Source organism: Pavona decussata, unplaced genomic scaffold (assembly GCF_977016875.1).
Source record: "Pavona decussata unplaced genomic scaffold, jaPavDecu1.1 SCAFFOLD_19, whole genome shotgun sequence".
Taxonomy (NCBI): Eukaryota; Metazoa; Cnidaria; class Anthozoa; order Scleractinia; family Agariciidae; genus Pavona; species Pavona decussata.
In genome coordinates, this window is record NW_028145442.1 from 2,869,080 (window position 1) to 2,992,314 (window position 123,235).

The 123,235-nt window shown below is 39.0% G+C and overlaps 9 protein-coding genes across 12 annotated transcripts; 4 read left to right on the forward strand and 5 right to left on the reverse strand.

Moving 5' to 3' along the window:
• Window positions 1-22,015: 22,015 nt before the first annotated feature.
• LOC146487071 (cytosolic carboxypeptidase-like protein 5) lies at window positions 22,016-33,484 on the forward strand. Its single transcript, XM_085091821.1, has 13 exons — window positions 22,016-22,566; window positions 22,972-23,316; window positions 23,582-24,645; window positions 25,569-25,704; window positions 25,801-25,985; window positions 26,747-26,904; window positions 27,774-27,961; window positions 28,653-28,703; window positions 29,474-29,583; window positions 29,954-30,102; window positions 30,704-30,767; window positions 31,371-31,482; window positions 32,649-33,484. Exons 1-13 carry the CDS (start codon window positions 22,192-22,194, stop codon window positions 32,760-32,762), a joined length of 3,051 nt encoding a protein of 1,016 aa, XP_084947947.1. The 5' UTR covers window positions 22,016-22,191; the 3' UTR covers window positions 32,763-33,484.
• On the reverse strand, window positions 33,480-36,090 carry LOC146487072 (F-box only protein 36-like). Its single transcript, XM_085091829.1, has one exon. The coding sequence runs from the start codon at window positions 36,014-36,016 to the stop codon at window positions 35,402-35,404; it is 615 nt and encodes a 204-aa protein (XP_084947955.1). The 5' UTR covers window positions 36,017-36,090; the 3' UTR covers window positions 33,480-35,401.
• Window positions 36,091-37,464: 1,374 nt separating this feature from the next.
• On the forward strand, window positions 37,465-40,336 carry LOC146487073 (uncharacterized). 2 transcript variants are annotated; one of them, XM_085091872.1, is made up of 3 exons: window positions 37,465-37,640; window positions 38,206-38,539; window positions 39,360-40,336. In XM_085091872.1, exons 1-3 carry the CDS (start codon window positions 37,624-37,626, stop codon window positions 40,227-40,229), a joined length of 1,221 nt encoding a protein of 406 aa, XP_084947998.1. In that variant the 5' UTR covers window positions 37,465-37,623; the 3' UTR covers window positions 40,230-40,336. The 2 variants fall into 2 exon arrangements, with proteins under 2 accessions (XP_084947998.1, XP_084948005.1); XM_085091879.1 differs by having other exon boundaries at window positions 38,206-38,533.
• LOC146487074 (uncharacterized) lies at window positions 40,236-52,418 on the reverse strand. The gene is made up of 15 exons (XM_085091862.1): window positions 52,240-52,418; window positions 52,039-52,115; window positions 51,702-51,774; window positions 49,891-50,032; window positions 48,752-48,889; window positions 48,120-48,229; window positions 46,740-46,835; window positions 45,808-45,891; window positions 45,059-45,114; window positions 44,874-44,944; window positions 44,046-44,151; window positions 43,523-43,625; window positions 42,761-42,840; window positions 42,168-42,242; window positions 40,236-41,662 (listed from the first exon to the last, which is right to left on the reverse strand). Exons 1-15 carry the CDS (start codon window positions 52,325-52,327, stop codon window positions 41,579-41,581), a joined length of 1,383 nt encoding a protein of 460 aa, XP_084947988.1. The 5' UTR covers window positions 52,328-52,418; the 3' UTR covers window positions 40,236-41,578.
• An 82-nt stretch (window positions 52,419-52,500) lies between these two features.
• On the forward strand, window positions 52,501-58,303 carry LOC146487075 (EARP-interacting protein homolog). Its single transcript, XM_085091961.1, has 10 exons — window positions 52,501-52,565; window positions 52,846-52,929; window positions 53,018-53,094; window positions 53,730-53,785; window positions 54,038-54,203; window positions 54,524-54,623; window positions 55,346-55,482; window positions 56,088-56,255; window positions 56,719-56,874; window positions 57,481-58,303. Exons 1-10 carry the CDS (start codon window positions 52,524-52,526, stop codon window positions 57,653-57,655), a joined length of 1,161 nt encoding a protein of 386 aa, XP_084948087.1. The 5' UTR covers window positions 52,501-52,523; the 3' UTR covers window positions 57,656-58,303.
• An 876-nt stretch (window positions 58,304-59,179) lies between these two features.
• Window positions 59,180-74,464, reverse strand: LOC146487076 (nucleolar GTP-binding protein 2-like). Its single transcript, XM_085091955.1, has 21 exons — window positions 74,289-74,464; window positions 73,910-74,000; window positions 73,005-73,099; window positions 71,431-71,510; window positions 70,574-70,726; window positions 70,326-70,356; window positions 69,611-69,665; window positions 68,807-68,873; window positions 68,672-68,701; window positions 67,849-67,977; window positions 67,642-67,755; window positions 67,140-67,165; window positions 66,534-66,636; window positions 66,020-66,124; window positions 64,709-64,867; window positions 63,685-63,777; window positions 62,506-63,110; window positions 61,497-61,774; window positions 60,756-60,986; window positions 59,724-59,803; window positions 59,180-59,423 (listed from the first exon to the last, which is right to left on the reverse strand). The coding sequence occupies exons 1-21, from the start codon at window positions 74,356-74,358 to the stop codon at window positions 59,286-59,288; spliced, it is 2,733 nt and encodes a 910-aa protein (XP_084948081.1). The 5' UTR covers window positions 74,359-74,464; the 3' UTR covers window positions 59,180-59,285.
• Window positions 74,465-78,876: 4,412 nt separating this feature from the next.
• LOC146487077 (uncharacterized) lies at window positions 78,877-91,313 on the forward strand. 3 transcript variants are annotated; one of them, XM_085090227.1, is made up of 12 exons: window positions 78,878-79,173; window positions 80,133-80,184; window positions 80,501-80,710; window positions 81,537-81,650; window positions 84,914-85,093; window positions 85,867-86,049; window positions 86,432-86,566; window positions 87,939-88,079; window positions 88,965-89,042; window positions 89,894-89,974; window positions 90,472-90,523; window positions 91,071-91,313. In XM_085090227.1, coding segments are annotated over exons 1-12 (1,452 nt in total). In that variant the 5' UTR covers window positions 78,878-78,948; the 3' UTR covers window positions 91,072-91,313. The 3 variants fall into 3 exon arrangements, with proteins under 3 accessions (XP_084946359.1, XP_084946353.1, XP_084946355.1); XM_085090233.1 differs by lacking the exon at window positions 85,867-86,049 and having other exon boundaries at window positions 78,877-79,173; XM_085090229.1 differs by lacking the exon at window positions 90,472-90,523.
• A 1,129-nt stretch (window positions 91,314-92,442) lies between these two features.
• On the reverse strand, window positions 92,443-100,154 carry LOC146487078 (peroxidasin homolog). Its single transcript, XM_085089711.1, has 7 exons — window positions 99,695-100,154; window positions 97,330-97,511; window positions 95,935-96,197; window positions 95,108-95,398; window positions 94,375-94,609; window positions 93,633-93,737; window positions 92,443-92,784 (listed from the first exon to the last, which is right to left on the reverse strand). Exons 1-7 carry the CDS (start codon window positions 100,152-100,154, stop codon window positions 92,734-92,736), a joined length of 1,587 nt encoding a protein of 528 aa, XP_084945837.1. The 3' UTR covers window positions 92,443-92,733.
• A 7,729-nt stretch (window positions 100,155-107,883) lies between these two features.
• LOC146487079 (salivary peroxidase/catechol oxidase-like) lies at window positions 107,884-116,911 on the reverse strand. Its single transcript, XM_085089718.1, has 8 exons — window positions 116,584-116,911; window positions 114,514-115,087; window positions 112,179-112,360; window positions 110,917-111,179; window positions 110,107-110,397; window positions 109,374-109,608; window positions 108,847-108,951; window positions 107,884-108,027 (listed from the first exon to the last, which is right to left on the reverse strand). The coding sequence occupies exons 1-8, from the start codon at window positions 116,836-116,838 to the stop codon at window positions 107,977-107,979; spliced, it is 1,956 nt and encodes a 651-aa protein (XP_084945844.1). The 5' UTR covers window positions 116,839-116,911; the 3' UTR covers window positions 107,884-107,976.
• Between the last annotated feature and the right edge of the window lie 6,324 nt (window positions 116,912-123,235).

Consider the following 123,235-nt stretch of genomic DNA (forward strand, 5'->3'; position numbering starts at 1 on the left):
CACAAAAAGTTGCCTCTAAGACGTTTACGGTCTTTTTATGGAGTTAACATCTTGTTTAGCTTGAAGCAAATATTGTCTCTCATTTTAAAACACAGTCTATGCACTGCTGCAAACAAAGGGAGAAAACTGACTGAGCCTCCACAATTCAAACGCACTATATCAGTGGAGCGAAGCATTTGCAAAAACACAGTCGTTATTTAAATACAATTCAAGCCTTTTCAGTATTATTGTGACACGCTGCATAGCTCTATAACACGCTATAACGATTACTAGAGAACTAAAAAACCAAATAGCCGTGCCAAGAAACACAACTTGTTGTGACAAACACTAATATCCGGGCCCGGCATTGCAGCAATTACAGAATGAAGCTCATTGCACGATACAAGCAATGATTAATTCCTGTCCTAACATTACACAAATCTCAACAAGAAAGGCAGTTAAAACTATCAAGCACTTCAAAGAGCCAAGCCAAACCCAGCTGAAATGCCCTATGTGGTGTAAAAACAACGTCTTTGAACACACGGAATAAGAGGTCATATTCAAAAGGAAGAGAATTCAAAAGAGGAAACTGAAAAATCATTAGGTGAAAATGACTTGTCGGATGATGAACATATGATGGTTAAATCCAAACCCGCTACAAATACTTGCGTGCAGCGCAGGCTTTTAAAACCAATTTATCCCTTAAAAAAAACCTTCTTGTTAGTATAAGCTAGATTTAAAAAGGCTAAAACACGCGCCAGAAAGTGACGTAGGCTTGTCAGTCTTTATTTACACACCGAATTCTAAACCATAGGCAGCCCAAACTGACAAAATCATTATTTTCATAAGAAAACTGGTTATTGGTACTGGCTTTTGTTTCAAAAGATTTTCCAAAATAGTCATTTGGAATTCACATTGAAGGGATATTTTTTCAGTCAATTAGTCGATTTTCTTGTGATCAGTGTGATGTTAGAAACAAATTGAGTTTTCCTGGAGGGGGCCCCCGCGCTATGTACGGCCCTGTAAAATCTCCACAGTACTTTTTATAAGAAAAGTAACGGGACAAGATAGGAGAATTTGTTCTTTGATATTAGAGGTCCTGTATTAAGCGGTCAACCTGTATTAAGCGGTATTAGCTAAGCAGTACTAGCTAACCATCATGAATGGCTCGATGTAAATAAGCTCAGCCTGAATATTGCCAAAACGGAATTAATGTTAGTAGGCTCACGGCAGAGACTGGCTAGTACTACAAGTGGCCATTCACTTACTGTACAAATTGAAGGTCACGAAATTGATAGAGTGCCCCACACCAAATCCTTAGGACTTTACGTCGATCAAAATCTTTCGTGGTCCAAACATGTTAATAAGACTGCCAAGATTATCTCCTCTGGCATAGGTGCACTTAAAAAACTGAGGCCGTTCATTTGCGACGATACAGCAATATTACTATATAGAGCCCTTATTGAACCATATTTTGATTATTGCTGTCCTGTGTGGGACAGTCTCAGCAACGAATTAGCTGACAAATTGCAAAAACTACAAAATCGCGCCATTCGGGTCATAACAAAGTCAGATTACTATTCTAGCGCTACCGCCCTACGCGGTAAGCTGGGATGGGATAATCTCTGTACCAGAAGGAAGAAGCAAAAATTAAAAATCATGTTTAAAACTTTAAATGATCAGTCTCCGGAGTACCTGAAAGGCCTATTTAAGCCCTTCAGCACGGACTATGGACTTAGAAATAGTGACAACAAATTGGCTCTGCCTAAGCCTCGTACAGATTTTTTGAAACGTAGTTTCTGCTACAGTGGAGCACATTTGTGGAACAGCCTTCCATCTAACGTCAGAGCCATTAGATCTTTTACTAATTTTAGAAATGAGATAGATCGCCAATTGTCCTCCTCGTACTCCCACACGGCAAACGTGTAAATCAATTTTAATTTTAAATTTTTGTCTTGTAACTGATGTTTTTACCGTGTCTAAATAAAGTTTATGTATGTATGTAACTATGTATGTTTTTATGTATGTAAGCGGTCACTTAGCCATTCCCCGAGGGTGACCGCTTAATACAGGTTCGACTGTAATTTAATAACTTCTCCACAGTACTTTTATAAGAAAAGTAACGGGACAAGATGGGAGAATTTGTTCTTTGATATTAGAGGTTAAAGGGTTAACTGAGATGAAAAACTGAACTACAACGTCGATCTGTACGGATGCCAAGCCTTGGGTAGAATGAACAATCACAATCATACATTGAGCGTTTTTCTTTTATAAAACCAAATTGAAATAATGAAAAGATTCTCTTGTCGTTAAAGGGAGAGTTTCACGGTTCGGCGCATGTGCGAGCGATAACGTAAGCGCTGTCAAGCCAATTGTTTTTGGAGCAATTAGAAGCGAGTAAACAACAGCGGCGGGATACGGCGGGCAAGCCTTATAACTTGCTGGCATAAAAATAAAACTGACATGACCGGCCAGTGTTTTGGTCACGTTTCAGAAAGAAACAAAAAGGCTGTCCATGTAAAACACATGGGGATTTTTGCAGCGCCGCTTGTTGAATGTCCCATGACATTCAAGAAATGCCAGAACTTATGCGAACGTATACGGTTTTATTTTAGTACAATGTCGATATCTCGAGGCATCGACCTTTTTTTATTACGCGCGGTTCGTAAAGCCGAGAAGCTCCCTAAATCCAGTATTTCATCAGCATTCAGTGATAAACTTACTATATAGTGTGTACGCTCGATAACCTGATTTTATTAGACCAGCGAGAAGGCGAAGAACGAGAAATCCGCAAGCTTCAAGAAGCGATGCGACTGTTTAGTAACAACACACTGAGCGTCCTTCCGAGATGTTGGAATGCATTTGAGAAAACTCTGCCATAGTGGCAAATCAAAACTGCGTTTGCCATTCGCAATGACCATAATTGTATAGATAAATGAATACCTTACAATAGATTTTGTAGTTTACCGCAAATCTTTTGGATTTTTTTCTACTGCCCGCTAATAGACTACAACTAACTCGCACATTTGATCTCATATTTATTCGCTTCGCGTCTCACTGTTGTACAATTTTTTCCATCCAAAGCAAAACACTGATGTTTGATGCTGTTTGTCCGTCGAATTCTCCGTTTTTGACAGTTGAATTCCATATGAACAAACAGTACGATTGAAATCTAGAAAATCCTCGCGAGTTCATCCAAAGCCAGTTGGTGACCTTTGCCATTTCCAGCGAAAGCAGATGTGCCGCGAAATCGTTGTCTATCTTAAACAGACTTATCCCTTTACCAATTTTCCACGTTTGGTGGACGTGTCTTCTTAACCGCACAGGATTTCTACATCCACTCCACTCTGTCCGCTTAACTTCTGTGCTTCCAGAGAGTCCACAGAACGTCCCGTCGCCGGTCGGCCGCGCCATCGACAAAAATGTCGTTTTCGGATGCTAAAACACTTTTAACCTTACAAAAATCGAACTTATATTTACAACAGGAAACAAAGATTATAAAAAGTGAAGAACGAATAGCGGATGATCCAAATTCGGGCGCGATTTCAACAGATTGTTCCACCACAAGGTCGCATCGAATTTAGTGTCGACCCGTACAATTCATTTTTGAGCCGGTCTGCTCGCGCATGCGCGTGACCGTGAACTAATCACAAGCGCGTTTTTCCCCCTAACTTTTCATATTTTTGATAATTGCCTGATCATTTTGTTGAAATAAACAACGAGGTATTTCTCTATTCATTTTGTGAGTTTTAGCATGTACCTCAAGACGTACCACTTGGAAGACAGCTGTTCATGTTATATGTAGAGGCAACTCAATTTGAGACAGTCAGATGTGAGCGCTAGCCGAAAGGGGTCTGCCTAATAAGGTCTAGGGGCCGGCTTTCCTCTCCCTCTTTGTCGGACTGAGCACAAGACCATCTCCGCTGGCATAAGAGACCTGCGGTGTCAGAGGTTTCTTTTGCCAGGACTGTTGTATTATCTCAGAATAAAAAGTAGTGAGATTAAAACATGACGTTACGGCGACAACATGTAACATGATGATCACATTAACAGGATGATTACATTGACTTTCAGGCCTTCTTTGCCAAGAGAAATAAGCGCGCGGTCAGTGGATCAGCGATTCAGGTGATCGACAGAACGGTATCCGCAGTTGTGACTTTGCTGGGGAGCGAATGGACCTGACAGGAAAACAACTTAAAGGTCTCAGTAAGTCTTGAACAATCATGTTTTATTTTATGTTGTTTCTTTTAATTTGACTGTCGTGTTCGCTTTAGATCGAGAACGAAATATTTTCGAATTAGCGATGTCATTGATTATTCCAGCTGTGAAGTTGTTCGTTTCAAGAACCATCGCTTAACTTATGTTGTTATATTCGCACTTCTTTGTGAGAAAACTTCCTTTCAGTTAAATACCGTAAGTTTACCTAGCTAATCAACACAATCAGACTTTCTGCGAATGCCTTAAGGTGGAGTTCCACTGTCGCGTAAATTTTACCTGCGTACAGACGTGAATTGAGCTGGCTTAACGTACGTAAATAAAATAAGACGCGATGCATGAGCGGCGTGCGTAAACGTAAAAAGTTGAACAGCATTCAACTTTTTACGTTTACGCACGCGACTCATACATGATCGCTTCTTATTTTATTTACGTACGTAAAGCAAGCTCAATGCACGTCTGTACGCACGTAAAATTTACGCGACAGTGGAAATCCAGCTTTAAGAAGTTGAACAGCACTCAACTTTTTGCTCATACATCGCTTCTTATTCTATTTACGTACGTAAAAACCAGCTAAATTCACTTCTGTACGCACGTAAAATTTACGCGACAGTGGAAATCCACCTTTAGTTACTTTCTAGAATAGGCCTTATCACGGTTTTCGACGCCATTTTGACGGGTAGGCAAACGGGCTTGAAATAACAGTGTTTGTATGGAAATCCGATGTCAAATAATTTTCATAAAACATCGCTTCTGAAAAATAACAGGCTTGAAATAACAGTGTTTGTATGGAAATCCGATGTCAAATAATTTTCATAAAACATCGCTTCTGAAAAATAACAGGCTTGAAATAACAGTGTTTGTATGGAAATCCGATGTCAAATAATTTCCATAAAACATCGCTTCTGAAAAATTCATGAATTGGAAACTTTTGGCACTAGAAAAAGGATTTTAAGAAAAAAATTGGAGGGATGTAACCGTGACGGAAAGCGTCCAGTCGTGTTTTGAACTTTCCATACATTTCCTTGTATTTTTTCCCGCGAACTATTTTTAGTAGCAGCTACGTTAGCTTTTATGCATAAGCTGTTTACTACGTAATCATGATAAAATGGCATTTTCACCGTGTTCTGACCTGTATTTTGTACAACCTGTATTAAGCGGTCACTTAGCCATTCCCCGGCCGAGGGTGACCGCTTAATACACAAAAAGTTGCCTCTAAGACGTTTACGGTCTTTTTATGGAGTTAACATCTTGTTTAGCTTGAAGCAAATATTGTCTCTCATTTTAAAACACAGTCTATGCACTGCTGCAAACAAAGGGAGAAAACTGACTGAGCCTCCACAATTCAAACGCACTATATCAGTGGAGCGAAGCATTTGCAAAAACACAGTCGTTATTTAAATACAATTCAAGCCTTTTCAGTATTATTGTGACACGTTGCATAGCTCTATAACACGCTATAACGATTACTAGAGAACTAAAAAACCAAATAGCCGTGCCAAGAAACACAACTTGTTGTGACAAACACTAATATCCGGGCCCGGCATTGCAGCAATTACAGAATGAAGCTCATTGCACGATACAAGCAATGATTAATTCCTGTCCTAACATTACACAAATCTCAACAAGAAAGGCAGTTAAAACTATCAAGCACTTCAAAGAGCCAAGCCAAACCCAGCTGAAATGCCCTATGTGGTGTAAAAACAACGTCTTTGAACACACGGAATAAGAGGTCATATTCAAAAGGAAGAGAATTCAAAAGAGGAAACTGAAAAATCATTAGGTGAAAATGACTTGTCGGATGATGAACATATGATGGTTAAATCCAAACCCGCTACAAATACTTGCGTGCAGCGCAGGCTTTTAAAACCAATTTATCCCTTAAAAAAAACCTTCTTGTTAGTATAAGCTAGATTTAAAAAGGCTAAAACACGCGCCAGAAAGTGACGTAGGCTTGTCAGTCTTTATTTACACACCGAATTCTAAACCATAGGCAGCCCAAACTGACAAAATCATTATTTTCATAAGAAAACTGGTTATTGGTACTGGCTTTTGTTTCAAAAGATTTTCCAAAATAGTCATTTGGAATTCACATTGAAGGGATATTTTTTCAGTCAATTAGTCGATTTTCTTGTGATCAGTGTGATGTTAGAAACAAATTGAGTTTTCCTGGAGGGGGCCCCCGCGCTATGTACGGCCCTGTAAAATCTCCACAGTACTTTTTATAAGAAAAGTAACGGGACAAGATAGGAGAATTTGTTCTTTGATATTAGAGGTCCTGTATTAAGCGGTCAACCTGTATTAAGCGGTATTAGCTAAGCAGTACTAGCTAACCATCATGAATGGCTCAATGTAAATAAGCTCAGCCTGAATATTGCCAAAACGGAATTAATGTTAGTAGGCTCACGGCAGAGACTGGCTAGTACTACAAGTGGCCATTCACTTACTGTACAAATTGAAGGTCACGAAATTGATAGAGTGCCCCACACCAAATCCTTAGGACTTTACATCGATCAAAATCTTTCGTGGTCCAAACATGTTAATAAGACTGCCAAGATTATCTCCTCTGGCATAGGTGCACTTAAAAAACTGAGGCCGTTCATTTGCGACGATACAGCAATATTACTATATAGAGCCCTTATTGAACCATATTTTGATTATTGCTGTCCTGTGTGGGACAGTCTCAGCAACGAATTAGCTGACAAATTGCAAAAACTACAAAATCGCGCCATTCGGGTCATAACAAAGTCAGATTACTATTCTAGCGCTACCGCCCTACGCGGTAAGCTGGGATGGGATAATCTCTGTACCAGAAGGAAGAAGCAAAAATTAAAAATCATGTTTAAAACTTTAAATGATCAGTCTCCGGAGTACCTGAAAGGCCTATTTAAGCCCTTCAGCACGGACTATGGACTTAGAAATAGTGACAACAAATTGGCTCTGCCTAAGCCTCGTACAGATTTTTTGAAACGTAGTTTCTGCTACAGTGGAGCACATTTGTGGAACAGCCTTCCATCTAACGTCAGAGCCATTAGATCTTTTGCTAATTTTAGAAATGAGATAGATCGCCAATTGTCCTCCTCGTACTCCCACACGGCAAACGTGTAAATCAATTTTAATTTTAAATTTTTGTCTTGTAACTGATGTTTTTACCGTGTCTAAATAAAGTTTATGTATGTATGTAACTATGTATGTTTTTATGTATGTAAGCGGTCACTTAGCCATTCCCCGAGGGTGACCGCTTAATACAGGTTCGACTGTAATTTAATAACTTCTCCACAGTACTTTTATAAGAAAAGTAACGGGACAAGATGGGAGAATTTGTTCTTTGATATTAGAGGTTAAAGGGTTAACTGAGATGAAAAACTGAACTACAACGTCGATCTGTACGGATGCCAAGCCTTGGGTAGAATGAACAATCACAATCATACATTGAGCGTTTTTCTTTTATAAAACCAAATTGAAATAATGAAAAGATTCTCTTGTCGTTAAAGGGAGAGTTTCACGGTTCGGCGCATGTGCGAGCGATAACGTAAGCGCTGTCAAGCCAATTGTTTTTGGAGCAATTAGAAGCGAGTAAACAACAGCGGCGGGATACGGCGGGCAAGCCTTATAACTTGCTGGCATAAAAATAAAACTGACATGACCGGCCAGTGTTTTGGTCACGTTTCAGAAAGAAACAAAAAGGCTGTCCATGTAAAACACATGGGGATTTTTGCAGCGCCGCTTGTTGAATGTCCCATGACATTCAAGAAATGCCAGAACTTATGCGAACGTATACGGTTTTATTTTAGTACAATGTCGATATCTCGAGGCATCGACCTTTTTTTATTACGCGCGGTTCGTAAAGCCGAGAAGCTCCCTAAATCCAGTATTTCATCAGCATTTAGTGATAAACTTGCTATATAGTGTGTACGCTCGATAACCTGATTTTATTAGACCAGCGAGAAGGCGAAGAACGAGAAATCCGCAAGCTTCAAGAAGCGATGCGACTGTTTAGTAACAACACACTGAGCGTCCTTCCGAGATGTTGGAATGCATTTGAGAAAACTCTGCCATAGTGGCAAATCAAAACTGCGTTTGCCATTCGCAATGACCATAATTGTATAGATAAATGAATACCTTACAATAGATTTTGTAGTTTACCGCAAATCTTTTGGATTTTTTTCTACTGCCCGCTAATAGACTACAACTAACTCGCACATTTGATCTCATATTTATTCGCTTCGCGTCTCACTGTTGTACAATTTTTTCCATCCAAAGCAAAACACTGATGTTTGATGCTGTTTGTCCGTCGAATTCTCCGTTTTTGACAGTTGAATTCCATATGAACAAACAGTACGATTGAAATCTAGAAAATCCTCGCGAGTTCATCCAAAGCCAGTTGGTGACCTTTGCCATTTCCAGCGAAAGCAGATGTGCCGCGAAATCGTTGTCTATCTTAAACAGACTTATCCCTTTACCAATTTTCCACGTTTGGTGGACGTGTCTTCTTAACCGCACAGGATTTCTACATCCACTCCACTCTGTCCGCTTAACTTCTGTGCTTCCAGAGAGTCCACAGAACGTCCCGTCGCCGGTCGGCCGCGCCATCGACAAAAATGTCGTTTTCGGATGCTAAAACACTTTTAACCTTACAAAAATCGAACTTATATTTACAACAGGAAACAAAGATTATAAAAAGTGAAGAACGAATAGCGGATGATCCAAATTCGGGCGCGATTTCAACAGATTGTTCCACCACAAGGTCGCATCGAATTTAGTGTCGACCCGTACAATTCATTTTTGAGCCGGTCTGCTCGCGCATGCGCGTGACCGTGAACTAATCACAAGCGCGTTTTTCCCCCTAACTTTTCATATTTTTGATAATTGCCTGATCATTTTGTTGAAATAAACAACGAGGTATTTCTCTATTCATTTTGTGAGTTTTAGCATGTACCTCAAGACGTACCACTTGGAAGACAGCTGTTCATGTTATATGTAGAGGCAACTCAATTTGAGACAGTCAGATGTGAGCGCTAGCCGAAAGGGGTCTGCCTAATAAGGTCTAGGGGCCGGCTTTCCTCTCCCTCTTTGTCGGACTGAGCACAAGACCATCTCCGCTGGCATAAGAGACCTGCGGTGTCAGAGGTTTCTTTTGCCAGGACTGTTGTATTATCTCAGAATAAAAAGTAGTGAGATTAAAACATGACGTTACGGCGACAACATGTAACATGATGATCACATTAACAGGATGATTACATTGACTTTCAGGCCTTCTTTGCCAAGAGAAATAAGCGCGCGGTCAGTGGATCAGCGATTCAGGTGATCGACAGAACGGTATCCGCAGTTGTGACTTTGCTGGGGAGCGAATGGACCTGACAGGAAAACAACTTAAAGGTCTCAGTAAGTCTTGAACAATCATGTTTTATTTTATGTTGTTTCTTTTAATTTGACTGTCGTGTTCGCTTTAGATCGAGAACGAAATATTTTCGAATTAGCGATGTCATTGATTATTCCAGCTGTGAAGTTGTTCGTTTCAAGAACCATCGCTTAACTTATGTTGTTATATTCGCACTTCTTTGTGAGAAAACTTCCTTTCAGTTAAATACCGTAAGTTTACCTAGCTAATCAACACAATCAGACTTTCTGCGAATGCCTTAAGGTGGAGTTCCACTGTCGCGTAAATTTTACCTGCGTACAGACGTGAATTGAGCTGGCTTAACGTACGTAAATAAAATAAGACGCGATGCATGAGCGGCGTGCGTAAACGTAAAAAGTTGAACAGCATTCAACTTTTTACGTTTACGCACGCGACTCATACATGATCGCTTCTTATTTTATTTACGTACGTAAAGCAAGCTCAATGCACGTCTGTACGCACGTAAAATTTACGCGACAGTGGAAATCCAGCTTTAAGAAGTTGAACAGCACTCAACTTTTTGCTCATACATCGCTTCTTATTCTATTTACGTACGTAAAAACCAGCTAAATTCACTTCTGTACGCACGTAAAATTTACGCGACAGTGGAAATCCACCTTTAGTTACTTTCTAGAATAGGCCTTATCACGGTTTTCGACGCCATTTTGACGGGTAGGCAAACGGGCTTGAAATAACAGTGTTTGTATGGAAATCCGATGTCAAATAATTTTCATAAAACATCGCTTCTGAAAAATAACAGGCTTGAAATAACAGTGTTTGTATGGAAATCCGATGTCAAATAATTTTCATAAAACATCGCTTCTGAAAAATAACAGGCTTGAAATAACAGTGTTTGTATGGAAATCCGATGTCAAATAATTTCCATAAAACATCGCTTCTGAAAAATTCATGAATTGGAAACTTTTGGCACTAGAAAAAGGATTTTAAGAAAAAAATTGGAGGGATGTAACCGTGACGGAAAGCGTCCAGTCGTGTTTTGAACTTTCCATACATTTCCTTGTATTTTTTCCCGCGAACTATTTTTAGTAGCAGCTACGTTAGCTTTTATGCATAAGCTGTTTACTACGTAATCATGATAAAATGGCATTTTCACCGTGTTCTGACCTGTATTTTGTACAACCTGTATTAAGCGGTCACTTAGCCATTCCCCGGCCGAGGGTGACCGCTTAATACACAAAAAGTTGCCTCTAAGACGTTTACGGTCTTTTTATGGAGTTAACATCTTGTTTAGCTTGAAGCAAATATTGTCTCTCATTTTAAAACACAGTCTATGCACTGCTGCAAACAAAGGGAGAAAACTGACTGAGCCTCCACAATTCAAACGCACTATATCAGTGGAGCGAAGCATTTGCAAAAACACAGTCGTTATTTAAATACAATTCAAGCCTTTTCAGTATTATTGTGACACGTTGCATAGCTCTATAACACGCTATAACGATTACTAGAGAACTAAAAAACCAAATAGCCGTGCCAAGAAACACAACTTGTTGTGACAAACACTAATATCCGGGCCCGGCATTGCAGCAATTACAGAATGAAGCTCATTGCACGATACAAGCAATGATTAATTCCTGTCCTAACATTACACAAATCTCAACAAGAAAGGCAGTTAAAACTATCAAGCACTTCAAAGAGCCAAGCCAAACCCAGCTGAAATGCCCTATGTGGTGTAAAAACAACGTCTTTGAACACACGGAATAAGAGGTCATATTCAAAAGGAAGAGAATTCAAAAGAGGAAACTGAAAAATCATTAGGTGAAAATGACTTGTCGGATGATGAACATATGATGGTTAAATCCAAACCCGCTACAAATACTTGCGTGCAGCGCAGGCTTTTAAAACCAATTTATCCCTTAAAAAAAACCTTCTTGTTAGTATAAGCTAGATTTAAAAAGGCTAAAACACGCGCCAGAAAGTGACGTAGGCTTGTCAGTCTTTATTTACACACCGAATTCTAAACCATAGGCAGCCCAAACTGACAAAATCATTATTTTCATAAGAAAACTGGTTATTGGTACTGGCTTTTGTTTCAAAAGATTTTCCAAAATAGTCATTTGGAATTCACATTGAAGGGATATTTTTTCAGTCAATTAGTCGATTTTCTTGTGATCAGTGTGATGTTAGAAACAAATTGAGTTTTCCTGGAGGGGGCCCCCGCGCTATGTACGGCCCTGTAAAATCTCCACAGTACTTTTTATAAGAAAAGTAACGGGACAAGATAGGAGAATTTGTTCTTTGATATTAGAGGTCCTGTATTAAGCGGTCAACCTGTATTAAGCGGTATTAGCTAAGCAGTACTAGCTAACCATCATGAATGGCTCAATGTAAATAAGCTCAGCCTGAATATTGCCAAAACGGAATTAATGTTAGTAGGCTCACGGCAGAGACTGGCTAGTACTACAAGTGGCCATTCACTTACTGTACAAATTGAAGGTCACGAAATTGATAGAGTGCCCCACACCAAATCCTTAGGACTTTACATCGATCAAAATCTTTCGTGGTCCAAACATGTTAATAAGACTGCCAAGATTATCTCCTCTGGCATAGGTGCACTTAAAAAACTGAGGCCGTTCATTTGCGACGATACAGCAATATTACTATATAGAGCCCTTATTGAACCATATTTTGATTATTGCTGTCCTGTGTGGGACAGTCTCAGCAACGAATTAGCTGACAAATTGCAAAAACTACAAAATCGCGCCATTCGGGTCATAACAAAGTCAGATTACTATTCTAGCGCTACCGCCCTACGCGGTAAGCTGGGATGGGATAATCTCTGTACCAGAAGGAAGAAGCAAAAATTAAAAATCATGTTTAAAACTTTAAATGATCAGTCTCCGGAGTACCTGAAAGGCCTATTTAAGCCCTTCAGCACGGACTATGGACTTAGAAATAGTGACAACAAATTGGCTCTGCCTAAGCCTCGTACAGATTTTTTGAAACGTAGTTTCTGCTACAGTGGAGCACATTTGTGGAACAGCCTTCCATCTAACGTCAGAGCCATTAGATCTTTTACTAATTTTAGAAATGAGATAGATCGCCAATTGTCCTCCTCGTACTCCCACACGGCAAACGTGTAAATCAATTTTAATTTTAAATTTTTGTCTTGTAACTGATGTTTTTACCGTGTCTAAATAAAGTTTATGTATGTATGTAACTATGTATGTTTTTATGTATGTAAGCGGTCACTTAGCCATTCCCCGAGGGTGACCGCTTAATACAGGTTCGACTGTAATTTAATAACTTCTCCACAGTACTTTTATAAGAAAAGTAACGGGACAAGATGGGAGAATTTGTTCTTTGATATTAGAGGTTAAAGGGTTAACTGAGATGAAAAACTGAACTACAACGTCGATCTGTACGGATGCCAAGCCTTGGGTAGAATGAACAATCACAATCATACATTGAGCGTTTTTCTTTTATAAAACCAAATTGAAATAATGAAAAGATTCTCTTGTCGTTAAAGGGAGAGTTTCACGGTTCGGCGCATGTGCGAGCGATAACGTAAGCGCTGTCAAGCCAATTGTTTTTGGAGCAATTAGAAGCGAGTAAACAACAGCGGCGGGATACGGCGGGCAAGCCTTATAACTTGCTGGCATAAAAATAAAACTGACATGACCGGCCAGTGTTTTGGTCACGTTTCAGAAAGAAACAAAAAGGCTGTCCATGTAAAACACATGGGGATTTTTGCAGCGCCGCTTGTTGAATGTCCCATGACATTCAAGAAATGCCAGAACTTATGCGAACGTATACGGTTTTATTTTAGTACAATGTCGATATCTCGAGGCATCGACCTTTTTTTATTACGCGCGGTTCGTAAAGCCGAGAAGCTCCCTAAATCCAGTATTTCATCAGCATTCAGTGATAAACTTACTATATAGTGTGTACGCTCGATAACCTGATTTTATTAGACCAGCGAGAAGGCGAAGAACGAGAAATCCGCAAGCTTCAAGAAGCGATGCGACTGTTTAGTAACAACACACTGAGCGTCCTTCCGAGATGTTGGAATGCATTTGAGAAAACTCTGCCATAGTGGCAAATCAAAACTGCGTTTGCCATTCGCAATGACCATAATTGTATAGATAAATGAATACCTTACAATAGATTTTGTAGTTTACCGCAAATCTTTTGGATTTTTTTCTACTGCCCGCTAATAGACTACAACTAACTCGCACATTTGATCTCATATTTATTCGCTTCGCGTCTCACTGTTGTACAATTTTTTCCATCCAAAGCAAAACACTGATGTTTGATGCTGTTTGTCCGTCGAATTCTCCGTTTTTGACAGTTGAATTCCATATGAACAAACAGTACGATTGAAATCTAGAAAATCCTCGCGAGTTCATCCAAAGCCAGTTGGTGACCTTTGCCATTTCCAGCGAAAGCAGATGTGCCGCGAAATCGTTGTCTATCTTAAACAGACTTATCCCTTTACCAATTTTCCACGTTTGGTGGACGTGTCTTCTTAACCGCACAGGATTTCTACATCCACTCCACTCTGTCCGCTTAACTTCTGTGCTTCCAGAGAGTCCACAGAACGTCCCGTCGCCGGTCGGCCGCGCCATCGACAAAAATGTCGTTTTCGGATGCTAAAACACTTTTAACCTTACAAAAATCGAACTTATATTTACAACAGGAAACAAAGATTATAAAAAGTGAAGAACGAATAGCGGATGATCCAAATTCGGGCGCGATTTCAACAGATTGTTCCACCACAAGGTCGCATCGAATTTAGTGTCGACCCGTACAATTCATTTTTGAGCCGGTCTGCTCGCGCATGCGCGTGACCGTGAACTAATCACAAGCGCGTTTTTCCCCCTAACTTTTCATATTTTTGATAATTGCCTGATCATTTTGTTGAAATAAACAACGAGGTATTTCTCTATTCATTTTGTGAGTTTTAGCATGTACCTCAAGACGTACCACTTGGAAGACAGCTGTTCATGTTATATGTAGAGGCAACTCAATTTGAGACAGTCAGATGTGAGCGCTAGCCGAAAGGGGTCTGCCTAATAAGGTCTAGGGGCCGGCTTTCCTCTCCCTCTTTGTCGGACTGAGCACAAGACCATCTCCGCTGGCATAAGAGACCTGCGGTGTCAGAGGTTTCTTTTGCCAGGACTGTTGTATTATCTCAGAATAAAAAGTAGTGAGATTAAAACATGACGTTACGGCGACAACATGTAACATGATGATCACATTAACAGGATGATTACATTGACTTTCAGGCCTTCTTTGCCAAGAGAAATAAGCGCGCGGTCAGTGGATCAGCGATTCAGGTGATCGACAGAACGGTATCCGCAGTTGTGACTTTGCTGGGGAGCGAATGGACCTGACAGGAAAACAACTTAAAGGTCTCAGTAAGTCTTGAACAATCATGTTTTATTTTATGTTGTTTCTTTTAATTTGACTGTCGTGTTCGCTTTAGATCGAGAACGAAATATTTTCGAATTAGCGATGTCATTGATTATTCCAGCTGTGAAGTTGTTCGTTTCAAGAACCATCGCTTAACTTATGTTGTTATATTCGCACTTCTTTGTGAGAAAACTTCCTTTCAGTTAAATACCGTAAGTTTACCTAGCTAATCAACACAATCAGACTTTCTGCGAATGCCTTAAGGTGGAGTTCCACTGTCGCGTAAATTTTACCTGCGTACAGACGTGAATTGAGCTGGCTTAACGTACGTAAATAAAATAAGACGCGATGCATGAGCGGCGTGCGTAAACGTAAAAAGTTGAACAGCATTCAACTTTTTACGTTTACGCACGCGACTCATACATGATCGCTTCTTATTTTATTTACGTACGTAAAGCAAGCTCAATGCACGTCTGTACGCACGTAAAATTTACGCGACAGTGGAAATCCAGCTTTAAGAAGTTGAACAGCACTCAACTTTTTGCTCATACATCGCTTCTTATTCTATTTACGTACGTAAAAACCAGCTAAATTCACTTCTGTACGCACGTAAAATTTACGCGACAGTGGAAATCCACCTTTAGTTACTTTCTAGAATAGGCCTTATCACGGTTTTCGACGCCATTTTGACGGGTAGGCAAACGGGCTTGAAATAACAGTGTTTGTATGGAAATCCGATGTCAAATAATTTTCATAAAACATCGCTTCTGAAAAATAACAGGCTTGAAATAACAGTGTTTGTATGGAAATCCGATGTCAAATAATTTTCATAAAACATCGCTTCTGAAAAATAACAGGCTTGAAATAACAGTGTTTGTATGGAAATCCGATGTCAAATAATTTCCATAAAACATCGCTTCTGAAAAATTCATGAATTGGAAACTTTTGGCACTAGAAAAAGGATTTTAAGAAAAAAATTGGAGGGATGTAACCGTGACGGAAAGCGTCCAGTCGTGTTTTGAACTTTCCATACATTTCCTTGTATTTTTTCCCGCGAACTATTTTTAGTAGCAGCTACGTTAGCTTTTATGCATAAGCTGTTTACTACGTAATCATGATAAAATGGCATTTTCACCGTGTTTTGACCTGCATTTTGTACAACCTGTATTAAGCGGTCACTTAGCCATTCCCCGGCCGAGGGTGACCGCTTAATACACAAAAAGTTGCCTCTAAGACGTTTACGGTCTTTTTATGGAGTTAACATCTTGTTTAGCTTGAAGCAAATATTGTCTCTCATTTTAAAACACAGTCTATGCACTGCTGCAAACAAAGGGAGAAAACTGACTGAGCCTCCACAATTCAAACGCACTATATCAGTGGAGCGAAGCATTTGCAAAAACACAGTCGTTATTTAAATACAATTCAAGCCTTTTCAGTATTATTGTGACACGTTGCATAGCTCTATAACACGCTATAACGATTACTAGAGAACTAAAAAACCAAATAGCCGTGCCAAGAAACACAACTTGTTGTGACAAACACTAATATCCGGGCCCGGCATTGCAGCAATTACAGAATGAAGCTCATTGCACGATACAAGCAATGATTAATTCCTGTCCTAACATTACACAAATCTCAACAAGAAAGGCAGTTAAAACTATCAAGCACTTCAAAGAGCCAAGCCAAACCCAGCTGAAATGCCCTATGTGGTGTAAAAACAACGTCTTTGAACACACGGAATAAGAGGTCATATTCAAAAGGAAGAGAATTCAAAAGAGGAAACTGAAAAATCATTAGGTGAAAATGACTTGTCGGATGATGAACATATGATGGTTAAATCCAAACCCGCTACAAATACTTGCGTGCAGCGCAGGCTTTTAAAACCAATTTATCCCTTAAAAAAAACCTTCTTGTTAGTATAAGCTAGATTTAAAAAGGCTAAAACACGCGCCAGAAAGTGACGTAGGCTTGTCAGTCTTTATTTACACACCGAATTCTAAACCATAGGCAGCCCAAACTGACAAAATCATTATTTTCATAAGAAAACTGGTTATTGGTACTGGCTTTTGTTTCAAAAGATTTTCCAAAATAGTCATTTGGAATTCACATTGAAGGGATATTTTTTCAGTCAATTAGTCGATTTTCTTGTGATCAGTGTGATGTTAGAAACAAATTGAGTTTTCCTGGAGGGGGCCCCCGCGCTATGTACGGCCCTGTAAAATCTCCACAGTACTTTTTATAAGAAAAGTAACGGGACAAGATAGGAGAATTTGTTCTTTGATATTAGAGGTCCTGTATTAAGCGGTCAACCTGTATTAAGCGGTATTAGCTAAGCAGTACTAGCTAACCATCATGAATGGCTCGATGTAAATAAGCTCAGCCTGAATATTGCCAAAACGGAATTAATGTTAGTAGGCTCACGGCAGAGACTGGCTAGTACTACAAGTGGCCATTCACTTACTGTACAAATTGAAGGTCACGAAATTGATAGAGTGCCCCACACCAAATCCTTAGGACTTTACATCGATCAAAATCTTTCGTGGTCCAAACATGTTAATAAGACTGCCAAGATTATCTCCTCTGGCATAGGTGCACTTAAAAAACTGAGGCCGTTCATTTGCGACGATACAGCAATATTACTATATAGAGCCCTTATTGAACCATATTTTGATTATTGCTGTCCTGTGTGGGACAGTCTCAGCAACGAATTAGCTGACAAATTGCAAAAACTACAAAATCGCGCCATTCGGGTCATAACAAAGTCAGATTACTATTCTAGCGCTACCGCCCTACGCGGTAAGCTGGGATGGGATAATCTCTGTACCAGAAGGAAGAAGCAAAAATTAAAAATCATGTTTAAAACTTTAAATGATCAGTCTCCGGAGTACCTGAAAGGCCTATTTAAGCCCTTCAGCACGGACTATGGACTTAGAAATAGTGACAACAAATTGGCTCTGCCTAAGCCTCGTACAGATTTTTTGAAACGTAGTTTCTGCTACAGTGGAGCACATTTGTGGAACAGCCTTCCATCTAACGTCAGAGCCATTAGATCTTTTACTAATTTTAGAAATGAGATAGATCGCCAATTGTCCTCCTCGTACTCCCACACGGCAAACGTGTAAATCAATTTTAATTTTAAATTTTTGTCTTGTAACTGATGTTTTTACCGTGTCTAAATAAAGTTTATGTATGTATGTAACTATGTATGTTTTTATGTATGTAAGCGGTCACTTAGCCATTCCCCGAGGGTGACCGCTTAATACAGGTTCGACTGTAATTTAATAACTTCTCCACAGTACTTTTATAAGAAAAGTAACGGGACAAGATGGGAGAATTTGTTCTTTGATATTAGAGGTTAAAGGGTTAACTGAGATGAAAAACTGAACTACAACGTCGATCTGTACGGATGCCAAGCCTTGGGTAGAATGAACAATCACAATCATACATTGAGCGTTTTTCTTTTATAAAACCAAATTGAAATAATGAAAAGATTCTCTTGTCGTTAAAGGGAGAGTTTCACGGTTCGGCGCATGTGCGAGCGATAACGTAAGCGCTGTCAAGCCAATTGTTTTTGGAGCAATTAGAAGCGAGTAAACAACAGCGGCGGGATACGGCGGGCAAGCCTTATAACTTGCTGGCATAAAAATAAAACTGACATGACCGGCCAGTGTTTTGGTCACGTTTCAGAAAGAAACAAAAAGGCTGTCCATGTAAAACACATGGGGATTTTTGCAGCGCCGCTTGTTGAATGTCCCATGACATTCAAGAAATGCCAGAACTTATGCGAACGTATACGGTTTTATTTTAGTACAATGTCGATATCTCGAGGCATCGACCTTTTTTTATTACGCGCGGTTCGTAAAGCCGAGAAGCTCCCTAAATCCAGTATTTCATCAGCATTCAGTGATAAACTTACTATATAGTGTGTACGCTCGATAACCTGATTTTATTAGACCAGCGAGAAGGCGAAGAACGAGAAATCCGCAAGCTTCAAGAAGCGATGCGACTGTTTAGTAACAACACACTGAGCGTCCTTCCGAGATGTTGGAATGCATTTGAGAAAACTCTGCCATAGTGGCAAATCAAAACTGCGTTTGCCATTCGCAATGACCATAATTGTATAGATAAATGAATACCTTACAATAGATTTTGTAGTTTACCGCAAATCTTTTGGATTTTTTTCTACTGCCCGCTAATAGACTACAACTAACTCGCACATTTGATCTCATATTTATTCGCTTCGCGTCTCACTGTTGTACAATTTTTTCCATCCAAAGCAAAACACTGATGTTTGATGCTGTTTGTCCGTCGAATTCTCCGTTTTTGACAGTTGAATTCCATATGAACAAACAGTACGATTGAAATCTAGAAAATCCTCGCGAGTTCATCCAAAGCCAGTTGGTGACCTTTGCCATTTCCAGCGAAAGCAGATGTGCCGCGAAATCGTTGTCTATCTTAAACAGACTTATCCCTTTACCAATTTTCCACGTTTGGTGGACGTGTCTTCTTAACCGCACAGGATTTCTACATCCACTCCACTCTGTCCGCTTAACTTCTGTGCTTCCAGAGAGTCCACAGAACGTCCCGTCGCCGGTCGGCCGCGCCATCGACAAAAATGTCGTTTTCGGATGCTAAAACACTTTTAACCTTACAAAAATCGAACTTATATTTACAACAGGAAACAAAGATTATAAAAAGTGAAGAACGAATAGCGGATGATCCAAATTCGGGCGCGATTTCAACAGATTGTTCCACCACAAGGTCGCATCGAATTTAGTGTCGACCCGTACAATTCATTTTTGAGCCGGTCTGCTCGCGCATGCGCGTGACCGTGAACTAATCACAAGCGCGTTTTTCCCCCTAACTTTTCATATTTTTGATAATTGCCTGATCATTTTGTTGAAATAAACAACGAGGTATTTCTCTATTCATTTTGTGAGTTTTAGCATGTACCTCAAGACGTACCACTTGGAAGACAGCTGTTCATGTTATATGTAGAGGCAACTCAATTTGAGACAGTCAGATGTGAGCGCTAGCCGAAAGGGGTCTGCCTAATAAGGTCTAGGGGCCGGCTTTCCTCTCCCTCTTTGTCGGACTGAGCACAAGACCATCTCCGCTGGCATAAGAGACCTGCGGTGTCAGAGGTTTCTTTTGCCAGGACTGTTGTATTATCTCAGAATAAAAAGTAGTGAGATTAAAACATGACGTTACGGCGACAACATGTAACATGATGATCACATTAACAGGATGATTACATTGACTTTCAGGCCTTCTTTGCCAAGAGAAATAAGCGCGCGGTCAGTGGATCAGCGATTCAGGTGATCGACAGAACGGTATCCGCAGTTGTGACTTTGCTGGGGAGCGAATGGACCTGACAGGAAAACAACTTAAAGGTCTCAGTAAGTCTTGAACAATCATGTTTTATTTTATGTTGTTTCTTTTAATTTGACTGTCGTGTTCGCTTTAGATCGAGAACGAAATATTTTCGAATTAGCGATGTCATTGATTATTCCAGCTGTGAAGTTGTTCGTTTCACGAACTATCGCGTCTGCGAATGCCTTAAGGTGGAGTTCCACTGTCGCGTAAATTTTACCTGCGTACAGACGTGAATTGAGCTGGCTTAACGTACGTAAATAAAATAAGACGCGATGCATGAGCGGCGTGCGTAAACGTAAAAAGTTGAACAGCATTCAACTTTTTACGTTTACGCACGCGACTCATACATGATCGCTTCTTATTTTATTTACGTACGTAAAGCAAGCTCAATGCACGTCTGTACGCACGTAAAATTTACGCGACAGTGGAAATCCAGCTTTAAGAAGTTGAACAGCACTCAACTTTTTGCTCATACATCGCTTCTTATTCTATTTACGTACGTAAAAACCAGCTAAATTCACTTCTGTACGCACGTAAAATTTACGCGACAGTGGAAATCCACCTTTAGTTACTTTCTAGAATAGGCCTTATCACGGTTTTCGACGCCATTTTGACGGGTAGGCAAACGGGCTTGAAATAACAGTGTTTGTATGGAATTCCGATGTCAAATAATTTTCAGAAAACATCGCTTCTGAAAAATAACAGGCTTGAAATAACAGTGTTTGTATGGAAATCCGATGTCAAATAATTTTCATAAAACATCGCTTCTGAAAAATAACAGGCTTGAAATAACAGTGTTTGTATGGAAATCCGATGTCAAATAATTTCCATAAAACATCGCTTCTGAAAAATTCATGAATTGGAAACTTTTGGCACTAGAAAAAGGATTTTAAGAAAAAAATTGGAGGGATGTAACCGTGACGGAAAGCGTCCAGTCGTGTTTTGAACTCTCCATACATTTCCTTGTATATTTTCCCGCGAACTATTTTTAGTAGCAGCTACGTTAGCTTTTATGCATAAGCTGTTTACTACGTAATCATGATAAAATGGCATTTTCACCGTGTTCTGACCTGTATTTTGTACAACCTGTATTAAGCGGTCACTTAGCCATTCCCCGGTCGAGGGTGACCGCTTAATACACAAAAAGTTGCCTCTAAGACGTTTACGGTCTTTTTATGGAGTTAACATCTTGTTTAGCTTGAAGCAAATATTGTCTCTCATTTTAAAACACAGTCTATGCACTGCTGCAAACAAAGGGAGAAAACTGACTGAGCCTCCACAATTCAAACGCACTATATCAGTGGAGCGAAGCATTTGCAAAAACACAGTCGTTATTTAAATACAATTCAAGCCTTTTCAGTATTACTGTGACACGTTGCATAGCTCTATAACACGCTACAACGATTACTAGAGACCTAAAAAACCAAATAGCCGTGCCAAGAAACACAACTAGTTGTGACAAACACTAATATCCGGGCCCGGCATTGCAGCAATTACAGAATGAAGCTCATTGCACGATACAAGCAATGATTAATTCCTGTCCTAACATTACACAAATCTCAACAAGAAAGGCAGTTAAAACTATCAAGCACTTCAAAGAGCCAAGCCAAACCCAGCTGAAATGCCCTATGCCGTATGTGCGTGTCTATGTGCGTGACTTCTGCTTGTAACGCGAAGGACTGAGATCTAGGCATGGTTGCGAGGCAACAGCGCACAGTTGGTAACGAACACTGGTCAAAAATGGCGGAAAGATAGCGTCCGCTGTGTGTGAACGAAAACAAAGAAACTAAAAGTATAAACGGGTTAAATTTAGAGTGAAGTGTTTGCGTATAAGGAACGAAGATGCTATGGAGGAGAGAGTAGGACCTTTGACTTTCATTTCGAACTTTGACTCGGGAAATTTAGCCCGAGTGGAAAAGGTAAAACAAGAGGAAAATAACATCTCTTGTCCAGAAGATGCAGACGGGACCATCGCTGTTTCTCCGGACTATGACTACAATGTTTGGACGGCTCTCGACTGCGCCGGAATGGACTGTGAAAACGCCAACAGGACGTGGTTTTATTTTGGCGTCAAAGGGGGCCAACCAGGGAAACTTTTGCGAATAAATATCATGAATTTAAACCGCCAAGGAAAACTGTATAGCCAGGGAATGAGCCCTCTTGTGAAAGTTGTCCCAACACGGAATAAATGGGAAAGGATACGAGATAAGCCAAAATTTGAGGTAAGCTGGTTCAATTTTTCATGAAATCTTATCTTGAGAGATACGAATGTCACTTTTTGTTCGGTTTTGATTTAATTTATAATTCTTGCTTATTAAACTTAGTAATAGTTAATTCAGGGTCAATCACACCTATTGTTAAACTAAAGACGTTTGTTACAGACAGCTGATTGTCGTGAATCCCTTTGTAGTTTTAGGTGTGGTTTGTTTATGAAGAAATTCTTAATAAGGTGAACAAGAAAACTTAAGTATTTTAAATACTTGCACGTGAAAATCGTTTAAGCTTACTTGAGATGTAAACTAAACTTCTGTCATTCACTTTTATCAAAATCCATAGGTAACTTCATATCACTGGCCATTATTCTGATTTATGAAAGTAAATAAAATGTCCATAATTGTTTATTCCAGACAATTGATGGACAGTTCAGATTGTCGTTCACCTATCGCTTTCCTGATCAGCGCAGTGGAGTACATTACTTTGCTTTCTGTTATCCATACTCTTACTCTGAGTGCCAGGCAAAGCTTGAGGAGTTAGACAGAACCTTTGTTGGATGCCAGCAAATGACGCCTTCTTCACCAAAAGATGCTATTTATTATCACCGAGAGCTTCTATGTTACTCTTTGGATAATCTCAGAGTTGATCTTCTGACAGTAACGTCAGCTAAAGGCATGATGAAGAGCAGGGAAGAATGTCTTCCACAACTCTTCCCTGAAAAAACTGTCCCAAGGGCACATATGTTCAGAGGAAAAAAGGTAAGAATTTAGTAAAAAAGTAAAAATGTGGAGAGATCGTCCCATGGCTGAGTGATATCATTGTAATCCAGGGCGAAAGTTTCGAGACCAGAATGTTATGTTTCACATAATAATAAATTGATATGATGCATAGCTCAGAGATTTAATTAGTTTTCTGGGAGAAAAACTACTTAGTTTGCATTTACATGAATTTTTTCATCCATTGATGAAATCTTGTTAAGAAGAATAGATTATAAACTGTTATTTTAATATTGAACTCTTTTAGGTATTTTTCTTGAGTGCCAGAGTTCATCCTGGTGAAACACCATCAAGCTTCGTCTTTAATGGATTTCTAGACTTCATTTTACGAAAAGACGATCCAAGGGCAGCAGCATTACGGAATCAGTATGTTTTCAAGATGATACCAATGTTAAATCCAGATGGTGTTAAGCGTGGCCATTATCGCACTGATCCTCAGGGCGTGAATTTGAATCGTGTCTATCTTGATCCAAATCCTCTTCTCCATCCTTCAATATTTGCTGCTAAAAACATTATCCTGTACCACCATAAGCGTGGAGATTTGCATCAAAACTCTGGAGTCAACGAGGTGTGTAAATGTAACAATAATGAAGCTCACGAGATTGCTAACTTACAATACAGTTCTGAATCTTTGATCAAGGATGGTATCTTGGATATGATCTCAATTCCTGCAGAGTTGAAGCCTGGGTCACCTGATTCTGAGTCTGTGAAAATGGAGTTGCAAAGTGTGACAAGCAACGCGGCTTTAGAGAAGGATGATATCAACAATAACAGTGATAATAGGGATTCTTTGATGCTGTCTGAAAACATGAACTCTTTGACTCCGGAAGGAAAAGTGCTATTGTCTTCTGCAATTGATGCTCAGAAGGAGAATTTGACTGTCAATCAGTTATCAAATGAAAGCACTAGCAGTATGTCAAGTGAATACCACTCAGACCACCGTTCAAATGATATTCCTCTTAAACAGGTCCTTCTAAAGAAGGTGCAAAAGAATGATTCGCCAAAGTGTTGCAGCAATTGTTTGCCCAAGACAACACCAGAAAGTAGCAGTGGTGTCGCATATTATGTTGATCTTCATGGTCACGCATCCAAGCGGGGATGTTTTGTTTACGCAAATTTCCTTGATAATGAAGATAGCTATGTGAGTTCCATCTTGTTTCCGAAACTAATTTCTTTGAATTCAGCCAACTTTGACTTTTCTGCTTGCAATTTCACTGAGAAGAACATGTACAGCAAAGACAAGCGCGATGGCATGACTAAGGAAGGCAGTGGAAGAGTTGCCATTTATAAAGCTACTGGAATTGTTCATAGGTAAGTATCATGAAATATTAGCGAGCTTATGCAGGACAGAAGATGGCAAAATGTCTTTGTGTGACCAACATGATGTCAGCCTGTTATTTCCTCATTTTCACATGTAGTTTTCTGTTTAAATTGTTGACCTCTTGTTGTTTAATAAAAATGGACAGAATGCAAGGAAATTTAGATTTGTAAGCAACAGATTGCATCAAAATGTGTCTGGAATAACATTGTAGCTGTCTTGTTGGTGACACAAAGACCATTTTGTTTTCCTCTTTTCTCTGCAGTCCTGTTGTGCAAACTCTTTATTATTGACCAGTGAGGTTGGAAACATTGTTATGGCCTATAAATTAGGCCAAAATTTAAAGTTGGGTGTTACTGGAGGTGTGTTTCCAGCAAATCAAATTCTTAAAGCTGTCTTTATGTTTCATGGATTTGTGCGGGGAACAAACCTTACAATAAATTATGTGTCCTAATAGTGGAACCTCAATTTTATGAACCTCTAACAAAATCCTTGGTATAACAAACAATTTTTTTTTTTTTTTAATTGACTTTTATTATTATGCAATGGCAATTACAAGTGGTTACAATTACAATTAACTAAAAAGAAGTAAGTAAAGAAAGGGACGAAATTACAAAACTAATAAGAGATTTCCATATTACAGTACAAACCAATTTCCCTTGTTGGCTCTGACAAAGGGCTAACTCTAAAAATGTCACCACTTGAATGTCCTTACAGTGGCCAATTTACCTCTAGTCATCAACTCTGTTGATAAACCAAACATTCGTTTCTACTCCCCACCGACGCAGCACCAGAGTTTCTTTAAAAACTAAACCCCTTATCCAATTTCCCTAGTCCCAAAAGCACTTCATTAAATCAAGGTTCCACTATTAATTTAAGAATTTTATGATCCTCATTTTGTTATATTTTCTCACAGCTATACACTGGAGTGTAACTACAACTGTGGAAGAATGGTTAACTGTATCCCACCTGCAACTTGTGATAGTGGGCGTGCCACCCCACCACCGGCCCCAGGTTTTCCACCAAAGTACACACCAGAGATTTTTGAAGAGGTAAGAACAGCTAAAACATTGATAATAAATTGCAGCACTTTATTTCTAGATTGTTTTGAATCCATTAAATGTTTTTTAAAAAAATTTAATCAATAGATTGGGCGGGCAGTGGCAGTAGCTGTGCTTGACATGAATAATTCAAACCCATGGTCACGTCTTCCACTCAGTGAGTTCATATCATTGGAGGGTGTGAGGAACTGGGTGAAAAGATTTGTCAAGAGCTCCAAGAATGCACCTTCAGTGCCCAAGAAACTGTCTCGTATTGTTAGTAAAACTTCCAGGTAAGTTATTTTAAGTTGTTAGTTTCATTGAGAACTGCAGAGCAAAACAACTTTGACAGGATTACTCAGTAGATGGATTTTTAAATCCAACCACTGAGTGGAAAAGCCCATATGGTAAAAAAACATAAAGTTATGGTCATGGCAGCTAGGTGACCTAATGGTTAGTGCGTTGAATGTTTGGTTGAAAAATGGGAGGCTCATTGGTTTGAATCCAGGTTGGTATCTCCATTGTTGTGTTGTTTCCTTAGACATGTCAAGAAATTTTCCTCCACATTACATTTCTATACCCAGGGCCCAGTTGTTCAAAGAGTGGATAGCTTTATCCAGTGGATAAATCACTATTCAGTAGATAAAAGTTATTGGTTGGAGCCCATTTTATTTGCTGGATAGCGATTTATCCACTGTCAGTGGATAGAGTTTTGCATTCTTTGAAAAACTGGGGCCAGGAGTATAAATGGGGACTGACAACAAACTACTGATACCCTGCAATCTGTTTCCTGATGTTTTCTGCAAATTAAAGTATTTTTGGTGGGGAGAAAACAACTACATGTATGTCAGGTTCTATATTTACTAAATAATAATAATTTTTGGTATTTATAAGCAAGAAATGAGAGAAATCATTTGTTTAACTTTTGCCATGAAATTCGGATAATTTTTCTTTCATCACTTGAATAAAAATTTAAATTATATTATAATAATTATGAATAAATCAAGGACCATTGTTAATTTGATTGCTGCTAATCTACAATAATTATTTGCAGTATGGTGGCAGGGGCAACAGCTGGTACTCGTCAGAAACTCTCAGTCTTGACAAGCTCATCAAGTGATGTGTCATCAGATAATGCTGCTGCCACCACAGGCAACAAAGTCACAGAGGCACACACAGCTCAGAATGTGAGAGGTGCTGTCAAGGAAACTGGTATGTGTCATGTGCAGCAATTGAAAATTATAAACAGCCAAATAATCTTACTTCACTGGACTGTAGGGAAGTTCAAGACAATGTGTCATTACAAATAATAAATTAAATTAATTACTTCACTGTAAGAAGTTTTTTTTAAAAACATTTGTACACTGGATTCACTTGATGATGACATAAAGCTTTTAGCTAGACCTCTAACCCTGATCACTAAGTAACCTTGCCTCTGGAAACGAGGTTACTAGATGTGTAAGTGAAGGGCTTTCCGATCATTCAATCAATCAAATAATCAATCACTTTATTTAAGAGTCAATCATGCTATCTAGCCAAAGGCGAAACCCTCTACTAATTGGGAACACTTAAAGTAAATAAAATAATGGCCGCGTTGCGGTCGCGACAGGACTTGATGACATCGTGGAAATTTGCGACTACCGGGAATTTCTCGACCACTAATTTGTCTATAGTTTTATCATAGTTAATTCGTTTTGTTTTCTTTCGGAAACATGAATGTTTTCCGTCGTGATTATCAAATCGTTGAAAATTAAAATTTCTCTGAACGAGTCGGTAAAGGACCGGACAAGATGTCCGGCAATCCAAGGATTTGTCCGGTCAATACCTAATTTTGACCGGACATTGTCCGTTGACCGGCCGTTATTTGCAGCCCTGACTTGTAAACAGATTTGGAGACCCACTGATTGTCTTAAGCCGTGGTCTTAGTTAGACTCTGTTTAAAAAAGTGGCCCACAGTATCACTGATCCCATGAGTTCCTTCGGCTACTGGCTCTTTGCATGTAACAGCATTACAAACTAATTTCTGAGTAAAGCTTATTGTTGTTAGTGACTGATTGTTAACATAACTGTTAATTTTTCAGGTAAGAAGCCAGCTGGAGAGGCTGCTCTGGTAAGAAAGCCATTTAACCTTGCAGCTACACGCAAGTCAACTATGCAGGCAACAGGGAGCATAAATGGTAAAAACCAAGAAAGTGCTTCATCATGTGGGGGCCAGCAGGGAGGAACAAATAAGGATCCTTTACCTGAGGCCAGTCCTCTTAAGCACCAGGTACTATTCCTTTCTGATAGATGACTTTTTCAGTCTGTGACACAGGTATATTTATTTTTATTTAATATTTACTGGGTACGTCTGTCACTCAATATTGAGCATTTTAGACCGCTCTATTAAAGAAAAATAATGATAATAAATAAATGAAATAAAAATAAAAAAAGGTCAGTAAGTGTTAAAAATTTCATTTTTAAATGCAGCCAGTGAACTGGACAATACAATTTCCCCTCATCTAGGAGATTGTTCCATTCTGAAATTGTCCTTGGATAGAAAGAGTACTACCTTATAATAATCTCTTGTAGCTATCGGCTGCTTGTTAAAGCATACTCTTTGGAGCTAGTTGAGTACAAATGATCTACTGGTTGGAGTTTGATATCTTCATAGAAGACAAGCTTGTTTTGCATTTTATACAGCATTGATAAGCATGCTATGGTTCACCTACTTTCAAGTGTCTTTCATTTCAGGGCTGAAAGCATTGCAATGACATCATCTTTGGCATACTTGCAAAAAGAAAATCTGAGTATGCCTGTTTCACTGACTGAAAAATTCATCTATCATTTTATATTCACCAGGCTAAAAAGCATAACATATTTTCTTTAACATAATTCTTTTGGTTTGGAATCATAATCTGAATGTAATTCCAAGTGACTAAGTAAATTTAAATTTTTTTTAATTTTCTTTTGTTTGCTAGCTTTATAAACCAAAAGAGCAACCAAGAGTCTCTCTTGAGCTTCCTAAAACCGTAAGTATTATCATTTTTAATTTTAATTATCATTTATAACAAAACAGTGCTTTTCTGGGACTCAGATTTTTTCTGTGTCCTCTTATGGTCGATTCTTTACATCTCCCTTTATTTTCTTGGAATGATAACTAAAAACTAGTACTTTAGGGCTTGAAAATTTTTCTAAAGTTTTTCTAGATAGCCAATTTTTGGCTAGCCGGTACTTCAAGTTTTCTAGCCGAGACCCCAGTTGCCCTTGACTTGCCAAACACAAGCAAATACATTGTAATTGGCATGCTTATAATGTAAGACATAATTTCTGCAAACGAACAACAGGCAAGCAACAAAGTGCAGAAAGCTTATGTAGTACAGTGCTCTGAATCTTAAGATATCCATACTATCAGAACTATGTGTACAGTATGTTATTTGGCATATTCTCTGCATCGTCAGTACGAAAAATCATCTTTGTTTCAAGTAAAACCAAAGCAAAAGAGGCCAGGCTCGTGATGACTATTAAGATAACGACACTCTGTCAACAAGAACAGTGTAAGAAGTGTGCAGTTGATTTGCTCTATTTTGATATATGTTATCTTAAGGGCCACACACTCATCACCCACTGCAGGAAGAGTGATTTTTGGTCAACCCTCTTGTCATCAAATATTACCCTTTACGCCAAACGTTGTGTTGTTGATTTGTCCATTGTGTTCATTTCCATGTGCTCTATAGTTAAAGGAACTGCAAATTAATTTGATTATTAGTTCCAAAAAATTTTTTTTTTTACCCTGGTGAAGGGTCCAACCCTGAGACTGGTACACAACTTGCGCCATCAGCCTCAAGTCCACGTGCAGCATGTGCCATCTTCCAGCAAAATCTTATCACCGCCTGTTGAGATCAAAATGAGGTATGTTGTTGGATATTCTCAACATTTATCGCAAGAGACAATAAACAAATATTTATTGTCTTTATACAAACTTCAAGCTATTTCATTGATGTTAAAAAGGGAAGCATATGAAATTTAAAATTTACGGGTGCCTGACTTTCCACTATCACATAAAACCAAACCATTCTTGGGTGCAACCATTCATTGCAAATAACAGCCCCCAGTGCACTTTTCCATGGAAATATGGGAATTATGTCACAGATAACCCTAAAAATTTTTTTTTTTTATTTTTGGCTGATGATCCTGAGACCCTTACATCACAATTTTTGTAAGGGCAAAAAAAATATTATTAAAATTTAATTAATAATATAGTAAGTAATTTTCTTTTAAGCACTGTTGATGTCCACAAGCAGTTCATTGGTTTCCAAAGAGGCAAAGCAACCACAAGCACTGCAGTGGCAAAATGTCCAAGCAGTCATAGTGATGAAGAAAAGAAGAAGAAAAATCTTCGACAACGCAAGAAAAATGGACGAAAGAAAGGTATCAAAACTGTAATTAAGGGGGAATTTATATTGGCTGGGGATAATTGCTGGCTTGATGGTCCTGGTTCTAAATTTGCACACAGCCAAATTTATAAAGTAACTCTTCTGTTAATGGGTACTTCTTTTAATTTAAATTTAAAGAAAGACAACACTTTTTAAGTTTGAAAACATTTTTTGGCCATTGTAACAGCCATCATCAGTTCTGAAATAAGTGTCAGAATTTGAAATAAGACAGTATACAAGACTAATGAATACAGTTCTATGAAAATAGTAAGAAGAACCATAAAAGAATGTGTGACTATGCGAAAGCTGTACAGAGTCACATAATAACATTTTCTTTTATTGTTCTTATTACTATTTTCATTTTTATGTCTTATAAGTAGTGCGATATATTTATTTCAAATTCAATTCAGATCTGTAACTTATTTCGGAACTGACGATGGTTGTTGTCAATTTAGCCAACACGTGTTTGCAAAATTAAATGGTGTTGCCGTTGGGTTTTTCTTTTAGTATTAAAATTATAACTTGTTTCCTTCTATCAGTTCTTCTTTAAATAGAGGTTATTAATCAAACCTTTACTCTCTTTATCGCCCTTCCAGAAAAAGTTGCTGAAGGATTAACAGTCACTTCTGAGATACAACCTGTACAAGGCTCTTTACCAAGGTGATGTGTTAAAACAAAATTAATAATATAACCAGAGAAAGAAACAAGCAACAAACACTGAAAATGGTATTATGAGACCCATGCACCTGACGTGACATAATTTATAATAAAGTGACAGTTAATAAATTAATTAGAAATCATTGTACTGTTTACATTTACTTCACTTTTTGATAACATGGGAAAACTGAAGTTCAAAGATTATAACCAACAGCTTTGCATTTTCTGCCGTCATCAGTTGACTAAATCATATGTAGAATTTCAACCCAGTGGGGTCAAAAGGAAATGTTAGCTCATTTTTTTGTTTTTTTTAGTTCTGTATTTTAATATGGTATGGATCCGTATTCTTCTAGTCACTTGTATGTAGCCACGATGTTTAGTTATTTCATTTTCATGTGTTATACCTTGTGAGCTGTCTCACTAAGGCTTAGTGGATCTACACAATAAACGTGACTTGAACTTAAATTTGAACTTAATGTCATTTTATTAATGTGTTGGTTGTTGCTGTGGTTGTGATTGATATTTTGTCATGATCGTCTTTTGACAAACTGACTAAATATGGTGTAGAGTTAGTCATGTGTATTAACTATTATTATCCTTTTATAGGCCTTCTGAAGAAGAGACTCTTGATGTAAACGCTCTCCAAAAAGAAGAAGAAGAGGAGGAAGGGAAAACTAAGGGTCCTCAATTGTCACGGAAAAATAGTTCCAAGAACTTGGTGAGCGATTTGCTTTAGAATGTATACTATAATTAAAAATAAATTGTGAAATTCTAAACCTTCTCGTGGCTGTAAAACCCATGATTCAGTGGTATTTCATGAAGATCACTCAAGTTTTCATAAGCCATGCACCTTTTGAAATATTCCGATATTAGATATATATACAGACTGTAACTGATTCTGAAGTTCATGCAGTTGAAACCTTTCTTAGTACCCTGACTTGTCCTTGATACCAAATGTATTGTCCTTGTTTTCATCAAATCACTCAGTGGTAAATTTACCTTCATTGCAACAACTAGTTCCTTCCATTTTTGTTGAAGGTCATTTTTGAGAGATTCAATTGTTATGCAATGTTAGTTGTAAAACATTTCCTTTTTGTTGGCAGTCTTTTCAGTGCATGAAGCACGGGCCAAAAAACATTATACTTTTAAAGGCTGCTACCATCATTCTGGGAGAATCATGAAATAATTTGCATTACCTAACAATAAAATTTAATTATAATTTCAGATTGTAGTCCGAACATTGGTTTTTTTTATAAATTTTCTATCTTATCATGCAGGATTTAATACAGTCAACTCTCTCATAGCGACCACTTCTCGTAAGCGACCACCTCCCATAAGCGACCTCTTCGTAAACAACCGTTTTGTTTCTCAGTTAAATACTGTTACAAGAGCTCTCTTGTAAGCAACCAACACTCAATTTCTTAAGAGACTGCGACCACTTTTTAGGCCAGAAATTACACATATTCTTTGTTTTCTGTTTCCGGTAAGCGACCACCCAACAACGTATGATCGTTAGTAAATCATTACTTAGAAGTGACAAAAGTTCAATTTTTAATGACGCTACCCCGGACTGCTGACACATAATAACAGTTTACAGACAGAGAAGATGGCTGTAATTAGATCTGTAGGTAAACGGGACAGATCTGTTCCGAAATGTTATACAAAGTTTCATCAGAAGAATGAATAAAAGTGAAAAAATCAAATAAATTAGTTTCTATTTGCCTAATTTAGTTGCTAAGGTAAAATTACGCTTTTTTTGTTGATCTTTCCCGTAAGCGACCACGTTGTCGTGCACCAAGGGTGGTCGCTTACGAGAGAGTTGACTGTATTTTTCTTCCTATAGACTGTAGTCATTAACCAACTTTGTTTATAATAATTTTTCAGATAACATGTAGCATGATGTCCTGTGAAGTGGTTGACATTAAAGAGCTGCCACATACTCCACAAAATGGCAGCACAAATCCTCTGTCCCTCTGGTCCAACACATCTGTTAGCTGACAGAGCAAAGAATTATTTTATTCAATTGCGTATTGGTTCAATTAAGCACCCATGGTGATTATTTTCGTTTTTCTCTTTTAATACGCAGTACAGATGAAGTAACTCCCACTTTCTCATTTTTTATTTTGCACGTTCTTTCTAAAATGCATTTTAGAGGTTATTTTATCAGGCTTAAAGGGATTTGCCTTGGAGCAGGTTTCAACTGAATGTCAAAGTTTTAAATTTATTTGTTATGCCTAAAACTCAGCCTCAACTCATTGCAAAAGCAAAACAAAACTCAACTGCGTCATCGCAAGCATTTTCCAGTGAAAGGTAGTTAATTGTTTTTGGTGCTACAAGCGCTGATTTGTTTTACTGTTCATTGCATCGTTTGCATTGTGTTGTTTGTTATTAGTCATAGCGATACAGCATGAAAACAAAGAAAAATATGGTATTGAGTTTTCTAGTGGAATTGCACCGCTATAGTGATTGAGTTTTTTAAATGTTTTTGTTACAAATATTTATTTAGTATTTAAGATAAAATGTGAGTTTCAATTAATTAATACATAATATATTTTATGGAAAAAATAATAAGTGTGTATCAGTAAGATTGAGAGTGAAGTGGCTTAAAAAGCATATTATTTTCGTACAGAGTGCCAGCGTATTAAAACATTTATTTATGGCATGTTTATTAGTTGCATGTTGTGTTAAGCAGTGATAAACAATAAAAGTCATAAGTGAGATTGCTTCATTTATTAATAAATACAAGACATTTATTGATTTGTTTGTTTTCATACCCAAAAATCACCCATGGGTCAAAGCTGAATTGACCCAAAATGCCAGTGGGCGAAAGTTGTCAAAGACTCATGACTTCTTGCAGTTTCATTCAACTGTAGTCAATAGGAACCAGCTGGTTTCCCTGTTGGTTCACATACTCTAGTCTCATCAAGGCTGGGTTTACTCCATCAACCATCTTGACCTTATTGGTAGAGGGGACTTATTACAAATTAAGGGTAGGGCAATGTTTTGTCCTAGACATTTGCATGGAATTTTTGTTTTCCACTACGAAATATGCCAGCAGCTTAGTGCAGCATGGTATTTGTATGTTACAAAGCAACCCATCAACTCTTTTATGGTGATTTGCATAAAGAGTTATCCAGTTTTTTTATCTCTTCTCACTTGGCCAGTGCACAGTTGTCTGCTCTCCTTAAAAAATGCCTCTCTGGTATAAAATAATATTTTAGGAGTGTTGACAACTCTGCGATGTCCCTCTCCAATTTTTAGGGAGAGAGGGTGGCTGTGCATCTGGGGCAATAACTGCATATTATCCTCCCCAACCCCAAGGAAAGATTATACCATTCACTGGGACTGTCTTCTTACTCCTTTGGAACAGTGACTGGGTTCTAGCTTAAACATTTCCCAACTAATTTATAGGAGGGGTTGTTGGAGACAAGGCCAACGGCTTAACTTCATTTGCCCAAGGACACAATTACCTGAACTGTGAGAGCATGTCAGTATATATAATCTCGGGAATAATTTCCAGAATACTTTGAGTAGCCAACCATAGGCGCATGAAAAACGCTATCTATCGGTTTGATGTTAGTCCACGTGCATACATTGGATACCAGATGAAGATAGCCAATGAAGAAGGCAGCACCAAGTTGGCTATCTATTATCTCTTTCCCAACAAGCGTGAGTGGAATAATTTGTTTTATTAATAACAACAACGAAAAGCTGCTAAATTTTCACTGATTTAATGATGTTCTCTTTCCCCCCTGATGCTTACTTTTGTCATATTTGTGGGGTATGGTATTATGACCCAAATACCATGGCTGCTAGACCAATCAAAACCCTGCAACTGCATTATCCAATGATCATGTTTTTAATAACTTGTTAATTAACAATTATTCCACGAGCGCGTGTTGGATATGAGATGACAGATAGCCAATGAGGCGCGAAGCGCCGAGTTGGCTATAATCATCTCATATCCGACAGGCAAGAGTGGGATAATTGTTTTATTAAAAAACAATCAAGAAATATTGCCATAACTTGCTGATTTCGCTCTGCAAGAACAACCAGAATACCATTTAATGGTCGTCATTTCTCTGGCACGGTATAATGGCTCATATACCATGGCTGCTTGAAGCCAATCAAATCCCTGGATTTGCATTATACAATGATCCAATTTTTAATAATTATTCAATGGATGAACAGAAAATAGCAAAACAACTTTCATGATTCCCTTGAGGTATTTCTGAGGAAATGGGGGTACTCCCTTATCTAATTTATTAGGTATTTGCACCTCCCAAATCCTCTAAAATCCAAACCTATTTTCAGACCAAAACCACTCAAAACTCACACCTTTTTATGCAGATGATCTTGTACTGATACATGAATTGCTGATCTTACACGCTGTAAATTCTGAAGTTAAACAAACGCGCAAACGCGTTTTTTTTTCCAAGTATGCTTTTTTCATTAACTCAAGGTCTCAAGGGAAGAATACACTCAGGTTGTTAGGTCTTCCTTTACGTGATGACTGTTTTATCCGTGAAATTTTACTCTTGTATAACTGTTATATTCTGCACAAGCTGCCATGTATGTGTGTATAAACACTTCAAACTAACAACAAACGAACGAACACCAACCAATTACTAAGACCTTCACTGTCCATGGCCGTTGGGCTGGGTGACAAAAGTCTTAGGGATTTTCTCATCCGCTGGAACAGTTTTCCTTTCCAGTTCAGCACTATGCCTTTCCTTACGGCGTCTCATTTGAACTTGTAACTGCAGTTTGTTAGTAAAAAACACCTTTTTCCAGCCAAGTTCTTTGGCGAGTGCTCGAGTTTCATCCGTGATGGTATCGCAGTGTGTGATGAAGATCTTTTCCCACAATTCGTCACTTGAACAAACTTTACGAAGCGACTTGCATACTGAGCCCAGCCTTGCAATATCCACAAGATCAAGAAAACTGGCGATACGAATGAGAATGTTTTTAGGCAGGCGAGCCAGCCAGTCTTTACACACAATGCTGTACACGAGACGTAACGTTTCCTCGCCAAATATACGGCTTATATCCGTTTGCAGCGTTGTGTCTTCATCGAACTCTTCGAGAGGAACTTTGCGCTGGCTCGGTGGAATGTAGCGCTGGTCTTTTCTAACAGAAATCCTCCAAGTTCTTAAAATCACCAGATTCTCGGTTACTAGTAGCTGATGGAAGTCCTTGCTTGGGGATGGAGCTTGGCCTGTCTTCTCAAACAAAATCGTGCCCAAGTTCATGTTGTTCGAAAAGCGTGATCGAAAGAAAGTTAATCGTTCAGAAAATCAACAGTCAAACACCAGAAAGGGCGGTGGAAACTGGGTACTACAGCCGATTTCGTTTCCATAGTTACTCGCGTGAGATACATACAGGAGCCATAAATAATCCTGATCAGGAGGCCGTCCTGATGCAAAAGAATAATATTTGCAATATTAAACTAGAAAATGGCCAGTATAAAACACTTTACTAAGAGATAGAAGGGGAAAAATGTTATCTCTCACATCTGCCCTAACAAAGGTGTTTTTAGGAAGGGAGGGGGAGTGAGAAAGGGGGGGGGAAGGGGGGGGGTTCGGTTATTAACCAATCCGATGGAAAAAATAACTTACCAATCTGGGGCAACTATTGACACAATTTATTTATACATGATAATTAAAATTAACATTGTTGGTGAGGTCATGGTATTACCATCCTGGGCTGTTGGCTAAAAAAGCTAATAAAATACACTAAACACGTACGTCTTTTTCAGTTACTGAAAGGAAGCAAACTACAAGTTTACGTCTAATAAAACGCTTACTTGGAATATAAATACAATTTACATGTAATATTAAATGATTGTTTAACTAAAAGAAGGTTAAAAATACTCTGACGAGTTAAAAGCACTTGCAAAAAGGTGGTCGGCTTATCGTTTATGGTAGCCCCTCAAAATCAATAGTGAGTATCTCAGTTGCGTTTTAAATCCTGCCCAATTTAACTAGACGGGTTTTTCCCCCGATGTTTTAAAGAGTTCTTCATGCTACAGCTCCTCAGCATCTTATGTAGTTCCTAATCATATTTGTTTCTTCTCAGTGTGGCCAATTTAGTGATTTCTGAACTCTTATTTTAGCTTAAAAATGTCACAGTATTAAACCGCTCACGTTGCACATGTACATGAAACACCCAATTCATCTGATGACGAATCCGATCCAAGAACTCGGGTTTTTTTTACAAATGTAATTCCATTTAACTGATGTCATTTCTGCGAACTGTGCTGTTACCCAGGCTGAGTTTTGGATTCTGAAATTACTCTGAAGTTAATCACTAAATGCAAACAAAACTAACATGTTAAACCTCTTTTTGAACTGTTTCCACATAAAAAATAAACAAAGCAAATGTTTTTTTTTTAACCCATGAACCACAGTTAAACTATAGGAAATAAGACCGTGATATAAGCGTCCACACAAACTCACGGTACTTATTTTTTTTAACGGGGTAAATATATGAAATCTCTCGGCACGAAAAATAGAAATCTGAAATTTCGAACATCAAGAATGTAATAAAAATTTGAAATTTAAATCAACACTCACCCCAACCCAAACAAAATTCTTTTGAATGAGGCGTTGTTTCTAAGGCTCTGGAAAATTTTTGCTGTTTTTATAGGTTGATAAAGTTCCATTTTTACACAACAAAAGAATAGATGTCACCTAGGTTAGCAAACAGAAATCGGATCAAGTTTACTGCTGACAGAAAATGAAGTGAATTTTGTCTTTCTTGGGAGGTTCGAAACAGGGTGTTGTACTCAAACCCACGATTTCTTGTCAGGCTTGACCGATCACCAGAGTTTGTTGTTCCCAAAGAAAGTTATAAAAGTATGGATTCACAACCGAGGTAGGACAAATTGTTTGAATTCTGAATCACTCGTTTCAGTTACGCTGCCGTCTGTGTGCCATTGGTCTGTCACCTTTTGACTAGCAAACCACACATCAGCGGTGCACAAACCTCTCGAAACCTCAGAAGAAACTTAATCTCAGCTCCGTTTACACTGATTAAAAGGCAGATCAGTTTTAGTCAGAACTGATGAAATCAATATGTGAGCTATCCAGTCAGAGTTCTTTGCAGAGCTATGAAATCATGATCAGTAACAAAACAATCGCCTATTCCCTTTTCCTTCCTAGCCCTCACTATTTAGCGGAAATCATAGCGTTCGCTCTGTTATAGAAAATTTAGCCTGCGATTAGGCGCTCTTACTGATCGTGGTTAGGAGACGTTTATGGTACATCAAAACAGTATTTTTGCCATCCTTGTTAGTGCGCATACATTCTGCGCATTACGGCATGGTCCAACAAACTCGGGTTTGCCTCCTGTTACAAAAATATTCTTGATTATGGGTAGTAATCGTCTCGTTTTTCTGTTAATGTCCTTAAAATTTAAAGCTTCTTTGTCACTTTTTAAGGGTTTTGTTGATCAGACTTCTGCTCATTTTAACGACTTGCACCACCCCAGTCAGGCTCCAGATTAGAACAGAAACCAATCGTTCATCTACAGTAAGCACCACAGAGGATCACGTGCTCAAGGGACACTGCATTCATAAACAGCGGAGTTACGATTTCCTATCATGTGCGCATTTGTGCTTGGCGCGACCAAACTGCGCGTCCTTTAACTACGAGAACATCAGAAATGGAATTTGCGAGTTAAACAGGGAAGTTTCAAACATAAACATGGCGGACAAAAATGCGCTCTCCAACCAGAGAGGTTACTTGTTTGGTCACTTTGTGAGCACTGTATACGTAAGTATTGCCTCACTGACTGTGATCTCTTCCCTGCGATATTTATCGATACTTTCGATCCTTTTTTTTTATATCTATATCGATATAGCGTCATTTATATACATGGCTTAAAACAGGTTTTTATTAGGATAAGTAAATTTTAACATTGTAATTAGCATACTATTTATATGATGTATTTTAGACTTAGATATTAACATTTTATACTTCTGTAATTTTTTTAGACCTGATGAATTTTTACCGTGAATAAAGATTACTTACTTACTTACTTATATTGTGACGTAATCACACAGTAGTTAAGAATGCGTATTTATAAGGCTAGTTATACAATACTCCGTTGAAGTAGAGTGTGAACAGGATATATATAAACAGAAAACTCTTTCACAACGAAATACTTTGTACAAGCCAAACGGTTAAATGCCTTGGATTACAAAAATTACACCTTAATTGTTTGAAAATACGATTTCGTGGAATACAGAGTAGAATAAACTCTGCGCTTGTTCGAAGTGTTCACGTGAGCAGTATCAAAAACTATCGAAATAACTGATATTTCTTCAGTATGGTTGAGAAAAAAACGGCGCAATCACAGAGGGTAGTCATTGAAATAAAACCACAGCAAACGCCAATTACTTCTAACATTCAAAGACAATTGAATTCTACTTTATCCTTAAATAAGATATTTATTTTTCTTATCCATCTGTTCCAATGCACTTTTGATCTGGGAGATATTTCACGTCAGCATCACGTTGCATTTTAATGACATTCACAGAGCAGTTTCATGATCGTTAGTATTGTGCAATTCTAAAGTTAATCCTTTTTTTAGATCTCTCCAGACCATGAATACGTTTTTACAACCCTGGGTGCCAGAGGAGAGAATGGACCGAACAGTACATCCGGGTACATAGGAACAACGCTGGAGGGTCAAGTCATTTTACAAAACGGAATCCAAATATGGACTGCTCCCGTGACAGGAAGCTACGTCATTGAAGCTTTAGGTGGTTCCGGTGCTAATGGCACGTTTCAGAGGAGCCCGCCCATTCCACCGACTCCTTGGAGGCTAGGTGGCTTAGGAGCAAGGATGAGAGGAACTTTCCAACTTGATCGAGGATTGAAACTTAAAATCCTAGTGGGTCAAGAGGGTGGCATACCTGACAGCTTCGGTAACATGCCAGGGGGAGGGGGTGGTGGAAGTTTTGTCACTCTTATAGATAACACTCCACTAATCATTGCTGGCGGGGGAGGGGGAGGAGGAACAGCTCGTGGTAATTTCACAGACGGAGACCCGGGTCAGGCGACAGAGAGTGGGAGCCGGTGTGGTGGAACCAGGGGTAGTGGGGGGCGGTCCTGTAATGCCGACACCGGGAACATCGATTCCACGTTACTTGAAGCAGGAGGGGCAGGAATTAGTGGGGATGGCGAAGGGAGCAGGGGACTTGCAACACCACCCCTGTCTTTTATAAATGGGGGAACCGGAGGGACATGTCCAACAGCTAGTGGAGGCTTCGGTGGGGGCTCGTTCGCCTTTATACTCGGCGGGGGAGGGGGAGGGTATTCGGGTGGGGGAGTAACCGGAACTCGAACGAAAGGTACCGCAGGGGGAGGGGGGTCATATAATATTGGTACAAACCAACAGAACATGGCAGGTGTCAATAAAGGCGACGGCAAAGTTGTAATAACTTTGTCGAAGACTTAAATCTCGGTGTAACCTGTGCATGTGGGTAGATTTAGGATCGCCTTATGAACACTAAAAAAAAGCATATAGCAAAATTGGTGGTGGCTAATTTTGAAAAACAAAACAAACAAACTAAAAAAAGTCAACCAAGACAGTTTCCTGAGCACTAGCTATAATGGAAAGTTTTCACTCCTTATTATAATCTAAGGCAAACAAGATCTGCTCTGAACAGTTTTGAGTGGTCAGTAGCCTAGTTGTCAAGTCAAACACTTTCTAGAAATAATGAAGTACGGATAAATAACAAAAAAGATACAGCCTTGCCACATTCATTTTATTTAAAAATGGGGAAATCTAAGAGGGGCACGAGAGGGAAGGGGGGGGGGGGGGGCAGGCTCAATTTTGAAGGCTGGAATTCGGATTACGAAAAGAGGAAACAGTTTAAAAAACAGCCGCTTAATCTGAATGGTCCAACCGTCCTTATTTAAAGTCGTAGTAATTGTCGGTTTGATCGATTTGTCGGCCGGGCGATGTAAACTTTGATTGGCGAAGCGGTTTCTTTGAGCCTGTTCGTCCGACGGGATGATTTTCATTTCACTAATCGGCTGTAAATCGGGCCCTTAATACACGTACGATTCATGCTGTTATACCTAAGTAGCGCGATTGTCAATTAAAGAAACAAGACAATATTTTGAGTACCTTGTTTTCTTTATTCGTACAGATTTGAAATAGACTAGTCACTCTACAGTGACGTCATTCCCATCTTTTTTTAATTCTTTAGATTACGTCTAAAAAGCCTTTTTTTACTTCTTCTGGTAATAATTTAAAAGGTTAAAAAATTCATTCTAATATTTTGCGTGTTCTCTTACACACGAAGACATTATTGTTGTTGTTGGTGGTGGTGGTGTTTTGTTTTTGTAGCAATAAACAGATTCTTGAAGTCATCCTCAGTTAAGATGTATACATCCTAATTATTGAGAATGATGTATTATTCAGTGATGACACAGGCAAACTCGAAAAAGAAATTCCGAGTGCTCCTATCAGGAGTCGAACGTAAGACCTTCCGATTACTAGTTTGGATGCTCTACCACTAAGCTACAGGAGACTCATGGAAGCTAAGGCCATTAAACTAGGTTCATGGGGCAAACATCCTGCATACTGCTAGGATTGGAATGCCAATGAGTGGCGTATGGCAATGAAAGGATATGTGATTAATATATATATTTTTATTGTTTCTGAACAATAGCCTATTGTTGTAATGACAATAGACTATTGTTAATTTTGAGCAATACCTCGGATACATCTTAACTTTAATAAGACGGCCTCGACAATCTGTCCCCTGTTCAATACTGTGATTGGGTACATTAAACCTTCTACACAAAGAAATTGACGATTGCTTCGCACTTCTCTTGCTTGCCAGATATAAGCTTTGGCTCTCCATGTTCCATAATGTAAGCCTAAAACAAAACAAGGATAAGATGTTCTCAGTGTTTCTAATAAAATACAGATGCATGGTAATATTTTGGAACCGAGCTGAAGGCAATTCTCCTTCAACTTGTATGTCAAGCATCTCGAGATACTCGGGTTTCCTATGCGTGGTGCCAACTAATACAGGGATGTTTTTGCGCGGTTTATAGCTATGCGGAGAAAGCAGAACTTAGCAAGTGCTCTTGGTATTGAAAAAGAAACTGGAAGTAACCATGCATTTTTCAGAGATAATAAAGCTTCAATTTGATAAATAATGCCATACATTGCTTTGTAGTTTAGTACTTTTTAGAATTATTGTTTCTTAATTATCTCCAAAAAAATGTGTGGTTACCCCCAATTTTCTTTTTGGATTCCAATAGCCCTTACCAAAATCTTCTTTTCCCGCATAGCAATAAGCTACGCAAAAATACCTCTGTATTAGTAGGCACCGTCCTTAAGGATTTTTTTTTCAATACCAAGGTATGCTTTACATACCTCAAGTTCTTCTAAAGAAGTCGTTCCTTTCTCCACTTTCGCTCCAATTCCTTTATCAAAACTACTGTAACGCTCCTGAAATAATAGAAAAGCAGATACTGTTAAGAATACTGGAATATTAAAAGTTTCTTCGCTTTTTGTAAGAGCAGCAACGGGTGATCAAAGATTAGAAAGATTTACATTTAGAGCCACACAGCTCTGAGCAAGAAAAATACTGGGTTAATGAATAGCCTCTCACGCTGTCGTTTTTTAGGGTAGAATACGACTACCCGATAAACGACTCCGTGGGAGGCTAGTTTAAAACAAGCTGTGTACCTGTTCGAAAGACATAACCCGTCTCAGAAATTCGGATCACATTGTGAAGAAAAACTATAGCGTTTTCTTTAGCGAAAGATCACCAAGAGGGGTCCTTTTGAGATCACCTAAACCGTAGCAACGCTGAAAAACTATCCCTGTTGTTTTCGGAGGAGCAAATAAGTCGTTAAAAGACAAAAAAAGCAACGCTGAAAAACTATCCCTGTTGTTTTCGGAGGAGCAAACTGAATAAGTCGTTAAAAGGACAAAAAAGCGTGCAAACAAGAGCATAAACTTACTTCAACTAAGGCATCTAAAGTTCCGTCTTCAATGAGCTTGGCTGCATTTTTGAGTCCGCGAGCAAAAGAGTCCATTGCACCTAAAAAAGATCAGGGGACCGGGGTATAATTAAGCACGTGGTGTAAGTAAAGTCTGGTGATACCGCCCTGTATCAATACTAGGGTACTACCATACAAGCAACGTGTGAATATCGCAAGACATGAAATTTGAAGGGAAATTTGAAGCGATTTCTTTGCCTCATAAAATGTCACAAAAAGTATCAACTGCCTGCCTAAATGTTAGATGTTAGAACTTCGCAAAAATATATTGCAGTACACAGAAAATGTCAAATAAATATCACTAGCCAATTGCCAATTCCAGCTCTCTACTCACCAGAAGCGCCAAACTTATATCCTACGTAGCCAGACAATATCAACCTTTCTGTTTTCTGAGTCGGAAAAACTAGATCTCGCAAACGTCCCAAATTCTTTCATTTTTCATACGGAAAAAAAACTTTCTTTTCGCTTTTCTTATTAATTTACTCTTATTTGCTACGTCAGTTAAATGTTTTCTATTTATTTGCTACTCATTGAACTTTCTTTTATTTTATTTTGTAATTTTTCTTTTTGAGGGCCCTACTGTACACCACTTTGCGTGAGGTCGGCTTCCTCAACTGATAAAGATTAACGTTGTTGTTGTTCTTGTCAAAACACCTACCACAGTTTAATAATAAACCTTTGTTGCTCCGTGGAGCGTTTTAAAAGCAAACGTGACAAGCTTACCGATGTGAGCTATAAACATGTCTTCCAGATCTGTGGATTCACGGCGAATTTTGCAGTCAAAGTTTAGTCCACCAGGCGCCAGGCCACCTTGTTCAATAATGGCCTACAATGGAGTAAAAAACTGGTGATGAGTAATATCACAGCCAAGAAAGACGCATCTGGTTGGTAAAGCTCTCATATGCAGGCACTCAAGAAAGTGTCTAGCCACACATTAATGCCAGAAACTTTAACCTTATCCTTTCATAAGGGGACGCTTCTCCTTACTAGACAACTCTCAGTCATGACACTCAGTCATTTTCACCAGGGACGTTTGACCTCCAATACGCAGATACCCCTCAAAAGTGGACATTTAAAAATGGTACCAAAAGGGTCCATTTATAGGAGGTTCCACTGTTCAGCTTCTCTGGCGTTATATAAGCAAATTACTTCAACTAATCATGAACTTCTAATACTTGTGGTGCTGTAATGCCCCCTTGCCATCTCAGCTCCTTTAACAGACATCTCTTGGCTTGGAGGTACCAACCTTCATGACAAGTGTGCAGTTTTTGATGTCCATGGGGAACTGGTCTGTGTCCCACCCGAGGTCAGGTGAACCAGTGTTGGAATCAATTGAACCAAGAAAGCCAAACCTGTTTGTAGCAATGGAAAACAAACATCTCCTCTATGAGGGTGACAAACACTAACTGCTCTTAAAGGGGAAGTATCAGGAGAATTCGATGTCATTTCAAAACCCAAAAAGGTTTGTCTGTCAACAGAAACAAAAATATAATTGTCTAGTTTTGTTATAAATGTTTCCCCCAGTGCAACAACACTGACGATTAGTGCCTTTGGCCAGAGACAGGACAGAATAGGTCGGAATGGATTTAAACTTGAAAAATGTTAGGTTAACGTTTTTCAAGTTTTCGCATTTTTGTTTCCAAAATGTGCTAGAACAGATAATGAGTTGATCCTTTCAGCTTGCTGTTGTGTAACGTTGTAAAAATGAACCAGAAATGACTGTCTACAAAGGTGTTCATCAACTTCAAGAAAATCTGCTTACCAGAGGAAATGCTAAATTTTTCCCATGCCCAGACTTCTTGCAAAAAAGGCACTATGTATTAATACATGTTCTTTTAGTTTAATTATTCTCTAATTATTTAATAATTATTCATTATTCACAGCCCTTTAAAATGTTTTGTAGTGCTTAAGCTTAGTAGGCCAAAAAAAAAAAAAAAAAAAAAAAAAAACAGGTCGGAGTAGTAAGCGGAACCGTTAAACTTAGAGTGAACAAATCATTGTCTGCAGGCAGTAAAATCACTGGTTCTGGAACATTTTGAGATGCCTCTATTAGTGTCAAATTGATGAAACTTACTTGGAAGCCATGATAACATCATGTTCGTAGGCATGTCCAGCCAGAGTGGTGTGATTAGGCTCAATGTTAAGCTGTGAAATAAACACTAATATCAGACTAAAAACTGGTAATTTAATTAGGACCTGGGATCACACTGCAACAGAAAACTCAGGATGTGGAGTATACACTATCGCCAGCAAACTGACCTTAAAATCATCCTCCAGTCCATACGTCTTAAGAAAGGCAATCACAGTCTGAGCATCTAAATATACGTGAAAACACATTGCGGCAGTTAAAACTGGCAGGAGGACATGGGGGATGAAAAGAGAGAAAGAGGAAAAAGAAGTGTGACAACAAGAATGGTCAGGAATAGGATGAAAGAAAATGAAACAAATTGGAAATAGAGCAGGACAGAAAGACAACACATATGAGATGCTTGTAGGATGTGGCTTAAAGTGACATCTCTACAAAGTAAGAATACTACAAAGACAGCTTGTCAGTCTTAAGCTTGTCAGCTTAAGACTGACAAGCTGTCTTTCTTTAACACATTTTTCCCTGCTAGAGAACCTGTTCATAGTCGCTAGGTTAACAATTAATTTCCTTACAAGTTTTCTTTGAGCACTGCCTTCAGAATGTCTATCAAAACTAGCCAAGGTATTGGTGCTTAACAAGGCTTGAAAGTATTGCCAGTGGCGCATAAAAATGCTTTCTTGTTTATTTAATTACCATATTGAAATTGGTAAAAAGGGGCTTAAAACTGATCTAAAAAACTTAAAAAGTTTCCCAAATTTTCAAACTGTATCTCTGGTTCTTCTTCGGGGGACAAGAAGAAGAACCAGATATACAGTTTGAAAATTTGTGAAACTTTTTATTAAGTTTTTTAGATCATTTTTAAGCCCCTTTTTACCAATTTTAATCATGAACAGTGATCACCAAAAGAGCATCTTATTTTTACCATAGTCATATTGATGTTTAGTTGGTTCTTTTGGTTTGGGTTCAATCAGCAACTGGCCAGTAAATCCTATCTTCTTCTTGTAGTCTGAAAATGAATAATTGACAATATAATACCAGTTAAATATAACTTGATTTAAAGTTTTGAATGAGCGTGTCCAGTTATTGGCACAAATATGCTGCCATTGACTTGATGTTGCTAAAAGATACAAAGATTTAACAGTCAAGTGGAGGATTAACAATGGAGGATCCTCAGTAAAACTGTTTTCAGTAAAGAAAACAACTTCTTGGTATTTTCATTGCGCAAAAGTAGATTAAAAAAGCCTCGTACAGCAGCTATAAGTTCCACATAAACTGGGACATAGTGCTGTTTATTTTAAACTCAATGGGAATGTTATAGTGTGTAGTGAACCTACTAGCCTGCACCCCAGACAGAATCAACCGCTGGTAAATACCGCCTGCTAATTAGCACCCAAATCCTGGGATTTGGGCGCTAATCCACAGACGGTATTTATCAGCGATTGATTCCACATAGTGCATGCTGGTTTTGGGAACACAAAATTCATGGAGTATTCAAGCATTAAAAACTGAGTTTTCAAGGAGACTATTCAAAGCAAGTTTACTTTATCTTGCACTATGTTTCAAAATGTTTTCATTGGTCAATAGCAACTTTAAAAGAGCTCCCCCGGATATAATCTGCCCCCAATTTTGAAATCTGTGCTCAATCCCTGTTAAATACTTTGATACAACCATACATTATTTCCCATCCAAACAAAAATTCAAGGAGTTTAATTCATTATTTTCAAGCACTTTCAGCAAAAATTCTTCTTTTCAAGGGCGTTTAAAGTGCCCTTGAAATCTAAAATTAAATCCCAGGGCTTTTCAAGGAGTAGCAGGAACCCTGATTCCATCTGCGGCACGTGGCTATGAACCTACCTACAACCATCTGGAAGAAGCTCCCCATATGATCAAGTTCTCTTCTGACATCTGTGTTCAGTAAAGTGTGGTAGCCTTCGCGTCCACCCCAGAAAACTGTAAAATACATTTAACAATAAGAAGTGTAATCATGATAATTAGTACAAAGTTATAAAATAATAATATTAGCATCATTTACACATAAAATAATTAAGACTTGATTTTTGCTGCTTTCTAATAAATATGGTTGTCTCTTCCTCTCAGAGGAGTTTAGACGATGGTTCAGTTCACCTGACACAACTGGAAATCAAGCTCATATACACGTATACCGGTAATAAGAGTTAAATATTGTTCATGACAAAAATTTGCTAAGAAGACAGAGTAAGGATTAGGGCAAACCACTCATTTTACACGTAATTTTCTATTTGACAAAAAATTTTATTGTAAGTAATTAACTAAATTTTTTCTAGTGTGGCTGGTATATGTTGTGATTCAAAATTTTTTTTATTTCAAAAATTTTCAAACCAGTTTGATTTTTTATTTCCTTTTGTCTTGGATTATGGTAATGAATACTGCACAAAGGAAAACAAGAATTAAACTGGTTTAAAAAAAAATTAAACCAAAAAAAGTAATAAAAATAAATAAATATAAAATAAAATAATCCACAACATACACTCGAGTGCAAAAACATTGGCACCTAAAAAGCATAAACCATGAACGATGAGACCCAATGGGTTTGTCGAAAGCGTTTAAACAATAACCTCATTTCCATAATCAATAATTACCATTCTCATTCTTTGCAATAAAAAATACAGTGCTGACTTAATTCTTCCAAATATGAATAATTTTCTACCAAATATTGCTTAAGCTCATTGCCTGTTTTGAACTTACGCAAATCGCGAATTGTATAATTATATATCACTCAAATTGGCCGTTGTTGACCAACTTGGACACTTAATGGAAAGCTTGGACAGTTTCCATCGTTCACCACGTGCAGCTAATTTTGGTCATCAACTGTCGCACGAGAATAGAATATTATGCAAATAAATTTAGTACACTCATACCCATAAAACGGTTGGGTCTCATCGTTCACGGTTTAGGTGTCAACGTTTTTGCAATCGAGTGTATACATTATGTTCAGTGGAAACTCCATTAAAATTAACATTTATTTATCAGCGATTGGCCATAAAAATGTGTTGAATCTAAGGGGGGATTTAAGAGTCTTTAACAGTGAACTGGGTCACTGTATTAATGGGTGGTCATTGGGGTGGGGGAGGTGGTTTCACTACAGAACAATGTGGAATATTATTGTCAGCTGCTCCAGCAAAAAGAAAAAAACAAACTGTCAAAGAGAGCAAAAGAGAACAAGAATTGAAAAAAAAATTGAACAAACAAATGTACCAAAGTTTTCTGCTCCAAGTTTTTTAGCAATCTCCAGTCCTTTCTTCACTTGTGCTGCAGCATGAGCAAATGCATGAGCGTCAGGGTTTGATGCTGCTCCATTCATGTACCTGTTGATATGTACAGTCCATCATTAATAAAAAAATCATTTGTCTTTAAGGTTTTTGAATGCAATCCTAATTGTGTGTTAGTTGTTGGTGTTTCAGGACCCCCCACCCCTCCCCCGCCTGCCAGATTGTTCTGTTTTTTTTTTTTTGTAAGTGCAGAGTCATGCATTCAGTTTTCACCATTCACTTTTCACCAGTATGTCTGATATCAGTCTCAAAATTCCCCTATATTTGACCTGATGTTTTAGAAACAACCTTGTTAAGCAATTTTTCCCCTGAAAAAAAAGTTCTCAACTACTTAATTTTTGATCAAGATTTTTGACAAACAATACCATGAGTTTCAGATGAGCAGCCCGTCATGTTTAGCCTAGGATACTTGTGGGTTGCAGTACATTTATTTTAATGCAGTAAGGTAAGCATAATTTGAATGATTATGTATAAACAAGTTTTTCATGAATTGTGTTCATTTCAAAGTTAATTTTAAGTTCATTGTATTTCCAAAGTAATATAATATTACATAATTACCTTGGGTTGGCAAAAAGGTTACATGTCGCCCAGAGCAGCTTGACACCAGTCTTTTCCTGCAGCTCAAGGGCGAGGTCAGTTAACTCATCAAGATTGGCATTTGTTTCTTTCAAGTTATCTCCTTCAGGGGCAATGTCTCTAAGAATGCCAGGTGTGCATAAAAAATAAGAATTAACTTTCCTTTCATTTCTACTAATTATTATTAGTATAAATCTACTAGCGTTCTATCACGAATGCTGTTCTCTGATTGGCTTAATGCTACTCGCTATCTATTCTGTGATAGATAGTGAGTAGCGATTTTCAGCAAAATGGTGGCCACTTCATTGCATTTTCAAAGTGTCTGCTATGAGGATATAGATAATTTACTTGTTTAGTTTTGCACAGCTAGTAGATTTATACTAAAACAATTATTAGATTATTCGCTCTCGATTTCTATTGCCTGATAGCTGATTCGAGCTGCGCCCTCATCAGCCATCACACAATAGAAATCACTTTTTTTTGTAAATCATCAGGTCACCAAATAAAACTTCCCCTGAACATGTATGACTTTCAAGGTAACCCTGAAACTATGGTTATAACAAGCAACTTCAAAAGCTTTTTCTTTTTTGTGAGCTCTGATGATTGACCTCATCTTGATCCAAAAAAGATATTAAAGAGATGGAATGATTTCATACTTTAAAAAAATGGTACCAAAACAGGATTTTCCCCCATCCCCACACCATCACTTTTATATGGGAATACCTCTTCTGGTTACCTGTTGAACATCCCAATGATGTTTATTTACGGCCAAATTTTATAGATAGAAGAAATAAGTACGTAAATTATGATCATCCAGATGAGTGTAGTCCTGATAAGGACTGTTTGTGGTGACTTTGACTAATGTTTCGACAACCTGAGCGGAAGTCATTTTGACTCTGAAGATGACTTCTGCTTAGGTTGTCGAAACGTCAGTCAAATTCATCACAAACAGTCCTTATCAGGACTACATGTTCACTCACCTCAGTGGATGATCATGATTTATGTACTTATGACATGACTCCTGGGTTCAAACCATTTACAGATAGAAGACAACTTGACATGTTGGTGATTGATTTTTTAGCAGATTCTACAGACACAGTAAAATCCTATCCTACAGTTACCTGTCATGGAAGGTGTAATATTTCACGCCAAGTTTCTCAAAAAATTCAAAAGCTGCTCGCAGTCTCCTTTTTGCATTTTCTAAGCTGTTGCTGCCATCATCCCAGTGTCTTGAAATTGTAGGAAAACCAAAAGGATCAGCACCTGTGAAAAGATGAAATTGACGTTGACAGGTTTCCTGCAAAAAGGGGGTAAAGCACTTATTTTTTTTGGCTTAAGGTTAGAAAACATCTCATACTTGCCCAGTTTTAGCATGTACTGTAGATTCTGTGTGTTAAATGTGGATCCATACTTGTTTTTTGCCTAATGGCTCAATTTCGAAGTGTTTGATAGCATGATACCATCACTACATTAAAGCAGAGACAACATTCCTAGTAAACTAACCATTGGTACAAAAAGATTCAATTCCTCCTAGGGTCTAGTGCACAAAATCTGCAGTACCAGTTACAGATGGGCAAGTTTGGAATGTTTTTTTCTGACTTTTTGGCCAAGAAAAGCTACATAAATAATATACACTCTTTTTGTATAAGGGTGAGGGCTCGGGTAGAGGTAGAGTTGCATAATGGCTTTTCATAGACAACATGCCTGTTAATTTCTCTGACATGAAGTAACCAGGGGTGTTTGTACTTGATCTTGGATCCATCGGTTTGATGTTAATCCATGCTGTGGACTGTATCACTAATTAAAGCCACAGCTACACGAGCGATTTTTTCAAATTTTGTCGCGTCGCCAGCACGAGAGGGTGGCTACCAGAGTGACAAATTCTAGGGAGTTTGGCGACAAATTGAAAGCTGAGAGAATCGCATACTTCAAGACACCTGGGACGAGTTGCATAAAACTTAACGGTGGGCATAAATGCTATCGTCAGATGTTAAAATACTGAATGTGACAGGGATGAATGTCTGGCATTAGCAGTTACGCCAAACGTTACATTTTATACAACTCACCCCTGGAAACTATAGACAAAAAATGGCGAGTGGCCCTTTGGACAAGGATTTTGTTTTATCCACTCTTCTTGACAATAATGGCAGAAGAAGAAAAGAAAAGGTCAACGTGGGTCCGTCCATGGCTCACAAGGAGATAGGAACGGGGATTTTACCATCAACTTCTGACAGAAATTTCATTGGCTAAATACTCTTTAGTCGCATCACAAGCGTGGGCAGAATGTTGCAGGGTGGCTACACAGGCGACTCTCTCTGTGATTTTGTTGCGAAAATTTCAATTCTGGTAACTTTTTTCTTGCGATTTTTTCACCTGTTGTGTCACCAGTTCAGGGGTGGCTACACTTGCGATTTTCATCTTGTGCTGGCGACGCGACAAAATTTGAAAAAATCGCATCACCTGCACAAGCAAAAAATCGCTTGTGTAGACCCGGCTTAATCCTAGCAACTTGTTAGGTCTTGGAGACAAAGGAGACAGTGCCTTTTAAATTGAAGCACGCAACTGGACAAAATATGACCTTAACATAAAGCCTGGGGGTTACCCCAGTTGCTGACTTTTTCTCATCTCTGTGCCACCTTCAATAATAATCCTTCTGTATTAACCTTGTTTCCAGGCCCTATGGGAGATGAAAAACCCTTGGAAACGATACTGTTGATGCACGACTGGTCTGCCTAGATTATTAACAACCACTATCTGTGGGCCACTCCATTGCAACTAAAAATAATTATTTATTTTAAACGAATAAAGTGAAGTTGAAGTTGGACCTCGGATCCTATGCTATTCCAAAACGTATGCAGTTTGATACCTTTTTCAGAACAAGACTAAAAATCGTTTTGTCTTTCTCAGGCCAATATGAAGTATGCCCACGTACCTGTGCCTCGAAATGTGTGCCAGAAACAAACAGAAAATCGACACCAGTCCTCCATCGTCTTCCCCATAACCACCTGTTGATATATGATAACTTTAAAGGAACTTCTTTCGCTTAATAAATTTAATATGGATTTTTAGTACAAAATTTCTCAATTCTACTAAACTTTTCTGTAATAATCTAGTTCTACGATCTAAATTTAAAATAAGTCATTTCATTTTCACGAACGGAAATGAAGATTTAAGTAAATACTTTTAAATATGACTCAGTAATTTGATAAGGGAGCGCTAGCTGATGGGGACCGATAAAGTGAAGCATCTAAGCAGCCAGTTCTACTTACCTCGTTAGCATCATAGTGCTTGAAGCATAGATTATCACCCGCTCCTGCATCAGGATTGTACTCAATTTTATTTATTCCTACGAGAAAAGAAGCGAGCATCCAAGATTCAGACAAATTAATACCACACCCTGTATGAGCATTCAACGCTGGGATATCGGCCCAGAACAAACTTCACGCGTACGAGCTAAAAAATTCCTCCACCTGGAAAAAATTCCCCTTCGCTGTCTGCTGCTGCACCATTACTGCGCGATCGTCTTGCTTTTTTACTCGGCGGTGCAAAGGAAGACATGGTGGAAAAGAAAGAGGTGACTAGCTACTGTAGGAGATGGATTCTCTCCAAAAATATCACGGGACAGCTTGCGTGTCTTGAATAAACACGGTATGGGGGTGCAGCATTTTGTGACAGGCGTTCTGTCCTTCAGCATGAGTGGAGACTGGAATTGACATGGGACCGCGGACTGCAGCGGTATCCGCCAGAAAACAAAATGGAGGACGATTCCCCAGTTATTTATGGCTTAGAGTTAAATGTAAGTTGTGAGTTATTCTGCGTCTGATTTTTGACATAAGAAAAGGGATATCATTTACAGAAGGTTTATTTTTAGTTGGGAAAGGGAAAAGGAGAAATATGACTTTTGGAAGAAAAGGCGAGCAAAAATCAAATGTTATATTTATGTCTTGATTGCTTGATGACATCGATGGTAAAAACTTAAAAAAACGATATGATATATATGAGTTCAGTGACAAGGAGAAGGGTAAAAAGACATTTTTCACTTTCTATACTTACCTCTGCGCTTATTTGATCTGTAGGCTCGAGCACTTGTTCCTCAGCACGCAGAAACTGATGTGATCAGGTTTATTGTTGGTACACAGTCTCTAAAATTTGATAACCAGGTGAGGAGGCCAAGGACATGATAAATTTCAGAAATTAAGTTCTCTTTCCTACCAGTTGCGCATCATTATGCGTTTTTGCAAATTTCAGATACATCTGATAGACTTTGACGATGAAAGCAATGTGATAAATAAAAATGTGTTCATGCATTCAGCAGGAGAAATATGGTAAGTCTAGAATAATATTTTAACGTTTACATTGCTCCTAATAAAGTACAGTGAGTCCAACCTCCAAAAAAGGACTCTAGCTAGTCTTACAAAGTCTGGATTTATTTTCAAATCTCACAGAAAGTCTGAAGTTTAGCCAGTGAATGTTCCGTAATTTCAGAAAAAATGCGCTGATAAATTGGAACCTTTTAGATCCCCCCACCCTCACACTGGATATATCCTGTTGACCATGTACCTTGCCCAAGGGGTGGGAAATGTGATCGAGGTGGGGAATTTAAACCAGATATTCTTTTGGTTTAGCAGCATTTGCGATCGGATTTTTCGTAGTTTTTGGGAGTTGAGGAATTTTTCAAGGACAGGATTTCACCATTGCAACCAAAATAGTTTTATCACTGTCTTCAAAGCACGAACAGTGATTGCAGTGATTGGCTGAAGCCGAAAATTTGTCCTCATGGAGAGGCCTTGGGGAACTTAAGGGTAGGGTATTTGTCATGAATGGCTTTTTGGTAATAGGAGGCAGCAATTTGAACAAGCCAATCTTAAAAAGTTTGAATGCTGAGTGGAGATGGCCCGGAGGGGGATGCTGAAGTTTTGAATTGATAGGCATATAAGAAGCAATGTAATTGATTCATTAGGTCCATGAATACAAGCCCAACTGACAAAAACATCTTGGCAACATGTTACAACAAAGGTGAGAACCAAGGACTGCTTAATTCTTTGTATTCTATCTTGTCTTGTAAAAAATCTGTGGTTTCAATCAAGGATGGATTCCTCTCAACTCAGCCTTGTCTTTATGCTTCTATTTGTTTATTTGTTTAGAAACTTCCATTCTGATAAAAATACAATATCAACCAATATGCAGAAAAAGAGCCAGTAAAGCAGGATGAAGGGCTTTGCAGACTCAACGTTTGCGTTAATCTTTCTTCTTGAATCCTTAATACAGTTTCTGACTCCAAGGCTGAAATCCAAGGGGCTCTTTGGAGAATTCCGCCAGTAGATGATAACGAGCCCCCCAGTCTGGACTCCCCAGGCATCTCCCCAGGGAGCGGGCATTCTCGATCACTGCAGCTGATTTGCACATTTGACAATAAGCAGGAAAATATGAGAAGGTTGGTGTGCTTCATTAGAAGTTTGGATGTAACAATAAGTGATGGGGCCCTAAATAATGTGGGATGGGGGATAAAACAGATTTTATAGGCTGGATATGAAATGAAAATAACACTGCAAAAATTGGGATATCTTATCTTTTTTTAAGTATTAAAATCAATGTTGGGATGTTGGGAGTAGTATTTAATATCTAATGGCAAAATTATGACCCAATCAACCGTTACCATACATGTTATAACTAAGTAAGTGTGCAATTGAAGATGACACTGGGTTGTGAAATGACACTGCTTTTATACAGGACACTTTTTATCTTTTTTGCCAGTGTGTTGTGGAATCCTTCTGGGAATGGGAATCAAGTTGTAACTGTATGTGAACAGCATCTGGAGTTATGGGACCTTGATAGAAGTGCCTCAACAGCAGAGGTGTGTTGTCAGGAAATAAAGCAAAATATTCAGAAACAAGTTAAAATAACGGCCAATAACATTTTTTTTTTCTAAAAACAAAATTATTAATTTTGAATCTTTAAATGTTATAAAAATTGCTAAATTCATTTAAAATAGCTTTCACATGAATGGTTGAACTTTAGGATTTCATCCACAGACTCAAAAGTTGCAACCACCTCATACAGCATAACAACACCACCAAAAACTTGTACTACTCCGTACTTTCATATGAATGGTCACACTTTAGGATTTCATCAATGAACTCAAAAGTAAGAACCACCTTGTACAGTATGATAAACTGCACCACAGGAAAGCACTGCTCAGTAGCTTTCATTTGAATGGTCACACTTTAGGATTTCATCAATGAACTCAAAAGTAAGAACCACCTTGTACAGCATAATAAACAGCACCACAGGAAAGTACTGCTCAGTAGCTTTCATTTGAATGGTCACACTTTAGGATTCCATCCACAGACTCAAAAGTTAGAATCATGTGCACTTGTACTTCAAGAAGCAAGGACAAGAGCCAACATTTGCAACCTATGATGCCAAGTCTAGGATCTGAGCCCAGTCCTTGTTGTTTGGAGGGGAGTGCTCTGACTGACTCACCACTGTGCCATTTCATGTCCCCTGTTGGATTGAAGAGTTGCTGTGTATCCATGGTAACAGACTGAAAAGTCCTTAAACTGTTTTACCACACAGTCCATTGACTCAGCTCGACTAGAGGGCAAAGGTCAACCCAAGTTCACTGCAGGTCGATGGAACACTCATCACAGTGGTTCCCAGATTGCCACAGCCAATGATACAACAATCAAAGGATGGGACGTCAGGACCATGAGGTCAGTGAATTAACCTTTTTTTATCAGACTCCTAAGTCAACCTTGTTGCGCACTAATATCTAGGACCTTCTTGAAAACCACAGTATTTGTGATAGAGGCTTCCTTGTTAAAGATTGTCATTGTCAACCTAAGACAGCATGAAGCTAAATGGAGAATAAAATTAATAATATTGGTATAGTGCCTTTGATGAAGTCTAGTCCATAAAATGTTAGCTACCTCCATGTTTTCGGCAATAGGCTGCCAGTACCTCACTAGTATTGAGTAACGCGTTGTTGAGAAATATTGCTGCATTGTTCATTAACACTGTAAGCCCCTGAAGAGGGGTGTACCTCTTTCTACACCCCCCTTCCCTCCTCAACAGGCATCACTTTGAGTCATTCTGGTAACAAAACATCTCTATTTTGACCATTTTGGACTACAGTTTTGGTATTTCAGTCTCAAAAAGATTTTAGAAGTTTGAGCATCATTTGTTTGAAGAGTTATGATATCGTAGTAGTAGGCAGAGCGTTGTCTTGTAAGACGATACTTGTTGCGCCCGTGATGATGTAGTGTGCCTGTGGGGAATTTGACAGACTGTTGAGTGTAAGGTTTTGTCCTATTGGTAGGTCTGTGTATACTATAGAGAATGCACACAACCAACTAGTGAGAGATCTAGACTTTAACCCAAACAAGCAGTACATGCTGGTAAGCTGTGGTGATGATTGCAAGGTACGATTCTGGGACACAAGAAACACCAACAGCTCTCTAATGGTGTTACAAGATCATTCACACTGGTAAGTCCATCATACGGTCCTGTTCTTAAAGGACCCTAGTCAGCCTCCGCCATTTTTGATGCCATCGAAATTATTGTTATTGCATGGTGAAGCGAAATCTTATTGCTTTACTGTAAGTTGTGTTCCTGAAAGTATGTTTCATTATCTTTAGTAGTTTCACAGTGATTTCATTCACTTCGACATGCTCCGAATTAAATATAATTGCCAAACTCTCGCATATAAACAAAAACAAAGGTGTGGCTGACTAGGGCCCTTTAAATGTTCTGTCTAAATTTTCACAATTTTTTTTACCATTGATCATCTTTTTACGTAGTTGAAGTCTGATCAGCTTGTGCCAAACATGGGAGTGCATCAGAGTCAAACTAAAACCCTTTGTGCACCTCTCATTAAATTAATGCTCTGACAAACTGAACTTTCATTTACAGATGTAAAAGTTAGACCCAACTTATGTTTTTGATTTCAGGGTGTGGAGTGTGCGATACAATCATTTTCATGACCAGCTCCTTTTGTCATCAAGCAGCGACAGTCGAGTGATTCTCAACAACATTGTTTCTTTGTCATCTGAGCCGTTTGGTCATCTGGATGAGGAAGATGAAGACGAAGGAGGACAAGACAAGGGGTCAGTTATCAACGTAAAAATATTCTTCTTCTTTCTCGTGTAAATTCTCATCATATATTTCAGTAGGGGAAGTGTCTTGTAGATTTGGTGTCATTTCAGAAGCCCCAAAACGTTCTTGTTTTAACAGAAACTTAAAAATAATGGTCCAATTTTATTGTAAATTTCCACTTTCCACTCCAGTGTACGAAAACTGTTGATGAGTAATCTCTAACCATAGATGGACTGGGTCAGAATGGGTTAGACTAACTTTTTCAAGTTCTGGCATTTTCATCTCCAAAATGCACAACAACAGATGATGGATTGTTCCTTCAAGAATTCGTTTGATTTCTTTTTCCTGGTCTTCTAGAGGAATTTTCCCTAGAAACTGGAAATGCAAGAAAAACGTGGCCTTATCCCACGGACCGCTATTTGATGCAAAAAAAATAAACTTGTTCCTGTCTTTTTTAGGCCAAACTCTGTACATCACAAGGAGCATCTAATCAATGGCTAAGACACTAGCAAAATGCGACAAAAAAAAAAATAAAAATGAAATGAAAGGCATTGTGGTTATTGTGTATACCCTCAAATATTAAAACCTCTTTCTTTTTCCCTTGCTTTTGTTTCAAGGTCCCTCGAGCCCACCAAAGACGGAGTCATAGCAACGTTTGACGAGCACGAGGACAGTGTGTATGCTGTAGAGTGGTCTACCGCTGATCCCTGGGTGTTTGCGTCGCTGTCATATGATGGACGCTTGGTTATAAACAGAGTACCTAGAGCGGAAAAGTACAAGATCCTTCTATAGACACATGCAAAGTAAAATGAACGAAGGCAGCATAGATGATAACGGGGAGGAGAAAACCATTCAAGTTACAGCCAGTGGGGAAAACCCAGTAAAGAAGAGGGGGAAAGAAAAGTTATTAACTAAAGCTGGCTGAATGATTTAGTCATAACCCCGCCCCCCTCAACCCCTTCCCCTCAGGCCATCATCGTGGAGAGACTGTGTGGAGTAAGCTTCTAATCAGGATGCTCTGCCTGGCTATGTAATTGAGCTTCTTGTAAACCAATTGGAATTGAAGCCAAAAACCAATAGTGCCTCGTTCGCACGTTTTTCCCGCGCCTGGCGCCGGTTTACGTATTTGCTTCGAGTCCTGATTGGTTCATTGCTCTGTTTACGTTTGTTACGATTGGTTGGGGAGATTGACATATTCTTTGGCAGGTTTGGGTTTTACGAGACAACAAGAATAATTCGAAATTCGTGTCTGGAAATTCTATTGCGAAAAATTGTATAAAGTAGAAAGCGGAGAGAAACAACACAAAGAAACTGAGTGCCATCAAAGGCAGAGGACTGTGAGTAGACTAGAACGGTAGTCCAGATCCCTGGAAAGAAGTTAGCTTGTCATTGAAAACGTTTAATAAATGAATATGAGTTAACTGGTAAATTACAAGGTAATATGACTAGAACACTCATTGCTGCGCAGTTGCCGTCATGACTTTGCTGGAAAAAAGCAGGGGAACTCGAAGTTCCCAACTTTAACCCAAACTGAAAGCCGTTTCTGCGAACTTAAGCTTTTAGCGATAAGTATCCACCGAGCAACAGCTTTGCCGGTGTAGACTTCGTTGGCTTCACGCTCGCAAACTTGTGTAGTGCAACATCACTTCCGTCCCATTCTTCTCGCGGACCGGATATGACAAGAACAATCCCGCGCCACTCGGGCTGCTTTCCAGTCCCGGGGAGGGGTGGGGGAGGAGGAAGTAGAGATAGAGGGAAGCTTTGCCGAGAGGTTCAACCCCATAGTTTTTCACATACCAACTTTACTGAAATTTACCACCTTCATGCGAAGTGACAAAAAAGTACATCTTTCTTATACTTCAAGGATATGGCAGAGACAAGAATATTCTTCACGCCATTGTCACAGCAGTACTATTCACACTAATCTTTGCGTTGTAATTTCTGCCTGTGTCAGGAGTTACTGCTCGGTTTTTGCAGCCGTCTGATACTTAGATTAAGTTACTACTCGTTCCGTTCACAGACTAATTTTGCGTCCCTTTCACATACTAAAATTCCAACTTTCGCTCCCTTTTGCATATGCTACGACGGTAACAAGAGCCTCCCCGTACATCCCACTACATGGAGACCGCCCCCCTCCCCCCCAACTTTTCAGACACCGGGAGCAGGATGTGACGAGCAGGTTCTTGTTTGTGGTGGAGCGCGGTGTGCCTCTTATGTCAACAAAAACAGCGACAACGGAACAGCTCTTTTCTCTGCCTCGCCTTACAACAATTCATGCCTGTCCCTCCTATTTACAACTTAGACGGACAAACACAGTTCTCTGAAATAGTATTTTATTTGGTCTTTACTTTTATCGTTTTCGTGAATTCCGTTCTTCACCGCAGTTCAGTAGCCTTCCGTCATCTCTGATAATTCTGTTGATTTACTTCCTTTTCCTTCCCTTTCGGCCAGTCTGTCCTTCTTGGTGTTTCGCTTTCTTGTTTCGATTCTTGTTTTTTACATTCACTGCTTCGTAATAACGAACACCAATTTTCTGTTTATTCGTCTTTAAACGTGGTTGCTGAAAGCCAAAAGAAAAAAAAACTGAATGGAGGTCTATAAATAATTAATTAGCGTTTGGTTTGGTTTTGCAAGGCTCGCGCTACGTTCTCAACCAATGACAAGCAAAACTACACCCAATCGTGCCTCGCTCGCACGGGTTTTCCCGCGCTTTGGCACCGGCCACGTTAATTTGCTTTGAGTTGTGATTGGTTCATTGCGCTATATGCGTTTGTTGTGATTGGCCAGAGTAATTACTTTGGTAATGGTTTTACGACACTCAACTGAAGACCGCTCAAACAAGCGCTTCTAAGCAACTTACCTTTAACTTTGGCGAATCATCATTGTCGTCTTCATCTTCGCTTTTCCGTTTACCAGGTCTTTTACCAGAACTCCCAGCACCTGTTGAATAAAATGGAAAAGGTCCAGCCGTAATTCAAGTCTGAAACTAAGAAATCATGCTCGTTTACAAAACGCTCCCCCAATTTGTTTTAATTTCCCGATATCGTCGCACTCCGTCAATCCTTAAATAAATCTCCAGCACAAAAACAGCATTTTGAGGAGCTAAAGAGGGTTAATTTTGAGTGGATTCAAATCGTAGGGAAGACGAATAAATCAAGGTATTGTTAAAACACGAAATTATTAAACAATTCGCTTTCAAAAAGGCCAATTGTTCACAATACATGAACGTCAAAAAAGAGTTCTTGTACTCATGCTTAGAGCTCGAAGTTTGATCTCAAAGTATACATTCACCACTGCTAAACAGTAAAATGCATAAAGGTCAAGTAGTACGGGCAACATTTTCTACGTGCATTTTGTCGTGCAACAAAATATTGTGTTGCAAGTTGCGATTGTTTATTCCCCGTATTACCCCCTCCGCGCGAAAGAAATTTTCATGTTGCAGAAAGTAGAAACAGCGTCTACTTTTTTGCAACATGAAAATTTGTTGTGCGCCTTGGTGGTAATACGGGGAATAAACAATCGCAACTTGCAACGCAACATTTTGTTGCGCCACAACAAAGTAAAGGATCAAAACTTCTTAATGACATTCCAAATGAAATGAAGTATCTTAACTCAGTCATGAGTTTTAAAACTCGTATTTTAGAATTCTATAGATCACAAGCTTTTTAATTACTTTTAAGTTAGTGGCTGTATTTACGCTTTTTAGGTTTTTTTAGATTCTTTTCTTTTTTGCATGGCCCTTATTGGTATCGTCAGCATTTTATGCTGAAGAGGTCACCCTGGTTAAATCACATTTATTATTATTAAGTTGCGAGAAAATGTTGCCCATATTACTTGGCCTTTATAGAGGTTTTACGGCCGTAAACTTCAGCAAGAGCAGAGTTCCCAATACCTCCTTTAGCATTTCTGATGTCTGCCGCTTCTCGTTTTGAGGTCTTTACTTTGCCTGGTCGCGCTCGCGGAGTGTGATTGGCAGTTGTGTTCCCGTGATGCCTTTTGCTCTCCTCATCATCGCTTCCCAACGCCTCCACGCATGCGATGTAGGGACTAACGGAAACCGAGAAGCGTTTTTTAGTAGGCGTGGTCCATTCTCGAGCCTGACGAGAAGGCAGTGTTAGAGCACCTAAAATGGAATTCCGATCAACAGTTAACAACATTTAATTTCATCTTGCAATATTAATGTAATGCAAAGCAAGTGGTAATGGGAGCGGCAATGTCATGTTCCATGTTCGTTGTCTAGCAATTTACATCCCCTCCATATCCCTCCACAGTATTTTGTAGTTGGTTTGACTAGTTGCAGAACGGAAGCCATCATACGACTGTCTGAAAAATGACTTCGCCTACACTGTTTCACACGGTAAAACCGCCAACGAAAATAACAAACGCCAATTATCATTAAGAAACCGAAGAACTGAACACGTCTGTGTGCAGTTCAACGAATTGAACGAGCCAGGTGGCTAAAGCGACGGCGACACGTGAAAGGTTTTTTTTCGAAGAGCAACATGATTTTTAGGGTATGCACCAGTGAACTCTCGAAGTCTGAACCCTGGACATTACACCACGGCCTGTAAAGCAAGGCGCGTTCCTCTCGGCGGACTGGGAATGATAGTCATGTATGAAATACTCCCTTTACCTGGTGAATTTCTGTACTTGTCAAATAACCTCTGTTTCTTTTTATCAGCTTCTTTGTTCAGTCCGGCGACCGAATCTTTCCCACGTTCGTCACTTTCCAATTCTCCTCCCTCAGCTGAGAGTCCATGTTCGTCATTGCTCTCGTCGGCTTCAATTTCCTTTTGATCACTGCTCTCCTCCTCCTCCTCCTCCTCCTCCTCCTCCTCCTCCTCTTCTTCTTCTTCTTCTTTTTGTTCTTCATCATCATCTGTGTCATCTTCACTCCCAACTTCCTCCTCTCTTTGAAGAAAAAAAATTACTTTTGTTACTACGCCTACGTTCTGCACATCTCGAGATACTCGGGTTTCCTATGGATGGTGGCTACTAATACAGGGATATTTTGGCGCGGTTTAAAATTATGCGGAGAAAAAGAAAATTGGGGGGGGGGGGGGGGGACTAACCATGCATTTTTCAGAGATAATAAAGCTTCAATTTGACAAGAAAATTCCATCAATTGCTTTGTATTTTAGAACTTTTTAGAATTATTGATTCTTAATTATCTCTAAAACTGAAAGTGTGTAGTTACCCCCAATTTTCTTTTTGGATTGCAATAGCCCTTGCTAAGATCTGCTTTTCCCGCATAGTGATAAACTGCGCAAAAATACCTCTGTAACCAGCACTTAACAAGTATCATGGTTGGCTGTCAACTTCGAGAACAGAAAAGAGAAGTAATTCTGTCACTCTGGCCGCTCATTTTCATTTTCATGAATCAGCGGTAAACTTGTGCGATGTAATAACAGCTCTGATTAGGTCTCACGCGACTAGCTTGCAACCCTAATAGAAAACAAACAAACTACAGAACAATACCCCCAACCCTAAAAACAGTAACAGCTTCTACACAATTTAAACAATTACAAGCTTATGAGAGCTGCTACACTACTAGTAAATTTAGTGTCAAAATACCCTGTGATTCGCGTTCCGTTGTCTTGTCGGGTCGAAAAATCATCGCGTGCAAATCACCCTATACTCACTCGGATTCATGTTTCCCATAAGCTGCTCTGATGTCTTCCTCCCCTTCGTCCTCCACATCCCCGTCGCTGTCCCCTTCATCGCCATTTTCTAACTCATTTTCGCCACTCTCTGATTCATCCCCGGACTCACTTTCAACGGAAATGACATCTTCTTCGTCTCCGCTGTTATCCTCTAATGGCCGTATATCTTCCCCAGTATATTCTACTCCCACATTAATTGCACTGAAATCCTGTTTTACATGCGGATTAACACGCTTTGCCATCTGACCAGAAAGTTCTGTGTTTTCGTTATCCGTACCTTTCATATCATCACCATTTTTTGTACCTTTAGTGTCATGAGAATCTGTCAGAGTGTTGTTTTCATGGTTGGCGCTTTTGGCGGTATTTGTGTCATGGGCTGAGGTATTCAGAGAGTCACTTTCCTCGCCATTAACTTTTAATTCGTTTATACTTGAACTTTCTTGTACAATTTCCGAAGTAGAAGTTTGACATTGTTCTTCACTGGATTCGATTTTCGTTTCCTTTACAAAACTTTCCGTCAGAGGTGGAATCCTAGATGACGTTTTTCCTTCGTTTTGTATTTCTTCCAAATTAGATTCCCCTTCCTGGAAAAAAACAAAGGAACGAAAGAAAAAGGGTTGGTGAGTTTCAACCTTCATGTTTAGATTAGAAAACTTACAGGAATCAAGGCGATATTGCTGGCGCGGCTCTTTGCTTTCCTTCAAACTCAGCAAAACATACAACTCACTTCGACCTCGTTCCCAGGGTCTCTCCTCTCCTGGTACGTGAAGAGGAGCGACCCTGGGAACGAGGTTGGTTTGCCTTATGTATCTCACCTTAAAAATTACAGAAGTATTAAAATATTTTTAATGTCTAAGGGCTGAGCAGTGGCCCAACCCTTTTGATGTTCACTACGATCATCTCCGCCCTACTCAATTAATTCAACAAAGTCCAATCGTCTTTGAATGTCTGCGTGATAAAGCAAATAAGCTAGAAGCTAAGATAAAATTATGGACAACGGTTAGAGTAGATTCACTAAAATATAAAACAAAACAAAAATATGACAGAGAGGAACCCAACCAAACTAAATTACTTTTGGGCATCTTGGGTAAGAGCAAAAAAAACTCACTCACTGGAATCAATTCTTACATGACAAGCTAACAACACAAGCCAGTTTACCTTGCTTGGTGGAGCGACAAAATATGGCAGCTTTCCTCGTTGAAAGTCGTTCAAGATCATTTTACCTACAGTGTTTACATCTGCTTCACCACCCTGAGGAAAAAAAGTTGTAATATGGACAGTTTTAAGTACAAGTGGGCTAAGATGAAACAGGGGGAGGGGGAAGGGGGAAGATAAGTCACTAATAAATTTTAACAAAAATGGGAACTGCTCAGCTTTCGAACTAAGATTTAGGTTTAATAGATGAAGTCAGAGTACTGACCACAGCGCATTGGGATCACAGGCTCCAGAGGAATTCTATTCGACTGTACAAAGCTGTACAAGACACATCTTACCTTGTCAATTCTAAAACATCTTATTAACTTTGTACAGTAAAGATCGCCAAAATGAAATCCTTTTGAATTGTAAAACCGTTCTCTGCTTCCATATTCTTCTATATTCCATCTTGGTACGGTTTCCGCTATGTTTCAATTACAGCCAACAAACGCTGACCGCGGACGCAATAATCGTTGCCCGGATAGCAACAAATACTTTGGTCTGCGGTATATGCAAGTAAACACAGGTCAAAACATTACCAGGAACATCATCGAGGGAAAAAAGAAGGACAGAAACAGAAAACGGTTACAATTTAGAAGAACAATTTCTTTATTGTACAAATTCTGGAATTAACACTATGGGATGTGTCTTGTACGATCGAATATGATTCCTCTGGCCTGTCCTGAAGTGACAAAAATGTGAAACGCTTGCATTTCGATACCTAAGACTTGCATTTTGATACCTAAGACTTGCATTTCGGTACCTCAGACTTGCATTTCGATACCTAAGACTTGCATTTCGGTACCTAAGGTTCGCATTTCGATACCTAAGACTAAAAACTGTCAAAAACTTTCCCTTAAAATGAGAGATAAAGAACGAACAAACTAATCCCCTAGAATGTCACATGTAAGACTAGTGAGTCACCCACGTCGATTTTGCAAATACCTTTTAACAGACTACAGAATTAATATTATATTTTAGGCGGTACCTTGAGTAGTTTGCCAGTCCTTTGAGCGAGTTGTTCTAAGAAGTCCGTGGCGTCCGTCCATGATGATATTTTGTACGTCTTTGTTATGTATTCACGTTTTACTCGCTCCAGTACTACAGGGATATGACACGCTGCATCTTTCACATTCTCCACACGAACCTGACCGCAATACGAAAATGAAAAGGTTCAGAGCGATTATTTCACACTCAGCTCCATTTGAACCAGTACTTTTCTCAAAGTCCCGAGAATCTTTCGGACCCGAAAAACTATTTTGCAGGCACAACGTTCATTATCAGAAATTTGATTTGTAATAATTTTGAAAGGTAAAACGTTAAACACCTTCAAAGGTACAAGATGAAAAAACACAGTGTTAGCTTGCACGGAAAACTACCACTGATTGATGCAAAACGGACTTCAAAAATACCTAACTGACACGCCTGAAAACTCTCCGGGAGTTTTGAGAAACAACCCCCCCCCCATGCAGAAACATTCCATTTCCCTAAATTTTGGACGAACGCTCAATGTTTATTAGGGAAGTATTTTTGTTTTCAGAGCAGCGTTACTTCCAAAACGTTAACGTTTTGCAAAAAATGTTTATGCAACAATGAAATGCCGCATACGATTGAAACGGAAGTACCTGGGGCGCTTTCCATTTTAATAGCCAAAATTGTAGGTTGGACATTCGGACTTTCCGTGTGAAATGGAAAGGATTTTTTTTTTTCAGTCGGTCCAAACTTGCAATCTCATTTATAGTTGATCAAAAAACGTATAGAGCGGTTTTTAATTGAGTGTCGAAAGTAATTGCGTTTTTGCTTTGGTTTTGCATTACTACGCTCTGTGATTGGTTGATAAAACTCGTGCCACTTTCTCAAGCAATAAGATGTAAAACCAAAACCAATCATGCCTCGCTTGCACGCGTTGTTTTCCCGCGCTTGGCGCCGGTTACATGTATTTGCTTCGAATTCTGATTGGTTCATCACGCTGTTTGCGTCTGTTGTGATTGGCCAGAGTAATTACTCTGGTTTTGGTTTTACAACACTCAATTGGAAACCGCTCTATATACGTGGTGACGCAATGATGGCGCAAGAAGACAACAAAATGGCAATCGAAGTTTTTGTGCAAATGGAACGTTAATTTCCATTCTGACCGGTTGGAACATTAAAAGTGGAGTACCTCCAAAGGTCGTCCATTTGTTCCGGAAAATTCCCGTTTGATCCGCGTGTGCCATTTACATTTTCACCGGTTGGACCGAAAAGCTTGGCTAAATAGAAAGTTCCCCTGTCCTTTGATTTCTGTAAAATCACTACTCACCACACCCTTAAGTATAATATCAGTCTCTGAGTCACCACTCGGGTACACGACTCCAGGACAATCAATCAAATAGATTCGTCTCATCAGTGTTACATACTGCCACACCTACAAAATATAGAGAAAGGATTAGTGAGATCACTGAAATATCATGGTACCAAATGAACGCTTGCACTGAGCTACTGGAAAAATGCTGTTACAATTAGTCATTCCATACGTCCTCTAGAGGAGCTTGATATCAGTACAGCCTCTCTCATCAAGGGGTTATTTCCATTTTGAAAAGAATAATATAATCACGTCATGTATTTTACCAACTTTATCGACTACTACACCAGATTACACCTTTCCTGTATCTGTTCATCCTTCTCTTTAAGTCGAAAGATGGAACCCTGAAAAGTTACTATTCAAATTAAAATTGTTCAATGGTACAGTCTCGCCAGTGTATTATAAGTAATAAATGTGTGCTCTGGCTTTCGTGGGAAGAAAGAAGTTTATATCTCAGACGTTTCTTCTTCACCTTTGTTTCTCCAGCGATGGGTGCCACGTTGCAGACCTTTTTAGCTCTGAGTGTGTTGATAATTGAACTCTTGCCGACATTAGGGTAACCTATGACACCAACACTGAAAACAAAACAGCAAATAGAAACAGATTTACCCACCGATTAATTTTCTTGTTACAATATTCCTAATTACTCGACTACTAAATAAAAACTAAATCCGTGTAGAGACACTTAAAAATAGTTGTCGTCGTCATTATCATTGTCATTGTCATTGTCATTGTCATTGTCATTGTCATTGTCATTGTCATTGTCATTGTCATTGTCATTGTCATTGTCATTGTCATTGTCATTGTCATTATCATTATCATCAACGTCCTCATCATCTCCAAAACTCAGGATTCTACTGATCCAGGTTTGGACTCTATTTTTCAAACAGCTATCACAAATTGCATAAAAAAATCCAGTTTTTGAATGTGAGAAAATATAGTAAGGCAAGTAAATGTTTAAAGTTAAAAACTTCACACACACATTGCACCTTACAAATAAGCATGCACAAGTTGTATAGCCTTCACAAATAACTTTCATGGCAAAAAATATCAGCAAATTGTTAAAAAGCGGACCAACCTTATTTGCTTCTTGTCTGTATGAAGCTGCAGAAAAAAAAAACAAAGTTAAGAAAGAAATGAGCAAAAAATAGGCTCACTATTAATATGACTTCACATTCATTATTTGGTCTTATTTTTAGTTTGCCAGATATTCCAGATAAAATAAAGAAATAAAATTATGTATAAATCGAATAAATAAATAAATAAATAAATAAATAAATAAATAAAAATTTGGACTTTCAGTGGCTTCCACAGAGTGGCTCTTTCATCCACTGTTTCCAGGTTGAATTGGTATCTGGGAAAATCCCTCGGAGCAAGGACGAGAACCAACAACAAAATATTCAACCGACATATGACGTAGGTTCCTGGTATTGAACCCCAGACACATTGGTGGGAGGTGAACACTACTGTACCATCACTGCTCCCCTAAGAAGAACACAAGAACATCACTGCAAAATGCATGCTTTTTCATGCTTCTAGTTTTGTGAAGACAAACAAAATACAAGTTGGGGAACACAAACCTTGGCAAATTGTCTGAGAAGGTTAATGAGTGCTCCTTTACCAAATGGGTTTGTCACGCTCGCATGGAAGGCAAGAGTAGGGTATTCCGCCGACAGAACTGTTACCCATCTTTGCTGTAAAGAGGAAGACACCACACTGTAACAACTGTATGTTAATTGAAGGTATAAGAGTACAAAATAATGTCCTACTTTAGGTCATTTTCTTACCGTCACCCAGGTTGGCACAAGATCACATTTGTTCAGGACAAAGATCAGATGCTTATGCTGTTTTTCTTTCTTCATAAAAGATTCAATATGGCTGGAACGTGTTCCCATTGGGTCACGAGCATCTAATACCTGATAAGAAACATGTAGGTCACTAATGACACTTCAATGGATATAGCATAAGATTTTGTGGAAGCTGGGAGGGGAGGTCATCTCCTCACTTTCCACATGTCATTTCAAGTCTTTTTTATTATGTACACTGTAGTTCCAGGAAATATCCCAACTTCCCCCAGGGAAGGTTATTTGGCTTACCCCCTGCCACCCGCCAACCTGGAAATTCCACTTTAGCTTCATACTTTCCGTTAAAATGTTTAGCCTTAGAGGCCCCCCTCCCCTCCCTTTTGGAATTTTCAATAACCCTCTATGGGGAGGGAGGGGTAGTGTGGATATTTCCTGGAACACCACATTTACTTTCATTGCTACTGCAAAATACCACTATCTCTCCCACCGCGACAATGCCATTTTTTCTCCTGGGGGATGGGGACAGGGACAGAAGTAATCTAGTTCCTGCTTTGGTATCTTTCAATCTGTGACTCATAACATTTTGCACTTTTTTTCTGGTGAAAATTTATGGAATATTTCAAAACCTTTTCTGTTTCTCCTGTACCCTGATTGCTCCCCACTCCCCTTTTATCCACATTTTCCAATTACCTCTGCCCCTAATATTTTGGGTTGAAAGGAGTGTCATTTTTTTAGCCATTATTGCAGTTTTAATTAGTGAAATGTGATCATTAATAATATAACCTAAAGTCATCAATCAGCTTACCTGTATGACAACATCAGAGGAATCTATGACCTGGAATTCAAGCAAAATCAAAATTACAGAAAAGCTACTTTGTAATTGATTACACAATACACGTGACACAACATAAATCTCATCAATTGAGTCAGCTTTTCTCACCTTATACAGCTCATTCCAGATTCGTTTTGATTGTCCTTTTGTGAACAGTGATTCTTTAGCTTCCACTCTGAAACAGAAGTTTCATCAATTGAAATGTTACTCACCTAACCTATGGTAAGCTACCACCTAAAATGCCATGAAACATGGTTGCCTGGGAGAGAAGATTCCTCGAGAGATGTCTTGTAGACTCCAACAAGACTCCCATCATCTCGACCAACCGCATCTCAAACCTCCCAAGGTATGCCATCTGAAGCAAAGACTTATTTCCCTAATAAAACATTGTCGCCCTGTAATTTACTGCAGATCATCTTAAAGCCCCACTTTCTCCAACAAAGTTCAGTTCCCCTAAGGGCAGGAGTCAAGTCATGCATAACGACGTACTTCACTGATCATTTAAAAAAAAAAAGAAGGAAATTTTGTCTTAGAGAGAAGTGGTTTGCTTTAAATCAGAGGAGATTGCTTATGAGAAGTGTTTGCACAGGAAGGTTCACCAGTCCTGTCTATGTTCCCTTAACATAAAGCAATGAGGATGAGCATAATTTGCATGATCATGTGGACTCTGAGAGGAGCACTACTTAAACTTAAATGTTCAACAACATTTTTCACAGCTGCCAGTTGACTTGATAGCTCACTTGTTAAAGCACTGCACTGCACCGGCATATTTACAGCAGTCATGAGTTCAAATCCTGTTCAAGAATTTTTTTTAAGCAAAGTTACATATAATTATGATGGTCTAATGGTTCCATGTCTTTGAGAATAATAAACATTATTAACAGTTAAAATGTCAGTAACAAGAAACATTACTTTTCACCATCATCCTCTCGCACAAGGTTCATGTCCTTCTCTTCATCATACATTTCTGAAAAACACGTTTACCAAAATGTTAATACATGTGTATATGTTGCAGGTTAAAATGAATCCAGGTTAAAATGATTTCAACCTAGGTCGATTTGTATTTTCCTTTGTTAAGGTTGGGTAATTTAGATCTAAAACAAAGGAAACATACAAATCAAACTAGGTTGAAATCATTTTAACCTGGGATTCATTTTAACCTACAACATATACATGTAAATTCATTTTGCTAACCGTGATCTAACTGATGATTGTTTCCAGTCAGTGTAGCAAGCACACAACATAGTGAACAGACACCAAAAAACCGCACCATATAATAACCAATAATTATTGTGTTAATCACCAAAATATGAAGTATGCAATATATTTTACTCTTTCTTAGTTTTAATTTTTCATACAGCTCTGCAACCTGTTATTTAGAGTATCACTGTACATATGAATAAAGGTTATGATCAATGAGAATAAAAAAGTTACAGAAAACAAGTACAGAAGTTTGAAGCAAAGACTATCTGGGTTAATAAAACAGTTAGCGATAAAAAAAGAGGTTGCAAATCAGTGTCTCTTTCTAACACTGATGCCATTAAAAGAGAAAACACAGTTATCACTGCTAATAAATTAAATTTGATATAAAAATTTAGTTAAACAAAGCTATGACAGAATTCCATACCTGAAGACACCTGGGCTGCTTCCATAAAACTCTAGGGGGAAAAACGAAAGGAAGTGAAGTGTTTCCAGGAAGACAAAAACTTTTGTTGAGAATTGCATAATTTTGGTCATGTGTCACAATGCTACACTTTTCTTTTAAAAATCAGACAAATAAAAGAAAGAAAGAAATTAAGAAAGAAAGGAAGGAGGGAAGGAAGGAAGGAAGAAAGGGAGGAAAAAAAGAAGGAAGGAAGACAACACTAATCACACCTGCACATCAGCAGCCTTGAGGTTTGGTCGTTTGCGCTGTGCTTTGGGTCCAAAAGTTGTTTCAAACCCCTCTGTATCCAGAATATGAACCCTTGCTGACTGAGCTCTGTCATTAAGAAGAGATAAGGGCAGCTTACTCTGCCTCATCACAACCTGTGAACAAAAGGATATTAAATTTAAGAGAAGTTTGATATTAAGTGAATACATCATAACATGCTCTGTTTCCATCAAGGAGGGGAAAGGTTTTTTTTTCTAGTTTTGACTTTGGGGGTGGGGGTGACTTTGCCATGCAGTACAAATAAATTCTGAGCTTACAAATATATTACACTACTAAATTATAAATTTTTTGATGAGATATAAGCCATGGGAATTTTTGGATGTCAAATTATGGCTTCATGTGTATCTCAGTGGCAAGAATTCAAATCAGTCAAACTTCAGTCAAAGTGTTTGAAAACTCCAAAATTTATTTTACAGTCTAGTACCACTCTTGAGTGACCACTAATAATAAATATTTATTATCATTAGACAGTGTCTATAATGTCAAAATGCTTGAGAAACTCTTGTAAGCAACCACCTCTCCAAGCCACTCACTTTTCCTGGCATTTCAGGAGGTTACTTAAAACAGGTTCAACTGTACTTCAATCCAAATTGTTTTTTGCCTCAAAATGTCAGCTTTGATAATGATAAATCAGGTGCAGCTTATTTGTATGTTAACTGTCAAGTTGTTTACAGTTTAGTCCTGCAGCATCAGTAAAAAATGCCCTCCATTAAATGTTAACCTCATTTCATGCATAAATCACTAAGTCTGACTGCAAGTAGGTCCATTTTTGTACGCCGAACCAATCATATCGACTTACCTTATATGGGTCATTTAGAACCTTCCCCATCTCATCTTGAAATGATTGCAAAGCATTTTGGGTTATCACTCTTGTGTTTCCTAATGGTAAATAAAGGTGATAAAATTCTGACTTTAATGCAAGTCTTATTTAAAATTAAATTCATATTATTAATTTTCATCCACACAATAACACAACATTTAAATTCTATTTGGGTTCCAATCGCTGTGTCACTGTGAACTCCGTGGAGCAGTTTTGAATTAAGTGTCGAAAGTAATTGCACGTTAGTTTTGGTTTCGCTTTATTATGCTCTGTGATTGGCTGACAAAACTCACACCACTTTCTGAACCAATGAGATGTAAAACCAAAACCAATCGTGCCTCATTTGCACATGTTTTCCTGCGCTTGGCGCTGGTTACATGTATTTGCTTTGAATTCTGATTGGTTCATTGTGCTGTTTGCACCCGATGTGATTGGCCAGAGTAATTACTTTGGATTTGGTTTTACAACACTGGATTGAAAACCGCTGCAAATTATTGCGATCACATGATGCAATGAATTACACACCCATGACAAACTTGTTACTTTGCAAGTACAACAGTCAAGAACCACCTGCAAACTTAATGTTCCACCAAGGGTGTTCAGCCATAGCAGGCCTGCATTACAGGTTATATTCCTTAATTAGAGTGGTGAGGGGTATTTGTGATTCGTGAATGACTTTGAAACATGAAAGAACAATAATATTTAATAATATTTCGAAACTACCAAAACTTCCACAGTTAAATCTCTATAGTTATAAGCTCTAAAAAGCAGCCACCTCTCGTCAGTGGCCACCTAGGTTTTCCATTTTTGGTGGATTCAGGCATAAACAGTTCCTAATAGGGGGCACTCTTTTCTATCTTATCAGTAGACACCTGCGACGACTGAAAAGGACTATAAATAGTGAAGGACAGTGACTGACTGATTGGCTGCCTGGTTGCTGGCAAGCAGGCTGGCTGGCTGAATGACTGACTGACTGATTGGCTGCCTGGTTGCTGGCAGGTAGGCTGGCTGGCTGAATGACTGACTGACTGACTGGCTGGCTGGCTGGTTGCTGGCAGGCAGGCTGGCTGGCTGAATGACTGACTGACTGATTGGCTGCCTGGTTGCTGGCAGGCAGGCTGGCTGGCTGAATGACTGACTGACTGGCTGGCTGGCTGGTTGACTGATTGACTGCCTTGCTAGCTGGCTGACTTACTGACTAGTTGGTTGGCTGGCTGGCTGGCTGTCTGATTGCCTGGCTGACTGACTGACTGCCTGCCTGCCTGCCTACTTGCCTGGCTGGCTGGCTGGCCGGCCGGCTTGCTGACTGCCTGGCGGACTGACTGACTGCCTGCCTGCCTGCCTGCTTGCCTGGTTGGAATTGGCTGGCTGGCTGGCTGGCTGGCTGGTTGGCTGGCTGGCTGACTGGCTGACTGGCTGGCTGACTGACTGCCTTGCTGGCTGGCCGTGGCTGGCTGGCTGGCTGGGTCACTGACTGGCTGGCTGGCTGACTTACTAACTGACTGGTTGACTGCATTATGGTTTAAATATAAAGACTGCATCTTTGCACTCACCAAACCATTTTCTGTTGGGTGCAACTCTGGCAACTTCTCCTGGTGCAGCTGACTTCTGGAATGGAGCTGCTTTTACTATTTTTCCTTTCTTGTTTCTGAATAAAGGGAAAAAAGTTATGCAAAGAGAAAATCTAATGTCTAAAAATCAGACAAGAATTACTGGAGGTTCGATCGAGCGATCAATGATTCCTATAACAGGCATTATGATTGGCTGGGTGTGTGGACACATAAGCCAATGAGCGGCGTTGTTGCATTTGAGAATATACGTGCTTGAATTGTCCGCCATATTTGTTTATGAATATTTCATTTGCGAGTTTATTTATGGAAAACAGAAAAAACAAGGAAGGTTGGATTTGCTTTTCTCTAGTAAAGCGAAGCAGTTAAAATTGCAGTTAAATGAAGAACCTGATAAAGTCAATGGAAACAGGAACACCAGTAGAAGCCGAGAAACCGACGCAAAGAAGGTTTCAGCAATCGTGGAAAACAAAATATGTATGGTATGACGAGGCTAAAGATGCAATGTACTGTACTTTGTGCCAAGATAATGGCAAGACCACTTCATTCACGGCTGAATAAATTTCCGAACAAATACGCTTGAAGGCATGTTGTCTTCTTTTTCGGAGCTTGGATTCTCACATTTCAGTTACGATGAGACTGTGGTCAAAGATAACATCATTAAGCTGTCTACCATCTATGTACATTCGGATCCAGATCCATAATGACCCAGTTTATCTCTCAAATGACCCACTTTTTTGTCTGTATGGGCCCTTGGACCCCAAGATGCAAAATCCTGGTGAGAACACTGCCATTATAAACAGATCTCATGTTAGAAAGAACATGTACAGTTAATACTGTGGGGCAGTTTAGAAATCTCTCCATTTTTACTGCACAGTACGTAGTCTCACCTTATGGCCTTTCCCCCTGATTTGTACATCTTAAGTCTGTTGATTGTTGTCTTGTCTCTCATGTTGGATCCTGCCGCTGGCTTAGGACGGTCTGCAAATGTTTATATACTAGTTGGAGTTGTTAATTACTTGAGCTTAGGGAATGGGCAGCACACTTTCACCAAAATTTCTCAAGTATCTTTTACTTATTTCGTTCGTTATTTAGCTAATCGCTTGTTATATCCTCTTGTACCATCTCGTAGTTTCTATTTAATATACACGTACACCTTTAAACTAGACCATCTGCTCAGTTTGTGGAACGAGTTAACATAAATTTAAGTTTATACCACAACGTACCTCTACGTGAAACGAATCGTAACTTTTTTGTTTTTTTTATTACCTGGATTCATACTGCTGTTTGATTTCCTCGCGGATTTTTCCGCCCCTGATCCTTTCCTTGTCTTGACCATGGTTGTTCGGGGGACAGCTCGAATGTTTTCACGACAATTTCGATTGCCAACTGCAAGAAAAACACCAAACTGCTTGCTTCTCAAATTCGATCGGCCATATTGGCCACGTGCGAGCTGGAAACTAGCACATGTGACGCAATCTCTCCCCAGTGCTTCTCATATTTTGCCAGTAAATTTTCACTTTCCCCAGTGAATTGAGTTTAAATATCTTTTTTTTTTTTCTTTAGATTATTATTTTGGAACACAAGCTTCGCTGAAAAACTCACCTTGATTTCTGATACAGACACATAGTTTCTGTTATGGTCAAACCAAATTTTTCTAGTTTAAAACTGCTACAGTAAGACAGGTGTCAAGTGAAGTCTCCTTGTTTTTCTTCGACAGCCGTCACCTTTGTCAAAGCGTTTCAGATACAAACCACGTAAAATTTTATTGGGAAGTTCCTCTCGAGAAATTAAATAGTTAAAGTTTGGTCAATTTCTGAAATACCTAAATTCACAGTGGAGCTTGGTGTGATAAAAAAGCCCTAGTTTCTAAGTATTGTATTATTTGTTCTTTGAATTTAAAATTACCATTAATTACTGAAAGGTAACAAAAATCTACTCACTGGTTTATTTTACTCTGATGGATGAATCAGATGGATTCCTATTCAGCGGATAAATGTCTTGATTTTGATGCTATCCACGTTCTGCTTAAAACTTCTCTGCTCTGAATGCAAATCAGAAATTAAAGGGCTATTGTTTCACATTTCAAGTTATCGTACGGCGCTAAAGTTCTCTATGGTGAAAAAGAACCTTATGAAATCGGTGTCAGTTTTTCTAAGCAATCTTCTCCCTCAGTGCTCTTTTCATCTTAGCTCCCCGCTACCACGTGCACGGCTTTGCTGCTACCACACCAAAAAAACTGAAAACCAAAAGCAAAAAGCCAAGAATGGTTTCGCCTAAAGGCTTAAGTTTTGCTTTATCCATTTTCTATATTTTGCCAGATCATGATGGTGACAGTTGGAGTCTATACTGACTAGAAGGATTTCAACAGTTACAGTGTTTTTGCGCATTGCGCAAGAGGGTATTCCTCTAAAACGAACCAGTGGCTTCCAGTTGTAATTACAGGTATCTTTTAGCCACAAGATAAAGCTTATCTCAAGAGAAATTGTCCATTTAGTTTATTCACTATAACTGAACTAAATTGGTTTACATGTCATGTTTTCTTCTATTGCTCTGAACTTAGTTGTTCTCAGTACTTATATTTTACACAAACCTCGCCGGCTATTTTTCCTCCTAGATGCGAAGAAGTGGATAAACTGCTGACTAAACTGTCAGTTACAAAGAGGCTTTTTCTTTCGGCATCCTGTTTTAGGCAGGCTGCACTTCGTTTTGCCCTAACAAAAGTCTTTTAAAAGCTATTCGAAAGTCACTGTTCCTTACACAGTATATCAGAGGATTGCATACTGAGTTGCAAAGCAGAAACGATCTGAAGACAGACTCCATGACATACAGTTGAACCTCTCCACAACGGCCACCTTGGGGACAGAAGAAAGTGGCAGTTGTAGAGAGGTGGCCGTTATGGGCCGGTAGGGGTGTAATATGACACCTTTTTTCGGGAAGTACAACATGTTTATTATGGCAATCCAATCTTAAATAATATATAGAGGTGAAATACACAATAAAACGTAAATAATGTTTCGAATCAAAATGTTAAAAAGACGAAACGAGCAAGGTTCGCAACATTCGCTATATTATTGTAGACAATTTATGCTTACTGCAGCATATAAATGGAACACAGTCAAAATACGTATATCATTAAAATGGATACAGAAACGTAATGTTCCGAAGACAAATGTGGATTACTGCATCGGTTTATAAAAAATGTGTTTTTGATCCGGGTTTTTTTGACAAAAAAGTATACTGTACTGGCCGTTGTCGAGAGGTTATTTTGGCAGTTGGGGACGCACTTTGGTGGCCGTTGTCGTTGTAGAGAGGTGGCCGTTGTAGAGAGGTTTAAACAAGAGCTAATGTATGGACTGTCCGCCGGGACAAAAAATTGTGGCCGTTATAGAGAGGTGGCCGTTGTGGAGAGGTGGCCGTTAGTGGAGGTTTGACTGTATTTTATGATGGGCGAGCTTATCTGCGGCTCCAAAACAAGTCGAAATGAAATTATAGGTACATACGAAAATAGCACCGTTCCAACAACAATGGTTGTAGTGATCAAGGCTTTCCTTTCCTTCAGAAAAGTTTGTTTTGCTTCGGCATTATATCAATACGAGCCTCGCGATAAACAGCAATTTGGCAAAAGATTAGAATGGAAATGCTTGGTATGATAATAAAATATCGAACTAATGGGTTGAAATCCGTCGAAACTGCCAGCAAAACGGAAACTGACCAGGAGAAGACAACCAACGCCGCGATTAGGCGACGTTTGGTGACTATTTCTTGGTACTTGAAAGGGAATTTTATTGCGATGTACCGCTCGATGCTGAGATGCACCAAATGCTGTATTAATGCAGGGACAGAAAAACGAACGTTTGCATCTCTAATGAATCGCAGGACGCAAACAGAGTGGTTTTCAGCTCCCAGTGAGAGGGTAAATCTGTTCGGCCGCGAACAGGGGTATTCCGAGCACGCTTGTAATCAAGTCAGCTCCTGCTAAACAAGCCAACAGAATGTCGCAGTTGTTTCTTAGCCGAGGTGATGTTTTGACGGCAATCATTACAAAGATGTTTAAAAAGATGCTGCATGGACAAACGAGCAAATTAATGACTGATATAGATATCGGCGAGGCATACATTTCGTTTGTAAGCGGGTATGCTGGCTGCCATTCTGGCGCAGTGCCGAAACTACAAACATGCAGTTGCGATGGTTCCTTTGAAGAGTTCATTTCCAGCTTTCTTCAGTTCGTAAATTTTGAATCTCACTGTCCGCTGTGAGGATTTCTGGTGCTGACCCACTGTTTTACGTAAGTTTTACTGTTGAGCACAATGTCAGAAAAAAAGTAGAAAGCTTAAATTTGGAATTCGTTGGCAAACCTTTCCTCCCTATAATTCAAGGCGCGGTCGTTCCTCTTCGGAGCTGATGGAAAAAGGTGAACTAAAAGTGTGATTTTATAGCTTATGCCCCTGTAGCCGATGTCTTCCACTTGATTGGTTAAAATATATACTTAGGTATATATACTTAATATATTTATACTTAAAATACATTGCATTGTTAAAAGACAAGAGCCGTAGCTCTTTTTAAAGCACTGTGGCGGTAGTTACGCCGGCACTGTAAAAGCTCTCGAAGACAATTCACTCGAAAGCCTTTCAATATGCTAGCGAAATTTCCTGCTTTTTTTAAGGAAGTAATTCGCCTGCTTTCTGCCACTGCACGCAAAGAAAAGTCACCTATTTATCTATCATTTGTAAATAAATTTTTTTCATCCGGCAGTAACTTACTAAAACTGTTACATCGAAGAAGGAAAATTTTGCATCTACAAGCAATTGAACACATTAGCAATAAAAAACTACATAAAATAAAAATCGGCACGTTGAAAGATCTTTACAGCGTAACTCTGCAACAATACTCTTGAGAAAATTTTATGAGGGAGTATAGAAAACTGGTCATATTTTTTTAGATAATATTTTAAAATTTTTAAAAGGAAAATTAACGAAAAAACGTTACATGACGTTTCGACGACCTCATGTCATTCTTTCACCGCATTTGATAATGATGACAAGAGGTCGTCGAAACGTCAGGTAACGTTTTCTTCGTTAGTTTTCCTTTTAAAATTTTAAAATTACACTGAGTAATTGTGAATGCCTCTTGTTACGCGAGATGTTATCGCTAAATTGTTTCATTTTCTTTCTTTGAGGGAAGAGATCAATCTTTCTTAACGAAAACGAATTTGTATCTGACTGTAAACTGAAAGAACACAATCCTGCAATTACAGATTTCAAACAAACTTTGGCAAGCAAATAACTAGAAGATATAGACAAAAGAAAAGAAGACATATTAAAAAACCTGCATGAATAAAAATCGGCGCGATAAAAGATTTTTACTACGTAACACTGCAGCAATGCTCTTGAGAAAAATTTTAAGCTAAATAGAAAACTGCGTGAATACAACAATGACTAAAAAACGAGGCTTCGAGAGATCCTCCGCTGTTCCTGTCGGAGTCTTGAAAGGTGGCAAGACACGAAAACTTACTTTCTAATGATTTCAATTAATGACGAATCTATGCAGTGAAATCTTCCGTGAACTGAACTACCCTCAAAAAATTGTATTATCTGGAAAATGTTACACCGGACTTAAAATATTTCAGTTCTTCCTTATAAAATTTCGCTTGTAAAGTATCGGATGCATCTCAAACATAAGTCAACGGAACAACACTGAGACCGATCTCTTTGTTTAGAAACTGCTGTGCTATAAGGACTAAGTCCTCCTGTCGTATGATTTTAGTACCCAGTCTCACAAGTTAGCCTCGTTTCCAAGGTGGAGAAGAAAAAAAACCGTGGGAGCGAGGCTCCTCGCAAGTAATTATGACACGCGTTGTCATAACAACTATTCACAGTGAAAATTTTTTTGCAATTGTGTTGAGCGCCTATTGCACAAAAGTTAAGATATGTTTTCTTCTTATTCATCAAGTAATTATCCAGGTGATGATTCAAGCTATATGTATAGCAACGTTCCAGGCGATAATAACGATGTAGGAGTGTCTGCTGTTTCTTGTACGCGTGATGTCGTTTATAACGGAGAGTGGATTTCTCTTGTTCCAACCCCAAATAACCCATTTAATCGTGGGTCACTCGACGTTTCAAATGGAGCGCGTATCACACCTCACCTGCAGGTCAGTAGGGGTTTCCAGGTTTTGACTTTCGAGTTCCATTGAAATGTTTTCAAGCTTATGCTTACCAATTGAAAACAAAGAACCAAAACCTCGCAAACCAGGCATCTCAACTTTAAGGAAGATCTTTTTTGTTAAGTTGTAACATGTTTAATGAATAAAGTTAAACAACAACAATCAACAACAATCTTTATTCGTGCCCAGAAATTATACAGAGTTACATTAATACAAGGAAGAAAAATTACTAAAGAAAAGGGCACACCCACTTAGAAATAGCAAGCTAATCGAGCTAAGTGGCTGGGCCAAGCGGAAAAATTTGCAAATACCCTACATTAAAATAGAACTAAGGACACTCTATTCAGTCGTTGCTGTCCGCAACAACCAATCCAAGACAGTTTTTTTTTTATAATTTGGCATGTATTTAATTTTTTCTTTAAATTTTTAGTTTAAAATGAAAGCGCGCGCAGAACCCATATTGCGACTATGACGTATAAAGCTTCTAAAGGAGCGTAGAATTCGATAGAATAAATCGATTCCAGAACTAAGAGCCTTGTACCCAGGTGTTTCCTTCCCCTCGCGGGACTGAAATGCAACCCGCGCAAACTCAATCCCTCGTGCACACTTCATACTTCGCGCTTATCCGCGAGAAAAGGGGAACTTCAAGCTATATATTGCCGAACTAGTTTTGTTTGTAAATATAAAAAGTAGCATACAGTCGAACCTCCCGTAAGCGACCATCCAAATGCCAAGACTTGGTGGTCGCTTACGGGAGGCGGTCGCTTACGAGAGGTATCGCACATAGAGGTTCCACTGTATTTAGTGGCTTTTTTGTGAAAGTACAGCTTGCTTGATTGAAATCTAGTTCATGGTATCTCACTTGATTTTATATTGGACTCAAATAAAACAAATTTCCCAAAATATGTATGTATTTTGAAAACGTTTGTTTTTTATGTCATATAAAGAGAGAAAAAAATCTGCAACAGGAATTCGCCTCCCTCAAGGCACAGTGTAACGGTAAGTTTGGTTGATTAACTTTTTTTTTCATCCAATGCTTTTTTTTCTCCAACAAACTTCAATACAACTAAAGTTAGAGCGGATTTCACTGGTTGAGCGTCAACGCCTGAGGCTGGTTTCTTCGCCAAAATTCTTCTGGACTTCTTTTACTTTTCGTCGTCCCGGCTATCTGCTCCAGTGTCCCCGAGAGTGACCACTATATATACTGTCAAACAGTCTAACAAAATTAAAGTTTATAATTTAATTATTTCAGTTTTTTATTTATTAAACTAACGTTTACTATTAAAGTAGTAAGTTTATATTCTTTTGTATTCAGAAAAGGAGCAAGAAATAGCTTATCTCACAGACAAGCTGACTGAGTTAGAAAACTATGACAGACAAAGGGAAAACCAGTTTGAGCAGCAGATGGAAGAAACTCTACAACAGCTAATGGATCTCAAGAAGGCTGCTTTCTTGGCCAACGGAAATTTTATGAAGAAGAGTTCAGAGTTTGAAGAATTACGAAAAGAACTACAAACAGCAACAGGTGAGTTGCTTTGGAGCTAAAAATAACAGATCCTCAGTAACAAAAGACAAATGAATTCGGTACAAACAAAATATAAGATTGTGACAGTCTCTTAATATTCCTCCTAACCTCATACCCAGATCTCAGTCGATTCGGGCTCCAGAAGGCACGGGGAGACTGGTACGATTGAGTGGTTTTGGGATCGTCTGGGTAGACGGATGGAAATTGCGCTGGTAAATAAGTGTATTTCTCGGCAGTCAGTTCTATAGAAAATACTCTTGTAGGTGAAAACTACGTAACAAGAACTACGTTACCCTGAGAAAGTACCGAAAAATGAACTTATATTCGTCGGCGTCATGTCCATCCAAACGATCCAACAATTTATTACTCGTACCAGTCTTCTCACATCTTCTGGAATGGGGAATTCTCCGGCCGTATGTGCCCGCAGAATATATATTCTCAAAGAAACTAGAAAAATTTCAGTATATGATAAATGAGTAGAGATGGAACAGTGGTGAGAGCACTTACTTCCCACGTCACCAATGTGGCCTGGGTTCGATTCCCGAACACGGCGTCATTTGAGTTTGTTGGTTCTCGCTCCGAGAGATTTTTCACCGGTTTTCTCCTCTCCTAAAAAAACCCAATGTTCTCATGTGAAGAGTGTCTCAAATTAGTGCTCTACGCTAAGTACATTGACATTTAAATTAAGTGATTTATTTATTTTACCTTGTTATGAATAATTCCCACCGAGACAGCCCCTAGCCCCTCGTTTTTTTGTTGTCATGTTACTTCTTTCATGAACAGTTATGGAAACAATATTCAACTTTGTTCTTATTCCTATCGGCAGAACAACAAATTGAATTGGGCAAAGAAAATTCCTGGCTTAAGGATGAAATTCAAGTCTTGCAAGAAAGGCTAGCAAGGCAGAATGAGGCTAATCACAAACAGACAAACAGCAAAGGTAAGATGTTCGCCTTCAGATGCTGATATGAACTTTACACACTTAACACTTCACGATTTTACATTTTATCATTTTTGCCTCAATTGTCCCCAGTTCTGTTTCTTGTTCTCTAACCGGACTCCCTCGCGTTTTCCGCCACCCGCGTCTCTTTAACGGAAAGAGTCTGGGCACAAGCCAGAGTTTTTGTGCTTGCCGTGCTATTGACATGTAGTTTCAATAACTGTATCAGTTTAAAATGAAAGTAAAAGGCAATGCTGTATATCGCTTTATGCAAGTCAGTTATCTATAATACGGATAAGGGGCTTAGTTTCTAAAGAAACTGTGGTGCTGTGTCGGTGAGGAGAAGAAATAACTGAAGTACCCAACGACCCTTTTAGAGAAAATTAATCGTATGTTTCCCTAAACACTAGCTGAGTGTCGCTACGTCGATCTTAAATACACATCGCTCTAAGACTTTGGATACCAGTGACGTTAAGGAGATGCGCCTGAGTCTCTGTGCACTCGACCTCACCCTTTTTAAAAACAGGAACAACGTGAGCTTCCTTCCAGTTCTGCGGAAAAGAACCAGCGCTTAATGACTTGTTAAAAAGCTTACAAAGAGATGGTGCAATTACAGAGGCTGTTTCCTTGAGAAGTTTCGCTGGGAATTTAACAGATCTTGTGGCTTTCGTGGCATCAAGGGCTTCGAGCACGGATTGGACTTCGCTAACCGTGAGCGTTAATTCCGACATATCAGGAGAGGCTGGTGCATTGGAAGCGCTTCCAGATGAAGGAGGGGGGGGGGGGGGGAGGGGGGAGGAGGTGTCATGGGCAAAAACTGATGCGAAGTAGGGGTTAAACAGATTGGCTATTTCCCGAGGATTTTCAGCTGCAGATCTTAACGGCGTACGATTACCTGTATGCGATTTGGAATTCAGCTTCAATATAGACCAAAAACGCTTTGGGTTTGTGTTGAGGTCGGACTTGACGGAACAAGAAACGTGTCTTTCCATTGATGCCAGTCAGTATTTATATCGTCATTGGTTATGATTGGAGGGAGGTCAGTTGCTGACAGAGCTGACACAGACCCTTGAAGTCGTCTTTCGTATAACAACGCTCCGGCAAACCGTCCAGAGGTACCGCTGTCGGCTGTATTTTTCTCTCTTTTTCAGCCAGTTTGATATTAAGGCTTACAAGTCGCACGAAGACATCGTAGTCAGGCCCGTAGCGGGGGGAGGGGCAGGGGGGCTTGAGCCCCCCCAGAATTTTAGGAAAGTTAAAGAACAATGTGCCCAAAAATATATAATTAAAGCAAATTGATGTTGAATTCTGACGCTGCAAGTGCCTTTTCACAACCTTTAATAGTTTGTTTACTACCTTTCAGTTTCCTTCGCTAACAGGCACTCCTATCTTGTGAATCGGAAATAAGAATTAAAATGGCTTTAAATCAACCAATCTGAAGCCGTGATAGCCTGCGAACAGCAGACGTATTTCCGGTCGTCGTTTCTCTCCCGCCGCTAAAACCGTGAAAGCTGTCGAAATAAACTAATTGTTTTCTAAGACATCCGCTCATTTTAAGCAATACAAATGTCCTTAGTTTATAACAATTTAGTGTTCCCGCGTTGTCACACAAAAAAGCCACACAAATATGTCCTCAAGACCAGAGAAAAAAAATTCTCCTGCTGTCGGACTCTTACTGCCCGATTCTAAATTTAAAAAGAGGAGGAAATATTTGTCGTCGTTTATCTACGTCCTCCTTCAAACGTGAAATTAGGAAACTTCACGTAGTAGTGCACGTTAAAGAAAAGGCAAAAACATGTACCTAAGAGTGGGATCCAGGTGCAAAGTTATTGTTTTACTTACTAAATCTATCGGGTGTTTTGATGTTCTCTTGCATCTTAAACTTCCAAATCAGTCTGTTTTTGAGTGACGGGGGGAGGGGGGGGGAGTAGTTTTTTGTTTCACCATTTTGGTAAGCCCCCTCAGTTGTTTTAGCCTTGCTACGGGCCTGCGTAGGGAAAGAAGCGGTTCGTTCATGTCTCTTGTCATGTTCTTGTCAAATTGTCGACGGGTATTGTGTACTATTTATAGCGTTTAAGCCAATTCTGCACAATAAACACGTTCCCTTGAAAATGGAACATTTCCTGGCGCGCTACTTGCCTTCAAATTTCATTGGTAAAGATGGTGTTAAAGCAAAAAGTCAAATGCGAGCCTGACAGGGGTCCTGACAGGCAGGAAAAACGAACGAGACATTTTTTACCCAGCTATAACCAATGTTTTATTAAAAAATCTCACCAAACTAGATATTTAGAAACGTTCCAGCCAATTAACCATCTAATGTATTTAGTTCCCAGCCAGGTCTATTCCAGCCTGCAGAGCGGGATTTTAGTCGAGTGGCCCCATCATTTACTCCTGAATTAAATGTTTGGTTTATCAAAAGAGTTGATAAGTAAAGTTAAATTGGCCACCGTAAAGAGATTCGAGTGCTGACATTTCCAGCGATAGCCCTTCGTCACTCTCTGAAGAAGGGCTATCGCTCGTAACGTCTGCACTCGAATCTCTTTACGGTGGCCAATTTACCTTTAGTTATCAACTTTTTCGATAAACCAAACATTCGTATAATACGGATACCCTTGGGAAAGAGAGGTGCATGTCCGCTTTGAAGAGAGTACAAGTAAAAAATGATATTCGGCAGAGACAAGCCAAAGCTGACCATATCTGCCTTAGAAAGGTGACAGCATTATGGTTGTATCTGCTACAAGACAGTTCCGGCTGTATTTCTATTTACGTAAATTAAATATTCAAGGTTTGAACAGTGCACACAAAACGCCAATTCATTTCTCATTATGTTTAATTGAAGCTTGTTGTCACGGCAATCCAATTAAACCGTGTAGTTGTTGGTGTTTTTAATTGTCTCAACAAGTATTAACATACATCTAATAGTATTTACATGCTTCTCAATAAAGTTAAAACTAAGAGACCTATCTTCCGAAGTCGAAAACCAAAGTCCCAAGGCGAAAACCTTCCCGTCAGCCCATGTTATTGGTTACTTGAAGGGAAGGTGAGATCGATCTAGAGCTTTCAGAGGCGCCAATCCAGAGGGCTTCATCTTTTTCATAGTTGACTTTCAAACCCGATATCACGGAAGCAAAAGCATCGAGTTGGTACAGAGATATCAGAATAGAGGATTTGGAGCCATCCAAAATCATAGTTGTGTGGGGTAACTTACACTCAGTGTCGTCAAAACTATTTATTCCACCGTTTAGTTGTTTCCTTCTTTTCAGAGCATGAGCAGAGATTGAACGCGGTGAGCTCTTTGATTCAAAAAGAAGTTAAAAACTTACGCGAGAGACTGGGGCAGGTTAGAGACGAAGTTACACAGAGGCGTGTGGATTTTTCCCAGCAGGCTGTTCAATTACAAAACCTGTTGATTACCAGCAAAACCGGTTTGACCGGCAACAAAGGTAGGACCAATTTTCTCACCAATAGTATTGTTAGTATATATTCCCAATATAAGGTTGCCTTTACTGATCAAAGCTCATTATGAACTGTCGCAATGCGTAGTTAGTTTCAATTATACTAATAAACAATCCAAAACTGTAGCTCTGTAAACGAAGGCAAATATATTAACACAATGACTTCAGAGGCAAGCACCATAGCAACTGCAGATCAGTCTCACTTTGAAGTTCACCGGCTTTCATCATCATTCACCTCTACAACTATGCTGGCAACCACAGTCAATTCATGAAAAGGCTTGATTTGCCTTAAATTTTTTTTTCGGAAACAAACATCGCCACTGAATGTTACTGACCAGCTCCAAAAATCTAAAGAAAGTTCAAAAAGACGAAAAAGACTTAAGCTTGAACGGGCTTTAGCCAAAAAACAAATTGGGACACCAATGTGCAATGCTCTAACCCGACACAGCTATTTAGTCAACGGAGACTGGATTTGAACTGAAACATTCTTTCAGTCCGCAGTTCACGAACCTGGCCTTTTCATGTATAGTCACATTTAATACATTCCTACATTCTTCTCTTCATTAACTGACAACGAAACTCACTCATTCATATCAGTAGCTAGTAATCTGTCCGTTTTGACTACAGATAAACTTCTGGGTTTGTGTAGTATGCCTGGATTTAAAAATAAAGGCCTAAGAATAAGCAGATTCTGTTCATGGCGAATGATATATGAAGGACATTGCACTTATTTTAAAACATCCATATTTCTGTTCTCCTAGGACATGCTAAACTTGCATCGTCTGGTGAGCCATGTCGAAACAAGATTGAGTATAATCTCCATGTCATGCATGAACAAAGCATTGAGCAATTTAATCACGGTTACGAGGAGGAGGGATTAATGCCTGAAAGTATGCGGGAGGAACAAATGAGTTACAAGAACATGAACTATCCATTGTTCAGAGGTAATCAGATTTATTTTTTTGAAACCAAAAGCAATCGTGGTTTTTTCACGTACGCTTTCCCGCACTTGGGACCGGTTACATATTTTTTTTATCGAGTTCTGATTGTGTTGCTGACGTCATTGTGATTGGTCAGCATGGTTCAACTTCGGTCCTAGGGTTCCCTCCTTTTTTCCCAAGACAAAGGAACCTGAGAACGAGTTTGAGAGTGGTTTCTCTCAAATAAAGACTGTCTCAGTTAGCAAACTGTTACAGTAAGTTATACTCAGTATATTATACTGTATCAGTTATAAGGCAACTAAATGATTCCCTTTTGTTATATTCTGTGATATTAGAATCCCATCCTAATTTTCGCAAATTAATCCGTGGTTTTTGTGTTCTTCAGCTGCAGACTACTTTGTTCCTCAGCCCTCGGAATTTGACTTTCTTTCGAACGTTGTCATTGCAAATTGTCCATTCTACACAACTTCACTGCAGCCGACAGCCAGAGATGAAATCTATCAGAAGGAGCTCGCCAAAGGTAAAGAGAACAATGTAATAGACTTAATAGCTGTTACTCCTAAGTAGTGTCTCTCTCTATCCAGATCATGATCATAAATGAGTTCAAGAAAACAGTCAGTCCAAGACAGGATACCAGAAACAACCCTTCGAAGGAAAACAAAAGTCCACTGATTTATAGGAGAAGGAGTGGGGGAGAGAGTTTGTAATACTGCTCCTAGTAGCTTTATGCTAAGGTAACAGCACCGATCGTGATTTACTCCCATTCACTCTGGAAGAAAGATTTGTCATTTATCCGATTAATTAATCACATGCCAGTACATGTAAACGATTTTCTTTATTCGGCGTAAAAATATATGCACGGATGCTTGGCCGCGTGCATCAAGGTTTGCTCCAGGAATCGAACAGTTTTATAAATAAATAAGATATTTTAACAGGGAGCCCACGTCACAAAATGTGGTTTTCAGTGAGGCCCTGCATAAATCTAACGTAAGAATACAAAAAAATTACAAATATAGCTATCTAAAAAATAAAAAGTAAAAAGGATAAGATCGATAAAAAAGTCTACATGTTTCTAATAAGACGTCTAAAAACTAAAAAATTGGAAATGTTCCTAATGCCGTCTGGGAGAGCGTTCCCGTCATCTACCGCATGACAAATAAAACGATGCTGTCCCCATGAGCGCTTTGATTGTGGTTTACAGATGTTATTACTAAAACGAGTGTTATAATCATGGATGTCTTTAAAATGATTAAAATTAAAATTCCAATCAATCAAACCATTCAAGGACTTAAAAACTAAAAATAGGCGATGAGATATTCGCCTTTTTCCCAATGTATCCCAACCCAGTAGATCAAGGGCTTCTGTTGCTGATGAATGTTTTGGCATATTTAAAATTAATTTAGCTGCTTTATTCTGGAGTGCACGTTTACTCCGAGACGCAGCAAGTGTACTCGCTTCACCTCTGCGGGATATCCGAGAGCAAAGCTCGACCCTGAAGAGAGTTCGAGGAGCGGATAGTTTATATTAAGCCTTATAAATTGGGCCGTAAGGTTGGAATCACTATCTCGCCGATCTACTAGCTTTGAAGACAAGCCAAACATTCCACGCCTCAGTTAAGAATATCTAACATTAGAGAGATTAAGAATTATGTTTACCGCAAACGACAGAAATGATCACGTGACCATGTTTACCCTATATTTGACGCTCGCTGTTTTTCAGTAAAATTGAGCGTTTTTGCGTCAACATCAAAGTTATTTTGCACTCTTCTCATCTTGGTGCTAATTTTTTTTCAAGAAAACATGAACGCGAATCTCACGTTTAGCAGCTGTAAACGTGATTCAAAATCTCTTTATTCAGTGTTAAATTATTTTCCGTTACTTTGTTTCGTTCAGGCAATGACACCCTGAATCCGAGGCCATTTCCGACAAGTAGCGTCATCAGTAACGTTAATGATGTGAAGCCACTGTCTAACATTGAAGCAGAAATCTCTACCAAGAAGATTTGCAATCTTTATTCCAATCATTTGAGCTCAGGTAAGACTAGTGAAAGATCATGCAGTAAACGCGTGTACAAACGATAGGGGCCAAAGAAAACAAAGATCACACGTGTAAGTTTTCGGTAAATTGTCACACAAGGAATAATCGATCACGGCGCATGCGTGCATATCTCACTCCTGTCGACCTCAGACCCCTTTTGACCTTGCAAAGAAAAGAGCATTGCGGGGGAACGAAAAAAGCATGTGATTGTAAATACGTCTATAAACAGCCTTATACTGAAAGGTCCACCCTGCAAATAAAGATGACTTGCTTTGACTTAACTTAATTAAGCAAGTGGAGCGTTGTAGTAGGGAAGTGATCAAAACTAGTACTATACTTGTACAGGATCCACCAAACCACAAAATAGGCGATGGTGATTATGGCATAACTCTTGCTAAATGAATATTTCTGTGTCAACTCAAATTTTAAAGCCAACAAAATTTTGTCGGTAATTTTCATCAGATAGGTGGTGTCTTCGATAACCCTCACTACCCCAGACAAGGTGGGTCCTCTTCAAACAAACTTATGACCAGTTCCTTTAGAAACAGAGGCCCACTCCATGCATACATTGCATGCACGCAGGCACGTTTAGATACGCTTGTAGTGAATTAATTTATTTATTTCAGTCGACTCCCAATAACTCGAAGCTTCAAGGCAAATTGAAAAAGGTTCGAGTTATCGAGGGTTAAATTATTTAGAAAATGACCTCAAGGGAAAGGAAAATTGGCTCGAGTTAGCGCGAGGTTCGAGTTAGCGAGGGTTCGAGTTATCGGGAGTCGACTGTATTATTATTATTATTTTTTTAAATTTAAGTTGTTGATTTGTTGACATTCGGCTTATTTATTTATTTATTTATTTTTTATTTTTATTTTTGCCTTTTAGCCGTTGGTTACTTGAACAATCGTCCATTACCAGCGACCGGTACTGTCGGAACTTATTACGCTCCCAAGACGACTAAAGGTGCGAGTCGTTAAAGTTGACTCTGTAACATTTATGTCAAAAGACCACTTTAACCCTGTAACGACCCCTAAGGCGAAACGACATTTTGTCCAAATCCAAGACTACAGACTCAATGTCCATGTATGATATACCATTTTAACGCTACTCATGAGTGTAGAACTTTCATAACTGATATAATTATGAATGAGAAAAGTTATGGCTTTGAGATAATTGGCCTTAAAATGTAAAAATTTAAAAGTTCAAAAGCGTCCCAATCCTTGTGTATATTAGGTATACCTCTAAACTATAGCTTATTTTGCAGTTTTCAACATCTTCATTAATGTGAGTGATGTATTAAGACCCACAACTTCTCGGGGAAAAAAGTTGAAAAGTTATGGGGGTGGTCAACCACATATGGGAGGGGGTTAAGTTTCTATCCTTTTAATGAGTAGATCTTCGCAAGACCATCTTGGTGTCAATAATTCATAGAAATCTGTCAAATATTGAAAGAGTTATGGAATTATGTGCCAATTTGCACCCTTAGGGTTAAAGGGTTAATTTCCTTTTCTGATTCGTCAAGGAACACATCAAACTTCTTTAAACTCGGGAACAGTTTCACAGCGACGCATCTTTAATCAAAGACTGAAATTCAGGCTATTTCAAGTAAATCACGGCCAAGAAGAAAGCTACTTGTCTATCTAGATCTCTGTAGCCTGTGAACAGGCTCCCAAGCTTGAAAAGAAAAATCGGTGAGCAGGAAGAGCCGAGTGTGACCTCTCACCCAGACCACCCCACTCGGGAGGCTGTTCACAGCTACAACAAAGCTACCTTACTGCCATTTAAGGATAACATTATTCATTTTTGTTGTTTAGCTGCACGTTATTTGAACAATCGCCCATTGCCAACTGGGAACAACTTTGCAGCAAGCTATCACACTCCTATGTCCATGGAAGGTATAGATAAATCTGATAATTAAAATAGTATACCTATTATTACCTGCCCAACGCAAAAATACACAGTTATAAGAAAAAATTGGATCATTGTATAATACAATTCCGGGGATTTGATTGGCTTAGCGACCATGAGATATCAGCCATTATTCCATGCCCGGGAAATAGGTTGTTCTTGCAAAGCAAAATCGACAAGATCTAGCAATATTTCTCGATTGTTTTCAACAAAACAATTATTCCACTCGCGCTCGTTGATATGAGATAATTTTAGCCAACTCGGCGCCTTGTTAGCTATGTATTATCTCATATATCCAAAGCACGCTCGTGGAATAATTGTTAATAATCCGTTGTAGAAGTCCCACGAGTCTGTATAAAGGAAACAGGCCACTGAACCTAGTTCAGCTCGTATCATGAGCTTATTGGTGTTTCTTCAAGGGAAGGTGAAGTTGTTTGATGTGGGCTTTAGTAAGCTTCCTACCTGACTATGTTTTTCTTTATAGAGAAGGAAGGCGGATTCTTTGGTAGAACCTTCAATCAGTGGTTTGGATTCTAGTAAGTAGGTTGAAAACATTCAGTTAAACCGCTTTAAAATAAAGGGAAATTGGAAGGGAGGCGGTCTGGCCATGGTATAGCGGTTAGGGCGCCGGTCTTGTTCTGACTACTTGGATTTATTTCACGGCCAATATGAATTCAAAAGTTATAAAATAGACGCTGAAAGATAATTCGAATAATATTTCACGGTAGCCCAATTTTCAAACCCAAAGCTACGCTTTGTAAATTGTATGTTCAGTATGTTCACTTCGTATAGTTATTTCACTATTTTATAGTGTCCCAATTAGCACTGTAGCGCTGTAATCACTAATGTCACTTTTTGACTTCATCTTTCAACCTTTTTCCCCTTTAACTGAGAGAACTTTTAGGAATACATATATTTTTTGGGGGGGGAGGGGGGAGGAGGGGGTGATTCTGAATTGAAAATTGTCCCGCTTGCGATGCTATTGCCTTCGAACTATAGGCAAAGGATCGTGGACCTTATACTTTCATATGTCAGTGTATATTCAAGACACTTATAGTCATGCTTCTCCCTCTCTCTCTTCAGGTATGTTTATTTGTGGATGCTCGATGTGATTGAAATATTTTTACTGAAAATTTTTGTAAAAAACTTGACGAGATTCCGATTTTAATTGCTTGACTAAGACTCTTCTAGCTGTTTTGAAAGTGAATTCGTCTGATATTCAGAAAAGCACAGTTTGTAAATATGTTGTATTTTTATTACTATAAATGATGTAATTTAATTTGTATCAGATCATGAAATAAAAAGGAGACGTACTGAAAAAAATGACTTTCAGATGAAACAATTTATTCCTCGCGAAGCGAGGGCCGGAGGCCCGAGCGTAGCGAGGTTAATAAATTTGTCGGGCCGAGCCGGCCCGAGCGGAGCTAAGCCGCGCGAATTCGAGCGAAAAATATATTTATATATATATATATATATGTTGATATATGTTTATATCTTTGAAGGTGTCCGCACAATGACGTCAGACTGTCTGGCGTTGTCTGGAGCAAAATTTGCATACACCGAAAAACATATGCGTGCATGATCAAATTTCAACTGCAATGTTCATCAATATTCACTGGATACAGAACTATCTCTCCAGAATCTTTTCCCTTTCTTTTAGAAATCTTTTTTTGTGAAATAGTGCATTAAAGAAATTACACGCTTTGTGGCCGCGGTAAATAATTTTCCGTGGGAAATAAATTCATCGAACACGACAGCGCTGCACGCCCGTTGTACATTACGTCGCGACAGAAATAGATTTTCAACCGCAAACTAGCCCGTGGAACTACGAAAACACTATGCTCATAAAAAAAAAAATCTTATGCGCCTTTTAATCTCCTCGTTTGATGCTACAATACGTGTAAAGAGGGCTTTCCACCCAGCCCCAGCTTCGCGAGGTTTTGCGAGTCACGTATTTCTAGTTATATAGTCCGTAATAATGCCTACATTTTGTGCAACGAGCTTATAAAAGTCTTCGTCTCTGTGAGAAGTGTTAAAGTATGGCCTAGATAAAGCACTTTTCACCCACCCCTGGATGAAGTACGAAAAATGCTCACTGTCCCTGGAACCTCGGTTCTTAACAGTACAGGCTTTTGCATTTAAACAGGAAAAATTAAATTGTGAAGTGTAACGTTATAGATGCCGTGAAGGGTGAAACCCTTGAAACTCCTTTTGCATGAATATCAAGTTGGAAGATCGAGAATCGACGAAAATCTTTGACCTTGGCGAAATTTGAACTTGGCTCTAGAGGAACCGAAAACATTTGAGGATAAGTGTTCATTGTTGTTTGAACACGCGTGATCGGCATGGAAATCCTGTAACTTACGATTCATCTAAACTCTGACCACAGCTATTAATGTTATTCAGCGGAGGAATAAGTGAGTGAGTACAGATACATGATTAAAAAAGGTTTTATTTCACTCAAAACACACAGTGACAGCTATAAGAACAGTGATAAGAAAAAAACATGTGAATGGCTCATGAACTAAAACCATCCAAATGTGTGCATACAGCGCCGTCAATAAAACTCAAGCAAACTAAAAGCCCTGCTTGCTCAACTTCGCTCCAGGGTCTTCTCTCTTCGGGGGAGGAGGAGAGAGGATCTGGGCACGAGGCTGGTTGCGAGGCAACCATTGCTTTAATGAAAAACACGGCTTCTTAACGTGCCTAAAAATCATTTTTGACAGTGCAACAGACTCGCAGTAAACTATGGCGAAGCTTCACTCTTCATGGCCTCAGCAGAGTTCGGAATGGCTTCCTGCAAGAAATAAACACAACATCAGATAACTACTTCATGTACTCTACATGAAAGAGCCCTAATTTTACACATTAAATTTCATAGTGCAAACTTAATGCTCAACTAACAAATTATCACGATTTTAAAGTTAGCTTTCGAAACAAATAGTACTCGAATCTCTCATCAGGAACATTGGGCAAATAATTTAGTTTTCGGACACGGAAATATGAGAGACTCTGGTAGAGGCTATGCTAGAAAGCGTTCCTTGGCTGGCTTTATCTCTCAGTAAAATTTGGACGATTTTTTATCGAAATGTTTGTGCTAGTTTGCCTGGTAAAATAGTGTCATACATCAAGGTAAGGTCTGTAAGACGATAATTATTTTATACAAGATGACCGAAGATTGCGGTCTTTGGATACTGACTGAAGCAAGAGAGGATGAAGAGCCTCTCTTGCTGAAGCTATTTTCTTTGTATGCATTTCATGAGCGACAAGGTAATTAGCAAAGGGAAATTTAGCAAGGATTTGACCAATTCAAAAAGATATACGAGACAATCTGGTAGCATAGCTAAGAAAGCTACATGACCAAATATACTTCATTTTTAAAGAAGAGTCGATGTTTTAGCGCAGATCACTACTTGGAGACAATCCCCGGATCGAATTGGAATTTGTAAATATTGGTTTTTGAGCGTAAGGAAAACTGGAGTACACGGAGAAAAACCTCTTGGAGCAAGGACGATAACCAACAACAAACTCAACCCACATATGACGCGAGTCCGGGGAATTCAACCTGGGCCGCATTGGTGGGAGTTGAGTGCTCTCATCACTGCGCCATCTCTGCTCCCAAAATCCGTAGTTAATAAAACTTACCTTGTAAACATCGCTGGCCATAATACCGCCATCAAGAAGCTCTTCCAACCTGCTCTCTGGGTTGCTATTGGCTGGAAGGGGGTTGACGGGGGGCATAACAGGTTGCTAAAAATGAAGTAAAGAGTTGTAAACGGAAACTGCGACCAGAAACAGTGCATGAATATAATAATGAAATCCTTAAGTGTGACCGAAAGCTACGAGCAGTACTTTCCTGTGGTGCTGTTTATTATGCTGTACAAGGTGGTCCTAGCTTTTGAGTCTGTGGATGAAATCCTAAAGTGCAACCATTGAAATGAAAGCTACTGAGAAGTACATTCCTGTGGTGCTGTTTATCATGTTGTACAAGGCGGTTCTAGCTTTTGAGTCTGTGGATGAAATCCTAAAGTGTGACCATTCAAATGAAAGTTACTGAGCAGTACATTCCTGTGATGCTGTTTATTATGTTGTACAAGGTGGTTCTAGCTTTTGAGTCTGTGGATGAAATCCTAAAGTGCAACCTGATTGAAATAAAAGCTACTGAGCAGTACATTCCTGTGGTGCTTTTTATTATGCCGTACAATTAAGGTGGTTCTAGATTTTCTGCCTTTGGATGGAATGCTGAAGGGTGAACGTTCAAATGAACGGCTAGTGACCAATACGTTGCTATCACGGTGCTGTCTCTTACCCTGTGACCATTAAAATGAAACTTTTGAGTCTGTGGATGAAATCATGAAAGCTATTGAGAAGTACTGTGAGAGGCTACCGTATCTTTCCATTTAGAGAAATCCAAATCTGGAATATTTTGGCAGTCTGTTTTCCTGTTATCCCAAATGTTCTCCTTTAGCATCACTTTCGGCTGGATCTGCGATATTGTGTCGCTGTTTTCACAGATGATCTTTGCCAGAGAGGTCTTTCTTATCTCGTCCAGTTGTTGGATGTTAAATCCAGTTAAAGTTTTATCATTTTCGTACCAGAAGCGGTCACCAATCCTTAAATTCCTGAAATTAATTTACAGTTACAGAAATTTGGGGTTAGTATCAATGTTTATTTTTTAACAAGAACCACAGCTCCAGCTGAGTTCTATTCTATCGTTTAACCGCCGGCAAGTCTAGAAATGGCCGGCATTCGAATTCTTTTATGTGTCGCGATTTAATGTAGGAGATGTAATAGCCACGTACTCTTTAAGTCTTTAAAATGTGTGACACAGCCTTCGTCATCAAAACCAGGAGCCCATGACCAGGAAAAGGTTTGACGTAAGACAATTTAATTGTCATTGTTCTTCTTTGATTGGAAATTTGAACTATGGGCGCTCTAAAGGTCCCCTGAGACCCGTTGTAAAATAAATCGACTCAGGAAAGGATTGACTCTAAGGCCTCCTATGAGAGATAGAGGCTCCGGGTCTTGAGCTCTTGTCAAAACAGAACATCCGGGTGGCAAGTTAAGTGTTAACTACATCCTCTGTTTCACTGAAACTCGAAAACAACAAATTGACTTACTTGAACCCCTCAGCCAAAATACGGGAGAACGTAGGTCCCATGTGTGCGCCTTCTTCGACTTTTTCCAGGAGTCCGCCAACATATAGATCAACTCTGTTCATTTCACCATACAGCTGTCTAAGCTTCTGTTGCAAATTCCATGGGATTGTAGGATTTTGTTTGAAATGCCTTCTAAAATCGACATACGGGGGAAGGCCATGATCTCTTCCTCGCTGGATGTTTATGGCAACAAGATCAGTAATCTGTCCAGGTGCCGGCTTCATTTTCAGACTCACAGAGTGGGAGAAGAACCTTTTAAAAACGCGAAAATGGTTAACCAATTTTACAAAACATTGTTTTAAAAATTAATTACATTAAGTTTGAAAAATTTTGGACATGTACAAATTTATTTATGAAGTCTCCTTGTTGTGTTTTATCTTTACTAAAAAAGAAATAAAATATAGTCAGAAACTCTGAAGAACAGATGTCCACCGGCGAAAGATCACACGTGGTTTTTCTCGACACAACTAGCTTAGTCAGTGAAAGCAAAATTATTGAATTTAAATACACATACTCTTCAGTGACTCTTTGTCACTGCTTTGTGATACATAACTCATTAATTAAGTGTCACTTTTTAGAAATGGTGAAATTAGGCCAGTGTTAGGATGGGGGAGGGGGGGGGGGGGAATTGCGTTTTGCCTGCGAATTTTTTGCGCGCCCTATACTACGGATTCGAAAAACAAAAATACACACCTTCCCGCTTCTCCCCCCTCCGTTTCTGAAGCTTGAATAAGCAATCCTCCTTGGTGCCTAGTAAACCTTTGTCAAAAACTGAAAAACATATTTACCTATCAATTTCTTTAGCAGGCTGTTTAAGCATCCCGCCTAAAAGGCCGTCAATGCCACCGTCTTCATACAAAGGTTCCGGGTTATGAAAATCTGCCACATCTAAAGGATTCGCTCCGGTGCGTTCGTAGAAGTTACCCACAGTGCTGTGGCCGTACCTTAATGCGGCCGTCGCGAAACTGTTCGTTATGGATAGATCGACAGTCTTACAGTAGTCATTGTGAAAATATCCCTTTGGGCGAAGCAACAGATCATACTCTTCAAGCTGTTAAGCAAAGAAAGCCAGTTATAAGAAAGAGTCATTGATCGGCTTCCGTCTATCCGTTCAAGATTATTTGATTTGTGCCTTATTACAGGAAATTAACGCTTCATGAAATTAACGCGAACTTTAAGTCGCGTTAGTTTTGTTAAAGTTAGTTTTCGCGTCATTAATTAAATAATAAGTGGCGCCTTAATTTCCATTATTTTCACACCAAATGCTCAATATACTCAAAAAGGAAAAAGCCTTGTTTAACAGGGTGGAGATCCATCGGTATCATGGACACTGTGAAGAACACTCGAAGTGGCCAGATTCCTCCTCTTAACCCCTACGTTTAGGGACAATTCCACGAACATTGTTTGCATTTCGGATCTTTACACTTGGTAAGGTTAAAATAGAGTTGTTCCTTGTTGTCTCAGCAAATTCTGTTTCTTTCTGTAATTCGCGTTAATTTCCGTCATTTTGAACTTTTAGGACCTCTTTCGCGTTAATTACCCTTATTGGGAAGTAATTTTTCCTTCAATTCGCGTTAATTTCCAATACCTTAATTAACACAAGCGTTAATTTCCTATAATAAGGTATATCATTTATCTAGCAGTAATTGTATCAACCATCTCAAGTTTCCAAATCTTTTTTCCACTTTTTTTTTTGTCATTGTAATGAGGAAGCCTTCGCTTTGACAGAAGGGCTAACGCTCGAAACATCAGCACCCGAATCTCGTGCAATTTTTCTATAATTATTTCGTTCGACGTAGGAAGAACGCTTCCTACTACGGATTTTAGTCGGGATTTTATGGGTCTTGTCGTGGATAGGTCGACGGATCTTGGGACGCACATCTGGCATCCCCCGCAGATTTCTTTGTAGGGGTGGATGACATCACAAAGAGAGAGAGAGAGAGAGAGAGAGAGAGAGAGAGAGAGAGAGAGAGAGAGAGAGAGAGAGAGAGAGAGAGAGAGAGAGAGAGAGATAGAGAGAGAGAGAGAGAGAGAGAGAGAGAGAGAGAGAGAGAGAGAGAGAGAGAGAGAGAGAGAGAGAGAGAGAGAGAGAGAGCCTGGAATCGAGACTGGCCTGGATTTGTTTGGTGACATCGAACGCACTCTCTAATCTACGATTATTGCTAGTTGTAAGATAATCATACCAGTGCTGGACTCAAGATCACTGGAAGGTACTCGTTGTAGGTGACATGCTGCATCATAGCGCCAAGTATTTTCCTCGTTTCAAAGAATAATTTGTCTGACCCCCAGTTTACATTTATTCCTTTCAGCTTCAAAGCAATCCTGTTGTGTTCTCTCACCCAAATAAGATGAAGCACATTTAAAGCTGAAACGAGAAGGACAAACAGAATTTGTAAGCGTTTGAGATAGAGAGTAGTGATGGCACAGCGATGAGAGCACTCGCCTCCAATGTGGCCCGGATTGAGTTTGTTTTTAGTTCTCGTCCTTGCTCCGAGAGTTTTCTCTCCCTGGTTTTCCCCTCCGTTTCAAAAACCAACTTTCCAGATTCCAATTCGATCTAGAGAGTGTGTCCCCAAAAATGAACTTCGCACCTTTGGTATTTTTTGGACCTTCTTGAAAATCTGTAAACCTGGAGAATAAGATTCGGAGCAAGTATAGGAACAGAAGAATGGGACCCAACAACAAACTCGACCCACATCTGACAAATGGCAGTGAGTCAGTATCAAACCCAGGTAAACAGTGAAAGGCGAGTGCTCTTCCTTCAGTAAAAAATGATGCATCAGAGAATTAACTCTGCACTGTATGCTAAAGTGCTTCAGAAGTAAATCCGTGAATCCCCTAATGAGCGTTACTTCTAGTATAAGGAGACCACTCGAAGCAAAGGAAAAATCGGACCTACGACCTCCGGATTTGATCAAACTTTGCACTACCGGCTGAACTACGAGGCCAAGACGGATGCAAGATCGTGTATGATATTGGTGGTAATTGCGGCAACGTGGATGTGAAGGCCACAACTTATGAATGTTGCGCCGCTATTACTAATTCTCTGATTCATCATTTGTGTCATTAGTGCTAGCGGCACGTCATTCATTGTACCGTTCAGTACAGTTATATCATCTCTACTGCCCACATAAAGACCCACCCTTTTCTTATGCAAATACTTTTAGTTAAATTAACTTCCCTTGCCACTTTACAACTTGCAAATAAACAAGGAAAACAAGTAAAGCCGAAGACAAACAAACAAACAAACAAACAAAAATAAGAGCTTACTATAGTTTACCATAGTAAATTATTATTATTATTATTATTATTATTATTATTATTATTATTATTATTATTATTATTAGATTACAATAACAGATCATGGGCTCCTTAAATACCACCATTGTTGTAGGGATCCTATGGTACGTTGTTGTTGTTTGGGACCTTTGATGGCAGTTTATACTGTAGTTGTTGTATAAAGTGTTTATCGCGTCAAATGGAGAGCCTTCTCAAAGACTCCAATTCCAGTCGCCAGCCGCGAAAATTTCCCGCATAAAAAATCAACGTAAACCAGGGAAACAACCCGGTGTCCCGTAAAATTTTCAAGTGAACAAAAAACTTAAAAGATAATAAAAATCCGTTGGCGATAAGGTTTTACGGATTATATGTTTTTGTGAGTTGATCAAAAACTTATAAATTATTTTGTGAAGATTGGTAAGCGTTTCGTGTCTTTGAATGCAGGACATCCGGAAAAGCGATTCACTAAATGGTTAATTTGACACACACACAGACGTTTCATCGCGGTTAATAGGGACTTTACGCAAACATGACGCCGACGGCAACGAAAACGTCAACAACAAAAAAGGCTTAATGAGCTAAACAATGCTGTGCACGTGCATTACAAATTTTGATACATTTCGTCGCCATCTTCGGCCAATCAAAAACGTGAAATGCCCAAAATCAAGGTTGTATGGAGAGCGTGAGCACATGACAGTAAATTTTGCTTGTTGTGCTAACTTGTGCTAGCTTGAAGACCGTTCCCACCTGTTCTGTTATTGGATAGTTCGGCCACATTCTAGAGGTTGAACGAATTGGAATAAGCGCAAAATAGTACAAGTAGCACGAACTTGTATTTTCAAGTGACGTTTTCGTTGGCTTTGCCGTCGTGGTTGCGTAAAGTCCCCAATATCAAGGACAGTGCCTACTTTTGTTACTGCGCATACATTCTGCGCAGTTAAAACTATGCAGAGAAAGCAGAACTTAGCAAGTGCTTTCGGTATCCAAAAAGAAAATTGGGAGTAACAATGCATTTTTCAGAGATAATAAAGCTTCAGTTTGAAAAAAAAAAACGCCATAAGTTGCTTTGTATTTTACTGCTTTTAAGAATAATTGTTTTTATTTATCTCTAAAAATGCGCGGTTACCCCCAAGTTTCTTCTTGGATTTCAATAGCCCTTCAAAATCTACCTTTACCAAATAGTCATAAACCGGGCAAAAATACTTTAGTATTAGTAGGCACCGTCCCACCACCTTTTTTGTTTAAGGGCCTGGCGACCAATATTATTACCTGGGGTAACGTTGTTTCTCCTAAAGTCTCCTGTATAAAAGCAAGGGTTGGTCACACGCTGCTTTGACCGGCAGAACACTTTTGGTAGAGTGGGAGGCAGAAGAGGCTTCAAGTCTGCGTCACTGAAATGTGTCGTAAGAAGCAGTCCATCGGGTTCCGGGGGGTTACCACGGACCCTACTCAATTCATCGTCATTGTTGCCATAAATGTGTGACGCATCTATGTAGGTTGTAGCAATGTTGATCTGTTCTTCATCGGAACCTTTTTGGCACCTTGTGGCGCGCTTCATTGGAATGCAGTGGATATTCCTCTCGATAAAATCATAGTCTGTTGAGTTGACCGGGATCCCATAGCACTCAGTGCCAGCGCTAAAGCACTCGATACAGGATGAAGTGGAACCATCTTTGTGCATCGTCAATGTGATATCGTGAGTGAAGAACTGGCCAAACACTGTTGCCATGCTTGTGTGGTCTATGGATGCTGGCGACTGTTTATCAGGGTTTTGCAAATCATTACTTTGAGGGAAGAGTTCTCTGCTGACACGCCTCGCGCTTGGGAGATCCAAAACATTAATATCCTATTAAATACAACAAAAGGTTATTTTTTTGCTTTAGATTATTGTTAAGTTCCCGGACTAAGAACAGTTGACAGGTTTCCAGTACTTTCCATCACTTATAATTCGACAGATTAATGCTATCACTTTTTATCAGTTCAAACAATGCCTAATCATTGACAAACTATTTATGATAATTTTGTTGACATAATAAGTTACACTAGCAGTGATGGTTCTGGCAACAAGTACCTGAAACACGTTAAGTTGTTAAAAATACTCCTAATTTAGCTTTAGTTGGGCGGTTAAAAGCTAGATCAGTGACCCCCACCGCAAAGTTTAAAAACATTTGTTGGCAGAGGTGCAGAGAAACCTTAAATTTTCGATGAAATACACAAACGAGGTTTGCATAAACCATCACTGGATAGGTTAGTATGAAGAATTTGGTGTCTTTGTGCGGTATCCTTGACCTTAAAAAAAAACTCCTGTTGTAATAATAATAATAATAATAATAATAAAAATTTATTACTTATATTGCGCCTTTTCTATACAATATTCAAAAGCGCATCACAATAGCATATAACTTAATAACTAAACTTACACCTATAATATAAATCATACAAATCTTTCAATAAAACTTACAACTATTTACATTTTAAAATCAACATAGAATAACAACCACTGTAGACGAACTGTTGTACTAAGCAACTCAAAGCCATTTAGTTAATTTTATAAATTTTCTAACTTGCGCCTTATCTAATCGCTAATTTAAGATCTTTCTCTCCTGGGCGCCGAAAGCCGATTAACGCTAATTCCTGGTTAAAAGTTAAACAAGGTTTTCATCTCACTAGTTAAAATGGTTTCGAAAAAGCTAATTTTAAGGTAATGAGAAAAAAGGTCTATAAGTCACAAGTGAGAGACAAAACTCTTTTGGAAGTATCATTGTTGGTTAGTAATTACTTGTAATCAAAGTTCAAGCTAACCCAGGATGCGCTTAATCGTGCTTTCAACAACTCGGACAGCTGTAGTGTGTAAGTACTCTAGGTCATGTCGAATATGGAAATTATTTTGAAACTTCATTTACTTGGAATAGCATAACTCGCAGTAACAGGGTGTCCAGAATACCATAGCTAGAATTGTAGCGGAGAAGAGACAAAAGTGTCCTAACTAGATATAAGACAGTCATGCCCTTGATAAATAATAACGATAATAATAATAATAATAATAATAATAATAATAATAATAATAATAATAATAATCACCATCATCGTCATCATCATCATCATCATCTACGGAGACTACGTTTTACATTCCAGCTAGACGTAGTTACATGTCGCAGATTGGGCGCGGTCATTAGGAGTACAATTTGCACGTGCATTTCTTGAGCACAAAGATTTGTTTTAAAAGGTGGAAGCTTCAAAGCCGAGGCACTCCATGAGATGCCTACAAATTTATGCACTGTTAAGAACCTGTTCCATGGTAGGTCAACAAACAAACAGACAAAACAAAGAAATCTCACCACTTGTGGCAACAATCTTCTAAATGGAGTCGTTGCTGCGCCTAAAGTTTGGTTGTCTACGTTGTTACATTGGCCCGTTATGCTTCTGTAGGGATCCAAAGGTGGACAGGAAGTAGGCGGGGGTGGTTTTATGATGTTCTCACAGCTTTCAATATAGAATTCATCCTCTCTTGGTAGAGAAGACATCGTTAAACATGGAGTCAGCGACGGATTCAACAATCCCAGGAGTAAATAAATGGTCAGCTGTGAACTCATTCTGCGCTGCAAGTAAAAAAAACCACAACTCTTTAGTTCTTATGTACCTTTTCTAAAACGTGGCAGAGGTGTCTCTCTGAAATTGACTGTCAGTTTGGTTTGAGGGATTATTTCCACAGATTTGACGTATGTGAATTTGTGGAGAAAGTGCGCAAATTGCCCTCAAAAGGCCATCCTGTTCGAAAGCCGATTAAATACTAAAATGTAACTTTTCCACGAAATTTACAATACCGATCAATGCTTCCAGTGATCAGCGTTTATGTGTTACTATTATGCTGTACAAGTTGCTCTTAACTTTTGAATAAGTGGGTGGAATACAAAGTGTGACCATTCAAATGAAAGCTACTAAGCATTACTTTTCTGTGGTGCTGTTTATTATGCTGTACAAGGTGATTCTAACTTTTGAGTCTGTGTATGAAATCCTAAAGTGTGACCATTCAAATGAAAGCTACTGAGCAGTACTTTCCTGTGGTGCTGTTTATTATGCTGTACAAGGTGATTCTAACTTTTAAGTCTGTGTATGAAATCCTAAAGTGTGACCATTCAAATGAAAGCTACTGAGCTGTACTTTCCTATGGTGCTGTTTATTATGCTGTACAAGGTGTTTCTAACTTTTGAGTCTGTGGATGAAATCCCGATGTGTGACCATTCAAATAAAAGCTACTGAGCAGTTCATCGCAGTACTGGCAATGTTTCTAACGCTGCACAAAGGTGCTCGCAAAATCCTGTGAAAAATCAAGAACTGAACCTGACTGGTTGAAAAGAAATAACGGGATCTACTATACCATCAAAAACAAAAAAGCAAACAAAATGACTCGCCTACACAAAAAAGTTGTTTTGGTTGTACGAAACGTTTGCTAGTTTCCATTTTTCTCTGGACCGAAACTGAATGATCTTAAATCCAAACAATCACCCTCTTAAACGACAATTCCACTAGTTTGCCAAAGTGGTGAAAATATGTTCTAACTCAGTTATTTAGTTGAACTTCTGCTTGTCCAACTGATCTATTTCTGCCGAATATAAAAAGAAATCTCTCTCACCTGATCAAAGGACAGTCTGTCTACTTTATATGTAAACTCCCTGGAAAACACAGCTTGAACTGAGATATAAACGTTTCCTTTCTTCGTTTTATATTTTACTTGAAAGACGTAAACATCTACTTAACGCCTGTGAAGCCACCTCTAATTTCAAGGTAATTAACACAGCTTTTCGAACTTTCCACTACAGTACAGCACAGGAACGGTACAGTTCCGGACATTAGCAGCCACAAAACAGTTAATTTTTCTTGCCAGTGAGGTTCTGAGTTTTAGTCAAACAGTTGAAAACACTCAAACAGGCAGAAGAAATAGAAGCCAAAAATTTCAAGACAGAATGTTTTTCCCCCATGCCATTTCTTTAAAGTTTTCTGCATTTGCTTTGACTCAGGGTAAGTGAAATTTTAGAATTGCCCTTCAAGGCGTAATACAAGAAAACAATGTTGACAAATGTTGGGCAATTTTCGCGTCAAAGTTGAATTAGTTAGGGTAAAAAACGTATCAATGGTTTCGCGTGGGCTATATTTCCGTTAATGTCGCGCCTCGTTAAATGTTAGTAAAATCAAACTTGCGAAAACGAATGCCGCAAAGAGGGTCTTCACAACTGATGGCTGAGAATCTGCCAAAATTTTCACTGTCAGCTGCAGAGAACTGAAAACTGACTGACTAAATTGAACCTCATTATAAAAGCGAGGCTAAGTGCAAAGTTTTTGTCATGAATGATAAGTTTTCGTTCACATGCAAACAACTGACTAATTATTATATGCAAAGCTTTGCACTTAGCCTGGCTTTAGTAATGAGGTTCAAAACAACTCGGAAATGGCCGATTATTACTACAATGAGATGCTAATCTTTTACCAAATAAAGTGGGAATTTTACTTGAAAATGATTTGTCAATAGCTGTGTAGCTGATGCCTGGAGAATAAAATACTAAAGCGAAGATGGCTCGGAGCATCATGATCATCAGAGGATGATAAGCAGTGTTCATTCAGTCTTGTAAGAGATGTTAAAAGTTCTTCGGAAATCTTTGGATGCCGTCCTAAACACTGTTCGGCTAATGAGACGAGCATTATTGATACGATACAAACCAGCAAAAACATGTGAGAAGTAAAAGTCAGGTTAACTGGGATCCAGCATAATTAATTGCTAGCTTAGAAATGGCTGAGATTTAAACTGACACCTGAGAATGCAGCACCCTTACTTTGGTAAAGCAGAAACGCCAGGGAGAATATTTAAGAAAAATACTTTAACCGTCGTTTTCTGTATTCCACGATTGTCTATCGGGGCCCAGTTGTTCAAAGCCCGATTAAGTTAATCCTGGTTAAGGTGAACTTTGATCCGAATCAATAAAGATTCTTCATAAAGATTTTTGTTCCTCAGTTTTGACTTAGACTTTTCTTTACCACTAGCTTAAAATTTGCTTCTAAAAATACTTGAGTGGTCGAGAGTAAACCCTTGGTTAGTATTTGATCGGGGATAAGTGTTTTAAAATCAGCTTTCGAACAACTGGCCTCGGGTGTTTGAAAGGGATATTTTCAGTTTGTACGCCGTTACCATTTGTCTGTTCGGATTCATTTAGCATGTGTATTTAAAAGGCAACTACTAAAAGGATCTGGGAACATAGGATACAGTATTTTAAGTATTTTGTTTGAATATTCTCGTTGGGTCGGCCAAAAGGTCCAGGAGGTGCCCCATAGCCCTTCCCCGGGCAATAAACCTTTAGCTTTTATACCGGAATCTTTGCACTTCAGGCTATTCTAAAGTTTTGTATCGACCACCTTGAAATGTCGCAAATAATTTTACCAGCGACAAGTCAGCCACTGACATTTTGTTTCACGATGTGAGCGAAATTTAATGCCCTTCAAAAACTAATTGGACCAGGTTAGGACACAAAACGTTTTTTCAACGGCCACTGAATGGCTCCAAGCAAAAGCTGGTTTCCTGACAAGAACAAATTTCACTTTTCCGGAAGGTTTTAATGTTGAACTGTTGTTAACTTCGTCCTAGAAATTCAGTTGTTATAAACTAATTTGATACTGAACAGAAAGAGGCAAACGTCTATACTATTTTCATAGAACGAGAGACTTTAGGGCGGCTTTTAATGACAGGTCTTCATTTACAAGTAAAATCTATATTATTCTTTCCTTTATCTTGTACATTGCTGTCACTTATTTTCACAACGTACGTAATTCCACGAGCATGGCTTTTGTTGTCGCGTTTTTGTTTCCACTATTGACTAAAGTAAACAATTTAGCTTGATCCACCAACAGGCCGGAAGTCATTAACAAGTTCAGCGAAAAACATGGCTTTTCATTGCAATGGTGTCAAGTTATTCACACATTACAGTATAATGACAACTTTATTAAGTGCAAAATTATTTAGCACTGTGGTGCTAATTGAGGAAGTTATAAATACCTGAAAAAATAACGTAAACTAAACATAAACGTCTTTTAAAAACTCCAACTGGCAGGAAAGCTTACCAGATGGCTATTTGCAAAGCGTGGCGGAAGATTTGAAACGGGGACCGCTACCATGAAACAATTCAGAGTAATCAGAGAGGGGACTGGAACCCAGCCACTCGGCCACTCTGCCTCCCCTGAACAGTACAATACAAACAGTTTTCCCTTGTAATTAAAACATCCGATCTTATCGTATCCGTGCCCGAATACATTACTGTCAAAGTTACAAGTTTAAAGGTCTCCAAAGTGGCAAGTGATTTAACTTCGTTGTAGCTGCGTTCGGCTGTGCAAGCTTTTGTAGGACTGTATAAGGTCATATATAGCTGCATTGTAGTGTTGTGTGGCACATTATATGGCTATGTATGGCTGAGTAGGATTGTTTACAGCATTGTATGGCTGTACAGGCGTTTAGGGAGCTGTATGGAGCCAAATATTTAGCTGCTTAGGGTTGTGTAGCTCTTTGTATAGCCATGCATAACTCTGCAAGGCTGTTTACAGCCTTTGTAGGGCGTTAATCCACTCGAAAGCATTGCATAACTAGTATGTATAGCTGCATGTGTAAGGCTGTGTAGCGCTGTGTGCAGCTATGTATAGATGAGCATGTGAATGTATGGGTATATAGGGCCATGAAGGGGTACTGTGATTTATTATTCAACGCAGAAAACTGTTCGAATATATATGGTCATGGTGCCCACCCGAGTGAAACAAAGCCGGGAAAAGAGTCTGTAAACCAGAGATATATTTAGTAAATAAACCTCTTCAGGCGGCTGGTATGTCGGCTGATATAACGTCCGCGGCTAAAGATTGTCCGAAAAATCAGTAACTATTTGGCCAAGAAGCGAAGCTTCGAGGGCAAATGTGAAATAAGGTTTAACTCTTAAGGTTTCGGTGCTCAATTTAAGGAAGCAGCGGTCGAAATGAAGTTTTCAGAACCTAATTGGCTCCTGTCAGTCTCCTGTCTGACCTCAACGGAGGATTCATGAGAACTGCAAACGCTTTCAAGCTATCAAATATTTTCGAGAATTTTATTGTATCATCTACACGGATACGGATTTCCTACTATCATGAGGAATGATTTTTTTGTCGGCAAAATAAGAAACGTTTCACTAATTTATAGTGTCCCAAATAGCACTGTACTGCTTAAATAAAGTCATTTATCTATTTCATTTAAATTCGATAGGCTGTAATGTCACTTTTTGACTTTATCTTTCAACCTTTTTCCCCTTTAGCTGAGAGAACATTTAGGAATACATATATATATTTTTTTTGGGGGGGGGGGAGGAGGGGGTCATTCTGAATTGAAAATTGTCCCGCTTGCAATGCTATTGCCTTCGAACTAGGCAAATGATCGTGGACCTTATACTTTCGTTTGTCAGTGTATATTCAAGACACTTATAGTCATGCTTCTTTCTCTCTCTCTTCAGGTATGTTTATTTGTGGATGCTCAATGTGATTGAAATATTTTTACTGAAAATTTTTGTAAAAAACTTGACGAGATTCCGATTTTAATTGCTTGACTAGCACTCTTCTAGCTGTTATGAAAGTGAACTCGTCTGATATTCAGAAAAGCACAGTTTGTAAATATGTTGTATTTTTATTACTATAAATGATGTAATTTAATTTCTATCAGATCATGAAATAAAAAGGAGACGTACTGAAAAAGAATGACTTTCAGATGAAACAATTTATTATATGGTCCGTAATAATGCCTACATTTTGTACAACGAGCTTATACGACTTCGTCTCTGCGAGAAGTGTTAAAGTATGGCCTAGATAAAGCACTTTTCACCCACCCCTGGATGAAGTGCGAAAATGCTCCCCGTCCCTGGAACCTCGGTTCTTAACAGTACAGGCTTTTGCATTTAAACAGGAAAAATTAAATTGTGAAGTGTAATGTTATAGATGCCGTGAAGGGTGAAACCCTTGAAACTCTTTCTGCATGAATATCAAGTTGGAAGATCGAGAATCGACGAAAATCTTTGGCCTTGGCGAAATTTGAACTTGGCTCTAGAGGAAACGAAAACATTTGAGAACAGGTGTCCACTGTTGTTTGAACACGTGTGATCGGCATGGAAATCCTGTCACTTACGATTCATCTAAACTCTGACCACAGCTATTAATGCTATTCAGCGGAGGAATAAGTGAGTGAGTACAGATACATGATTAAAAAAGGTTTTATTTCACTCAAACACACAGTGACAGCTATAAGAACAGTGATAAGAAATATGTGAAGGGCTCATGAACTAAAACCATCCAAATGTGTGCATACAGCGCCGTCAATAAAACTCAAGCAAACTAAAAGCCCTGCTTGCTCAGCTTCGTTCCAGGGTCTTCTCTCTTCAGAGGGAGGAGGAGAGAGGACCTGGGCACGAGGCTGGTTGCGAGGCAACCATTGCTTTAATGAAAAACACGGCTTCTTAACGTGCCTAAAAATCATTTTTTCAGCGCAAGAGACTCGCAGTAAACTATGGCGAAGCTTCACTCTTCATGGCCTTAGCAAAGTTCGGAATGGCTTCCTGCAAGAAATGAACACAACATCAGATAACTACTTCATGTACTCTACATGAACGAGCCCTAATTTTACACAGTAAATTTCATAGTGCAAACTTAATGCTCAACCAACAAATCATCACGATTTCAAAGTTAGCTTTCGAAACAAATAGTACTCGAATCTCTCATCAGGAACATTGGGCAAATAATTTAATTTTCGGACACGGAAATATGAGAGACTCTGGTAGAGGCTATGCTAGAAAGCGTTCCTTGGCGGGCTTTATCTCTCAGTCAAATTTGGGCGATTTTTATCGAAATGTTTGTGCTAGTTTGCCTGGTAAAATAGCGTCATACATCAAGGTAAGGTCTGTAAGACGATAATTATTTTATACAGGATGACCGAAGATTGCGGTCTTTGGATACTGACTGAAGCTATTTTCTTTGTATGCATTTCATGAGCGACAAGGTAATTAGAAAAGAGAAATTTAGCAAGGATTTGACCAATTCAAAAAGATATACGAGAAAATCTGGTAGCATAGCTAAGACAGCTAATGACCAAATATACTTCATTTTTAAAGAAGAATCGATGTTTTAGCGCAGATCACTACTTGGAGACAATCCCCAGATCGAATTGGAATTTGTAAATGTTGGTTTTTGAGCGTAAGGAAAATTGGAGTACACGGAGAAAAACCTCTTGGAGCAAGGACGATAACCAACAACAAACTCAACCCACATATGACGCGAGTCCCGCCCGGGGAATTCAACCTGGGCCGCATTGGTGGGAGTTGAGTGCTCTCATCACTGCGCCATCTCTGCTCCCAAAATCCGTAGTTAATAAAACTTACCTTGTAAACATCGCTGGCCATAATACCGCCATCAAGAAGCTCTTCCAACCTGCTCTCTGGGTTGCTATTGGCTGGCAGGGGGTTGACAGGAGGCATAACAGGTTGCTAAAAATGAAGTAAAGAGTTGTAAACGGAAACTGCGACCAGAAACAGTGCATGAATATAATAATGAAATCCTTAAGTGTGACCGAAAGCTACGAGCAGTACTTTCCTGTGGTGCTGTTTATTATGCTGTACAAGGTGGTCATAGCTTTTGAGTCTGTGGATGAAATCCTAAAGTGCAACCTGATTGAAATGAAAGCTACTGAGCAGTACTTTCCTGTGGTGCTTTTTATTATGCCGTACAATTAAGGTGGTTCTAGATTTTCTGCCTTTGGATGGAATACTGAAGGGTGAACGTTCAAATGAACGGCTAGTGAGCAATACGTTGCTATGGTGCTGTCTCTTACCCTGTGACCATTGAAATGAAACTTTTGAGCCTGTGGATGAAATCATGAAAGCTATTGAGAAGTACTGTGAGAGGCTACCGTATCTTTCCATTTAGAGAAATCCAAATCTGGAATATTTTGGCAGTCTGTTTTCCTGTTATCCCAAATGTTCTCCTTTAGCATCACTTTCGGCTGGATCTGCGATATTGTGTCGCTGTTTTCACAGATGATCTTTGCCAGAGAGGTCTTTCTTATCTCGTCCAGTTGTTGGATGTTAAATCCAGTTAAAGTTTTATCATTTTCGTACCAGAAGCGGTCACCAATCCTTAAATTCCTGAAATTAATTTACAGTTACAGAAATTTGGGGTTAGTATCAATGTTTATTTTTTAACAAGAACCACAGCTCCAGCTGAGTTCTATTCTATCGTTTAACCGCCGGCAAGTCTAGAAATGGCCGGCATTCGAATTCTTTTATGTGTCGCGATTTAATGTAGGAGATGTAATAGCCACGTACCCTTTAAGTCTTTAAAATGTGTGACACAGCCTTCGTCATCAAAACCAGGAGCCCATGACCAGGAAAAGGTTTGACGTAAGACAATTTAATTGTCATTGCTCTTCTTTGATTGGATATTTGAACTATGGGCGCTCTAAAGGCCTCCTGAGACCCGCTCTAAAATAAATCGACTCAGGAAAGGATTGACTCTAAGGCCTCGTATGAGAGATAGAGGCTCCGGGTCTTGAGCTCTTGTCAAAACAGAACATCTGTGTGGCAAGTTAAGTGTTAACTACATACTCTGTTTCACTGAAACTCAACAACAACAAATTGACTTACTTGAAACCCTCAGCCAAAATACGGGAGAACGTAGGTCCCATGTGTGCGCCTTCTTCGACGTTTTCCAGGAGTCCGCCAACATATAAATCAACTCTGTTCATTTCACCATACAGCTGTCTAAGCTTCCGTTGCAAATTCCATGGGATTGTAGGATTTTGTTTGAAATGCCTTTTAAAATCGACATACGGGGGAAGGCCATGATCTCTTCCTCGCTGGATGTTTATGGCAACAAGATCAGTAATCTGTCCAGGTGCCGGCTTCATTTTCAGACTCACAGAGTGGGAGAAGAACCTTTTAAAAACGCGAAAATGGTTAACCAATTTTACAAAACATTGTTTTAAAAATTAATTGCATTAAGTTTGAAAAATTTTGGACATGTACAAATTCATTTATGAAGTCTCCTTGTTGCGTTTTATCTTTACTAAAAAAGAAATAAAATATAGTCAAAAACTCTGAAGAACAGATGTCCACCGGCGAAAGATCACACGTGGTTTTTCTCGACACAACTAGCTTAGTCAGTGAAAGCAAAATTATTGAATTTAAATACACATACTCTTCAGTGACTCTTTGTGATACATAACTCATTAATTAAGTGTCACTTTTTAGAAATGGTGAAATTAGGCCAGTGTTAGGATAGGGGAGGGAGGGGATTGCGTTTTGCCTGCGAATTTTTTGCGCGCCCTATACTACGGATTCGAAAAAGAAAAATACACACCTTCCCTCCCCTCCCCCCTCCGTTTCTGAAGCTTGAATAAGCAATCCTCCTTGGTGCCTAGTAATCCTTTGTCAAAAACTGAAAAACATATTTACCTATCAATTTCTTTAGCAGGCTGTTTAAGCATCCCGCCTAAAAGGCCGTCAATGCCACCTTCTTCATACAAAGGTTCCGGGTTATGAAAATCTGCCACATCTAAAGGATTCGCTCCAGTGCGTTCGTAGAAGTTGCCCACAGTGCTGTGGCCGTACCTTAATGCGGCCGTCGCGAAACTGTTCGTTATGGATAGATCGACAGTCTTACAGTAGTCATTGTGAAAATATCCCTTTGGGCGAAGCAACAGACCATACTCTTCAAGCTGTTAAGCAAAGAAAGCCAGTTATTAGAAAGAGTCATTGATCAGCTTCCGTCTATCCGTTCAAGATTATTTGATTTGTGCCTTATTACAGGAAATAAACGCTTCAAGAAATTAACGCGAACTTTGAGTCGCGTTAGTTTTGTTAAAGTTAATTTCCGCGTCATTAATTAAATGATAAGTGGCGCCTTAATTTCCATTATTTTCACACCAAATGCTCAATATACTCAAAAAGGAAAAAGCCTTGTTTAACAGGGTGGAGATCCATCGGTATCATGGACACTGTGAAGAACACTCGAAGTGGCCAGATTCCTCCTCTTAACCCCTACGTTTAGGGACAATTCCACGAACATTGTTTGCATTTCGGATCTTTACACTTGGTAAGGTTAAAATAGAGTTGTTCCTTGTTGTCTCAGCAAATTCTGTTTCTTTCTGTAATTCGCGTTAATTTCCGTCATTTTGAAATTTTAGGACCTCTTTCGCGTTAATTACCCTTATGGGGAAGTAATTTTTCCTTCAATTCGCGTTAATTTCCAATACCTTAATTAACACAAGCGTTAATTTCATATAATAAGGTATATCATTTATCTAGCAGTAATTGTATCAACCATCTCAAGTTTCCAAATCTTTTTTTCACTTTGTTTTTGGTATTGTAATGACGAAGCCTTCGCTTTGACAGATGGGCTAACGCTCGAAACATCAGCACCCGATTCTCGTGCAATTTTTCTATAATTATTTCGTTCGACGTAGGAAGAACGCTTCCTAATACGGATTTTAGTCGGGATTTTATGGGTCTTGTCGTGGATAGGTCGACGGATCTTGGGACGCACATCTGGCATCCCCTGCAGATTTCTTTGTAGGGGTGGATGACATCACAAAGAAATAGAGAGAGAGAGAGAGAGAGAGAGAGAGAGCCTGGGATCGAGATTGGCCTAGGTTTGTTTGGTGACATCGAACGCACTCTCTAATCTACGATTATTGCTAGTTGTAAGATAATCATACCAGTGCTGGACTCAAGATCACTGGAAGGTACTCGTTGTAGGTGACATGCTGCATCATAGCGCCAAGTATTTTCCTCGTTTCAAAGAATAATTTGTCTGACCCCCAGTTTACATTTATTCCTTTCAGCTTCAAAGCAATCCTGTTGTGTTCTCTCACCCAAATAAGATGAAGCACATTTAAAGCTGAAACGAGAAGGACAAACAGAATTTGTAAGCGTTTGAGATAGAGAGTAGTGATGGCACAGCGATGAGAGCACTCGCCTCCAATGTGGCCCGGATTGAGTTTGTTTTTAGTTCTCGTCCTTGCTCCGAGAGTTTTCTCTCCCTGGTTTTCCCCTCTCTTCAAAAACCAACTTTCCAGATTCCAATTCGATCTAGAGAGTGTTCCCAAAAATGAACTTCGCACCTTTGGTATTTTTTGGACCTTCTTGAAAATCTGTAAACCTGGAGAATAAGATTCGGAGCAAGTATAGGAACCAAAGAATGGGACCCAACAACAAACTCGACCCACATCTGACAAATGGCAGTGAGTCAGTATCAAACCCAGGTAAACAGTGAAAGGCGAGTGCTCTTCCTTCAGTACCAAATGATGCATCAGAGAATTAACTCTGCACTTGCCACGTAAAATGCTTCAGAAGTGAATCTATGAGTCCCCAAATGAGCGTTACTTTTTAGTATAAGTAGACCACTCGAAGCAAAGGAAAAATCGGACCTACGACCTCCGATTTTGATCAAACTTTGCACTACCGGCTGAACTACGAGGCCAAGACGGATGCAAGATCGTGAGTGATATTGGTGGTAATTGCGGCAACGTGGATGTGAAGGCCACAACTTATGAATGTTGCGCCGTTAGTACTAATTCTCTGATTCATCATTTGTGTCATTAGTGCTAGCGGCACGTCATTCATTGTACCGTTCAGTACAGTTATATCATCTCTACTGCCCACATAAAGACCCACCCTTTTCTTATGCAAATACTTTTAGTTAAATTAACTTGCCTTGCCACTTTACAACTTGCAAATAAACAAGGAAAACAAGTAAAACCGAAGACAAACATACAAAAATGAGAGCTCACTACAGTTTACTATAGTAAATTATTATTATTATTATTATTAGTTTACAATAACAGATCATGGGCTCCTTAAATACCACCATTGTTGTAGGGATCCTATGGTACGTTGTTGTTGTTTGGGGTCTTTGATGGCAGTTTATACTGTAGCTGTTGTATAAAGTGTTTATCGCGTCAAATGGAGAGCCTTCTCAAAGACTCCAATTCCAGTCGCCAGCCGCGAAAATTTCCCGCATAAAAAATCAACGTAAACCAGGGAAACAACCCGGTGTCCCGTAAAATTTTTAAGTGAACAAAAAATTTAAAAGATAATAAAAATCCGTTGGCGATAAGGTTTTACGGATTATATGTTTTTGTGAGTTTGGGAGGTTAACAAATCATTAAGCGGTTGATCAAAAACTTATAAGTTATTTTGTGAAGATTGGTAAGCGTTTCGTGTCTTTAAATGCAGGACATCCGGAAAAGCGATTCACTAAATGGTTAATTTGACACACACACAGACGTTTGATCGCGTTTAATAGGGACTTTACGCAAACATGACGCCGACGGCAACGAAAACGTCAACAACAAAAAAGGCTTAATGAGCTAAACAATGCTGTGCACGTGCATTACAAATTTTGATACATTTCGTCGCCATCTTCGGCCAAACAACAACGTGAAATGCCCAAAATCAAGGTTGTATGGAGAGCGTGAGCACATGACAGTAAATTTTTATTCGCTGTGCTAACTTGAAGACCGTTCCCACCTGTTCTGTTATTGGATAGTTCGGCCACATTCTAGAGGTTGAACGAATTGGAATAAGCGCAAAATAGTACAAGTAGCACGAACTTGTATTTTCAAGTGACGTTTTCGTTGGCTTTGCCGTCGTGGTTGCGTAAAGACCCCAATATCAAGGACAGTACCTACTTTTGTTACTGCGCATACATTCTGCGCAGTTAAAACTATGCGTAGAAAGCAGAACTTAGCAAGTGCTTTCGGTATCCAAAAAGGAAATTGGGAGTAACAAAGCATTTTTCAGAGATAACAAAGCTTCAGTTTGAAAAAAAAAAACGCCATAAGTTGCTTTGTATTTTACTGCTTTTAAGAATAATTGTTTTTATTTATCTCTAAAAATGCGCGGTTACCCCCAAGTTTCTTTTTGGATTTCAATAGCCCTTCAAAATCTACCTTTACCACATAGTCATAAACCGGGCAAAAATACTTTAGTATAAGTAGGCACCGTCCTACCACCTTTTTTGTTTAAGGGCCTGGCGACCAATATTATTACCTGGGGTAACGTTGTTTCTCCTAAAGTCTCCTGTATAAAAGCAAGGGCTGGTCCCACGCTTTGATCGGCAAAACATTTTTGGTAGAGTGGGAGGCAGAAGAGGCTTCAAGCCTGCGTCACTGAAATGTGTCGTAAGAAGCAGTCCATTAGGTTCCGGAGGGTTACCACGGACCCTACTCAATTCATCGTCATTGTTGCCATAAATGTGAGACGCATCTATGTAAGTTGTAGCAATGTTGATCTGTTCTTCATCGGAACCTTTTTGGCACCTTGTGGCGCGCTTCATTGGAATGCAATGGATATTCCTCTCGATAAAATCATAGTCTGTTGAGTTGACCGGGATCCCATAGCACTCAGTGCCAGCGCTAAAGCACTCGATACAGGATGAAGTGGAACCATCTTTGTGCATCGTCAATGTGATATCGTGGGTGAAGAACTGGCCAAAGACTGTCGCCATGCTTGTGTGGTTTATGGATGCTGGCGACTGTTTATAAGGGTTTTGCAAATCATTACTTTGAGGGAAGAGTTCTCTGCTGACACGCCTCGCGCTTGGGAGATCCAAAACATTAATATCCTATTAAATAAAACAAAATAATTTTTTTGCTTTAGAATATTGTTAAGTTCCCGGATTAAGAACAGTTGACAGGTTTCCAGTACTTTCCATCACTTATAATTCGACGGATTAATGCTATCACTTTTTATCAGTTCAAACAATGCCTAATCATTGACAAACAATTTATAACAATTTTGTTGACATAATAAGTTACACTAGCAGTGATGGCTCTGGCAACAAGTACCTGAAACACGTTAAGTTGTTAAAAATACTCCTAATTTAGCTTTAGTTGGGCGGTTAAAAGCTAGATCAGTGACCCCCACCGCAAAGTTTAAAAACATTTGTTGGCAGAGGTGCAGAGAAACCTTAAATTTTCGATGAAATACACAAACGAGGTTTGCATAAACCATCACTGGATATGTTAGTATGAAGAATTTGGTGTCTTTGTGCGGTATCCTTGACCTTAAAAAAAACTCCTGTTGTAATAATAATAATAATAATAATAATAATAATAATAATTTATTACTTATATTGCGCCTTTTCTATACAATATTCAAAAGCGCACCACAATAGCATATAACTTAATAACTAAACTTACACCTATAATATAAATCATACAAATCTTTCAATAAAACTAACAACTATTTACATTTTAAAATCAACACAGAATAACAACCACTGTAGACGAACTGTTGTGCCAAGCAACTCAAAGCCATTTAGTTAATTTTTAAATTTTCTAACTTGCGCCTTATCTAATCGCTAATTTAAGATCTTTCTTTCCTGGGCGCCGAAAGCCGATTAACGCTAATTCCTGGTTAAAAGTTAAACGAGGTTTTCATCTCACTCGTTAAAATGGTTTTGAAAAAGCTAATTTTAACCTTATGAGAAAAAAAGTGAGAGACAAAACTCTTTTGGAAGTATCATTGTTGGTTAGTAATTAACTTGTAATCAAAGTTCAAGCTAACCCAGGATGCGCTTAATCGTGCTTTGAACAACTCGGACAGCTGTAGTGTTTAAGTACTCTAGGTCATGTCGAATATGGAAATTATTTTGAAACTTCATTTACTTGGAATAGCATAACTCGGAGTAACAGGGTGTCCAGAATACCATAGCTAGAATTGTAGCGGAGAAGCGACAAAAGTGTCCTACCTAGATATAAGACAGTCATGGCCTTGATAAATAATAACGATAATAATAATAATAATAATAATAATAATAATAATAATAATAATAATAATCACCATCATCGTCATCATCATCATCATCATCATCATCTACGGAGACTCCGTTTTACATTCCAGCTAGACGTAGTTACATGTCGCAGATTGGGCGCGGTCATTAGGAGTACAATTTGCACGTGCATTTCTTGAGCACAAACATTTGTTTTAAAAGGTGGAAGCTTCAAAGCCGAGGCACTCCATCAAAGTGCCTACAAATTTATGCACTGTTAAGAACCTGTTCCATGGTAGGTCAACAAACAAACAAACAAACAAACAGACAAAACAAAGAAATCTCACCACTTGTGGCAACAATCTTCTAAATGGAGTCGTTGCTGCGCCTAAAGTTTGGTTGTCTACGTTGTTACATTGGCCCGTTATGCTTCTGTAGGGATCCAAAGGTGGACAGGAAGTGGGCGGGCGTGGTTTTATGATGTTCTCACAGCTTTCAATATAGAATTCATCCTCTCTCGGTAGAGAAGACATCGTTAAACAAGGAGTCAGCCACGGATTCAACAATCCCAGGAGTAAATAAATGGTCAGCTGTGAACTCATTCTGCGCTGCAAGTAAAAAAAAAAACCACAACTTTTTAGTTCTTATGTACCTTTTCTAAAACGTGGCAGAGGTGTCTCTCTGAAATTGACTGTCAGTTTGGTTTGAGGGATTACTTCCACAGATTTGACGCATGTGAATTTGTGGCGAAAGTGCGCAAATTGCCCTCAAAAGGCCATCCTGTTCGAAAGCCGATTAAATACTAAAATGTAACTTTTCCACGAAATTTACAATACCGATCAATGCTTCCAGTGATCAGCGTTTATGTGTTACTATTATGCTGTACAAGTTGCTCTTAACTTTTGAATAAGTGGGTGGAATACAAAGTGTGACCATTCAAATGAAAGCTACCAAGCATTACTTTTCTGTGGTGCTGTTTATTTTTCTGTACTAGGTGATTCTAACTTTTGAGTCTGTGTATGAAATCCTAAAGTGTGACCATTCAAATGAAAGCTACTGAGCAGTACTTTCCTGTGGTGCTGTTTATTATGCTGTACAAGGTGATTCTAACTTTTGAGGCTGTGTATGAAATCCTAAAGTGTGACCATTCAAATGAAAGCTACTGAGCTGTACTTTCCTATGGTGCTGTTTATTATGCTGTACAAGGTGTTTCTAACTTTTGAGTCTGTGGATGAAATCCCGATGTGTGACCATTCAAATAAAAGCTACTGAGCAGTTCATCGCAGTACTGGCAATGTTTCTAACGCTGCAAAAAGGTGCTCGCAAAATCCTGTGAAAAATCAAGAACTGAACCTGACTGGTTGAAAAGAAATAACGGGATCTACCATCAAAAACAAAAGAGCAAACAAAATGACTCGCCTACACAAAAAAGTTGTTTTGGTTGTACGAAACGTTTGCTAGTTTCCATTTTTCTCTGGACCGAAACTGAATGATCTTAAATCCAAACAATCACTCTCTTAAACGACAATTCCACTATTTTGCCAAAGTGGTGAAAATATGTTCTGACTCAGTTATATAGTTGAACTTCTGCTTGTCCAACTGATCTATTTCTGCCGAGTATAAAAAGAAATCTCTCTCACCTGATCAAAGGACAGTCTGTCTACTTTATATGTAAACTCCCTGGAAAACACAGCTTGAACTGAGATGTAAACGTTTCCTTTCTTCGATTTATATTTTACTTGAAAGACGTAAACATCTACTTAACGCCTGTGAAGCCACCTCTAATTTTAAGGTAATTAACACAGCTTTTCGAACTTTCCGCTACAGTACAGCACAGGAATATACAGTTCCGGACATTAGCAGCCACAAAACAATTAATTCTTTTTCCAGTGACGTTCTGGCCCCGTGCAGTTGTTCAAAGGCCGGATAACTTTATCCGCTGGATAAGGCACTATTCGGGGTCTAAAATATACTTCATGTTAAATGTTGTCCAAGGTTTTCTACACTCCTAAACTAGACTGTGGTTAGGGTGTGCATATTCGCTTGTACACGATGAAATACTGAAATCTTTGCACAGATTGAAACTGTCAGATAGTGACTTATCCACTGGATAAAGTTATCCGGCCTTTGAACAACTGGGGCCTGAGTTTTAGTCAAACAGTTGAAAACACTCAGACAGGCAGAAGAAATGGAAGCCAAAAATTTCAAGACAGAATCTTTTTTCCCCATATCATTTCTTTAAAGTTTTCTGTATTTGCTTTGACTCAGAGTAAGCGAAATTTTAGAATTGTCCTTCAAGGCGTAATGCAAGAAAACAATGATGACAAATGTTGGGCAATTTTTTGCGTCAGAGTTGAATTATTTAGGGTAAAAAAAGTATCAATGGTTTCGCGTGGGCTATATTTCCGTTAATGTCGCGCTTCGTTAAATGTTAGTAAAATCAAATTTGCGAAAACGAATGCCGCAAAGAGGGTCTTCACAACTGATGGCTGAGAATCTGCCGAAATATTCACTGTCAGCTGCAGAGAGCTGATAACTGACTAACTGACTAAATTAAACCTCATTATGAAAGCGAGGCTAAGTGCAAAGTTTTTCTTATGAATGATAAGTTTTCGTTCACATGCAAACAAAACTAATTTTCATATGAAAAGCTTTGCACTTAGCCTGGCTTTAGTAATGAGGTTCAAAACAACTCGGAAATGGCCTATTATTACTACAATGAGATGGCTAATCTTTTCCCAAATCAGAAGGGTGAATTTTACTTCCATGATTTGTCAATAGCTGTGTAGCTGATGCCTGGAGAATAAAATACTAAAGCGAAGATGGCTCGGAGCATCATCAGAGGATGATAAGCAGTGTTTGTTAAGTCTTGTAAGATATGTTAAAAGTTCTTCCGAAATCTTTGGATGCCGTCCTAGACACTGTTCGGCTAATGACACGAGCATCATTGATACAATTAAAACCCGCAAATACATGTGATAAGTAAAAGTTAACTGGGATCCAGCTTAATTAATTGCTAGCTTAGAAGTGGTTTAGATTTAAACTGGCAGCTGAGAATGCAGCACCCTTATTTTAGTACAGCACAAACGCCAGGGAGAATATTTAAGAAAAATACTTTAACCGTCGTTTTTTGTATTCCACGATTGTCTATCGGAGCCCAGTCGTTCAAAGCCCGATTAAGTTAATCCTGGTTAAGGTGAACTTTGATCCGAATCAATAACGATTCTTCAAAAAGATTCAGTTTGTTCCTCAGTTTTGACTTAGACTTTTCTTTACCACTAGCTTAAAATTTGCTTCTAAAAATTCTTTGAGTGGTCGAGAGTAAACCCTTGGTTAGTATTTAATCGGGGATTAGTGTTTTAAAATCAGCTTTCGAACAACTGGCCTCGGGTGTTTGAAAGGGATATTTTCAGTTTGTACGCCGTTACCATTTGTCTGTTCGGCTTCATTTAGCATGTGAATTTAAAAGGCAACTACTAAAAGGATCTGGGAACATAGGACAGAGTATTTTAAGTATTTTGTTTGAATATACTCGTTGGGTCGGCCAAAAGTTCCAGGAGGTACCCCATAGCCCTTCCCCGGGCAATAAACCTTTAGCTTTTATACCGGAATCTTTGCACTTCTGGCTATTCTAAAGTTTTGTGTCGACCACCTTGAAATGTCGCAAATAATTTTACCAGCGACAGTCAGTCACTGACATTTTGTTTCACGATGTGTGCGAAATTTAATGCCCTTCAAAAACTAATTGGACCAGGTTAGGACACAAAACGTTTTTTCAACGGCCACTGAATGGCTCCAAGAAAAAGCTGGTTTCCTGACAAGAACAAATTTCACTTTTCCGGAAGGTTTTAATGTTGAACTGTTGTTAACTTCGTCCTAGAAATTCAGTTGTTATAAACTAATTTGATACTGAACAGAAAGAGGCAAAAGTCTATACTATTTTCATAGAACGAGAGACTTCATTATAGGGCGGCTTTTAATGACACGTCTTCATTTACAAGTAAAATCTATATAGATTTCTTTTTTTCTTACCTTTGCCTTGTACCTTGTTGTCGCTTATTTTCACAAGGTACGTAATTCCACGAGCATGGCATGGCTTTTTAAATTTTTCTTATGGCTTTCGTTGTCGCGTTTTTGTTTCCACTCATGAATTGACTAAAGTAAATAATTTAGCTTGATCCACCAACAGGCCGGAAGTCATTAACAAGTTCAACGGAAAACAGGGCTTTTCACTGCAATGGTGTCAAGTTATTCACACATTACAGCGTAATGACAACTTTATTAGGTGCAAAATTATTTAGCACTGTGGTGCTAATTGATGACGTTGTAAATAACTGAAAAAAATAATGTAAACTAAACATCAACGTCTTTTAAAAACTCCAACTGGCAGGAAAGCTTGCCAGGTGGCTATTTACAAAGCGTGGCGGAAGATTTGAAACGGGGACCGCTACCATGAAACAATTCAGAGTAATCAGAGAGGGGACTGGAACCCAACCATTCAGCCATTCTGCCTCCATTGTACAAACAGTACAATACAAACAGTTGTCCCTTGTAATTAAAACATCCGATCTTATCGTATCCGTACCCGAATACATTACTGTCAAAGTTACAAGTTTAAAGGTCTCTAAAGTGGCAAGTGATTTAGCTTTGATTGTTGTAGCTGCGTTCGGCTGTGCAAGCTTTTGTAAGACTGTATACAAACTCTATGTCAAGCCAGCACGACTCAATTGTAATAAACATTCTTTTTTCGTTAGAATTGTCAAACTATGGAATGAATTACTGGCTGATATAGTGGAAGCTGATAGCTTTCAGCATTTTAAATCTAAGCTCAAAATGTTTTTAAATATTTGACTGTAAAGATCTTGATTTATGTATGTATTGTTTTCGTTTTGTTGAGGGAGTTTTCGCATTGGGGTAACCTCTAAACTTCCTTTTCTAGAAGTACTTTTCTTCTTAGTATTTTTTTTTATTTGTATATATAGTCTGCTTCAGGAATAAATAAAGTATGTATGTATATGTATGTATCTATGTAAGGTCATATATAGCTGCATTGTAGTGTTGTGTGGCGCATTATATGGCTATGTATGGCTCTGAGTAGGACTGTTTACAGCATTGTATGGCTGTACAGGCGTTTAGGAGGCTGTATGGAGCCAAATATATAGCTACTTAGGGTTGTGTAGCTCTTTGTATAGCCATGCATAACTCTGCAAGGCGGTTTACAGCCTTTGTAGGGCTTTAATCCACTCGAAAGCATTGCATAACTAGTATGTATAGCTGCATGTGTAAGGCTGTGTAGCGCTGTGTGCAGCTATGTATAGATGAGCATGTGAATGTATGGGTATATAGGGCCATGAAAGGGTACTGTGATTTATTATTCAACGCAGAAAACTGTTCAAATATGGTCATGGTGCCCACCCGAGTGAAACAAAGCCGGGAAAAGAGTCTGTAAACCAGAGATATATTTAGTAAATAAACCCCTTCAGGCGGCTGGTATGTCGGCTGATATAACGTCCGCGGCTAAAGATTGTCCGAAAAATCAGTAACTATTCGGCCAAGAAGCGAAGCTTCGAGGGCAAGTGTGAAATAAGGTTTAACTCTTAAGGTTTCGGTGCTCAATTTGAGGATGCAGCGGTCGAAATGAAGTTTTCAGAACCTAATTGGCTCCTGTCAGTCTCCTCTCTGACCTCAAAGGAGGATTCATGAGAACTGCAAACGCTTTCAAGCTATCAAATATTTTCGAGGATTTTATTGTATCATCTGCACGGATACGGATTTCCTACTATCATGAGGAATGAATTCTTCGTCGGCAAAATAGGTCACGTCTGCTTTCTCTCATTTTTCGAAAACAAAGCGTGTATATATTTGATCCCGAAATGTGGTAATATCATGGACTTTGCCTGTGCCTCCTTTTTATCGTTCGTATTCCTGAAGAAACGTCTGACCATGACGAGGAAGTGAAGTAAGACCCCTCAGCGTCTTTACATCTAAATGTAGAGTTTTCGTCTCCTAAAATATCTCAAGACTAACAAAGGGACTTCGCGCGTGGTCTCACCGACTCTCGCGCGCAACAAATGCCTCATTTTCCACTAAAGAGTATACGCTCAGTATTTGACTTTAATATTGCCGTTGAAGCTAAGACTTCATGGTTATGACTGCATTACTTTGACCAAAGTGTAACTTAAAGCAGTACTTTTCACCCTTAGATTACTAGTCCCTGTTTAGTCTCTGATCAAAATTTTGAGTTTCCAGGGAAAAGAGTGCATTAAAATTAACCCGTCTGCATGGTGTATTTTGAAGTAAGCCGCAATACAAATGGAGATTTTTCATTAGCATCCATCGGTCTTGTCAGACTATGGAATTACGCGCTGGAAGCATCTTCTGCTGCGGCTGGAAAGGCCAATTCTAGAATGACAGTCCTTTCCACAGGTGGGGTCTTTATGTCCCTCTTGCTGTTTCATCTTTCTTCTCCTTCTCTTCTCTTCTGTGTTGGATGTGAGTGTTTCCTCAAAAGTATCAAGGCCATTTATCACCGCTCCCCTCCAGGCTGATCTGTCTTTGGCAAGAGTTTCCCAAGAGTTTGTATCGATATTCATGGATTTCAGGTCGCGTTTACAGATGTCTTTGAATCGCAGTTGCGGTCTGCCAGCGGGGCACTTTCCTTCCGCCAGTTCACCAAACAGAATTTCCTTTGGAATTCTGTCCTCCTCCGTCCTACAAACATGCCCCAGCCATCGCAGGCATCGCTGTTTCAATAGAGAATACATGCTTGGCAGATATGCTCTCACAAGAACCTCAGTGTTGGCCAACTTTGTCTTGCTAGGCGATGTTCAAAATGCGTCTGAGGTTGCGCAAGTGGAGGGTGCCAAGTTGAGTTTGTGCCTATGCCGTACGCGGTAGAGCCCAAGACTCGCTTCCATACAGAAGTGTGCTCGTCACGCACGCTCTGTGTACTTGAATCTTGGTATTTTCGGTGAAACCATTTAGCTTAATTACACGTTG

Bases quoted from the DNA above. Each gene is read 5' to 3' on its own strand.
- LOC146487071 (XM_085091821.1), top strand. From the start codon at position 22,192: ATGGAGGAGAGAGTAGGACCTTTGACTTTCATTTCGAACTTTGACTCG. The intron at 26,905-27,773 runs GTATGTGTCATG...TTAATTTTTCAG, and splicing joins AGGTGCTGTCAAGGAAACTG to GTAAGAAGCCAGCTGGAGAG. The intron at 30,768-31,370 runs GTGATGTGTTAA...ATCCTTTTATAG, and splicing joins GTACAAGGCTCTTTACCAAG to GCCTTCTGAAGAAGAGACTC.
- LOC146487072 (XM_085091829.1), bottom strand. From the start codon at position 36,016: ATGAACTTGGGCACGATTTTGTTTGAGAAGACAGGCCAAGCTCCATCC.
- LOC146487073 (XM_085091872.1), top strand. The intron at 38,540-39,359 runs GTAAGTATTGCC...TCCTTTTTTTAG, and splicing joins ACTTTGTGAGCACTGTATAC to ATCTCTCCAGACCATGAATA.
- LOC146487074 (XM_085091862.1), bottom strand. From the start codon at position 52,327: ATGTCTTCCTTTGCACCGCCGAGTAAAAAAGCAAGACGATCGCGCAGT. The intron at 52,116-52,239 runs GTGGAGGAATTT...CTTTTCTCGTAG, and splicing joins CGAAGGGGAATTTTTTCCAG to GAATAAATAAAATTGAGTAC. The intron at 45,115-45,807 runs GTAAAAATAAGA...ACGTATATTTAG, and splicing joins TAAACATCAATATGACTATG to ATGCTCAGACTGTGATTGCC.
- LOC146487075 (XM_085091961.1), top strand. From the start codon at position 52,524: ATGGAGGACGATTCCCCAGTTATTTATGGCTTAGAGTTAAAT. The intron at 52,566-52,845 runs GTAAGTTGTGAG...TTTGATCTGTAG, and splicing joins TTTATGGCTTAGAGTTAAAT to GCTCGAGCACTTGTTCCTCA. The intron at 54,624-55,345 runs GTGTGTTGTCAG...TTTACCACACAG, and splicing joins GAAGTGCCTCAACAGCAGAG to TCCATTGACTCAGCTCGACT.
- LOC146487076 (XM_085091955.1), bottom strand. From the start codon at position 74,358: ATGGTCAAGACAAGGAAAGGATCAGGGGCGGAAAAATCCGCGAGGAAA. The intron at 70,727-71,430 runs GTAAGTCGATAT...TTTTGTTCACAG, and splicing joins TTCTAAATGACCCATATAAG to GTTGTGATGAGGCAGAGTAA. The intron at 63,111-63,684 runs GTAAACTGGCTT...GTTTTTTTCCAG, and splicing joins TTGTCGCTCCACCAAGCAAG to GAAGGGGAATCTAATTTGGA.
- LOC146487077 (XM_085090227.1), top strand. From the start codon at position 78,949: ATGTTTTCTTCTTATTCATCAAGTAATTATCCAGGTGATGATTCAAGC. The intron at 85,094-85,866 runs GTAGGACCAATT...CTGTTCTCCTAG, and splicing joins CGGTTTGACCGGCAACAAAG to GACATGCTAAACTTGCATCG. The intron at 89,043-89,893 runs GTGCGAGTCGTT...TTTGTTGTTTAG, and splicing joins CGCTCCCAAGACGACTAAAG to CTGCACGTTATTTGAACAAT.
- LOC146487078 (XM_085089711.1), bottom strand. From the start codon at position 100,154: ATGGCAACAGTGTTTGGCCAGTTCTTCACTCACGATATCACATTGACG. The intron at 94,610-95,107 runs GTAAGTCAATTT...AATTAATTTCAG, and splicing joins ATTTTGGCTGAGGGGTTCAA to GAATTTAAGGATTGGTGACC. The intron at 92,785-93,632 runs GTAAGTTTTATT...TATTTCTTGCAG, and splicing joins TGGCCAGCGATGTTTACAAG to GAAGCCATTCCGAACTCTGC.
- LOC146487079 (XM_085089718.1), bottom strand. From the start codon at position 116,838: ATGAGTTCACAGCTGACCATTTATTTACTCCTGGGATTGTTGAATCCG. The intron at 109,609-110,106 runs GTAAGTCAATTT...AATTAATTTCAG, and splicing joins ATTTTGGCTGAGGGTTTCAA to GAATTTAAGGATTGGTGACC. The intron at 108,028-108,846 runs GTAAGTTTTATT...CATTTCTTGCAG, and splicing joins TGGCCAGCGATGTTTACAAG to GAAGCCATTCCGAACTTTGC.